At 38.4% G+C, this 144,179-nt stretch overlaps 1 protein-coding gene and 1 pseudogene across 4 annotated transcripts; one reads left to right on the top strand and one right to left on the bottom strand.

The window, feature by feature from the left end:
* Positions 1–44,453: 44,453 nt before the first annotated feature.
* On the top strand, positions 44,454–128,257 carry NLRP3 (NLR family pyrin domain containing 3). 4 transcript variants are annotated; one of them, XM_047776380.1, is made up of 11 exons: positions 44,457–44,668; positions 46,834–46,894; positions 47,503–47,823; positions 52,351–52,455; positions 53,017–54,787; positions 64,102–64,269; positions 70,086–70,256; positions 71,837–72,007; positions 122,885–123,055; positions 123,554–123,724; positions 127,941–128,257. In XM_047776380.1, the coding sequence occupies exons 3-11, from the start codon at positions 47,541–47,543 to the stop codon at positions 128,038–128,040; spliced, it is 3,111 nt and encodes a 1,036-aa protein (XP_047632336.1). In that variant the 5' UTR covers positions 44,457–44,668; positions 46,834–46,894; positions 47,503–47,540; the 3' UTR covers positions 128,041–128,257. The 4 variants fall into 4 exon arrangements, with proteins under 4 accessions (XP_047632339.1, XP_047632340.1, XP_047632336.1 ...); XM_047776382.1 differs by lacking the exon at positions 47,503–47,823 and having other exon boundaries at positions 44,458–44,668; XM_047776383.1 differs by lacking the exons at positions 70,086–70,256; positions 71,837–72,007 and having other exon boundaries at positions 44,454–44,668.
* Positions 74,883–109,180, bottom strand: LOC125123881 (heterogeneous nuclear ribonucleoprotein A3-like; annotated as a pseudogene).
* Positions 128,258–144,179: the final 15,922 nt, after the last annotated feature.

Here is a 144,179-nt window from a genome sequence, read left to right as displayed (position 1 = left end):
AAAAGTGGAATTACTGGATCGAATGGTGGTTCTATTTTTAATTTTTTGAGGACCCTCCACACTATTTTCCATAGTGGCTGCACCAATTTATATTCCCACAAACAGTGCATGAAAGTTCTCTTTTTTCCACATCCTCACCAACAATTGTTTTTGTCTTTTTGATAATAGCTATTCTGACAGGTGCAAAGTGTATGTCATTGTGGTTTTGATTTGCATTTCCCTGATGATTAGTAATGTTGAGCATTTTTTTATGTGCCTGCTGGCCATTGTATGTCTTTGGAAAAATGTTTTATCATTAAGTCCCTCTTTGCCTCTAGCAATTTTCTTTTCTGGCATCACTTTTTTTTTTTTTCCCTATGCTGTTGGTTGTTCTGGGCTGGAGATGTAGGGGAGGAAAAATACTTTTTCCTCTACCTTTTAAAATTCTCCATTGAGGCCCCTGTAACTAAAGACAGGTTAACACAAGAAAAGTATGCATATTAATTTAAGGTAAGTTTTACATGACATGAGAACTGTCATAAGGAAATGAAGGTCTGAAGAAGCAGTTAAACCTAAAAACATTATGAGAGACTTGCTGAAAAGTGGAAAGTCATGAAAAGATGTGATTGGACAAAAAGAGGGTATGAACTAAGTGCAGGAAACTGGGGGAATTTAGCAATTCCTGCTCTTTGATTCATGTGTGTCCCTTTATCTTCAGGCATAAGGATGTGCCTTTCTTCCAGGTATAGGGAAGGAAACTCTCACCTGGGAGTTTTAGGATCTGCTTTGGGGGAAGGTCAGAATGCTTTTCCTGTGCATGCCATTTTTCAGTTCCTTCAGCCCAAAATATTCAATATACCAAGGTGCTATATTTTGGGATAAAGTAGCCTAAATTTAATCACAGGATTCTTAAGGGCCCTGTTCCCAATATGTGGGCGGCAAGAAGGATACCTACTCTTCTGTAGTTCTCAAGTCACAATTGTCCTAGTTCACCTTCTTTATACCTTTCAGGGATTTCCTATGTTTGTTTGTTGTGTTATTTCCAGGGGTGTTTAGTTGTGCAAGGGAGCATCCGGGGGGGACCTGCAATGGCGCTGCTCCATCTTGGTGGAAACACAGGTCTCCAACTCAGTTTTTATTTTTTAATCTTCTTTCTTTTTACTGCTGCACCTGTGGCACATGAAAGTTCTCTGGCCAGGGGTTGAATTGGAGCTGCAGCTGCAGCCACACAATATCTGAGCTACATCTGTGACCTATGCTGCCGCTTGTGGCAATGCTGGATCATTAACCCACTGAGTGAGGCCAGGGATTGAACCCACATCCTCACAGAGGCAATTTGGCTCCTTAACCTGCTGAGCCATAGCAGTAACTCCCCAACTTAGTTTTTAAATAACCTGCTTATTAGAGTATAAATGTCTTCATTCTTTTCAACAGCTGTGTAACATTCCATGGTGTGGATGTATCACGTTTTATTTAAACAGTATGGAATTTTAAACTATAGAATAGTATTTATTGAAAGTAAATACCTTGAGAACTCCCATTGTGGCTCAGTGGTTAATGAATCCGACTACTATCCATGAGGACGTGGTTTGATCTGTGACCTTGCTCAGTGGGTTAAGGATCTGGCATTGCTGTGAGCTGTGGTGTAGGCTGCAGACTTGGCTCAGAGTTGGTGTTGTTGTGGCTGTGGTATAAGCCAGTGGCTACAGCTCTGATTTGACCCCTAGCCTGGGAACCTCCATATGCTGTGGGTACAGCCCTAAAAAGACAAAAAAAAAAAAGAAAAGAAAATAAATACCCTGTACTCCTCATTGGGATTTCCATTACTCTCTTTCCTTTAGGCACACAAGCAAGTTTGCTTCTAGGAATTTCCAAGTCCCTCACTATCCATTTTGGGGGATAACATTTGTAAATTAATTAATTATACAACACCAGATCCTTAACTTGCTGTGCTGCGAAAGAACTCTGGGAAAACATTTTTAAAGATTCTGATTCATATAAAATATTTTATTTGCCTTACTCATATATTTTAATGCTGGCATTTAAAACAGGTAAATATTTTAGCCAATTCCTTGTTTTCTAGGTGTCTTTGCATATTACTTCTGAATTTATACAATTCATTTTCCTCTAGAGATGAGGTGACTAATTTCTTTTTTCTTTTCATTTTCCTCTAGACATGAGGTGACTAAACTCTTTCTTTCTTTCTTTCTTTCTCTCCCTCCTTTCCTCCCTTCTAATCTATTTATTTGTTTATGATTGAAGCATAATTAACATACAATGCTACATTAGTTTCATGTGTATAACAATGATTTGATATTTATGTACATTATGAGGTGATTAACACTGTAAGTTGAGTTACTGTCTGTCACAATTTAAATTTATTGAAATAGTATTTCTACATTCCCTATTCTGAATATTATAGCTCTATGACTTATTTTATATCTAGAAGTTTGTACCTCTTAGTCCCCTTAGCCTGTTTCACTCTCCCTCCACATCATAACCACAAATTTGTTCTCTATATCTATAAATACATTCTTTTTTTTTTTTGTGCTTTTTTAGGGCTGAACCCAAGACACATGGAAGTTCCTAAACTAGGGGTCAAGTCGGAACTACAGCTGCTGGCCTATGCCACAGCCACAGCAACATGGGATCTGAATCATGTCTGTAACCTACACCACAGCTCATAGCAATGCTGGATCCCTGGCCCACTGAGTGAGACCAGTGATCTAACCCACATCCTCATGGATACCAGTTGGATTCGTTTCTGCTGCACCACAAAGGAAACTACATATTCTTGTTCTGTTTTAGGATTCCATGTATAAGTGAAATCATACAGTCTTTGTCATTTTATGTCTGATTTATTTCACTTAGCATGATACCTTCTAGGTCCATCCGTGTTGTCACAAATGGCAAGATTTCATTCCTTTTTATGATAAATATTCCATTGTATATACATACCACATCTTCTTTATTCATTTGTCTATCAATGAACAATTTGGTTGCCTCCGTACCTTGACTATTGTAAATAAAGTTGCAATGAACATAAAGGTGCATAAAATTCTCTTTAAAGTTTTTGCTATTTATTACGTTTATTAAACATTCTCCTTGGAATTCCCTGGTGTCTAGTGGTTAAGGATCCAGCATTGTCAACTCCAGTGGCTTGGGCCACTGTTATGGTGCAGTTTTTGATCCCTGGCCTGGGAACTTCCACGTACCACAGGTGTGGACTAAAAAAAAATCTACTTTTACTTATACATGAACATGATTTAAAGATTAAAATGATATGAATAGAATACAGTGGATGGCATGTCTCCCCTTCATTCAGATCTCTAGTTTCTCAATTTCTCAAGGTTTTCTTCCCAGCAGCAAACACTCGCCTCTTTCTATGTCTTTCCAGAAAAATAGATGTATGGTCGAACATCTCTTCCCTTGTTTTTACACAAATCAAAAGCATTTAAAAACATTAATATGAATATATAGACACATGCTCAAGATTTTTTCTTATAAATGTAAAATAACTCAGTAGTTTGTTCTCATTTTTTTAAGACTATTTTTTTAGTTGCATCAAAATTGACTTAATACAGTCCCCTAAACCAGTGTGACTGAAAGTGCCAGTCTATGAAATAAGGAGACTAATAAAAATATAAATCAACATATTACCTTCTTGTTTGAGGCAGTCTTGCATTGTGCTTAGTTATGTAATTAATATAGATACTGGCACAGATTTCTCGTCTTACCACACAGTGGCTGTAAAACAGTTCCCAGGCTGAACCTAACCTGTTCTAGTACCATCCAGGTGTCAGGTTGCTCCCAGTCTTAAAATATTATAAGAAATATTTCAACAAACATCTTTGTATATATTACATATTTTATATACATTACAAATATATTTGTAGGATTAATTCTTAGAAATAAAAATACTGGTTCAATGGGTATGTTTATTAAAAATGTCAAAACTCTTAGTCAAAATGTGAAAGCAGCTATAGCAGTTTATACCCTGAAATATGTGATGGTGGCTATTTCTCCATATTCTTGCCAACACTGTGCTTTACCACACGTATTTCTTTTTTCAGCCATGCTCATAGCATGCAAAATTCCAGGGCCAGGTATCAAATCCATGTCATAGCAGCTAAAATGCCTTCTCATTCTTAAATTTGAAGTATCTCCAATACAATTCATAATTCCACACTCGGATCCATAAGAGAAGCTTGCCACTCCCAGTTTATGAGCCTCATCCACGTCCTTTGAACCTTAATCTATTATTTTAATACCTCACTTTAAATGTGACATATAATGAAGACCCTAGAGACACTTAAGAAAAAGTTGCAAGATGAGAGAGAGAAAAAAAATGTGAGGAAGAAATGCTGAGGAAAAATCAAACTAAAAGAAAAAAGTTAACAATATACTATACTTTCAGGGGTAGATAAACAAAAATGAGATCTTGTAAAGTAAAAATAATCTGATATATAGAACTCTTGGAAATTAAAATTTTAAAGTCAATGGAGTTCCTGCTGTGGTGCAGTAGGTTAATGATCTGGCTTGTCTCTATGGAGGTGCCAATTTGATTCCCCAGGCTGGGATCTTCCAGGAGCAGTGAGAGCCACTGAAAAAAGGTTTTTAAGAGTCAAAATTGGAGTTCCTGTCTTGGGTAGCCGTAACAAAGCTGCCTAGAATCCATGAGGGTGCAGGTTTGATCCCTGGCCTTGCTCTGGGGGTTGAGGATTCAGCATTGCCATGAACTGTGTTGTAGGTTTGTAGATGTAGCTGTGGCTGTGGCTGACAGCTACATCTCTGATTCAAACCCTAGCCTTGGAAGTTCCATATGCCACAGGAGTAGTCCTAAAAAGACAAAAAAAAATAGGAGTCAAAATTAATAAGAAAATAGTTGGTACAACCACTATGGAAAACAGTATGGAGGTACTTTAGAAAACTATACATAGAACTACCATATGACCCAGAAATCCCACTCTGGGGCATGTATTTGGACACAGCTTTCATTGAAAAAGACACATGCACCTGTATATTCATTGCAGCACTACTCACAATAGCCAAGACATGGAAACAATCTAAATGTCCATCAACAGATGATTGGATGAAGATGTGGTATATATACACAAAGGAATAAAACTCAACCATAAAAAAGAACAAAATAATGCCCTTTGCAGCAACATGGATGGAACTAGAGACTCTCATCCTGAGTGAAATAAGTCAGAAAGAGAAAGAAAAATACCATATGATATCACTTATATCTGGAATCTAATATATGGCACAAATGAACCTTTCCACAGAAAAGAAACTCATGGACATGGAGAACAGACTTGTGTTTGCCAAGGAGGAGGAGGAAGGAATGGGATGGATTGGGAATTGGGGGTTAATAGATACAAACTATTGCATTTGGAATGGATAAGCAATAACATCCTGCTGTGTAGCATTGGGAACTATATATAGTCACTTATGATGGAACATGATAATGTGAGAAAAAAGAATGTATTGGAGTTCCCATCATGGCTCAGTGGTTAACGAATCCAACTAGGAACCATGAGGTTGTGGGTTCGATCCCTGCCCTTGCTCAGTGGGTTAATGATCCGGCATTGCTGTGAGCTGTGGTGTAGGTTGCAGATGTGGCTCAGATCCCACCTTGCTGTGGTTGTCTTAGGCTGGCAGCTACAGCACCGATTTGACCCCTAGCCTGGGAACCTCCATGTGCCATGGGAGCAGCCCTAGAAAAGGCAAAAAGACAAAAAAAAAAAAAAAAAAGAGTGTATACATGTATGTGTAACTGGGTCACCTTGCTGTACAGTAGAAAACTGACAGAACACTGTAAACCAGGTATAATAGAAAAAATAAAAATTATTATAAAATAAAAAAGAAAAAATATAAGAAAATAGATGTACTGGAAGTTAAAATGAATAGAAACTATTAGAAAATTGATTCAAATAATGAACAGATGAAAGAGCCTGGGTCATCAATCAGGAAGTTAGACAAATTCAATTATTAGGATTTATAGAAAAAGAAACCAGAGAAAATATAAGGGAAGGAATAATCAAGGAAATACAGGAGATTTTTCTAGAACTGACTGGCATTCAAATTGAAATTGTTCCTTGGCTATCCATGCAGAAAAGAGTCACATTGTTTTGAAATTTTGGAACTAGGAAAGAAATGATCTTATAAGCATCCAGAGAAAAGAAGAAAATGAACAAAGAGAAAGAAATCACATATAAAGCAACAGGAATAAGAACATCATTATGTTTCACAAAAGCAATATTCTAGGAAGTGGATCAAACAAGAAGTTGCAGCAATTTATGTCCAAGAGCCTTCTGCCTATGTTTCCCTCTAGGAGTTTTATAGTATCTGGCCTTACATTTAGGTCTTTTTGACTTTATTTTTGTATATGGTGTTAGAGAATGTCCTAATTTCATTCTTTTACAGGTAGCTGTCCAGTTTTCCCAGCACTATTTACTGAAGAGACTATCTTTCCTCCAGTGTATGTTCTTGCCTCCTTTGTCATAGATTAGTTAACCATAGATACATGGGTTTATTTCTGGGCTTCTTAGCCTGTTCCATTGATCTATATTTCTGTTTTTGTGCCAGTACCAAACTGTTTTGTAGTAAGGTCTGAAGTCAGGGAGCCTGATTTCTCAAATTCCATTTCTTTCTTTTCAGTATTATTTTGGTTATTTTGTGTCTTTTGTAATTCCACACACATTTTAAAATATTTTGTTCTAGTTCTGTGAAAAATGTCCTTGGTACTTTGATAAGGATTGCATTGAATCTCTAGATTGCCTTGGATAGTATAATCCTTTTAGTAATATTGATTCTTCCAATTCTTTCCATCTGTTTGTGTCATCATTGTATCTTAGAGTTTTCAGAGTGCAGATCTTTTTTCTCCCTACTAGGTTTCTTCCTACATATTTTATTCTTTTTGATGTGATGGTAAATGGTATATTTTCCCTAATTTCTATTTCTGTTTTTCATAGTTAGTATATAGAAATGCAATAGACTTCTGTGTATTAGTTTTGTATCTTGTGACTTTACCAAAGTAATTGATGAGCTCTAACAGTTTTCTGTCTTTAGAATTTTCTAGGTATATTATCATGTCATCTGCAAACAGTGATAATTTTAATTTTCCTTTCCAATTTGGATTCCTTTTATTCCTTTTTCTTCTCTGATTGCTATGGCTAAGAATTTCAAAACTATGTTGAATAGTAGTGGTGAGAACAGACATCCTTGTCTTGTTCTGATATTAGCAGGAATTCTTTCAGCTTTTTGCCATTGAGAATGATGTTAGCTCTTAGTTTGTCATATATGGCCTATATTGTGTTGATGTAGGCTCCCTCTATGCCCACATTCCAGGAAGTTTTTTTTTTTAATCAGAAATTGGTGTATTTTGTCAAAGGCTTTTTTCTGCATCTATTGAGAGGATCATATGGTTTTTATTCTTCAGCTTGTTAATGTGATGTATCACACTGATTGATTTGGGAGTGATCCTTCCTCTACAATTTTTTTGGAATAGTTTCAGAAGGATAGGCGTTAGCTCTTCTCTAAATGTTTGATAGAAATCACCTGTGAAGACATCTGGCCCTGGACTTTTGTTTGTTGGAAGTTTTTAAATCAGTTTCAATTTTGGTATCTGAGCTTGCTCTGTTCATTTTTTCTATTTTGTCGTGGTTTAGTCTTGAAGGTTGTACTTTTCTAAGAATTTGTCCATTTCTTCTAGTTTGTCTGTTTATTGGCATATAGTTGCTTGAAGTATCTCATGATCCTTTGTATTTCTGTGGTGTCCATTGTAACTTCTCCTTTTTCATTTCTCATTTTATTGATTTGAGTCCTCTCTTTTTTTCTTGATGAGTCTGGCTAAAGGTTTATCAATTTTGTTGATCTTTTCAAAGAACAAGTTTTTAGTTTCATTTGTTTTCTTTGTTTCTGTTTCATTTGTTTCTGCTCTGATCTTTGTGATTTCTTTCCTTCTGTCTTGTTTCTTCTTCTCTCTCTAGTTGCTCTAAGTGTAGAGTTAGGCTGTTAATTTGAGAATTTTTTGTTTCTTGAGGTAGGCTAGTACTGTAATAAACTTCCCTCTTAGAACTGTTTTGCTGAATCCCATAGGTTTTGGATTATTGTGATTTGTTGTTATTTGCTTCTGGGTATTTTTATTTATTTAATAACAATGAATTTTATTACATTTATAGTTGTACAATGATCATCACAACCCAGTTTTATAGCATTTTTGCCACAACATGCAGTGCATCCCACCACACCCCAAAATGTCTCCTTTGGAAACCATAAGTTTTTCAAAGTCTGTGAGTCAGTATCTGTCTGCAAAGTGTAGATACACAAAGGACACAAAGAAGTTCATTGTGTCCTTTTTTAGATTCCACATGTAAGTGATAGCATATGATGTTGGTGTCTAATTGTCTGACTGACTTCACTTAGCATGATAATTTCTAGGTCAAACCAATTTGCTGCAAATGCCATTATTCCTTTCTTTTTAATGGCTGAGTAAAATTCTACTGTGTATATGTACCACATCCTTACCCACTCCTCTGTTGATTGACATTTAAATTGTTTCCATGTCTTGGCTATTGCATACAGTGGTGCAATGAACATTCGAGTACATATATCTTTCCAAGTCATGGTTTTCTCTGGATAGATACCCAGTTAGTGGGATTACTGGATGAAATGGTAGTTCTATGTTCAGTTTTCTGAGGCATCTCCATACTGTTTTCCACAGTGGTTGCACCAATTTACATTCCCACCAACAGAGTAATAGGATTCCCTTTTCTCCACACCCTCTCCAGCCTTTATTGTTTGTAGACTTTTTGATGCTGGACATTCTGGCTGGTGTAAGGTGGTACCTCATCATGGTTTTGATTTGCCTTTTTCTAATAATGAGTGATGTTGAACATCTTTTCATGTGTTTCTTTGGCTATCTGTATGTCTTCTTTGGAGAATTGTCTGTTTAGACATGTCCATTTTTTGATGGGGTCATTTTTTTTTTTTTTGGTAGGAGGTTTTTTTAAATTTTGGAGATGAATCCCTTGTCAGTTGTTTCATTTGCAAATATTTTCTCCCATTCTGTGGGTTGTCTTTTCATTTTGTTTAGGGTTTTCTTTGCTTTGCAGAAAACTTTAAGTTTAGTTAAGCCCTATTTGTTTATTTTTGTTTTTATCATCATGACTCTAGGAGGTAGATCTGAGAAGATATTGCTGTGGTTTATGTAAGAGAGTTTTCAGTCTATGTTTTCCTCTAAGAGTTTTATAGTGTCTGGTCTTATATCTAGGTCTTTAATCCATTTTGAGTTTATTTTTGTGTATGGTGTTAGGGAGTGTTCTAGTTTCATTGTTTTCCATGTGGCTGTCCAATTTTCCCAGCACCACTTATTGAAGGGAGTGTCTTTTCTCTGTTATATATTCTTGCCTCCTTTGTCATCAAGTGGTTGGCTGTAGGTGCATGGGTTTAATTCTGTGCTTTTATCCTGTTCCACTAATCTATATTTGTGTCTTTGTATTGGTACCATACTGTATTTTTTTGGCCTTTGTTTTTAATTACTTAATGAATTTTATTACATTTATAGGTGTACGACAATCACCACAACCAAATTTTACATCATTTCCATCCCAAACCCTCAGTGCATCCCCCCACTCCCCAACCTGTCTCATTTGGAAAGCAGAAGTTTTTCAAAATCTGTGAGTCAGTATCTGTTCTGCAAAGAAGATCAATGTGTCCTTTTTAATTTTATTTATTTATTTTTTTAATTTCAATTTTTATTGAAGTATAGTTGATGTACAATATTATATAAATTACAGGTACACAATATAGTGATCCACAATTTTTAAAGGTTATACTCCATTTATACTTATAAAATCTTCCCTGTGCTGTGCACTATGTCCTTGTAGCTTTTTTAATATGTAACAGTTTCTATCTCTTTATCTGCAACCCCTATGTTGCTCCTCCCTTTTTTTCCCTCTCACTGTGGTAACCACTAATTTATTTTCTATATCTGTGAGTCTGCTTTTTGTTGTTGTTGTTATATTCACTAGTTTTTTGTAATTTGTTAGATTCCACATATAAGTGATTTCATACAGTATTTTTCTTTATCTGTCTGACTTATTTCCCTTAGCGTATTACCCTCCAAGTCCATCCATGTCATTGCAAATGGCAACATTTCATTCTTTTTTATGGTTGAGTAATATTCTATTATATATATATATATATATCACATCTACTTTATCCATTCATCTATTGATGGACACTTAGGTTGCTTCCATATCTATCTTGGCATTTGTAAGTAATACTGCTATAAGCATGGTGCATGTATTTTTTTGAATTTGTGTTTTTTGTTTTATTTTGTCTTTCTTTTGTTTCTCGGATGTATACATTTCCAATTCCATTTCTGGGAATGTGTCCTTTTTTTAGATTCCACATGTAAGTGATAGCATTTGAGGTTGGTGTCTCATTGTATGGCTGACTTCACTTAGCATAATTTCTAGGTCCATTCATGATGCTGCAAATGCCATTATTTTGTTCATTTTAATGGCTGAGTAATATTCATTGTGCATATGTACCACATCTTCTGGATCCACTCCTCTGTCGATGGACATTTAGGTTGTTTCCATGTCTTAGCTATTGCACATAGTGCTGCAATGAACACTGGAGTACCTGTGTCTTTGCAAGTCGTGGTTTTCTCTGGATAGATGCCCTGGAGTGGAATTGCTGGATCAAATGGTAGTTCTATGTTTAGTTTTCTGAGGCATCTCCATACTGTTTTCCACAGTGGTTGCACCAACTTACAATCCCACCAGCAGTGTAATAGGGTTCCTTTTTCTCCACACCCTCTCCAGCACTTATTGTTTGTAGATTTTTGCATGATGGCCATTCTGGCTGGTGTAAGATGGGGTACCTCATAGTGGTTTTGATTTGCCTTTTTCTAATAATGAATGATGTTGAACATCTTTTCATGTGTTTTTTTGGTTATCTGTATATCTTCTTTGGAGAATTGCCTGTTTAGGTCTTCTGCCCCCCCCCCCCCCCCCCGCCCCATTTTTGGCTTTTGGCCTTTTTTAGGGCTGCTCCCACAGCATATGGAGGTTCTCAGACTAGGGGGTCTAATCAGAGTGTAGCTGCCGGCCTACACCAGAGCCACAGCAGCAATGGGATCAGAGCTGCATCTGCAGCCTGCACCACAGCTCACAGCAATGCCAGATGCTTAACCCACTGAGCAAGGCTGGGGATTGAATCCGCAACCTCATGGTTCCTAGTCAGATACATTCACCACTGAGCCACGACAGGAACTCCTTCTGCCCATTTTCGATGTTCATTTTTATTTATTTATTTTTTGTCATTGAGTGGTAGAAGGTGTTCATAAATTTAATTAAATTTTAAGTCCCATTTGTTTATTTTTGCTTTTATTGTCATTACTCTAAGAGGTGGATCTGAGAAGATGTTGCTGTTATTTATGTCGGAGTGTGTTTGGCCTATGCTTTCCTCTAAGAGTTTTAGAGTATCTGGTCTTATATTTGGGTCTTTAATCCATTTTGAGTTTATTTTTGTGTATGTTGTTAGGAAGTGATATAATTTCATTGTTTTACATGTGGCCATCCAGTTTTACCAGCACCACTTACTGAACAGGCTGTCCTTTCTCCACTATATATTCTTGCCTCCTTTGTCATAGATTAGTTGACTGTAGGTGTGTGGGTTGAATTCTGGGCTTTCTTTCCTGTTGCACTGATCTATATTTCTGTCTTTGTGCCAGTACCATACAGTGTTGATGACTGTTGCTTTGTAGTATATTCTGAAGTCAGGGAGCCCGATTTTTCCAGCTCCATTTTTCTTTGGCTATTATGGGCCTTTTTGTGCTTCCAAACAAACTTTAAAATATTTTGTTTGAATTCTGTGAAAAATGTCCTTGGTAATTTGATAGGGATTGCACTGAATCTTTAGATTGCCTTGGGTAGTATATTCATTTTGATAATATTGACTCTTCCAAACCAGGAGCATGGTGTGTCTTTCTATCTATTTGTGTCATCTTTGATTTCTTTCATCAGTGTCTTGTAGTTTTCAGAGTACAGGTCTTTTGTCTCTTTAGGTAGGTTTACTCCTAGGTATTTTATTCTTTTGGATGTGATGGTAAATAGGATTGCTTCCCTAGTTTCTCTTTCTGCTTTTTCATTGTTAGTGTATAGAAATGCCATCGATTTATGTGTATTAATTTTGTATCCTGCGACTTTGCCAAATTCCTGGATGAGCTCTAAGAGTTTTCTGGTAGAGCCTTTAAGATTCTCTAGGTATAGTATCATGTCATCTGCAAATAGTGATAGTTTCACTTCTTCTTTTTCCATCTGGATGCCTCTTATTTCTTTTACTTCTCTGATTGCTGTGGCTAGGACTTCCAGTACTATGTTGAAGAGTAGTGGTGAGAGCAGACATCCTTGTCTTGTTCCTGATCTCAGCATAAAGTCTTTCAGCTTTTCACTGTTGAGAATGATGTTAGCTCTGGATTTGCCATACATGGCCTTTATTAAGTTGAGGTAGGTTACCTCTATGCCCACTTTCTGAAGGTTTTTTTTTTTTAATCAGAAATGGGTGTTGGGGAGTTCCCGTCGTGGTGCAGTGGTTAACGAATCCGACTAGGAACCATGAGGTTGCGGGTTCGGTCCCTGCCCTTGCTCAGTGGGTTGACGATTCGGCGTTGCCATGAGCTGTGGTGTAGGTTGCAGACGCGGCTCGGATCCCGTGTTGCTGTGGCTCTGACGTAGGCCGGTGGCTATGGCTCCGATTCAACCCCTAGCCTGGGAACCTCCATATGCCGCGAGAGCGGCCCAAGAAATAGCAACAACAACAACACAAAAGACAAAAAAAAAAAAAAAAAGAAATGGGTGTTGGATTTCATCAAAGGCTTTTCCTGCATCTATTGAGAGGATCATATGGCATATGGTTTTGATTCTTCAGTTTGTTAATGTGGTATATCACACTGATGGATTTGTGGATATTGAAGAACCCTTGCATCCCTGGGCTAAATCCCACTTGATAATGATATACAATCGTTTTAATGGATTGTTGCTAGTATTTTGTTGAGGATTTTTGCATCGATCTTCATCAGTGATATTGGCCTGTAGTTTTGTATTTTTGTGGTATCTTTGTCTGGTTTTGGTATCCAGGTGATGGTGGCCTCATAGAATGAGTTTGGGAGTATTCCTTCCTCTGCAATTTTTTGGAATAGTTTCAGAAGGAGAGGTGTTCGCTCTTGTCTAAATTTTTGGTAGTATTCTCCTGTGAAGCCATCTGTTCCTGGACTTTTGTTTGTTGGAAGTTTTTTGATCACAGTTTCAATTTCAGCACTTGTGATGGGTGCATTCATCTTTTCTATTTCATCTTGGTTTAGTCTTGGAAGATTGTGCTTTTCTAAGAATTTGTCCATTTCTTCTAGGTTTTCCATTATATTGGCATAGAGTTGCATGTAGTAGTCTCTTATGACCCTTTGTATTTCTGTGATATCCATTGTTACTTCTCCATTTTCATTTCTAATTTTATTGATTTGGGTCCTCTCTCTTTTTTTCCTGGTAAATCTGGCTAAGGATTTATCAATTTTGTTGATCTTCTCAAAGAACCATCTTTTGGTTTCATCGATCTTTTCTATGGTTTTCTTCATTTCTATTTCATTGATTTCTGCTCTGTTATATATGATTTCTTTCCTTCTACTAACTTTAGGTCTTGTCTGTTCTTCTCTGTGCTTTAGATGTAAAGTTAGCTTGTTTATTTGAGCTTTTTCTTGTTTCCTGAGGTGGGCTTGTATTGCTATAAACTTTCCTCTTAGAATGGCTTTTGCTGCATCCCATAGGTTTTGGAGTGTTGTATCTTTGTTGTTATTTGCTTCTAGGTATTTCTTAATTTCCTCTTTGATTTCTTCAGTGATCCACTGGTTGTTTAGTAGCATGTTGTTGAGTCTCCCCGTGTTTGTGTTTTTTGCAGTTTTTTCTTGTTGTTGATTTCTAGTCATATAGTGTTGTGGTCAGAAAAGATGCTTGATAAGATTTTAATTTTCTTTAAGTTTCCAAGGCTTGATTTGTAGCCCAGGATGTGAAAAATCTGAGAGAATATTCCATGTGCAGTTGAGAAAAATGTGTATTTTGTTGATTTTCGATGGAATGTCCTATAAATATCTATTAAGTCCATCTGGTCTAATGCTTCATTCAGGGCCTGTATTTCCTTATTGATTTTCTGTCTGGTTGATCTGTCCATTGCTGTAAGTGTGGTGTTAAAGTCCCCCACTATGATTGTGTTATTGTCGATTTCTCCTTTTAAGGTTGTTAGCAGTTGCCTTATATATTGTGGTGATCCTATGTTTGCTGAGTAGATATTTAAAATTTTTATATTTTCTTCTTGGATTGATCCCTTGATCATTAGGTAGTGTGCTTCCTTTTCTCTTAAAGTATTCTTCATTTTAAAGTCTATTTTGTCTGATATGAGTATTTCTACTCCAGCTTTCTTTTGATTACCTTTTGCATGGAATATTTTCTTCCATCCTCTTACTTTCAATTTGTATGTGTCCCCAGAAGTGAAGTGGGTCTCTTGAAGACAGCATATATGTGGGTGTTGTTTTTTATATCCATTCAGCCAGTCAGTGTCTTTTGGTTGGGGCGTTTAGTCCATTAATATTTAAGGTAATTATTGATATGTATGTTCATATTGCCATTTTATTAATTGCTTTGGATTTGTTTTTGTTGCTCTTTTTTCTTCCCTTCTCTTGTTCTTTTCTCTTGTGGTTTGATGACTATCTTTAGTGGTGTATTTGAGTTGACTTTTCTCATTTGTTTGCATATCAATTGTAGATTATTGGTTTGCAGTTATTCTGAAATTTTGATATGCATATATATATATATATATATATATATGTGATTGTTTTAAGTTGTTGTTCTCTTAATTGCAATTTCATCTCCAGTGTCCTGCATTTGTACCCACCTTTTTTCATGATTTCTGATTTTGGTGGTATAATTGTGCATGGATAATTTCATATCTTTACTGTATAGATACATTTACTGGTGAGCCTTTTCATTTGTGGTATTTTTGTTTCCTGTTTCTGTCTTTTCTTTTCTGCATAGAGAAATTCCTTTAGTATTTGTTGTAAAGCTGATTTAGTGTTGCTGAATTCTTTCAGCTTTTTCTTATCTGTGAAGGTTTTGATGTCTCCTTCAAATAGGAATGAGAGCTTTGCTGGGTAAAGTAATCTTGGTTGGAGGTTTTTTTCCTTTCATCATGTTAAATATATCATGCCATTCCCTTCTGGCCTGCAGTGTTTCTGCTAAAAAATCTGCTGATAACCTTATTGAGGTTCCCTTGTATGTTATTTGTTTCTTTTCCCTAGCTGCTTTCAATATTTTCTCTTTGTCTTTAATTTTGGTCATTTTGATTAATATGTGTCTTAGTGTGTTCTTCCTTGGGTTTATTTTATATGGTACTTGTGTTTCCTGGATTTGAGTGGAAGCTTCCTTCCCCATTTTAGAGAAGTTTTCAGCTATTATCTCTTAGAATATTTTTTCTGTTCCTTTCTCTCTCTCTTCTTCTGGCACCCCTATAATACGGATATTGGTGCATTTAACATTGTTCCAGAGTTCTCTGAGACTTTCTTCATTTGTTTTCAATCTTTTTTCTTTTTTCTCTTCTGCATCCATGATTTCCAATAATCTGTCTTCCACCTCGCTTATTTGTTCTTCTGCCTCCTGTATTTGGCTGTTGGCTGCTTCTAACGATTTTTTTTAATTTCAGTTACTATATTTTGCATCTCTTCTTGCTTAAGTTTTATATCCTGTATTTCTTTGCTCAGTGTTTCCTATAAGTTATCCATCTTTGCCTCTGGTTTATTTCTGATGTCTTGCATCATCTTCAGCATCCATAGTCTAAAGTTTTTTTCCTGGAGGCTGAGAATCTCCTGATCAGTTAACTCTTTTTCTGTTTTTTTTTTTTTCCTTTCTCCCTCATCTGAGTTATAGTTCTCTGTCTTTTCATTTTTATAGGTTTTGATGTGGTGGCCTTTTTATACACAATAGAGTTGTAACCTTTCTTACTTCTGGTGTCTGCCCCCCTTGTGGCTGAAGTTGGTCTGGGGGTTTGCTCTTGGCTTCCTGATGGGAGCAGCTGATGCCTGCCCACTGGTAGGTGGAGCTGATTCCTATCCCTCTGGTGTGTGGGGCTTTGTCTCTGTGTGAGGTTAGAGGTAGCTGTGTGCCTGGGGGTCTTTAGGCAGCCTGTTTACTGGTGGGTGGGGCTGTGAAACCCCCTGGATTTTTATTTGGCCTGGGGCTTCTCAGTGCTGATGGGTTGGACAAGATTTTCCCAAAATGGCCACCTTCAGAGAAACACATTCTGATGAATATTCCCAAGAGTTTTGCTTCCAATGCCCTTCCCCCACAACATGCCACATTCACCCCCTGTTTTCCCAGAAGATCCTCCAAGAACTGCAGTCAGGTCTGACTCAGATTCCTATGGAGACTGTGATCCAGTGCAGGTGAAAGTCTGTGTGCACCTTTCAAGAATGGGGTCTCGATTTCCCCCAGTCACATGGAGTTATTGCACACAACCCCACTCGCCTTCAATGCCAAATGCTCTGGGGGCTCTTTCTCTCAATGCCAGATCCCCAGGCATGGGGACTTGACGTGGGGCTCAGAACTCTCACTCCTGTAGGTGAGTCTCTGTGATACAGTTACTTTCCAGTCTGCGGGGCTTCCCATTTGTGAGATATGGGGTTTCTTATATCATGTAATCACCCCTCCAACCTCTTGTTGTGGCCTCCTCTTTGTCTTCTGTAGTAGGATATCTTTTTGAAAGTTTCCAGTCCAATCAGTTGAATATTGATCAGCATTTGGTTGTAATTTTTTTTAGGAGAAGAGTTGAGCTCCAATCCTTCTATTCCACCATCTTAATCCCATCTCCTCTGGCAACACTGGATCTTTAACCTACTGAACAAGGCCAGGGATCTAACTGCATCCTCGTGGATTCTGTAACTGAGATAGTTTCCTGTGGGGCTCCTAGGCACACAAGAACTTCTGTGTCCTCAATTTCTTATTTTTTAGGAAATAGCCTCTGCCTCCATTACATTCCCTGAGTTCCAAAGGGCAATTCTAAAGGACTATTCTGGGAAGAGATGGGATGCAGAAACCAGGGAGAAACAGTCAAGGACAATTGTTCAGACTTTGGGCAGGGTCTAGCTTCCTCCTCAAGGAACATCCATAACAGTATATGATTCTTTCTGCAGAACTAATGCATTCTTCATTCAGGGGGAAGAATATGGACCACCAGAACCAGCCCTGGGGCCACTAAACACCAGCTTTGTAAGACAATGCCAGCTTGTCTCTACTCTAATCCTTATCTATGGCCCTATTTTTCCCTCCCCAAACTTTAAAACAAGCTCCTAATCCCTTCCAAGGGGGAACAGTCTTTAAGGCATTAGCCTACTGTGGCCCCTTTTGCCTGGCAAAGCAATAAGGCTATCTTTTTCTCCTTCACCCAGAACTCTGTCTCTGCATTTCTATTTGGTAATGGTGGACAGAGGCTGAGTTTTGGGAACAATACTAGTTGATTTCTTAACCCCATGAGCTGCAATAGGAACACCTAAGCATTTCTTTATTTTATAACCTTTATCTCTAAGTATTTAGTTTTTTTTTAAAAGACTATTTCATTTGCTCTTGTCTTCAGGGACAAAATCTATGTATAGGTTAATCTCCTTTGTCTTATATTACCTTCTGTTGGCTTTAAAATTCTCTTAAACATTTTGTCCTTTCCTCTTTCTTTTTCTCAATTTCTCAAGTGTGCTCTCCATGCTTGAATGACTTAGCAGATTATCTTTTCCTTTTTTTTTTTTTTACTGCTCTTGTGATAAGCTTCATTTCTGAAAGGCTTTCTACTGTCCATTTGACCTGAGTTTATCAGCTCATCATTTCATCTCCTTTTGTTCATGTTGCCCTCATTTTCTAACTCTTATGTACTCTTATGTGTCTTCTTCAGACTCTTTTTCATGCTAGACACTGCTTTTGGTAAATTATTTGATTTCATGTAGAACTAAGGGTTCATTCTAAAAAATATTTATTGAAGTATAGTTGATTTACAATATTTTGTTAGTTTCAGGTGTACAGCAAAGGGATTCAAATATATGTGTTTATATATATTCTTTATCAGATTGTTTTTCACTATAGGTTATTATAAAATATTGAATAAATCTTCTTATTTTATATATAGTAGTGTGTATCTGTTAAACATGTAGTCCTAATTTATCCCTCTCTCCCCCTTCCCCCTTTGGTAACCATAATTTTGTTTTCTATGTTGTGAGTCTGTTTCCATTTTGTAAGTAATTTTATTTGTATTTTTTTAGATTGCACATATAATATTGCACATATGATATCATATCATGTTAATCTTCCTCTGTTTGACTTACTTCATTAAGTATGATAATCCTTGGACCAATCCATATTATTGTAATATTTCATTCTTTTTTTTTCTTTTGTCTTTTTAGGGTGTCACCTGTGACATATGGAGTTTCCCAGGCTACACGTCTAATCGGAGACTACCCTATAGCTCATGGCAATGCTGGATCCTCAACCCACTGAGTGAGGCCAGGGGTCAAACCTGCAACCTCATGGTTCCCAGTCAGTTTCTTTTCTGCTGTGCCACAACAGGAACTCCCAATGTTTCATTCTTTTTAATGGCTGAATAATATTCCACCGTGTGTGTGTTTGTGTGTGTATACATATACCACATCTTCTTCATCTATGCATCTGTTAATAGACACTTAAGTCACTTCCATGTCTTGGCTATAAATAGTGCTGGGGTGCATGTATATCTTCAATTTAGAGTTTTCATCTTTTCTGAATATTTGTCCAGAAATGGGATTTCTGGATCATATGGTAACTCTATTTGTAGTTTATTTTTTTTTCTTTTTGCCATTTCTTGGGTTGCCCCCATGGCATATGGAGGTTCCCAGGCTAGGGGTCCAATTGGAGCTGTAGACACCAGCCTATGCCAGAGCCATAGCAATGCAGGATCCAAGCTGCGTCTGCAACCTACAGCTCATGTCAATGCTGGATCCTTAATCCACTGAGCAAAGACAGGGATTGAACCTGAAACCTCATGGTTCCTAGTTGGAGTCATTAACCACTGAGCCACAATGGGAACTCCTCTATTTATAGTTTTTAAAAGAACTTCCATACCATTTTCTATAGTCGCTGCACCAATTTCCATTCCCACCAACAGGGTAATAGGGTTTCCTTTTCTACACATGGTCTCCAGCATTGATTATTTCTAGGTTTTTTGATGATGCCATACTGACTGATTGTGGGGTAATATATCACTGTAGTTTTGATTTGCATTTTTTTTAAATAATGAGCCATGTTGATAATCTTTTCATGTGCCTGTTAGCCATCTGTTTGTCTTATTTGAAGAGAAATCTATTTTGGTCTTCTGTCCATTTTTTGATTTTTTTTCTTTTTTTTTTAATTTTCCCACTGTACAGCAAGGGGATCAAGTTATCCTTACATGTATACATTACAATTACATTTTTTCCCTACCCTTTGTTCTGTTGCAACATGACTATCTAGACAAAGTTTTCAATGCTACTCAGCAGGATCTGCTTGTAAATCTATTCTAAGTTGTGTCTGATAAAGGGAACCCTCCTGCACTGTTGGTGGGAATGTCAACTGGTACAGCTACTATGGAGAACGGTTTGGAGATACCTTAGAAATCTATACATAGAACTTCAACATGACCCCGCAATCCCACTCTTGGGCATCTATCCGGAGACACATGCACCCGCATGTTCATTGCAGCACTATTCACAATAGCCAGGACATGGAAACAACCCAAATGTCCATCAACAGATTTTTTTTTTGATATTGAGTTGTATAGCTATTTGAATATTTTGGAAACTAAGCTCTTGTTGATTGCATTGTTTGCAATATTTTCTCCCGGTTGGTAGGCTGTCTTTTCTTTTCTTTCTTTTTTTTTTTTTTTTTTGGTCTTTTTGCCTTTTCTAGGGCTGCTTTCATGGCACATGGAGGTTCCCAGGCTGGGGGTCAAATCAGAGCCTTAGCCACCAGCCTACTCCAGAGCCACAGCAACATGGGATCTGAGCTGCGTCTGCAACCTACACCACAGCTCACGGCAATGCTGGATTCTTAACCCATTGAGCAAGGCCAGGGATCGAACCCACAACCTCATGGTTCCTAGTCGGATTTGTTAACCACTGAGCCACGATGAGAACTCCTAGGCTGTCTTTTCATATTGTTTGTGGTTTCTTTTGCTATGCAAAAGCTTTTAAGTTTGATTAGGTCCTGTTTGTTTACCTTTTCTTTTATTTCTTTTTTCCTTGAAAGACTGACCTAAGAAAAAATTGCTACAATGTATGTTAGAGCATATTTTGCCCATGTTCTCTACTAAGGGTTTTTATCACGTAATGTTTTATATTTTCTTTAAGCCACTTTGTGTTTTTTTTTTTTTGTATGGTGTGAGGGAATGTTCTAACTTCATTGGTTTACATGCAGCTGTCCTGCTTTCCCAACACCACTTGCTGAAGAAATTCTTCCTTTACAGTACATTTTGCCTTCCTTTTCCAAAATTAATTGACCATAGGCATGTGAGTTTATTTCTAGGATCTCTATTCTGGGAGAACTAGGGGTTCTTGTTGTATTAGCTTCCTGTGACTGTCATAACAAATTGCCACAAATTTATTGGCTTAAAACAATTTAAAAATCATAATTTTATGGTTCTGAAGGTCTGAAGTCAAATATGAGTCTCATTGGGCTAAAGTCATGGTGTGGGAAAGGGTGCCATTCCTATATGGAGGCTTTAGGGGAGCATCTTCTATTTGGCCTTTGCCAGTTTTTCAAGGTCTCTTCTTCCATGAATCCTCACATCAATCACTTTGAAATTTTTTACCTCCTTCCACTTTTAAGGAACCTCGCAATTACATCAGTCCAGGCTGATGATCCAGGCTACCCCTCCAATTTATTTATTTATTTACTATTTTATTTATTTATTTATTTATTTTTATTTATTTAAAAATTTTTTTCCACTGTACAGCATGGGGACCAAGTTCCACATACATATATACATAATTTTTCCTCCCATTGTAATGTTGCGATGTAAGTATCTAGACATAGTTCTAAGTGCTACACAGCAGGTTCTCATTGTAAATCCATTCCAAGAGCAATAGTTTGCATCCGTTAACACTAAGCTCCTGATCCCTCCCACTCCCTCCCTCTCCGCCCTGGAGAAGCCACAAGTCTATTCTCCAAGTCCATGATTTTCTTTTCTGTGGAAAGGTTCATTTGTGCTGTATATTAGATACCAGATATGAGTGAAATCATATGGTATTTGTCTTTCTCTTTCTGACTTATTTCACTCAGGATGAGGGTCTCTAGTTCCATCCATGTTGCTGCAAAGGACATTATGTTGTTCTTTTTTATGGCTGAGTAGTACTCCATTGTGTATATATACCACATCTTCCTAATCCAATCATCTGTCGATGGACATTTGGGTTGTTTCCATGTCTTGACTATTGTGAAGAGAGCTGCAATGAACATGCGGGTGCATGTGTGTTTTTTAAGGAAAGTTTTGTCTGGATATATTCCCAAGAGGGGACTGCTGGGTCGTTTGGTAGTTCTATGTATAGTTTTCTAAAGTACCTCCATACTGTTCTCCATAGTGGCTGTACCAGCTTACATTCCTACCAACAGTGCAGGAGGGTTCCCTTTTCTCCATACCCTCTCCAGCATTTGTTATCTCTGGACTTATTAATGATGGCCATTCTGACTGGTTTGAGGTGGTATCTCATGGTAGTTTTGATTTGCATTTCTCTAATAATCAGGGAGGTTGAGCCTGTTTTCATGTGTTTGCTGGCCATCTGTATATCTTCCTTGGAGAACATCTATTCAGGTCTTTTGCCCATTTTTCCATTGGGTTGTTGGCTTTTTTGCTATTGAGTTGTGTAAGTTGCTTGTATATTCTAGGGATTAAGCCCTTGTCAGTTGCATCATTTGAAACTATTTCCTCCTGTTCTGTAAGTTGTCTTTTTGTTCTTCTTTTTCTAATTCGTTTGGGTGGAGAGTTAAGTTGTCAATTTGAGATCTTTCTTCTTTTTCGAGGAAGGCCTGTATTACTATGAATTTCCCTCTAAGCCCTGCTTTTGCAGCATCCCATAGATTTTGAGCATTTTGCCTTCATTATTGTTTGTCTTGAGGTATTTCTTAATTTTCTTCTTGATTTCCTCATTAACCCATGCGTTTTTAGTAGCATGTTGTTTAGTCGCCATGTAGTTTTTTTTTTTCTCATTTCTATTCCTGTGGTTGATTTCTAGTTTCATACCATTTTGGTCAGAGAAGATACTGGAAATAATTTCTTTTTTTTGTCTTTTTGTCTTTTTTAGGGCTGCACCCACAGCATATGGAGGTTCCCATGCTAGGGGTCTAATCAGAGCCATAGCCACTGGCCTATGCCAGAGCCACAGCAATGCCAGATTTGAGCTGCATCTGCAACCTACACCTCAGCTCATGGCAGTGCTGGATCCTTAACCCACTGAGCAAGGCCAGAGATTGAACCCGCAACCTCATGGTTCCTAGTTGGATTCGTTAACCACAGCACTATGACGGCAACTCCCCTGGAAATAATTTCTATGTTCCTAAATTTGTTGAGGTTATCTTTATGCCCTAATATGTGATCAATTCTCGAGAATGTTCCATGCACACTTGAGAAGACTGTGTATTCTGTTTCTTTTGGATGTAGTGTCCTGAAGATTTCAATTAAGTCTAACTTTTCTATTGTTTCCTTTAGGATCTCTGTTGCCTTATTGGTTTTCTGTCTGAGGATCTGTCCATTGATGTGAGGGGGGAGTTAAATTCTTCTACTATGATTGTATTCCTATCAATTTCTCCTTTTATGTCTGTTAATATTTGTTGTATGTATCTGGGTGTTCCTGTATTTGGGGCATATATGTTGACAATAGTGACTTCCTCTCCTTGGATGGATCCCTTAATCATTAAATAGTGTCCTTCTTTGTCTTTCTTTATGGCCTTCATTTTAATGTCTATTTTGTCTGATATGAGTATTGCAACTCCTGCTTTCCTGTCATGTCTATTGACATGAAATATTTTTTCCCACTCCTTCACTTTCAATCTATATGTGTCCTTTGTCCTAAGGTGAGTTTCTTCTAGGCAGCAGATTGATGGTTTTTGCTTTGTATCCACTCAGCCACTCTATGTCTTTTGACTGGAGCATTCAATCCATTGACATTTAAGGTGATAATGGATAGATGATTATTTATTGCCATTTTGAACCTTGTGTTCCAGTTGATTCTATGATTCTCCATTTTTGCTTTCTTTTTTTGGTTTGATCGTCTCCAATTATTTTCTGCTTGAATGTTTTTTTTTTTCATTTTTTGGGAATGCAATGTTTGGTTTTGATTTGTGCTTGCCCTGTTTTTTAAGTATGTTAACCCCTTCCTATAATTGTGTGTTTTAGCCTGATAATCCTGTAGGTTCAAACATTTCATTATCATAATAAAATTTAATGAAAGAAAAAAATTAAGAAAAGAATCTATTTATTTCCCTACTTCCCTTGCCCACCTTTTATGATTTTGATGTCTCTTTTGTTCTTTTTAATTTAATTTTATTTTGTTTTAAGCATCTTCATGATTAGATCTGTATGCTGGCTTATTTGAGTGACTGCTCTCTGATTGTGGTTTCTTCCATCCTAGCTCTTCCTCCTCTCTCTTTTTTTTTTTTGATTTAGAGAAGCCCTTTCAATATTTCTTGCAGAATGTTTTTTGTAATGCTGTATTCTTTTAGCTTTTGTTTGTTGGAAAAAAATTTTATTTCCCCTTTTATTTTAAATGATATTCTTGCTGGATAGAGTATTCTAGGTTGCATATTTTTTCCTTTCAGTGCTTGAAATATCTCTTGCCTTTCCCTCCTGGCCTGTAGAGTTTATGTAGAGAAATCAGCTGATAGCCTTATGGGGGTTTCCCTTATAATTGACACTTTGCTTTTCTCTTGCTGCCTTCCCTTCCCAATGTAAATTTGCCTTATTAGAAAAGCTGATTGATTCATCTGCTGCCTTATGCCCTTCTGTCATGTAAGGAAACATAATTACAACTTACAGGGATTAGTATGTAGACATGCTGGTAGGGGGTGCCTGCCATTACTGTATCTGCCACCCTGATTTCTGCTTTCTTTGTGTCATGCTACTGTATTCAAGTGTTTGTTATTATCTTCTGTTTTCCAGATGCTTTTTCTTTTATTTTTTTCCCTCCTGCATTATCTTTACATAGTTTCCATGATAGTTCTATTAAAAAATGATCAATTTTCTTTGAAATAATGTTGCTTTTCCTGGACAGCTCTTTTTGAAAAAGTAGTTGGAGGAAGAGCTAGCATAAGCCACCAAGGCTTCTGTGGCTATAGTGTATGGGTGTCTGTGAACTCGGATGTGAAAAACACAAATCTCAATTTTCTCTAATTAATATAGGAAACAACAGCCCAGTAGTAGTCATAGACCATATACATTTGTCACCAGTAGAAATTAGAGATATTTTCACTCACTTTATAGTTGTTACAGTTATGCTGAAATATCAGTTACCCTCATTATTACTTCCAAATTATACTAGTTATTGGATCTACTTTCATTAATTGATGCATAAATATCACAAATTAAGAAGTATTTTGGTACCTTCATGTTGATATGTCTTCTTTTGTAATATTATGTGCTTTATGTATTTTAAAATAGTATTCTGAGAAGGGATCCATTCACATCAGCATGCTGCAGTGTGGGTGCAGCCTTCCTGCCTTTTGTCCTGTTCTCCTCTCTGCTGGGTGTGGTCCTCTTCTGAAAAACAGGAAGTCTCCTTGAGTCAGGTCAAAACTCGCATGTCATAGATTTTGGGTGATTTAGCTTGGGCTTCTCCTCAGCTAACCAGCAAGAATCTGTTTCTTATTGATTCACTGTTTCTCCCAACACTGGTAGCAGATAAAACCTTCTCTTGGAAATGCATGTACCCATTTCATCCCAATATACTATCACTGCTGTGAGTCACATTTCACTGCACAAAAGTCCTTGTGCCCAGTGCACAGTGAGGCCAAACATACTGAAATACCAGAATTTGGAGCAGAAAAAATTATTGCAGGGCCATGCAAGGAGATGGATGGCTCAGGCCCCTAAGACCCTGAACTCTCTGAAAGGTTCTGGGAGAGCTTTTTTTTTTTTTTTTTTTTTTTTAAATTTTTGCTGTACCAGCACCATTTGGAAATTCCTGGGCCAGGGATAGAACCTGTGCTACAGCAGGGACCCAAGCTGCTGTGGTGACAATGCTGGATTCTTAATCTGCTGCACCAGAAGAGAACTCCAGCAAAGCTTTTTAAGGGCTAGGTGAAGAAAGCAGGGGGGAGCACAGGGTATGTATTCAGCTCCTGCACAATTCTCTGATTGGTTGATGTTGGGGTAACAGGGCAGTTAATATGATCAATCCCTAGGATCCATGAGGCTCAAGCATCATGATCCATGATGCTCCTGATCATCAAGTAATTAACATATTCCATTTGGTGGAGGGGTTTTTGCATCTGTAAAACATCTCAGGAAATGTGCATTGAGTACTGTTATCTAAATACTTCAAAGAGGAGCTAAATCAGAGGATATGGGGGAAGGGACTGCCCCAGGAAAGTCCTATAGGGTCCTGCTCCATTACATATAGGGTTCTAAGATGTTTGGTGATTTGCCTATATACTTGGACTTTCCAGTTCCAAGGAGGGTGGGACTGGGGTTGCTGTTTCCTACCAGTGTGTGTTCCATACTCTGTAAAACCCGGATTCTCTTTATTTTCCTGCAGATATTCTCCCTCCTTGTATCCCTCCTCATCCTAGTTCCAGACGCCAAGAGCCTAGGGGCCCTTGTATGATTGGTGACTTTATAGAAGTGGAAGCTCTTTTTTTTTTTTTTTTTTTGGTTTCTTCTTTTGGTTGTTTTGGGTTCATTTCAGAAAGGACACAGATTCACAAGAATTAGAAGTTTCTCTTCTGCTCTCTTTAAAGGAAGTCTTTTTCACATTTAAATTATTTATGTATTTATTTATTTATTATTTTACCTAATTGACTAATTTTGTCCACACCTGTGGTATATGGAAGTTCCTGGGCCAAGTTCCTGGGCCAAGCCAGAGCAGTGACCCAAGCCACTGCAGTGACAATGCCAGATCCTACATTGCTGTGCCACAAGGGAATTCCTAATTTTTATTTAGTATTGGAGTATATTTGACTTATAATGCTGTATTAGTTTTAGGTGTACAGCAAAGTGATCCAGTTATAATATACATATATCCATTATTCTTCAGATTCTTTTCCCATATAGGTTATTACAGAATATTGAGTAGAATTTTCTGTGCCATAAAGTAGGTCCTTGTTGATTATCTTTTTATATATAATAGTATGTGTATGTTAATCCCAAACTTCTAATTTATCCCTCCCCAACCACATTTCCCCTTTGGTAACCAAAAATTTGTTTTCTAAGTCTTAGTCTGTTTCTCTTTTTTTAAAGAAATTCATTTATATTATTTTTTAAGAGTCCATGTATAAGTGGTATATGATATTTGTCTTTCTCTTTCTGACCTACTTCACTTAGTATGATAATCCCTAAGTCCAGCCATGTTACTGTAAATGACATTATTTCATCCTTTTTTAAAATTTATTTTTATTTTTTTCATTATACCTGGTTTACAGTGTTCTGTCAATTTTCTGCTGTACAGCAAGGTGACTCACTCACACATACATATATACATTCCTTTTTCTCAATAAACTTGCTCCACCATAAGTGACTAGATATAGTTCCCAGTGCTATCAGCAGAATCTCATTGCTTATCCATTCCAAAGGCAATAGTTTGCATCTATTAACCCCCAACCCCCAGTCCATCCCAATCCCTCCTCCTCCCCCTTGTCAATCACAAGTCTGTTCTCCATGTCCATGGGTTTCTTTTATGTGAAAAGGTTCATTTGTGCCACATCTTTGATTCTAGATATAAGTGATATCATATGGTATTTGTCTTTCGCTTTCTGACTTATTTCACTCAGGATGAGAATCTCTAGTTCCATCCATGTTTCTGCAAAGGGCATTATCTTGTTATTTTTTTTGTGGCTGAATAGTTTTCTATTGTGTACTTGTACCACATCTTCTTAATACATTCATCTTTTGATGGACATTTAGGTTGTTTCCATGTCTTGGCTTCTGTGAATAGTGCTCCAATGAACATATGGGTGCATGTGTCTTTTTCAAGGAAAGTTTTGTCTGGATATATACCCCAGAGTGGGATTGCTGCATCATATGGTAGTTCTATGTATAGTTTTCTAAAGTACCTCCATCCTGTTCTCCATAGTGGTTGTACCAGCTTACATTCCCACCAACAGTGCAGGAGGGTTCCATTTTCTCTACACACTCTCCAGTATTTGCTATTTGTGGACTTATTAATCATGGCCATTCTGACTGGTTTGAGGTGATATTTCATGGTAGTTTTGATTTGCATTTCTCTAATAATCATTGATATTTAGCATTTTTTCATGTGCTTTTTGGCCATCTGTATATCTTCTTTCTAGAAATGTCTATTCAGGTCTTTTGTTCACTTCTCAATTGGGTTGTTGGTTTTTTTTTGCTGTTGAGTTGTATAAGTTGTTTGTATATTTTAGAGATTAAGACCTTGTCAGTTGCACCATTTGAAACTATTTTTTCCCATTCTTTAAGCTGTCTTTTTTTTAAAATGGTTTCTTTTGCTGTGCAAAATCTTTTGAGTTTGATTAGGGCCCATTGGTTTATTTTTACTTTTATTTCTGTTGCTTTAGGAGACTGACCTGAGAAAACATTTGTAAAGTTGATGTCAGAGAATGTTTTGCCTATGTTCTCTTCCAGGAATTTGATGGTGTCTTATCTTATATTTAAGTCTTTCGGCCATTTTGAGTTTATTTTTGTGCATGGTGTGAGGGTGTGTTCTAGTTTCCTTGATTTACATGTAGCTGTCCAGTTTTCCCAGCACCACTTACTGAAAAGAATATCTTTTTACCTATTTCATCCTTTTTTTAAAATGGCTGTTAAAAAGTTGCTAAATGAGTTCCCATGTGGCATAGTGGGTTAAATACCTGGCATTGTCACTGCTGCAGCTCAGGTCACCTCTGTGGCAAGTTCTTAATCCCTGGCTTGGGAACTTTCACATGATATGGACACAGGCAAAAAAAAAGTTGCTAAGTTTCATTATAATAGAGACAATGTAGAATTGTATGAAGCAGAAATATCTCCTTTTTCACACAGTAACCTCTTCCAGGGATGCTCTGAGAGGCAATAATGTAGTTTGTATCTATTTTCCAGTCTTTTCTTTACATTTATATAAACACTTTAAATATTCAGTCAAATTTATAGTGGTGTAGTTGGTAAAGTGAAATATAACTGCTTATTTTTAACTATATGAGTGCTAGGAGTAGCATTTTTTTATTTATTTATTGTTTAATTACTTAATTAAAGAACTACAGTTCTTTACCCTCTTCTGGGTTAAACAAGAGAGAGAAAATTAGGGATGGAAATGTATAAAATAACTGAGTTTCACTTTTTTTTGGGTAAAAGATATATATAATCTACAATTTACAATTTTATTTTATTCATTTATTAATTTATTTTTTATGATTTACAATTTTAATAAATTTTTTTGGGTAGTACACATGACATGCAGAATTTCCCGGGCCAGGGATCGAATGCTGAGCCATAGCAGTGACAATGCTAGATCCTTAATCAGATAGGTCTCCAAGGAGCTCTGATTTTAATATTTTTTAAGAGTGTAGTACAAGTATGTACATTCATGTTGTTGTTCAGCCTTTACCACCATCCATCTCCAGAACTCTTCATCTTGCAAAAGAAACCCATTAAACAATGACTCCCCATTTCCCTCACCCTTGGCTCCCTGCCAACCACCATTCTTTCTGTTTCTGTGAAAGAGACTTTTCTAGGAATCTTCTATATATATAAATGGAGCAGTATTTGTTCTTTTGTTACTAGCTTATTTCACTTAGCATGATGTCATCATGGTTCATATTGCAGCATACGTCAAAACTTCCTTCCTTTTTAAGGCTGAATACTATTCCATATTATGTAAATAACAAATTTTGTTTATCCATTCATTGGTCAATGAAACTTGGGTTGCTTCTACCTTTTGACTAATGCAAATAACACTGCTACAGACATAGGCCTGCTAAAATAACTTTTTTAAAAAATATGTGTGACTGAATTACTTTACTGAATACCCCTTTTTTCTGATGAGGAAACTTGAAATGTTTATTTTCTCTGTTTAAAGACTTTCAGGTGGAGTTCCCCTCCTGGCACAGCGGAAATGAATCGACTAGGAACCAAGAGGTTGCATGTTTGTTACCTGGCCTCACTCAGTGGGTTTAGGATCCAGTGTTGCTGTGAGTTGTGGTGTAGGTCACAGATGTGGCTTGGATCCTGAGTTGCTGTGGCTGTGGCACAGGCCGGCCATTGTAGCTCCGATTAGACCCCAGGCCTGGGAACCTCCACATGCCATGGGTGAGGCCCTAAAAGAAAAAAAAAGAAAGAAGTATTTCTTGGAGTTCCCATTGTGGCACAGTGGTTAATGAATCCTACTAGGAACCATGAGGTTGCGGGTTCGATCCCTGGCCTTGCTCATTGGGTTAAGGATCTGGCATTGCTGTGAGCTGTGGTGTAGGCAGGTGGCTATAGCTCTGATTAGACCCTTAGCCTGGGACCCTCCATATGCCTCGGGAAGCGGCCCTAGCAAAGGCAAAAAGACCAAAAAAAAAAAAACAGAGACTTTCAGGTAAAAGATAAATAAGTTGTGGGGACCTAACTTACAGCGTGATGACTAGAGTTAATAATATGTATTATATACTCAAAATTTGTTAAGAGCTCTTTAAATGTTCCTAACACACAACACACACACACACACACACACACACACACACACACACACAGAGTCAAAGGTAAATATGTTAAGTGATAGATGCATTAACTAATCTCATTGTGGTAATCATTTCACAATACACACGTGTACCAAATCATGCTGTACACTTTGAACTTACACAATAGTGTTGTATTGTATGTGTGTGTGTCTTTTTAGGGCCATATCCTTGGCATATGGAAGTTCCCTGGCTAGGGGTCAAATTGGAACCATTGCCTCAGGCCTACGATACAGCCACAGCAATGCCAGATCTGAGCCACACTGTGACCTACATCTCAGCTTGCGGCTGTGCTGGATCCTTAACCCAATGAGTGAGGCCAGGGATTGAACCTGCATCATCGTGAATACTAGTCAAGTTCTTAATCTGCTGTGCTACAACAGGAAATCCTATATAGATTTTTTTCAACAGTAAATGGGATAGTATTACACAAACCACAGTTGGTTGACTCTGTATGCAGAAGTTTTTTTTTTTTTTTTTTGTCTTTTTGCCTTTTCTAGGGTGGTTCCCGTGGCATATGGAGGTTCCCAGGCTAGGGTCTAATAGAAGCTGTAGCCACCAGCCTATGCCAGAGCCACAGCAACACGGGATCTGAGCTGCATCTGCAACCTACACCACAGCTCACAGCAACGCCGGATCCTTAACCCACTGAGCAAGGCCAGGGACCGATCCTGCAACCTCATGGTTCCTAGTTGGATTCGTTAACCATTGTGCCACAAAGGGAACTCCCAGAATTGTTGATACTAAGGAACCACTTAAAGGGAGGGCTGGTTATAAATTATATGCAGATTTTTGACTGTGTGGAGGGTCAATACCTCTATCCCAGCCAGTTTTTCAAGGGTCAACTGTGCTTATGAGTAGTGGTTTATTTGTTTTTGTCTTAGAATGTTTATCTGTTTTCTTTCTGATTTGCAATCAAAGCTCCTGGATTTGCTTAAACTTGGAATTGGTCTCCCAAAAATGTCAGGAAACACTGAGTGGCACGTCATTTAAAGGCAGATGAGACAATAAGCAATAGTGGAGACTGCATGACAAGGATATCTGACCCTGATATTCTTTTTTTTTTTTAATATATTTTTTTTGTCCTTTTTTTTTTTGATAGCCGCACCCAGGCTGGGGGTCCAGTGGGAGCTGTAGCCGCTGGCCTATATCCAAGCTGCATTTGCGACCTACACCAGCGCTCACAGCAATGTTGGAACCTTAACCCACTGAGCAAGGCCAAGGTTTGAACCCACAATCTCATGGTTCCTAGTCAGATTCGTTAACCACTGAGCCAAGATGGGAACTCCATGACCCTGATATTCTTTTTAAAAACTGTGATTGTAGAGAACACCTTATGAACACAGGGAAAGAGAAAGCTAAATGGGAGCAAAGAAATTGATTCCAAATACTGTGCATGGGATGTCTTTGTGGAGGATTTGTCTTTTAAAAAGATTGAATTTGACGATTTTTTAAAACAATTGCCAGCAAATCTTCAATCCATGTCTCAGAAGGTGTGGTGGTCCAGGAGTTGGGGGCTCATAAAAACACTTGGGCTCTGAAACCCATGGAAACCCATTTCAACCAGGAATGCTAGACAGTCAAGAGGAGGGGGATAGGCCAGCATTCTAGGCCCCAGGAAAACATACTGCATGGGAAAGAGGGAAGAGGATAGTAGCGAGATAAATAGTCTCTGCCAGGCTTCTCCCTACAAGAGCTCACGAAGACTCAGAATGCTAAATTATAACTCTCTTTTCTAGGAGTTCCCGTCGTGGCGCAGTGGTTAACGAATCCGACTGAGAACCATGAGGTTGCGAGTTCGGTCCTTGGCCTTGCTCAGTGGGTTAAGGGTCCAGCGTTGCCGTGAGCTGTGGTGTAGGTTGCAGACGCAGCTCGGATCCTGCGTTGCTGTGGCTCTGGTGTAGGCCAGTGGCTACAGCTCTGATTAGACCCCTAGCCTGGGAACCTCCATATGCTGTGGGAGTGGCCCAAGAAATGGCAAAAAGACAAAAAAAATTATAACTCTATTTTCTAAAACTGAATTTGACTTGTGCATTACTGCCCCTTCCTGCCACATCACATGTCTGCCATGTGATATTTCCAACAGCACTTTCAGTCTAAATGCAGTCTCTTTCTAAGAAAGCTCAACCACCTCAGCACCTTCCACCTTCTGTCTCCTCTGTTCTCCCTGCAGTGGTGGGGTATGTGGCTTCAAGGCTGACCTCTGTTCTTTTGGGCCCCTCTTACATCTCCCTTGGGTACCAGCCTACTTCCCAGCTGTTCTGGCATGACGTCATTATCCTAGCCTTAGGCCCCTTGAAATTTCTAGTTGTCCCAGAATGCACAGTTCCTCCTTGTATCTGGGCCATGCAGGGTTTTGTGAATATGTCATGGTCTGCCCACCTTTGCATCTCAGGCAACACTTCTTTGTTTTAGAAGAGGGATTTCTCTGAGAGGTATGTACTCTCTCTGGGCTACATCTGGGATAATGAGGCATGTTTTCCTCTATTCTCAGATTTCCTACATCCACACATAGTTTCTGTGACTCCTCATCCTGGGGCTTGGGCTGCAGCTATGGGCTTGGGCGTTGGTCCTTACCTAGGGACCGTATTAGTTAGCGTTCTCCAGAGAAACAGATGTGTGTGTATGTGTATGCACGTGTGGACATACACACATATACATACACACACATATAAAAAATACACTGAATGTTTGTGTTCCTTCAAAATTCATATTTTGAGAACTAATCCCCAGTGTGATTAGTATTTAGAGCTAGCCTGGGAACTTCCTTATGTTGCAGGTAGGGCCCTAAAAAGACTAATAATAATACTAAAATGTACAGGGTAAAAGTCCTTTGTGTTAATGTAGAAAATTAAAATCCTCTGTATATTGTAATTGTGTTTGTAGTTTTAAATACAGTTCTTTCAAATTTATCTACACATGTATTACTTAGTGCTTATATATATGTATGTATACATATATATAAATAAATAAAGTAATCCTAGCTATCTATTATCTATCTATCTATCTATCTATCTATCTATCTATCTATCATCATCTATCTATCTATCTATCTATCATCTATCTATCTATCAACAGCTTGCCTAATATCTGTTAGAATAATATTCTGCAGGACATATTTTAAGATTTCCAAGCTTGAGGAATGAAGCTCCAGGAAGCCCTCCCAGGTGAAGAAAGGAGTCAGACCAGGGCCCCAATAAAACTCTGATGTGATATACTACTTGTCCTTTTCTGCACTGTCCCCACATATGATTACTGAGCCCTAAAAATGCCACTAGTGCAGCCAGAACTGAATTGTTGATTTTATTTTATTTAAAAATTTTTTGGGGGCCACACTTTCAGTGTATGGAAGTTCCCAAGCTAGGGGTTGAATCAGAGCTACAGCCTCCCGCCCACACCACAGCCACAGCAATGCCAGATCTGAGCCACCTCTGTGATCTTCCCCACAGCTCATGGCAATGCCGGATCCTTAACCCACTGAGCAGGGCCAGGGATCTAACCTACGTCCTCATGGATACTAGTCAGGTTCATTATTGCTAAGCCACAACAGGAACACTGAAGGCTGATTTTTTTTTTTTTTGTCTTTTTGCCATTTCTTGGGCCATTCTCGTGGCATATGGGAGGTTCCCAGGCTAGGGGTCTAATTGGAGCTGTAGCTGCCAGCCTACGCCAGAGCCATAGCAACGCGGGATCCGAGCTGCGTCTGCGACCTACACCACAGCTCATGGCAATGCTGGATCATTATCCCACTGAGCAAGGTCAGGGATCGAACCCGCAACCTCATGGTTCCTAGTCAGATTTGTTAACCACTGCTCCACGACGGGAACTCCTGAAGGCTGATTTTAATTAATTAAATTTAAATATAAATTTCGGTAGCCATGTGTGGCTTGTGGCTACTGTATTGGTCAGTGCAGGGCTGACAAATGGAAAGTAGCAGCAATGCCTGCAGCCTAAGAGAACATCTCTTCCAGGAAAGCAATATGCCTTCTCGCTTTCTAGCTGCCTATATAGAAGTGAAACCACCTCCCCCACAGGCCCAGGAGAGTCATTAGCATAACATGTTATAACCAGTGTGGAGGTTGAGGGAAGGGGGAAATGGGAGACAATTTGGAAATTTTCAGGCCCAGAGATAAAAGTAGGATTTAGGATATTTTGTATTATTTTTGCTGTTTTTCTTTGAACTTTTCCATAGAATCTTGTCTTTAAATGTTTTGGGTCTTTCTCGCCACACCTATACTTTTGTGTCTGGATTTTTGGTTCAGAAAACTCCCATGGCATTTCCTCACTCTGCTCCCACGAGTAGAACAAGGGCTTGTTCACATGTACTTGGAGGTGGGGAGGGGAAGTAAGCCTGTCTCAGCTTTATTTCTTTCCCCTTCAGCCTTTGGCAGGTTGTTTCTTGGTAGCTTCCACCAATCTTTGATTTCCCAGTAGATTTACTTTTATTTTGTTTTTTTTTTTCTGTAGTTTATTCAATTATAAAGAATTTTTGGCAAATTTGGGTTTTGAACCCAGTACCCTGAGCTTCAGTCTATTCTGCTTTACAGAATTGAGTGCAGGTATTTCATGGGTGTAATTGTTTTTCCTTGGTTCAAAGTATTAAGTTGTTTTTCTCCATGTTTTGGGGAAGGGGGTCATGAATAAATAGGAAGAAGGATTGTTATATCCTACTTTTGTGACCTTCCTTGTTTATTATTTGTTTAGTTTTTTTAAAAAAAATTTTTTTTATTTTTATGGCTGCACCTGTGGCACATGGAAGTTCCCAGGCCAGCGGCTGAATCAGAGCTGCAGCTGCAGCCTGTGCCACAGCTTGCAGCAATGCCAGATCTTTAACCCACTGAGTGAGGTCAGGATCGAACCCCCATCCTCACAGAGACAGCATTGGATCCTTAACCCAGTGAGCCAGTAACTTCTATTTGCATTGATTTTGAGATTTCCATATCTGAAACAGAATTTTTTGGAATGCAGAATAACAGGCAAAGCATGGAATTTTTCCTTTTTCTTTAAAAAAAATTTTTAACATTATAGTTGATTTACAGTATTCTGTCAATTTCTGCTGTACAGCAAAGTGACCCAGACATTCTTTTTCTCATAATATCTTCCATCATGTTCCGTCACAGGTGATTGGGTATAGTTTTTTTTCTGTGTGCTATACAGCAGAACCTCATTGCTTATCCACTCCAAATGCAATAGATGGCATCTACAAACCCCAAACTCCCAGTATATCCCACTCCCCCTTCCCTTTGGCAAACCCTCTGTCCATGAGTTTGTTTCTGTTCTGTAGTTATGTTCATTTTTGCCATATTTTAGATTCCACATATAAGTGATATCATATGGTACTTGTCTTTCTCTTTCTGACTTACTTCACTTAGTATGAGAATCTCCAGTTCCATCCATGTTGCTATAAATGGCATTATTTTATTCTTTTTAATGGCTGAGTAGTATTCCACCGTGTTTATGTACCACATCTTAATCCATTCATCTGTCATTGGACATTTTTTTTCTTTTTTTTATTACTCAGTGAATTTATTACATTTAGAGTTGTACAATGATCATTACAATCCAATTTTATAAGATTTCCATCCCACAACCCCAGGGCATCCTCCCACCCCCCCAAACTGTCTCCTTTGGAAACCATAAGTTTTTCAAAGTCTGTGAGTCATCATATGTTCTGCAAAGAAGTTCAGTCTGTCCTTTTTTTTTTTTTCAGATTCCACATGTCAGTGAAAGCATTTGATGTTGGTGTCTCATTGTATGACTGACTTCACTTAGTATGACAATTTCTAGGTTTATTCATGTTGCTAAATTTGCTGGTATTTCGTTCCTTTTAATGGCTGAGTAATATTCCATTGTGTATATGTACCTCATCTTCTGGATCCACTCCTCTGTCGATGGACATTTAGGTTGTTTCCATGTCTTGGCTATTGCAAACAGTGCTGCAATGAACATCGGAGTACATGTGTCTTTGCGAGTCATGGTTTTCTCTGGATAGATGCCCAGGGGTGGGAATGTTGGATCAAATGGGAGTTCTATGTTTAGTTTTCTGAGGTATCTCCACACTGTCTTCCACAGTGGCTGTACCAATTTACATTCCCACCAACAGTGTAATAGGGCTCCCTTTTCTCCACCCCCTCTCCAGCCTTTATTGTTTGTAGACTTTTGGATGCTGGCCATTCTGGCTGGTGTGAGGTGGTACCTCATCATGGTTTTGATTGGCCTTTCTGTAATAATGAGGGATGTTGAACAACTTTTCATGTGTTTTTTGGCCATCTGTATGTCTTCTTTGGAGAACTGTCTGTTTAGATCTTCTGCTCATGTTTTGATGGGGTTGTTTGTTTTTTTGGTATGGAGCTGCAGAAGGTGTTTATAAATTTTGGAGATGAATCCCTTGTCAGTTGATTGACTTGCAAAGATTTTTTCCCATTCTGTGGGTTGTCTTTTTGTCTTGTTTAGGGCTTCCTTTGCTGTGCAGAAACGTTTAAGTTTGATTAGGTCCCATTTGTTTATTTTTGTTTTTATTGTCAATACTTCTAAGAGGTGGATCTGAGAAGATGTTGCTGTCATTTATGTCAGAGAGTGTTTGGCCTGTGTTTTTCTCTGAGAGTTTTATAGTGTCTGGTCTTCTATCTAGGTCTTTACTCCACTTGGAGTTTATTTTTGTGTATGGTGTTTGGGAGTGTTCTAATTTCATTGTTTTCCATGTGGCTGTCCATTTTTCCCAGCACCACTTATTGAGCAGGCTGTGTTTTCTCCATTGTATATTCCTGCCTCCTTTGTCAGAGAGGAGTTGGCTGTAGGTGCATCGGCTTAATTTTGGGTGTTCTATCCTGTTTGTCATTGGACATTTTATTTTTTTGTCTTTTTGCCATTTCTTGGGCCGCTCCCGTGGCATATGGGAGGTTCCCAGGCTAGGGGTCTAATTGGAGCTGTAGCTGCCAGCCTACGTCAGAGCCACAGCAACGCGGGATCTGAGCTGCGTCTGTGACCTACACCACAGCTCATGGCAATGCTGGATCATTATCCCACTGAGCAAGGGCAGGGATCGAACCCGCAACCTCATGGTTCCTAGTCAGATTCATTAACCTCTGCGCCACGATGGGAACTCCCGGACATTTTTTTTTTTTTAGGGCCATACCCATAACATATGGAGGTTCCCAGGCTAGGGGTCAAATTGGAGCTACAGCTGCTGGCCTATGCCACAGCCACAGCAACACCAGATCCGGGCCACATCTGCAAACTACACCATAGCTCATGCCAATGCCCGATCATTAACCTACTGAGCAAGGTCAGGTATTGAACCTGCAACCTCATGGTTCCTAGTTGGATTCATTTCTTTTGCCCCAGAATGGGAACTCCTTTTGTTGGACATTTATGTTGTTTCTGTGTCTTGGCTGTTGTGAATAGTGCCACCATAAACACAGTGGTGCTTGTATCTTGTTCAGTGAAAGTTTTGTCTCTGTATATGCCCAGGAATGGGATTGCTGGATCATATGGTAGTTCTATATTTAGTTTTCTGAGGTCCCTCCATAGTGGTTATACCCATTTACATCCCCAGCGACAGTGTAGGAGGGTTCCTTTTTCTCTACACTCTCTCCAGCATTTGTTGTTTGTAGACTTCTTGATATCAATTCTGACAAGTGTGAGGTGGTACCACATTATAGTTTTGATTTGAATTCTCTAATATTTAGTGATGTTGAAGCATTTGTTCATGTGCCTGTTGGCTGTCTGTATGTCTTCTTTGGAGAAATGTCTATTCTTTTCTCCTGCCCATTTTGCCATTGGGTTGTTTGTTTTTTTTGCTCTTGAGTTGTATGAGTTGTTTGTATATTTTGGAGGTTAAGCTCTTGTCAGTCGTATCATTTGCTGCTATTTTCTCCCATTCCATAGGTTGTCTTTTTTTTTAATGGTTTCCTTTGCTGTGCAAATCTTATCAGTTTGATTAGGTCTCATTGGTTTATATTTGTTTTTATTTCTGTTGCCTTGGGAGACTGACCTAAGAAAACATTTTCATGATTGCTGTCAGAGAGTGTTTTGCTTATGTTCTCTTCTATGAGTTTGATGGTATCTTGTCTTATATTTAAGTCTTTAAGCCATTTTGAGTTTATTTTGGTGCATGGTATGAGAGTGTATTCTAGTTTCCTTGATTTACATTTCCCAGCACCATTTGCTGCAGAAACTTTTTCTCATTTTATTTTATTTATTATAATTTTTATTATTTTTGTCTTTTTGCCTTTTCTAGGGCTGCTCCTGTGGCATATGGATGTTCCCAGGCTATGCCACAGCCACAGCAACTTGGGATCCAAGCCGCATCTGCGACCTACACCACAGTTCACGGCAACACTGGATCCTTAACCCACTGAGCAAGGCCAGGGATCAAACCTGCAACCTCATGGTTCCTAGTCGGATTCGTTAACCAGTGAGCCATGATGGGAACTCATTTTATATTCTTTCCTCCTTTGTCAAAGTTGAAATGACCATATGCATCTGAGTTTATTTCTGGGTTCTCTATTTTGTTCCTTTGATCTGTACATCTATTTTTGCACCAGTCCCACACTGTCTTGAATATTATACCTTTGTAATATTGTCTGAAGTCTTGAAGAGTTAGGCCTCCTGCTTGGGGTTTTTTCCCCCCTTCGGGATTGCTTTGGTAATTCTGGTTCTTTAATGGTTCTATATAAATTTTGTGGATTTTTTCTTCAAGTTTTGTGAAAAATGTCTTGGGTAATTTGATAGTTATTGCCTTAAATCTGTAGATTGCTTTGGGTAGTGCAGCCATTTTAATGATATTAATTCTTCCAATCCAGGAGCATGGCATATTTTCCCAATTCTTTGAATCCTTTTAAATTTCCCTGATGAATGTTTTATAGTTCTCAGCATATAAGTCTTTCACCTCTTTGGTCAGGTTTATCCCTAGGTGTTTAATTTTTTTGGGGTGATATTTTAAAAGGTATTGTATTTTTATATTTCTTTTCTAATATTTCATTGTTAGTGTACAGAAAAGCAACTGATTTCTGAATATTAATCTTATATCCTGCTACTGTGCTGAATTTGTTGATCAGTTCGAGTAGCTTTTGTGTGGAGTCCTTACAGTTTTCTATGTATAGTATCATGCCATCTGCATAGAGTGGCAATTTTACCTCTTTTCGTCCAATTTGGATATTTTATTTCTTTTGTTTGTCTGATTGTTGTGGCTAGGATTTCCAATACTACATTAAATAAAAGTGAGAGTGGGCATCCTTGTCTTGTTCCAGATTTTAGTGGGAAGGTTTTCAGCTTTTCTCCATTGAGAGTGATATTGGCTGTGGGTTTGTCATACATGGCATTTATTATGTTATGTTTTCTCTATACTGACCTGGGTAAGAGTTTTTATCATGAACAGATGTTAGATTTTGTCAAATGCCTTTTCTGCATCTATTGGGATGATTGTGTTGTTTTGACTTTTTTTAATGTGGTGTATGATGAGTGATTTGCATATGTTGAACCATCCTTGTGAACTTGGGATGAATCCCACTTGGTCGTGGTGTTCTATCTTTTTTATGTGTTGCTCAATTAGGTTGGCTAAAGGTTTTTTTAGGGCTGCACCCAGGGCATATGGAAGTTCCCAGGCAAAGTGTCTAATCGGAGCTGTGGCTATGAGCCTACGCCACAGCCACAGCAACGCCCGATCTGAACTGTGTCTGTGACCTATACCATAGCTCATGGCAATGCCAGATCTTTAACTCACTGAGCTAGGCCAGGGATTAAACCCACTCCCTCATGGATATTAGTCAGATTCATTTCCACTGCACCACAACAGAAACTCCTGGTTGGCTAAAATTTTGCTCAGTATTTTTGTATCTTGTATTCTTCAAAGATTTTGGCCTAGGGTGTTTTTTTCCCTTGATTATACTTTAAACATGACAAGAGTCTCTTTTCAAATTCTAGAATGACTTTTTTTTTTTTTTTTTTGCTGTGGCCGTGGCATGTGGAAATTTCCAGGCCTGGGATTGAACCTGCACCACAGCAGTGACCCATGCTGCTGCAGTGACAATCCTGGATCCTTAACCCACTAGGCCATGAGAAAACTTCATGGAATGACATTGGAACATGGCTTTGTACTTTGCACTTCCCTCTTAGATATTGTTTGATTTTTGCCTCAGGGAAAAGGTGATTAGCCAGTTCAGAGGTGCAGCATGAACTGGCTGTGGGGTAGTGAAGTCTGAAAATCATGTCTGCTTTTCCTGAGCTTCCCAGTGGCTAATGTACTTAAATAACTGCAACCAGTTCAACTGCATGAATTTTTTGAAACATTTCTTTCTTTTTTTTTTTTTTGTCTTTTCTAGGGCCACATGGAAGTTCCCAGGATATGGGTCTAATTGGAGCTGTAGCTGTTGGCCTACACCACAGCAACTCGGGATCCGAGCCTCATCTGCAACCTACACCACAGCTCATGGCAATGCCGAATCCTTAACCTATTGAGCAAGGCCAGGGATCGAACCCACAACCTCATGGTTCCTAGTCAGATTCATTAACCACTGAGCCACGACAGGAACTCCTGAAACATTTCTTAATTAAATTCCCTAGTTCACTACAAAACTGTTAGAATGGTGTAAACAAATAGAACACAATCAATTCTATGAAGTGCTGGCAAGAGGCAATGGAACTGAAACCCTCATGCACTGCTGGTGGGAATATAAAGTGGTACCATCACTTTGAAGACTGGCAGTTTCTTATGAAGGTAAGCAAACTCTTTCCAAAAGATCTATCCATCCCACTCCTAGTTTTTTTTTTTTTTTTTTTTTTTTTTTTTTTTTTTTTTTTTTTTTTACCTATGAAAAGTGAAAACTTATATTCACATAAACATCTGTTTGTGAAAGTTTATTGACAGTTGCCTAGAGCTGGAAACAACCCAAATGTGCCTTGTGTGGGGAATGGATAAACACATTGTAGTATATCCATACCATGGCATACATCCTGGCAATAAAATGGAATGAAGTACTGATAGATGCAATAATAGGGACAAATCTCACATGGATTATAATTATTTTTTGTTTTCGTTTTTTTCACCTGTACCTGTGGCATATGGAATTCCCAGGCTAGGGATCAAATTTGAGCTTTAGCTCCTGGCCACAGCCAGCCACAGATACTCAGGATCCGAGCTGCCTCTGCTACCTATACTGCAGGTTGTGGTAATGCTGGATCCTTAACCCACTGAGTGATGCGAGGCATGGAACCTGAATCTTCACAGACCTATGTTGGGTTTTCACCCACTGAGCCACAGCAGGAACTCTTGGATTATAGTGAATTTAAAGGCCTGGATACAAAATGCTGCACACTGTAGGATTCCATTTATATGGCATTATGGCAAAGGAACAGATTTAGCCACAGAACACAGGCCAGTGGATGCCAAGGTCTGAGGTTTATGAAGTGGCCGCAGGAAAAATTTGGGGATGATGGAAGTGTTCTTTGTCTCGACTCTGGTGGTGATCACATGACCATGTGTGCTTGTGAGAACTCAATATACTTGTACATGAAAAGGGCATGAGTTTTTACTGCATATAAATTAACCAGATTCACTCAATTCACCCAAATAAAAACATGCAAAAAAATCCCTTGTTAACAGATCTCAAGGATGAGCTATAACTGAATATAGCCTATTTTCTATATTATTATCATTATTATTATTATTATTATTATTGTTATTGTTATTGGCTGTACCCACCGCATGCAAAATTTTCCTGGCCAGGAATCTAACCTGTGCCACAGCAACCAACTGAGCCACTGTAGTGACAACACCAGGTCCTTAACCCGCTGTGCTTCAAGGGAACTCCCCATCTGCTATATTTCCTATTACACACACACACACACACACACACACACACACACACACACACACATATATATATATATATATAAAATAGGAAAGCATGAAATGTACATAATTGTTCTAGGAGAGGAAAAAAAGCCCATTCACAATTAGTTGTTTTTATCATTCAAAAGGTCAGAAGTCAGAAATCTTAAGTTCAAGTATCAATTCCACCACCAAGTACTTATCTGTGTCCTTAAAAAGGCCTAAATCCACCCAATAACTATTTCTCCCTCTTTAACACTACATTTAACACTGTCTACCTCTTTCATAGGTAGGTTCTGATAGTTATTTAAATGTGACAATTTCTTCTAAGATCTTTTCCAAAAAAGCAGTGTTAATTTAATATATTGATTATTTTGTTTCTTTACATATGAGTAATGCATGTTCATGGCAGCAAAACAAAAATTCAAATAGTGCAGAAAAACATAAAAGGAAAAAGGACACATTCCCTCATCCTCAAAAAAAAAAGCAAACCAACCAAAAACCAAACCAAATAAAAATAAAGTCAACCAACTAACCCCCCAAAACTCCCCAAACCCCCGGTTCCCTGTCCAGCAAATGAGTGTCTTCCCTTTTCAGCATGAATGATTTGCTGTCTTTCTTTCTAGCTTCAGCATCTGGAGTCCTCACTGCTCCTACATGTGCCCTGGCCCTTAAAAACATGCGGAGCTTGACATTCAGGTCTGCTATGCTGCCCTTGCTTCAGTGCAAGTAGTTGTCTTTTATCTCTCAGAACATGCTGCATGTAATTCTGTAACAACAGTAGCAGCAGGAGCTAACCACTGATACCAGCTTCTCTGATTCAGGCTCTGTTCTAGAGGTCTAATTTGCTTAGGATGCTGAGTGCCCCTCACTCACCACACTCTATGAAACTCATGCCATTGGACTACCGTCTGGCAGCCATGGTGTGAGCTATGAAAGCAGCTCTGGGTATTTGTGTTTCTCTCTCCTCCAGCTCCTCTTGGGTAAGGCAAGGTGCATTTCAGCTTTGTGTTCATGTTTGTCACACACCAGGTACTCAGTAAGTGTTAGTTGAATAAGTAAGTCAATTAATCAGAGAGTATAGTTTGTGCCTACACAAAGGAATCAAAATCAGGATCTTGAAGAGATAGCCTGCTCCCATGTTCATTGTGGCATTATTCACAGTAGTCAAGATATGGAAACATATTTATGTCTTCTATAAATAGCTCCAGTGGCACAACCTGTTAGGCATATTACTTATACATAAATAGAAAATGGATAAAGACAACCAAAATGTCCATCAATAGATGAATGAATAAAGAAGATGTGGTGTGTGTGTATATATAATAATATTATTATTAATATTAATGTGATATTATTAATGAAATATTAATTAATGGAATATTATTTAGCCATAACAAAGAAGGAACTCCTACCATTTGCAACAATATGGATGGACCTTGATGAAACTGCGCAAAGTGAGATAAATCAGGAAAGACAAATACTGAGTGAAATCAGTCATATGTGGAATATAAAATAGTCAAACTCATAGAAACAGAGATTAGAATGGCAGTTGCCAAGGTCTAGGGAGAAATAGAAAGGGAGAGGTATTAGTCAGAGGGTGCACAGTTTCTCTTATGCAAGATGACTAAGCTCTAGAGATCTTCTGTAAATCAGAGCCTGTAGCTAATAATATTGTATTACGTACTTAATATTTGCTAAAATGGTAAATCTTTTAAAAATAATTTTAACAATATTTTTATTCATTTATTATAATTTTAATATTATTTTTCATATTATTTTCCATTATGGTTTATCACAATATATGAATATAGTTCACTGTGCTATACAATAGGATTTTGTTGTTTATCCATTCTATATATACTGGTTTGCATCTACTAACCCCAAACTCCATACCATCCCACTCCCTCCCCCCTCCCTCTTGGCAACCACAAGTTGTTTAGTAGATAAGTTCATTTGTCTCATAGTTTAGATCCCGCATACAAATGATATCCTATGGTATTTGTCTTTTTCTTTCTGATTTACTTCACTTAGTATGAGAATCTTTAGGTCCATCCATGTTGGTGCAAATGGCATTCTTTTGTTCTTTTTTATGTCTGAGTAATATTCTCTTGTATATATGTACCACATCTTCTTAATCCAGTCATCTGTCAATGGACATTTAGGTTTTTTCTATACCTTGGCTGTTGTAAAGAGTGCTGCCATGAACATAATAGGGTACATGTATCTTTTTGAATTATAGTTTTATTTGGATATACGCTAAAAGATAGATTTTATATTAAGTGTTCTCGCTACATACACAAACTCATAACCATAATCAGGTTTGGAGGTACTTTGGGAGGTGATACATGTGTTTAAGGCCTTCATGATGTTGATGGTTTCACAGGTATATATTTGCCTTAATAAAATAGTTAAAAAAATAACAGGCAATTATTATTGTACTGTCTGCTGAACACCTCCATGTGATGGCTTGATAGTGCATGGGATCTACAGTTTGACGGCTGGGTCATACTCTTGTTTCTCTCTTTACCAGCTCTGGCTATATTCTCCACCCCATTCTCCTCTCTGTCATCACGACACTCATGAGACTGCTGTCAGAGTCAGAGAGAACATACATTAAGAAGCAATTGAATTTTCTCTCACTCTCCACACTGTTGGCCACTGAGGAGAGGCCAGATATCTGGCTACAACCTGACTCAGCTTTGAGAACTTCAGTTTGGAAAATCCAGTGATATGAGTAACTGTTAGTCTCTGCCTTTGCCTGTGATGCAAGCCTGTTCAGTCCATCTGAGACCACATCCTTCCTGTCCCTGCTGAGCTGTGACTTCTATAAATTCATCTAGTTTCCTCTTTGGCTGTTCCTGAGGCAGGCTTCTGGGTAAGTCCAGCTCTGTGGATCGGGGTGGCTGAAATGGTCTGGGGGAAGAATGGGGAGACTGTGTCAAGGGCCAGACTTGACTAGAGATTTCTTCTACCAGCGTTGACATCTGTCCTTGAACAATGTTTCTGAAATGTTCTTTTCTATTTGTCCCTACTAGTGCTGTGTGTGTAATTGCATGTGTGTGGGTTGGGGAGGCAAGAACAGGAGTGGTGACCATAGCTTACACCCATGACTCCAGCAGATTTGCCAAGCACTCCTCTAGGGAGTGGATAAATGGGGTACATAAAAGGAAATGAGCAGCTTTACAAAGCAAGGAACACAGGAGGTAAAGATCAGGACAGAGTGCACTAGGGTTAGGGATAGGAGAGCACAGAGGAGAGGCAGAGTTCTGATGTGGATGGAAAGATTGTTGGAGTAGGACCTTGGAGGGTCTGCAGAGCTTGTGGGTCTGTCTGGCTTACCCTCTCCCCTTCTGCCGCCTGCCCAATGCATAGGGGCTCTTTTTGAGGGGGGGCGGTTCATGAGGCCAGGAGTGAAGAAGCAGGAATGGAGATGGAAGAAGAGATGAATATGTTTGAGATATCTTGAACATTAAATTCTTCTCTTTAAAAATTACAATTTGGGGCTTCCCTGGTGGCCTAGTGGCTTAAAGCATTGTCGCTAATGTAGCTCGAATTGCTGCTGTAGCACGGGATCCATCCCTGGCCTGGGAAGTTCTGCATGCCGTGAGCATGGCCCCCCAAAAGATTCCAATCTGTAGAGTGCCAAAGTTGCGTGTTTTTTTTTTTTTTTTTTTTTTTTAGGGGTCACACTTGTGGCAAATGGAAGTTTCCAAGCTAAGGGTCCAATAGGAGCTACAGTTTCCGGCCTACACAACAGCCACAGCAATGCAGGATCCCAGCCTTATTGGTGACCTTACACCACAGCTCACGGCAATGTGGGATCCTTAACCTACTGAATGAGGCCAGGGATCGAACTTACATCCTTGTGGATTCTAGTTGGGTTCGTTAACTGCTAAGCCACAAAGGGAACTCAGAGAGTGCCAAAGTTTTAAAGGGGGTCTCTTTTCCTTTAGCGTCATTTATGGCTTTGGGCCGATGCTGTTTTCCAAATTCAGTGATATGAAGGGATCCAAATCCTGATCCCTTTGGTCAATTCCAAAGCCAATGCATTCAACAATCAAAAATCTAGGATATGTGTGTGATTGAAAGGTAACAGCAGCTGATTTCTAGTTTTTGTGGAACTTAAGGTCTAGTTAGAAAACAGAGTTGGTGAACATTATAATTTTATCACATTCTTCTCTGTGATAAAACCTGAGAAACTGTCTTTGTCTTTTAACCATTTATTTTTTCATCTTCGATCATTTTTTCTCCTACCTGACTGAGATACCTACTTAAACAGTGGAAGAAATGGTCTCATACTTTTGTAGGTTTAGAAAAGCACAATGATGGGGGCATGACTCAGAATCTGTGGCTGTGGTTTAAATCCTGGCTTTGTCCCTTCCTGGCTGTGAAACCCTGGGCAAGTCACTTAGCCTGAGAGTCAGTCTCTACTTCTATGTGATGGTGCTAGGAACAAAATCATTGGGCTTTGTGCATCAGTGCAGCACCTAGCCCATGAGAAGCTCTCAATAAATGAGTTCTAATAATTATCATAACTGTGAATTTTTCAAGGAGACATTTAAGAAATGTATATGCTTTTTATTGTCCCTTATGTACCCCAAGTTCGATCTCGTTTTAGTTTTTATCAACCATTGGAATGATAAAATGGCTGTCACAGTCCATCCCTTCCTCTGCCTCCTTCTATTTCCTCTCCTTTTCTCTCTCTAGCCATGTGCTGTTATGTTGTCACCATAGTTACTCATTCCTGGCCTCCTCCTTCTTTTGCCTCTCACTCATCTTTCCTCTGGTCAAAACAGAAAGAAGAGACCAGAGTCTTTCAGTTGGAAGAAATGTAAAACACATCTTTTCTACTCTGTCATTTTATAGATGAGGAAACTGAAGCTGAGGAATAGTTTGTTCAAGGTCATATGAGCCAGTAATCAGTGGGAACAAAATTCTCTTCGCGATATATCACAGTGGCATCAGGAAGTGGTTTAAGACACATATTTCACTGTTAACATGATTGTGTTTGTGGGCTTAATTATTGTTTCTTTCCATAAGGACACCTTTCTTCCATGGCTCAGGACACACTCCTGGGGACAGCCAATAGGAAGACTTTTTGGTAAGTATTTGACTCACTTTTCAAAACTAAAGATGGCAACTGGTTACAGTACAGGGATTTAAAAAATTTTTTTCAGTGATTTTTATTTCCTTTGAATCTTCTGAGTATTTTTTTTTTCAACCACACCCACAGCGTGTGGAAATTCTTGGGACAGAGATCGAATCTGTGCCACAGCAGTGATCCGAGCCACCACAGTGATGATGCCAGACCCTTAACCCACTGTGCCACAAGGGAACTATTGACTCTTCTGAGTTTTTTTTTTTTTTTGTCTTTTTGCCTTTTCTAGGGCTGCTCCTGTGGCATATGGAGGTTCCCAGGCTGGGGGTCTAATTGGAGCTGTACCATTGGCCTACACTAGAGCCACAGCAACGCCAGATTGGAGCCGCGTCTGCAACCTACCCCACAGCTCACAGCAACGCTGGATCTTTAACCCACTGAGCAAGGCCAGGGATGGAACCTGCAACCTCATGGTTCCTAGTCGGTTTCGTTAACCACTGAGCCATGACGGGAACTCCCTGAGTTTTTTATAGTTTACTTCTCTCTGAGGGTAGACTTCTAAAAAAGACTTCTTATGTAAGATGTGCTGTTTTCACTCTCCGACTTTCCAGTGTGGACCTATGCCCTGGGACTCTGACTAGGGCTGCACATGAGCATGGCAAGCGTCCGCTGCAAGCTGGCTCGTTACCTGGAGGACCTAGAAGATGTAGATTTTAAGAAATTCAAGATGCACTTAGAAGACTATCCTTCTCAGAAGGGCTGCATCTCTCTCCCTCGGGGCCAGACAGAAAAAGCAGATCATGTGGATCTAGCCACTCTGATGATAGATTTCAATGGAGAGGAGAAGGCATGGGCCATGGCCACATGGATTTTTGCTGCGATCAACAGGAGAGACCTTTATGAGAAAGCTAAGAGGGATGAGCCAGAATGGGGTGAGTGGAAGGAAGATAGTATTTTAAAAAAATTGTGATAAAATACACATAATATAAAATGTGTTATCAGTCCTTTTTAAGTGTATGATTCAGTAGTGTCAACGACATTCACGTTGTTGTGCAATCAATCTAAAGAACTCTTTTTCATCTTGCAAAACTCTGTACCCATTAAACAACAAATTCCTCATTCTATCCTCCCCTCAGCCCCTGGCAACCACCACTTTCTGTCTCTGTACATTTGACTATTCCAGTACATGTTTACAAGTGGAATCATGAAGTATTTGTCTTTTTGTATCTGGCTTATTTCACTTTGCATAAACATCCTCAAACTTCATCCATGTTGTCACATATGACAGAATTTCATTTCTTTTAAGGTGGAGTAATATTTCATGGAATGTATGTACCACATTTTGTTCATTCATTCATCCATCAATGGACATTTCAATTGCTTCTATCTTTTGATTGTTGTGAATGATGCTGCTATCAACATGGTTGTACAAATCTCTTTGAGACTTTGCTTTCAATTCTTTTGGGTGTATGCCCAGAAGTGGAATTATTTCATTGTATGGCAATTCTATTTTAAGTTTTTGAGGAATTGCCATAATGTTTTCCATAGTGGCTGCGTCATTTTACACTTCCACCAACAGTGTACAAGAGTTCTAATTTCTCCACATCTTTACCAAAGCTTATTTTATGTTTACTTGCAGCATATGGAAATTCCCTATGGGGTTTAATCAGATTAGGGGTCTAATCAGAGCTGCAGATGCTGGCCTATGCCACAGCCACAGCAGTGTAAGATCTGAGGTGAGTCTGTGACCACAGCTCATGGCAATGCCAGGTCCTTAACTCACTGAGTGAGGCCAGGGATCAAAAAGCATCCTGATGGATACTAGTCAGGTTTGTAACCTACTGAGCCACAATGGAAACTCCTTTTTTTTGTGTTTTTTAATAGTAGCAGTCCTAAATGGGTATGACATGGTCTCTCATTGTGTTGGTTTTGATTTGCATGTCCTTATTGACTATGGTAGTGACCATCTTTTCATGTGCTTGTTCATCATTTGTTTATCTTTGGAGAAATGTCTATTCAAGTCCCTTTCCCATGTTTTAATTGAGTTGTTTGTCTTTTTTGTTGTTGACTTATGGGAGTTCCTTATAGTAACCTCTTATCAAATATATAATTTGCAAATATTTTCTCCCAATCTGTGGGTTGCCTTTTCATTCTATGTATGGTATCCTTAGATCAATCAAAATATGTTTTTTTTAAATAATTTACTTTATTATCTTGTCTTTATCTTCCATCTTCTTCTCATGATAGTGCTATGAGAAGATGGAGGAAAGCAGCTTGCTTTTTACTAACTCCCATAAAAACCTGAGTCAGGGCCCATATACCTCTAGGCATCTTCTCTGATTAGTTACACTTTATCCAAATCTCTCCTGCGGCTGAAACTTCCCTGAGGTTTCCATCTAGCTCCTCCTAAGTCTGCCTGCATGATCAACAAACTTGAATCTCTGCTCCCGAGGCATATGGAGGTTCCCAGGCTAGGGGTCTAATCAGAGCTGTAGCCACCGGCCTACACCAGAACCACAGCAATGCAGTATCTGAGCAGTGTCTGCAACCTACACCACAGTTCACGGCAACATCAGATCCTTAACCCACTGAGCAAGGCCAGGGATCGAACTGGAACCTCATGGTTCCTAGTTGGATTCACTAGCCACTGAGCCATGATGGGAACTCCTGGAATCAGTATTTTTAAAGCTTTGTAGGTGAATCTAAAGTCAGCCAAGATTCTGAACACTGAGGTATACATAAGCCAGATTGGTTATTCTTACTCTTTTAAAATTTTAAATTAATTAATTAACTATATTGAAGTATGTGATTACAATATGTTGGTTTCAAGTATACAGCACAGTGCTTCAGTTATACATGTACATATATACTTTTGGGGTTATATTTTATTTTACTGCTTTTATTTCTTTATTGATTAACAATATTTGTTTGAGGTATAGTTGTTTTACTGTATTATATTAGTTTCAGGTGTACAACACAGTGATGATACACACACATGCACACACATATATACTCTTTTTTCAGAATTTTTTCTTTTTTCTCTTAAACATTATTTATTTATTTTACTTTTTGGCTGTGGCATATGGAAGTTCCCTGGCCAGGGACTGAACCCATGCCATAGCAGTGACTCAAGCCATGGTGATGACAATACCAGATCCTTAACCTCAGGTTAACAGATTAGGTAATCCTATACCACATCTTCTTTATTCATTCATCTGTTGATAGACATTTAAGTTGCTTCCATATCTTGGCTATATTGTACACAGTGCTGCAATGAACACTGAGGTGCATTTATCTTTTTTCTTAAATTTTTCATTACTCAATGAATTTATCACATCTGTAGTTGTACAATGATCATCACAATCCAATTTCATAGGATTTCCATCCCACAACCCAAGCACATCCCCCCACCCCTCAGACTGTCTCCTCTGGAGACCATAAGTTTTTCAATGTCTATGAGTCAGCATCTGTTCTGCAAAGAAGTTCAGTCTGTCCTTTTTTCAGATTCCACATGTCAGTGAAAGCACTTGATGTTGGTGACTCATTGTATGGCTGACTTCACTTAGTATGACAATTTCCAAGTCCATCCATGTTGCTAAATTTGCTGGTATTTCGTTCCTTTTAATGGCTGAGTAATATTCCATTGTGTATATGTACCTCATCTTCTGGATCCACTCCTCTGTCGATGGACATTTAGGTTGTTTCCATGTCTTGGCTATTGCAAACAGTGCTGCAATGAACATCGGAGTACATGTGTCTTTGCAAGTCATGGTTTTCTCTGGATAGATGCCCAGGGGTGGGAATGTTGGATCAAATGGGAGTTCTATGTTTAGTTTTCTGAGGTATCTCCACACTGTCTTCCACAGTGGCTGTACCAATTTACATTCCCACCAACAGTGTAATAGGGCTCCCTTTTCTCCACCCCCTCTCCAGCCTTTATTGTTTGTAGACTTTTGGATGCTGGCCATTCTGGCTGGTGTGAGGTGGTACCTCATCATGGTTTTGATTGGCCTTTCTGTAATAATGAGGGATGTTGAACAACTTTTCATGTGTTTTTTGGCCATCTGTATGTCTTCTTTGGAGAACTGTCTGTTTAGATCTTCTGCTCATGTTTTGATGGGGTTGTTTGTTTTTTTTGGTATGGAGCTGCAGAAGGTGTTTATAAATTTTGGAGATGAATCCCTTGTCAGTTGATTGACTTGCAAAGATTTTTTCCCATTCTGTGGGTTGTCTTTTCGTCTTGTTTAGGGCTTCCTTTGCTGTGCAGAAACGTTTAAGTTTGATTAGGTCCCATTTGTTTATTTTTGTTTTTATTGTCAATACTTCTAAGAGGTGGATCTGAGAAGATGTTGCTGTCATTTATGTCAGAGAGTGTTTGGCCTGTGTTTTTCTCTGAGAGTTTTATAGTGTCTGGTCTTCTATCTAGGTCTTTACTCCACTTGGAGTTTATTTTTGTGTATGGTGTTTGGGAGTGTTCTAATTTCATTGTTTTCCATGTGGCTGTCCATTTTTCCCAGCACCACTTATTGAGCAGGCTGGGTTTTCTCCATTGTATATTCCTGCCTCCTCTGTCATAGATGAGTTGGCTGTGTGTGTGTGGGTTTAATTCTGGGCTTTCTATCCTGTTCCACGAATCTGTATTTCTGTCTTTGTGCCAGTACCGTACGGTTTTGACAATTGTTGCTTTGTAGTATATTCTGAAGTCAGGGAGCCTGATTCTCCCAGCTCCCTTTTTCTTTCTCAGGATGTCTTTGGCTATTCTGGGTCTTTCAGGCTTCCAAAAAGTTTTTTAAATGCATTTATCTTTTTTTTAAGGATAGTTTCCTCCAGATATATGCCCAGGAATGGGATTGAAGGATCATGTGATGGTTCTATTTTTAGTTTTTTAAGGAACTGCCATACTGTTCTCCATAGTGGTTGTGCCAATTTACATGCCCAGCAACATCGTAAAGGGTTCCTTTTTCTCCATAGCCTCTCCAGCATTAACTGTTTGTAGGCTTTTTATGATGGGGTTATTTTTACTTTTGAAGACTCAGAATGTGGGTAAGATGAATTCCGGGCATTTGTGTCAGAGGAGGATGATTGTGCGTGCTTTGGCCATTGTGGAGATATTGGAGTGTGAGGATGGCCTCAAAACCAGAGCACCAGGGAGGGAATTGTTCAGAGACATGAGAATAAGGGAAACCTTCCTTGCCTCATATGTTTGCTATTTGATTTCCAGCCTGGGAGATCTGAGACTGGATACTGTGTGGACACAATGCTAGGTGGCAACCATTGCTTGGAAATGAGGAGTACAGGATTGTCCCCAACTGAACATTTAACTGAGCTTATTTTGGTTTGGGAGATCTTCAGGGCAGGTGCCTTTGACCTGTGTCAGGTGTTGGATATTGAATCTCCATTACATCATCTTAGGGTTTCTGGGTTTTGACATTTTGCATTTTTCTTCCTTTTATTCCCAGACAATGCAAATCTTTCTGTGATAAGCCAGGAAGAAAGCCTTGAAGAGGAATGGATGGGTTTACTGGGGTACCTTTCCAGAATCTCTATTTGTAAAAAAAAGAAAGGTAAGAAAAGGAGGTGGCATTTCCAATTGGGTTTGGAGACTTGGTTTGGTAGGTACTTGAAGCTGGGAAGCTGGATATCTTGGTGATCCTAATATGTTCCTGTTCCTTGGGGTGAAAAAGTCAATCTCAGCTGAAGAAATAGAGTCATGCTGGCATGGCTCCTTGCAGTCTAAGAACCAAGGGTACATAATTAAGTGCTTAAGTCTTTAAAAAGCATGAGCTGCAGAGTATCTAAAGAAGTAAATTGAATAAAAAGTGTTTTCTGGCCAGGAACAGTGCCTATGACACTTGGCTGTTCTGTTCAACAATATATTTCAAAGTTCAATAAAACTTTGAAAATTTAAAAAAAAAACAGTGTAATAAGATTTTGACACCCTAGATTTTCCATTAGGGTGTCAGAATCTTCCATTTGTCCATACCTAAGCAGTGCAGAGAAACTGCAACTTCCATTTCTCAATTTCAGTTACCACTCCTTACAGACCACAGGCCCCTGATGAAAGCTTATCTCTGGTGGATGAGCTCAGGCTTTGCCCAAAGTCTAACTTTCTTTTTCTGCCACAGATTATTGTAAGAAATACAGAAAGCACGTGAGAAGCAGATTCCAGTGCATCAAAGACAGGAATGCACGTCTGGGTGAGAGTGTGAACCTCAACAAACGCTTCACCAGGCTGCGTCTCATCAAGGAACACCGGAGTCAGCAGGAGAGGGAGCATGAGCTCCTTGCCATTGGCAGGACCTCAGCCAAGATGCAAGATAGCCCCGTGAGTTCCCTGAACTTGGAATTGCTGTTTGATCCTGAGGACCAACACTCTGAGCCTGTGCACACGGTAGTATTCCAGGGAGCAGCAGGCATTGGGAAAACAATACTGGCCAGGAAGATCATGTTGGACTGGGCATCAGAGAAACTTTACCAGGAAAAATTTGACTATTTGTTTTACATTCACTGTCGGGAGGTGAGCCTAGGAACTCGGAGGAGCCTGGGAGACCTGATCGCCAGCTGCTGCCCTGGCCCAAATCCACCCATAGGCAAGATTGTGAGCAAGCCTTCCAGGATCCTCTTCCTCATGGATGGCTTTGATGAGCTGCAAGGTGCCTTTGATGAGCGCACAGAGACACTCTGCACAAACTGGCAAAAGGTGGAGCGGGGAGACATTCTCCTGAGCAGCCTCATCAGAAAAAGACTGCTTCCTGAGGCCTCCCTGCTCATCACCACAAGACCTGTGGCCCTGGAGAAACTTCAGCACTTGCTGGGCCGGGCTCGTCATGTGGAGATTCTGGGTTTCTCAGAGGCCAAGAGGAAGGAATATTTCTTTAAGTATTTTTCAGATGAGCAGCAAGCAAGGGAAGCCTTCAGGCTGATTCAGGAGAATGAGGTCCTGTTCACCATGTGCTTTATTCCCCTGGTCTGCTGGATTGTGTGCACTGGGCTGAAACAGCAGATGGATAGCGGCAAGAGTCTTGCCAGGACATCCAAGACCACCACTGCCGTGTATATCTTCTTCCTCTCCACTTTGTTGCAATCTCAAGAAGGGAGCCAGGACCACCACGTCTCTGCCACCCTCTGGGGTCTCTGCTCACTGGCTGCAGATGGAATCTGGAATCAGAAAATCCTGTTTGAGGAGTGTGATCTCAGGAACCATGGCCTGCAGAAGGCAGATGTGTCTGCTTTCCTGAGGATGAACCTATTCCAAAAGGAAGTAGACTGTGAGAAATTCTACAGCTTCATTCACATGACTTTCCAGGAGTTCTTTGCTGCCATGTACTATCTACTGGAAAAGGAGGATCAGGGGGAGATGAGGAATGTGCCACGGAGCTGTTTGAAGCTTCCCAGTCGAGACGTGACAGTTCTTCTTGAAAACTATGGCAAATTTGAAAAGGGGTATCTGATTTTTGTTGTCCGTTTCCTCTTTGGCCTTGTAAACCAGGAGAGAACGTCCTACTTGGAGAAAAAACTGAGTTGTAAGATCTCTCAGAAAATCAGGCTAGAACTGCTGAAATGGATTGAAGCGAAAGCCAAGGCCAAGAAGCTACAGATTGAGCCCAGCCAGCTGGAATTATTTTACTGTTTGTATGAAATGCAGGAGGAGGACTTTGTGCAAAAGGCCATGGGCCATTTCCCTAAAATTGAGATCAATCTCTCCACCAGAATGGACCATGTAGTTTCTTCTTTTTGTATTGAGAACTGTCGCCATGTGGAATCACTTTCTCTGAGGTTGCTCCATAATTCACCCAAAGAGGAGGAGGAGGAAGAGGAGGTAGAGGAGGAGGATGTTCAACACTCTGATGTGGACAATTGTATCCTCTCTGAGTCTCATGTTGCATATTCTCAGCGGTAAGGAGATTCTTGCTAGATGACAGTTACCTTCCTCTGAGGACAGGAGATTGCTTTATATGTTCTAGAACCTTCTAAGGACCAGCAGCCTTGGCATCTACCTGGTGCCTGTTAGAAGTGTCTGATCCTGGACCCATGGAGTCGGAATCTGCACTTGTTAACAATAGCTGCATTTTGGAATGACCTGGAAGTGTTAAAAATTTCAACATGCTTGGTCTCACCTCAGAGATTTTATTCCTGTGTTGTGTCTTGGCTTAGAAATTAAAAAATTTTTTTTTTATGGACACACCTTCAGCATATGGATGTTCTCAGGCTAGGGGTTGAATCAGAGCTGCAGCTGCTGGCCTGCACAACAGCCACAGAAATACTGGATCTGAGCTGAATCTGCAAACTACACTGCAGCTTGTGTCCATGCCAGATCCTTAACCTACTGAGTGAGGCCAGGTATTGAACCTCCATCCTTATGGATACAATGTCGGTTTCTTAACCTGATGAGCCACAGTGGGAACTCCTGGCCTAGGGATTTTTGAGAGCGCCGCTGATGCTATTATGCAGCCAGTGTGAGAATTGGTCTCTCGGTCACTTAGAAGAGTGTCAAGGGCCATGGGCAGGGCAACTGACTGATGAGGGAGGAAGGAGGAGAATGCCTGAGGGAGGGGCAGGAGAGTATTCATAGTAAGCCAAAATTAGGGGCTCTTGCTCTTTTTTTAGGCCACATCTGTGACATATGGAAGCTCCCAGGCTAGGGGTCTAATTGGAGCTGCAACTGCCAGCCACATCTATGGCTATAGCCACAGCCACAGCAATGCCAGATCTGAGCCATGTCTCCAGCCTACACCACAGCTCTTGGCAGTGCTGGATCCTTTAACACACTGAGTGAGGCCAGGGATCAAACCCACATCCTCATGGATACTAGTCAGGTTCTCTTTTTTTTTCCTAGTGAGGCTGAGAATCTTGACCATTTAATAGAATTTTAATACATGCATATTATTGTTATAATTTACATATTTGGTCTTATGATATCTTGTTTTCTTCTTTTATTTTCTATGCTTCCTTGCTATTCTTTTTTAAAGCTTTTTAAATTACTCAAATGAATTTATCACATCTGTAGTTGTACAATGATCATCACAATCCAATTTCATAGGATTTCCATCCCACAACCCAAGCACATCCCCCCACCCCTCAGACTGTCTCCTCTGGAGACCATAAGTTTTTCAATGTCTATGAGTCAGCATCTGTTCTGCAAAGAAGTTCAGTCTGTCCTTTTTTCAGATTCCACATGTCAGTGAAAGCACTTGATGTTGGTGACTCATTGTATGGCTGACTTCACTTAGTATGACAATTTCCAAGTCCATCCATGTTGCTAAATTTGCTGGTATTTCGTTCCTTTTAATGGCTGAGTAATATTCCATTGTGTATATGTACCTCATCTTCTGGATCCACTCCTCTGTCGATGGACATTTAGGTTGTTTCCATGTCTTGGCTATTGCAAACAGTGCTGCAATGAACATCGGAGTACATGTGTCTTTGCAAGTCATGGTTTTCTCTGGATAGATGCCCAGGGGTGGGAATGTTGGATCAAATGGGAGTTCTATGTTTAGTTTTCTGAGGTATCTCCACACTGTCTTCCACAGTGGCTGTACCAATTTACATTCCCACCAACAGTGTAATAGGGCTCCCTTTTCTCCACCCCCTCTCCAGCCTTTATTGTTTGTAGACTTTTGGATGCTGGCCATTCTGGCTGGTGTGAGGTGGTACCTCATCATGGTTTTGATTGGCCTTTCTGTAATAATGAGGGATGTTGAACAACTTTTCATGTGTTTTTTGGCCATCTGTATGTCTTCTTTGGAGAACTGTCTGTTTAGATCTTCTGCTCATGTTTTGATGGGGTTGTTTGTTTTTTTGGTATGGAGCTGCAGAAGGTGTTTATAAATTTTGGAGATGAATCCCTTGTCAGTTGATTGACTTGCAAAGATTTTTTCCCATTCTGTGGGTTGTCTTTTTGTCTTGTTTAGGGCTTCCTTTGCTGTGCAGAAACGTTTAAGTTTGATTAGGTCCCATTTGTTTATTTTTGTTTTTATTGTCAATACTTCTAAGAGGTGGATCTGAGAAGATGTTGCTGTCATTTATGTCAGAGAGTGTTTGGCCTGTGTTTTTCTCTGAGAGTTTTATAGTGTCTGGTCTTCTATCTAGGTCTTTACTCCACTTGGAGTTTATTTTTGTGTATGGTGTTTGGGAGTGTTCTAATTTCATTGTTTTCCATGTGGCTGTCCATTTTTCCCAGCACCACTTATTGAGCAGGCTGGGTTTTCTCCATTGTATATTCCTGCCTCCTCTGTCATAGATGAGTTGGCTGTGTGTGTGTGGGTTTAATTCTGGGCTTTCTATCCTGTTCCACGAATCTGTATTTCTGTCTTTGTGCCAGTACCGTACGGTTTTGACAATTGTTGCTTTGTAGTATATTCTGAAGTCAGGGAGCCTGATTCTCCCAGCTCCCTTTTTCTTTCTCAGGATGTCTTTGGCTATTCTGGGTCTTTCAGGCTTCCAAACAAACTTTAAAATATTTTGTTCGAGTTCTGTGAAAAATGTCCTTGGTAATTTGATAGGGATTGCTTTGAATCTGTAGAGTGCCTTAGGTAGTATGGTCATTTTGATAATATTGACTCTTCCAGTTCAAGAGTGTGGTATATCTTTCCATCTCTTTGTGTCATCTTTGATTTCTTTCATCAGTGTCTTATAGTTTTCAGAGTACAGGTCTTTTGTCTCTTTAGGTAGGTTTACTTTCAGGTATTTTATTCTATTGAATGTGATGGTAAATGGCATTGCTTCCCTAGTTTCTCTTTCTGATCTTTCATTGTTAGTATATAGAAATGCCATTGATTTATGTGTATTAATTTTGTATCCTGTGACTTTGCCAAATTCCTGGTTGAGCTCTAAGAGTTTTCTGGTACAATCTTTATGATTCTCTAGGTATAGTATCATGTCATCTGCAAATAGTGGTAGTTTTCCTTCTTCTTTTACAATTGGATTCATTTTATTTCTTTTACTTCTCTGATTGCTGTGGCCAGGACTTCCACAACTATGTAGAACAGTAGTGGTGAGAGTGGAGATCCTTGTCTTGTTCCTGATCTCGGTGGGAATTCTTTCAGCTTTTCACCATTGAGAATGATGTTTGCTGTGGGTCTGTCATATATGGCCTTTATCATGTTGAGGTAGGTGCCCTCTATTCCTCCTTTCTGAAGGGTTTTTATTAGAAATGGCTGTTGGATATTGTCAAAGGCTTTTTCCGCATCTGTTGAGAGGATCATATGGTTTCATTCTTCGGTTTGTTAATGTGGTGTATCACACTGATGGATTTCAGATATTGAAGAACACTTGCATCCCTGGGCTAAATCCCACTTGATCATGATGTACCACCTTTTTAATGGATTGTTGGATGCAGTTTGCTAGTATTTTGTCAAGGATATTTGCATTGATGTTCATCAGTGATATTGGCCTGTAGTTTTCTTTTTTTGTGGAGTCTTTGTCAGGTTTTGGTATCTGGGTGCTGTTGGCCTCATAGAATGAGTTTGTGAGTGTCCCTTCCTCTGCAATTTTTTGAAATAGTTTCAGAAGGAGAGGTGTTAGCTCTTGTCTAAATGTTTGATGGAATTCACCTGTGAAGCTATCTGGTCCTGGACTTTTGTTTGTTGGAAGTTTTTTAATCAGAGTTCCAATTTCAGTTCTTGTGATGGGTCCATTCATCTTTTCTATTTCATCTTGGTTTAGTCTTGGAAGATTGTACTTTTCTAAGAATTTGTCCATTTCTTCTAGGTTTTCCATTATATTGGCATATAGTTGCATATAGTAGTCTCTTATGTCCATTGTTACTCCTCTTTTTCATTTCTAATTTTATGGATTTTTGTCTTCTCTCTTTCTTTCTTGATAAGTCTGGCTAAGGGTTTCTCAATTTTGTTGATCTTTTCAAAGAACCATCTTTTGGTTTCAATGATCTTTTCTATGGTTTTCTTTCTTTCTGTTTCATTGATTTCTGCTCTGATCTTTATGATTTCTTTCCTTTTACTAACTTTAGGTCTTGTCTGTTCTTTCTTGAACTGCTTTAGATGTAAAGTTAGCTTATTTTTTTGAGCTTTTTTCTTGTTTCCTGAGGTGGGCTTGTATTGCTGTAAACTTTCCTCTTAGAACAGGTTTTGCTGCATCCCATAGGTTTTTGAGTGTCATATCTTTGTTGTCATTTGTTTCTAGGTACTTCTAAATTTCCTCTTTGATTTCTTCAGTGATCCACTGGTTGTTTAGTAGCATATTTAGTCTCAATGTGTTTGTGTTTTTTGCAGTTTTTTTCTTATTGTTTATGTCCAGTCGTATATCTTTGTGGTCGGAAAAGATGCTTGATATGATTTCAATTTTCTTAAAGTTATTGAGGTTTGGTTTGTAGCCCAGGATGTGATCCATCCTAGAGAATGTTCCATGTGCACTTGAGAAGAATGTGTATTCTGCTGCTTTTGGATGGAATGTCCTATAAATATTATTAAGTCCATCTGGTCTAATGCTTCATTCAGGGCCTGTGTTTCCTTATTGATTTTCTGTCTGGTTGATCTGTCCATTGCTGTAGGTGTGGTCTTAAAGTCCCCCACTATGATTGTGTTATTGTCAATATTTCCTTTTTAGATAGTTAGCAGTTTCCTTATACATTGTAGTGAACCTATGTTGGGAAAAGAAGATATAACAATTTTAAATATCCATGCACCCAACATATGTTCACTGCAATATATAAGGCAACTGATAACAACCTAAAAGGACAAATTGACAATAACACAATATATTTTCTTCTTGGATTGATCTTTTGATCATTATGTAATGACATTCTTTGTCCCTTAAAATATTCATCATTTTACAGTCTATTTTGTCTGTTAAGAGTATTGCTACTCCAGCTTTCTTTTGATTCCCATTTACATGGAATATTTTCTTCCATCCTCTCACTTTCAATTTGTATGTGTCCTTAGAAGTGAAGTGGGTCTCTTGAAGACAGCATATATATGGGTGTTGTTTTTGTATCCATTCAGCCAGTCTGTGTCTTTTGGTTGGGGCGTTGAGTCCATTACCATTTAAGGTAATTATTGATATGTATGTTCTTATTGCCATTTTATTAACTGTTTTGTATTTGTTTTTGTTGCTCTTTTTTCTTCCCTTCTTCTCTTTTTCTCTTCTCTTGTGGTTTGAGGACTATCTTTAGTGTTGTATTTGAATTGATTTTTCTTTGTTTGTGTATCAATTGTAGATTTTTGGTTTGCAGTTATTCTGAAGTTTTGTTATAAGAGTCTATATGCATATGAGATTGTTTTAAGTTGTTCTCTTAATTGCAAGATCATCTCCAGTGTCCTGCATTTTTACCCTCCTCTTCTCATGATTTCTGATTTTAGTGGCATGATTGTGCGTGGATGATTTCATGTCTTTACTGTATATATATCTTTATTGGAGCCTTGTCATTTGTGGTATTTTTGTTTCTGCTTGCTGTCTTTTCTCTTCTGCCTAGAGAAGTTCATTTAGTATTTGTTGTAAAGCCGATTTAGTGTTGCTGAATTCTCTCAGCTTTTGCTTATTTGTGAAGGTTTTGGTTTCTTCTTCAAATCTGAAAGAGAGCCTTGCTGGGTAAAGTAATCTTGGCTGGAAGTTTTTTCCTTTCATTATGTTAAGTGTATCATGCCACTCCCTTCTGGCCTGCAGAGTTTCTGCTGAAAAAATCTGCTGATAACCTTATCGGTGTTCCCTCATTCCTTTGTTTCTTTTCCCTAGCTGCTTTCAATATTTTCTCTTTGTCTTTAATTTTGGTCATTTTGATTAATATGTGCCTTGGTGTAATCCTCCTTGGGTTTATTTTATATGGTCCTTGTTGTGCTTCCTGGAATCGAGGAGGGAAGTTTTTGGCTATTATCTCTTGGAATATGTTTTCTGTCCCCTTCTCTCACTCTTCTCCTTCTGGCACCCCTGTAATACGGATGTTGGTGCATTTAATGTTGTCCCAGAGTTCTCTGAGACTCTCTTCATTTGTTTTCAATCTTTTTTCTCTTTTCTGTTCTGCATCTGTGATTTCCACTAATCTGTCCTCCACCTTGCTTATTCATTCTTCTACCTCCTTTATTCTCCTGTTGGCTGCTTCTAGTGAATTTTTTATTTCAGTTATTGTATTTTTCATCTCTTGTTTAAGTTTTATGTCTCATATCACTTTTCTCAGTGTTTCCTATAAGTTATCCATTTTTTCCTCCAGTTTATTTCCAATGTCTTGCATCATCTTCAGCATCCACAGTCTAAAGTCTTTTTCCTGGAGGCTAAGAATCTCCTCATCACTTAGCTGATTTTCTGGGTTTTTCCTTTCTCCCTCATCTGAGTTATAGTTCTCTGTCTTTTCATTTTTTTTTTGTCTTTTTGCTATTTCTTGGGCCGCCCCTGCGGCATATGGAGGTTCCCAGGCTAGGGGTTGAATCGGAGCCATAGCCACCGGCCTACGTCAGAGCCACAGCAACACGGGATCCGAGCCGTGTCTGCAACCTACACCACAGCTCACAGCAACGCCGGATCGTTAACCCACTGAGCAAGGGCAGGGACCGAACCCACAACCTCATGGTTCCTAGTCGGATTCGTTAACCACTGCACCACAACGGGAACTCCCGTCTTTTCATTTTTATAGGTTTTTGGCATAGTGACCTTTTTTTTTTTTTTTTTCCTTTTCTAGGTCTGCTCCTGTGGCATATGGAGGTTCCCAGGCTAGGGGTCTAATCAGAGCTGTAGCCACCGGCCTACACCAGAGCCACAGCAACACAGGGTCTGAGCCTTGTCTGCAACCTACACCACAGCTCATGGCAATGCTGGATCCTCAACCCACTGAGCAAGGCCAGGGATCGAACCTGTAAGCTCATTGATCCTAGTCGGATTCATTAACCACTGTGCCATGATGGAACTGCAGGTTTTTGGCGTGGTAACATTTTACAGATAATGGAGTTGTAGCCCTTCTTACTTCTGGTGTCTGCCCTCCTTGTGGCCAAAGTTGGCATGGGGGCTTGCTGTAGGCTTCCTGATGGGAGGGACGGATGCCTGCCCGCTGGTAGGTGGAGCTTATTCTAATCCCTCTGGTGGGTGGGGCTTTGTCTCTGGATGGTATTAGAGGCAGCTGTGTGCCTGGGGGGTCTTTAGGGAGGCTGTTTACTGAGGGGTGGGGCTATGATCCCACTGGATTGTTGTTTGCCCTGGGGCTTCTCAGTGTGGACTGATGGGTGAGGCCGTATTTTCCCAAAATGGCCACCTCCAGAGAAGGGCATGCTGCTGAATATTCCCGAGATCTTTGCTTCCAATGTCCTTCCCTCACAACAAGCCACATTCACCCCTGTTTTCTCAGGATGTCCTCTAAGAACTGCAGTCAGGTTTGACCCCGATTCCTATGGAGACTTTGCTTTGCCCTGGGATCCAGTGCACGTGAAAGTCTGTGTGTGCCTTTTAAGAATGAGGTCTCCATTTCCCCTAGTCCCGTGGAGCTCCTGAGTACAAGCCCCAGTGGTCTTCAATGCCAGATGCTCCAGTGGCTCTTTCTCCCAGTGCCAGATCCCCACACATGGGAGTTTGATGTGAGGCTCAGAATTCTCACTCCTGTAGGTGAGTCTCTGTGAACCAGTTAGTTTCCAGTCTGTGGAGCTTCCCACCCAGGAGGTATGGGGTTGTTTATTTCATGTAATCACCCCTCCTACCTCTTGATGAACCCTCTTTTTGTCTTCTGGAGTAGGATCACTAGTCAGGTTCTTATTTTATTTTCATTTTATTGAGGCATAGTTGATATATTATATAGAAATTTCAGGTGTTGGATAAGCAATGAGATATTGCTGCATAGCACTGGGAACTGTATCTTGTCGCTTATGATGGAGCATGATGGAGGATAGTGTGCGAAAATGAAGGTATATATGTATGTGTGACTGGGTCCCTTTGCTGTACAATAGAAAATTGACAGAACTTTGTAAATCAAGTATAATGGAAAAAATGAAAATCATTTAAAAAATAAAATAAAAATAAATATTAGCTAATAAGAAAAAAATAAATTTCAGGTGTATAGCATAGTGATTCAGTTTTTCAAGTTTATATTCCATTATAGTTATTACAAAGTATTGGCTATATTCCATGTTGTGTACAATACATACTTGTAGCTTATTTTATTTATTTATTTATTTATTTATTGGCCACGCTGTGTCCTATGGAGTTTCAGCTAGGGAATCAAACCTTCATCCTGGTGCTGCAGAGATGCCACTAATTCCATTGCGCCACAGTGGGAATCTCCTTATTTATGTTACACATACACATTTTGTACCTCTTAAGTCACCATCCCTATCTTGCCCCTTTCCAATTCCCTCTCCTAAAAATTCATTAATTTTTAGCCATGCCTAAGGCAGGCAGATGTTCCTGGGCCAGGGATAAAACCTTGCCACAGCACTAATCAGAGGCCCAGCAATGACAATGCAAGATCCTTAACCTGCTGAGCCACTAGGGAACTCCAATTTTTATTTTTTAATTGAAGTAGAGTTGACTTACATTGTTGTGTTAGTTTTAGGTATACAGCACAGTGACTCAGTTATAAACACACATACATATAATTTTTCAATTATTTTCCATAGGTTATTACACAATATTGAGTAGAGCTCCCTGTGCTATACAGTATGTGTATCTGTTAATTTCAACCTCTTAATTTGTCCCTCCCCCCATGTCCTTTCCCCTTTGGTAACCACAAGTTATGAGTCTCTTTTTGTTTTGTAAATAAATTCATTTGTATCTTTTTTTTGGATTCCATATATAAGTGATATACGGTATTTGTCTTTCACTTATTTCACTTAGTGTAATACCTTCCTAGTCCATCCCTGTTGTTGCAAAAGACAAAATATCATTATTTTCTACGGCTGAATAATATTCTGTATGTGAGTCTATAAATTTACATATATATATCACATCATATATCATATGTATAATATTTATTATATATATATATACTTATATAGTTTATATCACATCATGTATCTGAGATATTATATATATATATAATCTCACATCTTCTTTATCCATTCATTCTGGGCTCTTCTATCATAAGGTTTGCAAAATATTCTTATCAAGTCTTCTCTGGTCATTTTCATTCCTCAGTGCACAGTCTTTGGTTCTGTGACTCATTTCTTAATTTCTGGAAGGCCTTTGAACTGATGTCAGCCACCCCTGGTCCCTAGTTTCAGCTTGCTATTTTTAGAGATTGACTTTGTTTTCTCTCATTTTTTCTTCCTTCCAATCTCTAGATTGGTGAACTATCTCACTTCCAGCTTTTGTAGTGGCATCTTCTCAGTCCTGAGCAATAACTGGAATCTCACTGAATTGAACCTCAGTGGTAACAGCCTGGGAGACCCAGGGATGAAGGTGTTATGTGAAACGCTCCAGCAACCTGGCTGTAACATTCGAAGATTATGGTAAGAACCCACATGTTTGTGTGTGTGTGTGTGTGTGCATGTGTGTGCGTGTGCGTGTGTGTGTGTGTGTGTGTGTGTGTGTGTGTGTATGTGAGAAAGAGAGAGAGAACCAGATTAGTGGTTTATTAGTTTTCCAAGGCTGCCATAACAAAGTATCACATACTGGGAGCCTTAAACAAACAAACAAATTTTCTCACAGTCCTGGAACCTAGAAGTCCAAGATGAAGTTGTCAACAGGGTTGGTTTCTCCTGGGACCTCTCTCCTTGGCTTGTAGATGGCTATACTCTCCCTGTGTCTTCACACAGTCTCTCTCTCTTTCTCTCTCTGTGTCTGATCTCCTCTTCTTCAAGGGCACCAGTCAGATTGGATTAAGACCTGCCCTAATGACCTCATTTTAACATAATTACCTTTTTAAAGCCCTCTCTCCAAACACAGTCACATTCTGAGGTTCTAGCTTTTGAGACTTCAACATAAAATTTTGGGCAGGCGGACACAATTCAGTCTATAACAAGTGGAAAGCAAAATGGATTGGAGGCCAGTTGTTTAGGAAATTTCATATGGGGAAGAATAAAGGGCAACCAAAAATCAGTCATTTGTTGATGGTATGAAAGAGTGTGACTTTGAGTATCTTCCATTTCTTCATCAACCATGCTTGTAGATGAGAACTGAAGCATTTCATCATTTACAGCACAACTACCTGGGTTGAAAGCCGTCAAAATTTATAGATTAAAATTTCACAGGGAATCTCCTGTAGATTTATTAATAAAGTGCTTGCTTTGAGCCTGAACTGTGATTTAGACTCACATACCCTGAGTTAAGCACACAATTGCATGGGTCATCCTTCTAGCCCTCCTCCATCACATATCTGCACTTTTTTTTTTTGGCCACATTGGTGACAAGCTCCTAAGCCACTGCCGTGAAATGCCAGATTCTTAGCCCACTGCACCATAGGAGAACTCCACATATCTGTACTTTTGATAAGCTACACAGCCAATGTTAAAGCCCACCACTCCAGGATGTTTTCATACCTTCCTCTCTTACTTATCACAACCACCCCATCACCAGCCTTATTAATTTTACCTAATATGCAGGCTGTTGTCCATTTTTCCTTATCCTTACTCCATTGCTGTCCATGATCCTTAGACTCCTTAATCAATATAAATTCATAAGAGGAATTCAGGCAAGTCCTTATTGGCATTTGTGTTACAGCATGAGGAAGTGAAAACAGGTAACAGGTGCCCTTACTTGCTCCCCAAGGTTGAGTGAGTTGGTGGCTTAAATGGAGTGAGAATAGGGGCTAGAGGTGTGGATTTGGTGGTCTGCTCATGCTTTTGGTGGTGTTATGTGCAAGGATCATGCACAGTACTCTGGAACTTCAGGAATGGCAGTTGGAGTTTTAACATTTTATATCTTATTGTTTATAATTTGATTAACTATGCATGCATGCAATTATTTTTATTCCCTTGTAGTTTCTTTGTATTCTGTTGCTCAAGGAGATGTTTGTTCAGGTATAAGCATTGCAGTAAAGCATCCCAGGTCCTGGGTTCCAGCCTATCTCAACTTCACCAGCCCAGGTCCAACAACCACCATTGTTTGTCTGGATATTGCATTTGCCTCCAAGACCATCAGCTTCTTATGACAGGATTCATGTTTGTCTACAATTGTCTCTGTAATGTCTGGGCAAGCTTCCTACCACATGTTAATGCTCAGAAATACATACTGAATTAATGTTAACCCTTTGGTCTACTTTTGCCACCCACCCAAATATTTTCTGTACAGAAGAAAGAGGGTTATTTATTTATTTATTTATTTAAGTTTTATTGAAGTATGATTAATTTACAAAGTAGACAGATGGTTATTTAGAAAATTATACTTTGACCATACCATTTCCTTGCTTAAGTGCTTTTTCTTTGCTCCTTTGATAAATTATAAAATCTTGCCTTCAAGGCTCTGGCAGGTTTTGACACTTAACCTGCCCTCTCCACTTTTATCCATGTCATTCTCCCCATCTCCTCTGTTGTATTCTGTATGCTTTTTCTTATTTGTATGTGTATCTATTATAGATTTTTGGTTTGCAGTTACCATGAAGTTTTGATATAGGGGTCTGTATATATACAAAATTGTTTTAAGTTGGTGACTCTTAATTGCAGGTGCATCTCCAGTGTCCTATATTTGTACTCTATTTTTCTCATGATTTCTGGATTTGGTAGCATGTTTGTGGGTGGATGATTTCCTACCTTTACTATATGTATGTCTTTCCTGATGAGCCTTGTCATTGGCAATATTTTTGTTTCTAGTTATGAACTTTCCTTTTCCATCTAGACAAGTTCCTTTAGTATTTGTTGTAAAGCTGGTTTAGTGGTGCTGAATTATCTTAGCTTTTGCTTGTCTGTAAAGCTTTTGATTTCTCCTTCAAATCTGAATGAAAGCCTTGCTGGGTAGAGTAATCTTGGTTGGAGGTTTTTTTTCCTTTCATCACTTTAATTATATCATATCACTCTCTTTTGGTCTGCAGAATTTCTGCTGAAAAAACAGTTAATGACCTTATCAGGGTTCCCTTGTATATTATTTGTTTCTTTTCCCTAGCTGCTTTCAATAGTTTGTCTTTGTTTTTAACTTTGGTCAGTTTGATTAATATGCATCTCGGGGTGTTCCTCCTTGGGTTTATTTTATATGGTACTCATTGTGCTTTCTGGATTTGAGTGAGTGGTTCCTTTCTCATGTTAGGGAAGTTTTCAGCTATTAACTCTTCAGTTATTTTCTCTGGCCCTTTCTCTCTCTTCTCCTCCTGGCACCCCTATATTGTGGATGTTGGTGCATTTAACATTGTCCCAGAGTCCTCTTAGACTGTTTTCATTTCTTTTCAATCTTTTTTCTCTTTTCTGTTCTTCATCTGTGATTTCTACTAGTCTATTTTCCACCTTGCTTATTTGTTCTTCTGCCTCCTGTATTCTGCTGTTTGTTGCTTCTAATGAATTTTATTTTATTTTATTTTATTTTATTTTTTTTCCCACTGTACAGCAAGAGGGTCAGGTTATCCTTACATGTATACATTACAATTACATTTTCCCCCCACCCTTTCTTCTGTTGCAACATGAGTATCTAGACAAAGTTCTCAATGCTATTCAGCAGGATCTCCTTGTAAATCTAGTCTAAGTTGTGTCTGATAAGCCCAAGCTCCCGATCCCTCCTACTCCCTCCCCCTCCCCCTCCCATCAGGCAGCCACAAGTCTCTTCTCCAAGTCCATGATTTTCTTTTCTAAGGAGATGTTCATTTGTGCTGGATATTAGATTCCAGTTATAAGTGATATCATATGGTATTTGTCTTTGTCTTTCTGGCTCATTTCACTCAGTATGAGATTCTCTAGCTCCATCCATGTTGCTGCAAATGGCATTATGTCATTCTTTTTTATGGCTGAGTAGTATTCCAGCTTCTAATGAATTTTTTATTTCAGTTATTGTATTTTGAATCTCTTCTTGCTTAAGTTTTAAGTCTTGTATTTCTTTGCTCAATGTTTGCTGTAAAATTATAAATCTTTGCCTCTAGTTTATTTCAAATGTCTTGCATCATTTTCACTATCATCAGTCTAAAGTCTTTTTCCTGGAGGCTGGTTATCTCCAGAGCACTTAGTTATTTTTCTGTTTTTTTTTTCCTGTTCCCTTATCTGATCATAAATCTCTGACTTTTCATTTTGTATAGATTTTTGGTGTGGTTTCCTTTTGGTAGACAATAGGGTTGTAGCCTCTCTTGGTTCTGATGTCTGACCCCCTTGTGGCTGAAGTTGGTATAGGGGCTTGCTGCAGGATTCCTGATGGGAAGGACTGTTTCTTGCCCTCTGGCAGGTGGTGCTGATTCTTATCCTTCTAGTGGGTGGGACTTTGTGTGAAATTATGTGGCTATGTTCCTAGGGGTGTCTTTAGGCAGGCTATTTGCTGATGGGTGGGACTGTGTTCCTACCCAGATTATTATTTGGCATGGAGCTTCTCAGCCTGATGGGTGGGGCCAGATTTTTCAAAAATGACTAGGTCTAGAGGAGCACATGCTGATGATTATTCCTGAGGCCTTTACCTCCAATGGATTTCCCTCACAACGAGCCACAGTCACTGCCTGTTTTCCCAGGAGATCCTCTAAGAACCACAGTCATATTTGACCCAGATTCCTATGGAGTCTCTTCTTTGCCCTGGGACCCAGTGCACATGAAAACCTGTGTGCACCTTTCAAGAATGGAATCTCTGTTTCCCCCAGTCCTGTGGAGCTCCTGCACACAAGCCCTGCTGGCCCTCAATACCAAATGCTGCAGGGGCTCCTCCTCCCAGTACCAGATCCCTGGGCATGGGAATCTGATATGGGGCTCAGAACTCTCACTCAAGTGGGTGAGTCTCTGTGATATAGCAACTTTCCAGTCTGTAGGCCTCCCATCTGGTGGGCATGGGGCTGCTTATATTGTGAAATTGCCCCTCCTACCATCTTGATGTGGCCTCCTCTTTGTCTTCTGGAGTAGGATATCTTTTTTTGATAGTTTGCAGTTTGGTTGATGGTTGTTCAGCAGTTGCTTGTAATTTTGTTGCTTTTATGAGAGAAGGTGAGCTCCAGTACTTCTACTCTGCCATCTTCCCCTTGTCTCCTCTGTGGGTGCCCCTATGTGATTCTAGAAAGTGAGATACAAACAGGGAGACATATGTAGGAATGAGATGCTTTTCAGATATATAAAGACATTGTCATCCATTTGCTTTTATTTGGTGTGGAAATCGAGGCAGAAAGGTAATTCAACAAAGTTCTGGGATATTTGAATTATTACCCTGGAAATGGGCTAGTGTATTGTTGTTGCTTCTCTCTCTCTCTCTTTTGTGCTTTTAGGGACGCATCCACAGAATATGGAGGTTCCCAGGCTAGGGGTCAAATTGGAGCTGCAGCTGCAGGCCTACACCATAGCCACAGCAATGCAGGATCCAAGCTGCATCTTTGACCTACACTATAGCTCACAGCAATGCTGGATCCTTAACCCACTGAGCGAGGCCAGGGATCAAATCTGTGGCCTCATGGATGCTAGTCAGATTTGTTTCTTCTGAGCCACGAAGGGAACTCCTGTTGCTTCTCTTATAGAGACTAATTCCTTTTGTTGGTGGTGATGGTGATGGCAATGATATGTGTGCACGTATAAAGCAAATCAAGACTCAGAGCTGCTTGCTCCTTCAGTATGGATGGAGGGCTGGGGTTAAATCAAGCAGAATAACAAAGAGAAGAGGTAGATGGGTATAACCCTGGAGAAAACAGCATTCTTCTGAGGGAGTTTCACCTGTTAGGAATATGTGGTAAAGAAATAGAATCCATAGGTTTACCATTCTTTTCATTTATGAAACAGGAACATGCTATTTATACATTTGAGAGTTGACCATTATTTATAGAGGGAGTTCACTGACTGGTTCTTTCTAGCTGTTGGTCTCAGACTGAGCTAGTGAGCTGAGAGCTAACTTTCTGACATGCCTTGAGCTGTAGTCAGTAGTTCTGATAAGATGATACTTTTTTTCTTCACCACACCTGCATCATATGGAAGTTCCTGGGCCATGGATCTAATTTGAGTCACAGCTGTGACCTACACTATAGCTGGGCAACATGGGATCCTTAACCCACTTCACCACAGCAGGAACTCCAAGATGATATTTTCTTTCAAGAAAATTTAGTTATAGCTTTCTCTTTGTAACATGAGAACACAAGTGCCTCTGCCTGGTGCTTGAAAACTAGCATTGACCAGAAGTCAGTGACAGCAAAACAGCCCATGTTCAGAGGTTTTCTGTTTCTGTGCTTGTTATAAAGGTTGGGACAGTGTTGCCTGTCCCATCAGTGCTGCTTCAACATCTCCTCTGTCCTGAGCAACAACCAGAAGTTAGTGGAACTGGATCTGAGCCACAATGCCCTGGGAGACTTTGGGATCAGACTTTTGTGTGTGGGACTGAGGCATCTATTCTGCAAGCTAAAGAAGCTCTGGTGAGTCTGAACTAACTTCCTTCATGATGTGTGAACCATGAGTCTGAACTAACTTCCTTCATGATGCGTGAACCATGGCTTCAACTATTCATGATGGATTGTAGAGGGTTAGCATTTTAGTGTGAGAATGGCCTTAGCTGCTTAGAGGATTCTGTGTTTATCTCTGGGTGTTTGTCAATAATTAATTCAGTGAGTGCTTCTTGTTGGAAAAGCCCCTTACTGAGCCCTAGAGAGAAACTAAAACCATCAAAGGTATCATGCTTGCCTGTAAGCTATTTACAATATAGATTGGAAAATAAAACCAATATATTGCATTGCTTTAGAAGAGTTTTGGAGCTTCATGCCAAGGCCTTGGTCCACACTGAATAGGAAAAACAGTGCTAGACCAATGCAGACATTTGGCATTCCATGCAGCTCTTTGATGTATGCTTCTGGAGGTACTTGAATTTTGAAGAAGAAAAGAAAGCCTTTGAAAATGGTAGAGCTGAGTCACACCCTTTAAGAATGGGTATTATAAAAAAAACAAAGCAAAAACCAGGATTTTATATTAAGTAAAATAAACCAGATGAAAAGGGCAAGCACTATATGATTACCCTTTTATAAACTACCTAAAATAGACAAATTCTAGAGACAGGAAATAGAATGGTGGTTTTTAGGGGCCCCGGGGAGGAGAATTGGGAGTTATTGTTTAATAGGTACAAATTTTCAGTGTGGGTTCCCTTCATGACTCAGAAGTTAACAAACCCAACTAGGATCCATGATGAGGGTTCAATCCCTGGCCTTGCTTAGTGGGTTAAGGATCCAGTGTTGCTGTGAGCTGTGGTGTAGGTCACAGATGTGGCTTGGATCCCACATTGCTGTGGCTGTGGTGTAGGCTGGCAGCTGTAGCTCTGATTGGACCCCTAGCCTGGGAACTTACATATGCCACTGGTGCAGCCCTAAAAAGCAAAAAAAAAAAAAAAAGTTTCAGTTTGGGAAGATGAAAAGATTTCTGGAGATTGACAGTGGTGATAGTTGAACAATGACATAAATATACTTAATTGTACATTTATAAATTAAAAAAATTTTTTTTGGGTCTTTTTTTTCATTTAGGGCTGCACTGGTGGCATGTGGAGGTTCCCAGACGAGGGGTCTAATCGGAGCTGTAGCCACTGGCCTGTGCCGCAGCCACATAACATGGGATCTGAGCCATATCTGCGACCTATACCATAGTTCACGGCAACATCAGATCCCTAACCCACTGAGAGAGGCCAGGGATCAAACCGGCGTCCTCATGGATGCTAGTCGGGTTTGTTAACCACTGAGACACGACAGGAACTCCTATAAATGTTTTTAATGGTAAATTTTATGTTACATCGCAATTAAAAATAAGTGTAGAGATCTGAGAAGATGTTGCAATGTTGCATGGGCTTAGAAGGTGTTTACTTGCTATTAGACCAACAGAAATGGAAACAAAAAATTAATAGAGAGCTTGAATACTCTTACCATGCTGGCCAGGAGTCAGGGGCAGGGGCAACACTCACAGCAGAGTGGGAATAGGGAAAGAGAGGTGTTGTGACATTCTACCATCTCTATGGAAGGTTGGTCAGTTGCCGTCTCACATCAGCGTGTTGTGAGGATCTTGCGTCGGTCCTGAGCAGCAATCATTCCCTGACCAGACTCTACTTGGGTGAAAATGCCCTGGGAGACTCAGGAGTTGGAATTTTATGTGAAAAAGCAAAGCATCCACAATGTAACCTGCAAAAACTGGGGTAAGTCTTCATTAGTTTCTCAGCAGTAAAGCAAGTTATCTTCAGGGATGCGTTACTTGGAAAATGTGAATGAGGGTTACTCTAAAAAAAGGTTACTCAGATAAAGTTGAGGGTAGAGAATGGAAGAGACAATGTCCAAAGTAGTTTGGAGTGCTAGATATTACCTACTGCTAGTAAGATATTTATGTTTGTAGAACAGGAGATTCTCAGAGCTGAAAGTAACCTTAGGAATTGTGCAGCCCAGTTCACTATTAAGTGAAACACTTGCTTCTAAGACATTCACATGGATAGTCAGTCGCTTGTTTTATGTGTGAAAACTTCTAAGCAGTGCGGTCATTACCACACCTCCTGCAGTTCTTATTTCTATGCAGCATCTTCTTTAATTTTTGTGCATTTGTCTGTGTTCTGCTCCCCAGATTCTGCTGAAGGATGCTAATCTCAATTCCTCAAAGACAACATTTATACTCTAGGTCTTCTCATCTTTTGCCTGGATGTCTCTAAATCCTTAACTAGGACATGGCTTAGTACCTTCACCTCTTTGGATATGCTGCCCTAGGTAAAGGTTGGTCTGTTAATGTTCCTATTGGAAGGGCAGTGCCCAGACCTGAACCTGATACCGCTCACAACATGGGATGGAATTTTACCTCCTGTATGAGGGCACTATGCTGTCACTGGTTAGGTCTGGGATTTTCCTTATACTTTTGGCAATCACATCAGATCATGAGTTCAATTGGAAGTCTGCAGTTAATAATAGTATACAATTCTGGGGGTGTTTTCTAACACCAATAATCAATTCTCTGCAGACGCCAACCGGGTGTCTTACAAGTCAATTCAGTTTCGACACTAACCACCCAGAGTTATTATAGACCTCAAGTTAAGGGCTCAGTCCTACAAGACTGCCTTCTCCCAGCCCCACACCAATGTCAGATATCAATTGCAAGTAGTGGGTCCCTAGATTACGCATACTGCTTTCTGACTTGGCTACAAATTGGGGATTCCCATGATGCCCTACTCAGGTTTGAAAATTTGCTAGAATGACTCAGAAATCAAGGAAATAATTTACTTACATCTACATTTATTATAAAGGATATTATAAGGAGCACAAATAAACAACCTGATGAAGAGACAAATAGGGTAATGTTCAGAAGTGTTTGGAGTCCAGGAGCTTCTAGCCCCATGGAATTGGGGTGTTCCACCCTCCTGGCATGTGGATGCATTTACCAACACAGGTCTCCAAATCTCATTGTTCAAGAGATTTTTTTTCTTTTACATTTTAAAAATTGTGCTTGATTCACAATGTTGTGCCAATTTCTTCTATAGAGCAAAGTGAACTGGCCATATGTGTGTGTGTATATATACATATACATACACATATACATACATATGTACATATATTTTTTTCTCATAGTATCTTAAATCATGTTATATCTCAAGAGATTGAGTATAATGCCTTGTTCTATACAGTGGGATCTTATTGCTTATCCATTCTTTTTTTTTTTTTTTTTAGGGCCATACCTGTGGCATATGCAAGTTCCCAGGCTAGGGGTTAAATCAGAGCTGCAGCTGCTGGCCTACACCACAGCCACAGCAATGCGGGATCTGAGCTTCATCTGTGACCTATACCACAGCTCACCATAACACCGGATCCTTAACCCACTGAGCAAGGCCAGGGATCAAACCTGAGTCCTCATGGATACTAGTTGGGTTTGTTACTGCTGAGCCACGACAGAACTCCTGCCTATTCATTCTAAATGTAATAGTTTTCATCTACTGACCCCAAATTCCCAGTCCATCCTACTCCCTTCCCCTTCCCCCTTTGCAACCGCAAGTCTGTTCTCTACATCTGTGAATCTGTTTCTGTTTTGTCAATAGGTTCATTTGTACCAATCACATATAAGTGTGATTGTGGCTATGACAGCCTATGGTATTTGTCTTTCTTTTTATAACTTCCTTCACTTACTACGAGAATCTCTAGTTGCATCCACATTGCTGCAAATGGCATTATTTCATTCTCAAGAGATTTTTTATAGAGCTTTATCTCCAGACTTCCACCCCTCTCTTTTTTGGAGGTTAGTGGGTGGGCTGAAATTTCCAGCTTTCTAATCACTGGGTCTTTCTGATGATCAACTCCATCCTGAGCCTACCTAGGGGCCCTGCCTTAAGTCATCTCATTAGCATAAGATCAGATGTGATCAAAAGGGGCTCCTTTTCAATGTGGACCTGCTGTATAGCACAGGGAACTCTACCCAAAATTCTGTGATAACCTATATGGCAAATGCATCTAAAAAAGAATGGATATGTGAATGTGTATAACTGAATCACTTTGTTATATAGTAGGACTTATCACAACTTTGTAAATCAACTGTACTTCAGTAAAGCTTTCAAGGGAAAAAAATGGGGCTCCTTTGAATAGCAAAAGACACTCCTATCACTCAGGAAACTCCAAGGGTTTTAAGACCTTGAGCCAGGAATGGGGGACAAAGACCAAATATATTTATTATACCACAAAAATACCTACTGATACTTGCACTTAACTATGTGTCATTGCTCTTGCATGTACTTTGCATGGGTTTTCTCAGTTGGCCTCATAAAAACTATGCCAAGTAGGTATTAGTGCCTCCAATTTATTTTTTATTATTTTTTTTAAAAAAAACTCAGGAATGTACATCTAATTGATACTACATTGCATTAATCAATAGCTACACTTTTTGCAAACTGTGGCTATGACAGTCCTGAACAAGAAGGGTTTCCTGTTTAAGCTGCAGTAACTTTTCTGTCTATGTTGTGAGCCACATGGGAAGTCCAGCAGTAAATTTTCTGACTATGGATCATTGTTCCTCTTTTTACAGTTCCTCTAATGCATTTGGGATGACTGTCTCAAAGTAACCTGCAACTTTCCTGACAACTCCTTGCTCTCTCTCCTGCTAAGAACTGTAGCCCTTTTCTGCTGAGTTTTTAGAACCTTCTGCTACCATATCCACCACTTCCACCACCAGATCCATAACCACCACCATAGGGACTGCCTGAGCTTCTTCCACCAAAACTTCCCCCCTTCACGGGTCCATAATTTGTTGTTGTCCACTATAATTTCCAAAATCATTATAGTTCCCACCACCATCATAGTTACCACCTCCAAAATTTCCTCCTTCATTGTAACAATCATATCCCCCCCACCATATCCACCATCTTGGTTTCCATATCCTGGTCCACCACCACCATAGCCTCCTCTACTACTGTAACCAGGACAACCACCATAGTTGCCACCATCACCTCTAAATCCATTATATCCACCATCACCTCCTCCATAACTACCCCTGCTGCCACCACCTCCACCACGATAACTTCCTCTTCCACCAAAGTTTCCACCACAGCCAAAGTTGCCTCTGCCATCTCCATGACCCATAAAGTTGCCAGATCCCTCTCCATGAGCTCTCTGTGATCTGGTAAATTGCATTTCTTGTTTAGAAAGGGGATTTTTCACTTCACAATTATGCCCATTTATAGTGTGGTATTTCTGAACAACAGTTTTAACAACTGTATCATGATCATCACAAGTTACAAAAGCAAATCCTCTCTTTTTCCTACTCTGCCTGTCTTCCATAACTTCTATGGTTTCAATTTTGCCCTACTTTTCAAAGTAGTCTTTCAAATTGTATTCTTCTGTATCTTCTTTAATACCACCAACAAAAATTTTCTTCACTGTTAGATGGGCACCAGGCTTTACAGAATCCTCTCTAGAAACAGCTCTCTTTGGTTCCACTACATGCACATCAACCTTATGTGGTCCAGCACACATTGCTGCATCCACCTCTTCAACACAAGAGTAAGTCACAAAACAAAATCCCCTGGAACATTTTGTTTGGGGGTCTCTCATCACCACACAATCTGTAAGTGTTCCCCATTTCTCAAAATGTTCTCTTAAACTATCATCTGTAGTTTCAAAGTTCAGACCACCAATAAAGAGTTTTCTCAATTGCTTTGGTTCCTTTGGATCATGGCCCTCCTACACCCGACCCACCCCACAGCAGTGGCTTGCAATGGCTGGAGTCCAGCTGGGGGTGACCAGGCGGTGGTTTTACCTCCACTTTGAGACTGGACTCACCTCTTCCAGCTCAAGTTCAATATCAATGTCTTCAGTTTAAAGAGGAAAAAATGAGGCTCAAAGAGCTTAGAACCTTTGCTCAAAGATACCCAGGTAGAAGGCAGTGGAACCAATGTAGATACAGCCCAGTGTGACCCACCACCCACTCCCTTAACCCCAGTGCAACACTGCCTCCTGACCAGTTTCTAGTAGGCTCTCTAGAGGGCTTCGGTGTTCTGCTATCTCCAACCTGCATGGGACTTCACATTTAGCTGTTAAATTTCATCCTTTTCTTTTGACTAGGCATTTTTGAATCATGATTCTGTCAATATTACCTAGATATACAGCAAGCAAACTGTAAATATGTTCATTCACATTACTGATATACATTAAATATGAACCATATCCTCACCAAATAGAGCAGGAAGGGTCTTTACGAAGGGAGAATCTGTTAATCCATAATTAAATCTGTAGATGTTCACAAAGTTCTGTTACCTCCTTGGGCCTGTCCCAGCGGTCTATCCACAGATATTGCCACATCTCTTTACTAAAAAAAAGTCTGTATTCAATGCTTTCATTTCCTTCCCTTGTATTATCACTCTACCTCAGCAAGTTGGCTTCTGCTAGTCTTGGTTTATTCAACAGACACAATAGGCCCCTTCGTTTTCCAGGTCCTCTGGGGGCTCAGTCATGGGTGCTAACATTGGTAGTGAGTACAATGAAGACCCTATTTTCACATTCTCATAGGGGGTAATAATAACTAGGCAATAGATAAGCAAAATAATATACATCTATGTAAGTGGTATTATAAAAACTAGAGTGACAGTGAGGGCTGCTTCCTTGCCCAGATGTTCAGAAAATGCTCTAGTGGAAGTGACATGGGGATTAGGTACTAAATGAACTGAGGATGAGAGACGTGAAGGAGATGGGGAAAACACTCCACACAGAAAGCAAACAGAAGTGAAGAGACTCAGAACAGGAACTCTCAGTTGATCCTCAGTGATCCTGGTTCTAACTCTTGAAGATCCTTCCCAGTCCTAATTCTAGTTGACATCTGTTGCCTTTAATTCTATTCATCATCTCTTCCTTGAAACTCTTTTGTTTTTAAGACCTTGCTCAGACTTTCCTGCTAATTTTATAGCTTTTGCTTCTTTGGGTTCTGCATTGACTTATTTTCCTGTGGTCTGCAGATTTCACCACTGATTTTCTCTTTCACTAAATGTTTCTATACTCCCTGGGAACTCTCATGTACAGCTGAGTTTTTAAAACAGCTTGTATACAGATGGCTCTCCAAACAGATCTTAAACCTAGATATTGCTCTTAAGCTCTTTTCTTTCTCAGTGGAGTTATATTTTAGAGCAGGATTAGATTCACAGCAAAATTGAGAGGAAGATACAGAGATTTCCAAAATACCTCCCGCCCCTACATATGCATAACCTCTCCTATTATCAATGTCCCCCACCAGAGGGGTACAGTTGATACAATTGATGACCCTATGTTGACTCATCACTATAACCCAAAGTTCATAGTTTACATTAGGGTTAATTCTTGGTTTTGTACTTTCTATGGGTTTGGATAATTGTGTAATAATATGTATCTACTATTGAAACATAGAGAGTCATTTTACTGCCCTCCAAATCCTCCATGCTTAGTTTATTCATCTGTCCTTCACCCTTAATACCTGGTAACCACTGATCCTTTTTCTGTCTCCATAGTTTTTTTCTTATTCAGAATGTGATACTGCTGTAATCATAAAATATGTATTCTTTATATTTGGTGCACTCCTGTGGCATGTGGAAGTTTCCAGGTCAGGGATGGACATGCACAACAGTAATAACCCATGCCACAGCAATGACGATGCCAGTTTCTTAACCGCTAGGCCATTAGGGAATTGGCTTCTTTTATTTAGAAATATGTATTTAAGTTTTCTCCATTTCTTTTCTTTTTTTTTGTCTTTTTGCCATTTCTTGGGTCGCTTCAGCGGCATATGGATGTTCCCAGGCTAGGGGTCGAATCGGAGCTGTAGCTGCCAGCCTACGCCAGAGCCACAGCAATGCAGGATCCGAGCTGCGTCTGCGACCTACACCACAGCTCACGGCAACGCTGAATCGTTAACCCACTGAGCAAGGGCAGGGATCGAACCCACAACCTCATGGTTCCTAGTCAGATTCGTTAACCACTGCTCCACGATGGGAACTTCTTCTCCATTTCTTTATAGCACTGGCTAGTATTCTACTGTCTGGATGCCAAACAGTTTATTTATCCACTCAGTTTATTTATCTTGGTTGCTTCCATTTTTTAAAATGATATTAAATTTATTTCACTTTTTTTTTGCCTTTTCTAGGGCCACACCCGTGGCATATGGAGGTTCCCAGGCTAGGGGTCCAATTGGAGCTGTAGCCGCTGGCACACACCACAGCCACAGCAACGCGGGATCCGAGCCGCATCTGTGACCCACACCACAGCTCATGTCAACGCTGGATTCTTAACCCACTGAGCAAGGCCAGGGGTTGAACTTGCAACCCCATGGATCCTAGTCGGATTCATTAACCACTGAGCCATGATGGGAACTCCAAGTTTATTTCACTTTAAAAAGTTTTATTGAAGTATAGCTGAGTTACAATGTGGATAATTTCTGTTGTACAACAAAGTGACTCCTTTATACATGTACACATATCCATTCTCTTTCACAATTTTTTCCCACATAGATTATCACAGAATATTGGGTAGAGTTCTCTATACTATACAGCAGGTCCCCATTGGCCAATCATTCCATAATACCTCAGTGTGCATATGTCAATCTCAAAAACCCAGTCCATCCTTCCCTCTCCACCTGTCCACGTTAGTTACCATGTTTGTTTTCAAAGTCTGTAGGTCTGTTTCTGTTCTGCAAATAAGTTCATTTGTATAATTAATTTTTTGTTTTATTTTATCTTTTAAAAATATTATTAGAATTTTTATTAAAGTTAATTTGCAGTATTCTGTCAATTTCTGCTCTACAGCAAAGTGACCCTGTTACACATATACCTACTTTCTTTTTCTCACCTTATTCTCCATTATGTTCCATCAAGTGACTGGATAGGATTCTCTGTGCTTCACAGCAGGATCTCATTGTCTTTCCACTGCAAATGCAATCTATGCTAAATTTCCAGTCTATCCCACTCTCTCCCCCTCATCCATGGCAATCACATCTGTTCTCCATGTCCATGAATTGCTTCTTTTCTGTAGATAAGTTCATTTGTGCTACATATTAGATTCCAGATATGTGATAACATATGGAATTTGTCCTTCTCTTGCTGACTGACTTCACTTAACATGAGAATCTTAAGTTCCCCTACATGTTGCTGCAAAAGGCATTATTTTGTTCTTTTTTATGGCTGAATAGTATTTCATTGTGTACATGTACCACATAGTCTTAATCCATTCATCCGTTGTTGGACATTTAGGTTTTTTCCATGTCTTGGCTATTGTGAATAGTGCTACAATGAACATAGGGGTGTGTGAATCTTTATCAATAAAAGTTTTGTATGGATATATGTCCAAGGGTGGGATTGTTGGATCAGGTGGTAGTTTCTATATTTAATTTTCTGAGGTCCCTTCATATTGTTTTCCATAGTAATTGTACCAATTTACATTTCCAGCAACAGTGTAGGAGGGTTCTCTTTTCTTCACACCCTCTCCAGCATTTGTTATTTGTAGACTTATTAATAATAGACATTCTGACAAGTGTGAGGTGGTACCACATTGTTATTTTGATTTGCATTTATCTAATACTTAGCAATTTTGGAGCATTTTTTTTTCATGTGCCTGTTGGCCATCTGTATGTCTTCTTTGGAGAAATGTCTATTCAGATCTTCTGCCAATTTTGCCATTGGGTTGTTTGTTTTTTGCTCTTGAGTTGTATGAGTTGTTTGTATATTTTGGAGGTTAAGCTCTTATCAGTTGCATTGTTTGCAACTATTTTCTCCCATTCTGTAGGTTTTTTTTTATGGTTTCCTTTGCTGTGCAAATCTTTTGAGTTCAATTAGGTCCCATTGGCTTATTTTTTTTTACTTCTGTTGCCTTGGGAGACTGACCTAAGAAAACATTTGTATAGTTGCTGTCAAAGAGTGTTTTGCCTATGTTCTTTTCAATGAGTTCGATGGTGTCTTGTCTTATGTTTAAGTCTTTAAACCGTTTTGAGTTTATTTTTGTGTATAGTGTGAGGGTGTGTTCTAGTTTCATAGATTTACATGCAGCTGTCCAGTTTTCCCAGCACCACTTCCTGAAAAGACTGTCTTTTCCCCATTTTATGTTCTTGCCTCCTTTGTTGAAGATTAATTGACCATAGGTGTCTGGGTTTATTTTTGTGTTCTCTATTTTGTTCCATTGGCCTGTTTGTCTGTTTTTGTACCCGTCCCACACTGTCTTGATTATTGCAGCTTTATAATATTGCCTGAAGTCAGGGAGAGTTAGGCCTCCTGCTTGGGTTTTTTTCCCCCTCAGGATTGCTTTGGCAATTCTGGGTCTTTTATGGTTCCATATAAATTTTTGGATTGCTTTCTCTAGTTTTGTGAAAAATGTCCAGGGTAATTTCACTGGGAATTGCATTAAATCTGTAGATTGCTTTGGATGGTATGGCCATTTTAATGATATTAATTCTTTCAATCCAGGAGCATGGCATATTTTTCCAATTCTTTTAATCCTCTTTAATTTCTTTGATTAATATTTTACAGTTCTTAGCATATGTCTTTCACCTCCTTGGTCAGGTTTATTCCTAGATATTTAATTTTAAAAGTCATTGTATTTTTATATTCCTTTTCTAATATTTCATTTTTAGTATACAGAATAGCAGCTGATTTCTGAATATTAATCTTGTATCCTGCTACTGTGCTGGATGTGTTGATCACTTCAAGTAGTTTTTGTATGGAGTCCTTAGGGTTTTCTATATATGGTATCATGTCATTTGCATAGAGTGACAATTTTACCTCTTGTCTTTTAATTTGGATACCCTTTGTTTATTTTGTTTGTCTGATTGTTGTGGCTATGACTTCCAATACTACATTAAATAAAAGTGGTGAGAGTGGGCATCCTTGTTTTGTTCCAGATTTTAGTGAGAAGCTTTTCAGTTTTCCTCCATTGAGTGTGATATTGGGTGTGTGTTTGTCCTAAACGGCCTTTATTTTTTAAGGTATGGTCCCTCTATACTGACTTTGGTAAGAGTTTTTGTCATGAGTCGATTTCGAATTTTGTCGAATGCTTTTTCTGTGTCTATTGAGATGATCATGTGTTTTTTGACTTTTGTTAATGTGGAGTATGACATTGATTGATTTTCATATGTTGAACTCTCCTTGTGAACTTGGTTTGAATCCCAATTGGTGTATGATCATTTTTATATGTTGGTGTATTTGGCTGGTGAAGATTTTTGTTGTTGTTGTTGCTTTTTAGGGCCTCTCATGCAGTATATGGAAGTTCCCAGGCCAGGATTGGAATGGAGCTACAGAAGCTGGCCTATACCACAGCCACAGCAATGCAGCATCCGTGCCACAACTGCAACCTACACCACAACTTACGGCAACACCAGATCCCTGACCCACAGAGCGAGGCCAGGGATCAAACCTGCATCCTCATGTCTATTAGTCAGATTTGTCTCTGTTGTTCCACAATGGGAACTCTGGTTGGCTAAAATTTTGTTGAAAATTTTTGTGTCTATATTCACCAAAGATATTGGCCTATAATTTTCCTTTATGGTGGTATCTTTGTCTGGTTTTAGTACTTGGGTGATGGTGGCTTCATAGAATGTTTTTTGGATCATTCCTTCTTCTTCAACCTTTTGAAACAGTTTGAAAGTGTGGGTATAATTCTTCTTTGTATGTTTGGTAGAATTTTCCAGAGCAGCCATCTGGTCCTGGACTTTTGTTTGTAGGGAGTGTTTTTATTACATATTCAATTTCATTTCTAGTGATCAGTCTGTTCAATTGATCGATTTCTTCTTGATTCAGTTTTGGCAGGCTGTATGTCTCTAGAAAGTTTCCCATTTCTTCTAGTTTGTCAAATTTCTTGGCATATAATTGTTCATAGTATTCTTTTATGGTTTTTTTATTTCTGCAGTATCCATTGAGATTTGTCCTTTTTCATTGCTTATTTTGTTTATTTGACTTCTTTCTCTCCTCTTCTTGGTGAGTCTGGCGGGAGGTTTGTCAATTTTGTTCAATCTTTCAGAGAACCAGCTCTTAATTTTGTTGGTTTTTTCTATTGTTTTCTGAATATCTATTTCATTGATTTTCCCTTTGATCTTTATGTTTACCTTCCTTATGCTGACTTTCTTTTTCTAATTCTTTTAGGTGGTATGTTCAGTTGTTGATTTGAGATTTTTTTTCTTTTCTGAGGAAGGCCTGTATCACTATAAACTTCCAAGAACTGCTTTTTGGCATCCTGTAACTTTTGACTGGTTGTGTTTTCATTATCATTTGTTTTGATGTATTTTTTAATTTCCCTTTTGATTTCCTCATTGATCCATTTTTTAAAATAGCATGTTGTTTTATATCCAGGCAGTAAGTTTTTTCTCATTTCTTTTCCTGTGGTTGATTTCTAGTTTCATGCCATTGTGATCACAGAAGATGCTTGAAATAATTTCTATACCGTTAAATTTGTCAAAGTTAGTTTTGTGCTCCAGTATGTGGTCAGTCCTTCAGAATGTTCCATGTGCAGTTGAAAAGAATGATACTCTGATTTTTTTGGATGTACTATCCTGAAAATATCAAGTCTAGGTTTTTATTATGTCATTTAGGATTTCTGCCTATTGATTTTCCTGTCTAGAGGATCTGGCCATTGATTTGAGTTTGGTGTTAAATTCTCCTATTATAATTTTATTAACCTCAATTTCTTTTTTATATATGTTGGTATTTGTTGTATGTATTTGGGTGCACCTCTGTTAGGGGCATATGTATTGACAAATGTAATATCAACTTCTTGAATTGATCCATTTATCTTTAAATAGTGTTCTTCCTTGTCTTTCTTTATGGCCTTAATTTTAAAGTCTATTTTGTCTGATATGAGTATTCCAACTCCTGATTTCCTGTCTTTTCAATTTTCATAAAATATCTTTTTCCATCCCCTCAGTTTCAATCTGTGTGTGCTGTTTGCCCTAAGGTGGGTCTCCTGTAAACAGCATATTGTAGGGTCTTGTATTTTTTTATCCTGTCTGCTGTCCTATGTCTTTTGATTGGAGCATTTAGTGCATTGATATTTAATGTAATTATGGATAAATATGTATTTATTGACATTTTAAACCTTGTTTTCCAGTTGATTCTGTTTCTTCTTTGTTACTTTCATTGTTTACTTGGATGAATTCCTTTATTTTATGCTTGTGTCCTTTTCTTTTAGTTTTTGTGAATGTATTGTTTGGTTTTGATTAGTGGTTGCCCTATTTTCAATTATGTTAGCCCCTTCCTAAATCAGCTTGATGGTCATACAGACTTAAACACATTCTAAAAAAAATGTCAAAATTTTCTTACTCTCATTCCCCATATTTTATGATTTTGATGTCCTGTTTTCCCTTTTGTTGTTCCTTGTCTTTATTGTTGCTTTTACAGTAGGTTTTTTTTTTACCCTTTAGATCAATATACTTGCTTATTTAAGTGATTACTTTCCAATTGTGATTTCCTCCATCCCATTTTTCTTACTTTTTTCCTATTTAGAGACCTTTCAGTATTTCTTTAGAATGGATTTAGTATTGCTGTATTATTTTTGTTTTTGTTTGTTGGAGAAATACCTTATTTCTTTTTCTATTTTAATTGATATTTTTGCTGGGTACAGTATTATAGGCTGTGATTTTTTCCCTTTTAGGACTTGGAATATATTTTGCCACTCTCTTCTGACATTAGTGTTTCTGTAGAGAAATCAGCTGATAGCCTCATGGGTGTCCCCTTGTAATTAACTCTTTGGTTTTTTCTTGCTGCCTTTAGAATCCTGTCTTTAACTTTTGCCATTTTTATTACATTATGTCTTGGTGTGTGCCTGCTTGACTTCAAGTTGTTTGGGGGCCCTCTGTACTTGAAAACTGTTTCCTCTGGATTTGGACATTTTTCAACCATAATTTCTTCATAAACACAGACACACACACATATATGTTTTAGGGCTGCATCCATGCCACATGGAAGTTCCCAGGCCAGGGGTCAAATCAGAGCTGTAGCCACTGGCCCAAGCCACAGCCACAGGAATGCAAGACCCGAGCCACTTCTCTAACCTACACCACACCTCATGGCAACTCCAGATCCTTCACCCACTGAGCGAGGCCTGGGATTGAAAAAACATCCTCATGGATATTCATCAGGTTCTTTACCACTGAACCATGTTGGGAACTCTCTTAAATATATTTTCAATCCCCTTTTCTTTTTCTTCTTCCCCTTATGGAATCTCTATTATGCATATAATGGCTTGTTTTATGTTATTCCGTAGATCACTTATATTGCTTTCATGTTTTTTCATTTGGTTTTCTGTTATTGTCCTGATTTGGTGATTTCCATCATTCTATCTCCCAAGTCACTTATTTGTTCCTCTGAATTATTCATTCTGCTCTATGTGCCTTCAACTGAGCTTGCATTTCTGAAAATAAATTTTCTAATTTTTCTTGGCTCTCACTTATATTTTGTATTTCCTTTCTAAAGTAATCTACATTACTGTTCATATCTTAATTCCTTCATATTTGCTCTTAATTCCTTCAGTATTTTCACTCTCTCCTTTTTCAACTGGGTGTCTATTAGACTGCAGATGTCTGTTTCATTATTTGCTCCTTCAGGGGAAATCTGTTCTTTTAAATGGGAATCGTTCTTGAGCTTCTTCATTTTGCACATATTTTTCTTATTTTGTGAGTTCAAGGAAACAAAGTACTGTTGTCTTGGAGGGCAATTTATATGCAAGAGCACCCCTGGGTATTTTGTGAGGGCTTACTCTTTATTTTTGGTGTGAGGGATGCTTTTGGTTTGGATGCTTGCTGTCTCTTCCTTCAGCATGTGCATGTTTTTACCCTCATGCTGGTGTGTGGCCTGTGCATCCTTCCAGGGAGATGGAGGCAATGGGCAGGGCTAGTAGAGCCTGTTGCTGGGCCCTTGGCAGTAGGAAGGAAATGCAGGAATGTGGCACAGGCTGCTCCTTGGAAGTGGCAGTGACTCTAAGGTAGATGTAGGTGGCACCGAGAGTGTTTGGCAGTGGCACCAGCAGTGTGTGTGTGTTCCCCGGGGAGTAAGAACAATAATAGGTTGTGCTCAGTTGCAGTGCCCTTCTCTGTGCCAATCCCTGAGTTGACAAGGGCCATTGAAGGTGTCTTTTCTAGGACCCCTAGTAGTCATGGGCCATTCCCACCTCTGGATTCTAAGATGGCTGTGGTTGTTAGCCCCACCACCTGTATCCTATGCAAGAGTCTTCCCTGCCGCCCTTAGCCCTCCTAAGAGGTGCCCTACTGCCTTTAGCCTGCATAAGAAGTGCCCTGCCACTAAGAGTCTGTGTGTGCACAGAGGAAGATATTCCTATGGTGGTCTACACCTCCTCATCTTGCCTTCCCCAACAATGACTCCTTCTTTTCCGGTGGGCACAGGCCTTCACCTGCATTCCCTCAGCTCCGGTGCTCCATCTCCCAGCCTGTGGCACACTGATCAAAAGCCTATCAGGCTGTATCCACACAGGCTACCCTGGTCCTCTCCCTGGAACTGACCTCCAGAGCCTGAGTCTCAGGGCCCAGCCCCCATTTGAATTTCTCAGGTGTGTTATCTGGGGCAGAGGTACTGATGGTTTGTGCAGCTCTCTCTCTGCTTTTCCCACCAAGTCCAGCTTCTGCAGTTTTCTCTTAGGTTTTGTCAGCTGATTTCTGCATCAGTTAGGTGGCTTTCTAGGGTGTGCATTCCTTTCCTCTTTCACAGCTCCCTCTTAGGAATGCTGTTGCTTTCCTGATTCCCTTTTTCTCTCTTCTCTCTCTCTCTCTTTTTTAACCACTTTTGTTCTACCTAGTTATGTGCAGGGATTCTTGCCATTTTTTGAGGTTTAAGGTCATCTGCCAGAGTTCAGTAGGTGTTCTGTATGAATCATTGTACATTTTTTTAAATGTGTTTGTGGGAGAAGGTGAGTGTCATGTCTTTCTCCTTTGCCATCCTCTATCCTTTTTTTAGATTCCACATATAAGTGATATCATATGATGTTTGTTTTTCACTGTTTGACCAACATCAGATAATATGATAATCTCTAGGTCCATCCATGTTGCTGCAAATAATATTACTTTATCTTCTATGACTGAATAATATTTCTTCCAAGTTTTGATAATTATGAATAAATCATCCATAAACATCTGTGTGTAGGCTTTTGTGTGGACACAAATTTTCAGCTCTTTTGGGTAAATACCAAGATGTGATATTGTTGGAGTATATGTTAGCAGAATGTTTAGTTTTATAAGAAACTGCAAAGCTGTCTTCCAAAGTGGCTATGCCAGTATGCATTCTCATCACTAATGACTAAGAGTTCCTGTTGTTCCATACCCTTGCCAGAACTTGGTGTTTTCACTGTACCAGAGTTTGATCACTCTGATACATGTGTGGTGGAGCTCATTGTTGTTTTTTTTCCCCAAGTCTCCAGTATGTGGAAATTCGTGGGGGGCAGGGATGGAACTTGTGCCATAGTAGTGACTCCAGCCACTGCAGTGGCAATGCAGTATCCTTAAACCACTGTGCTGCAAGGGAACTCCTCATTATTGTTTTAATTTGCATTTCACTGATAGCATATGAGCAGAGCATCTTTTCTTAAGTTTATTTACCGTCTGTATATCTTTGGTAAATTGTTAATGTATTTTGCCCATTTTTTAACTGGATGGTTTGCTTTCTTTTTCTGGTGGTGCCATTCAGTGGCTTGATGTAGGATCTCAGTTCCCAGACCAAGGATTGAACTCAGGTTGCAGTGGTGAAGGTGCTGAGTCCTAACCACTAGGCTACCAAGGAACTCCCAGGGTTACTTGTTTTCATACTGTTGGCTTTTAAGGGTTTTGGATGACAGTCCTTTATCAGATATGTCTTTTGCAATATTTTCTACCAGTAGGACTTGTCTTTATTCTCTTGACAGTGTCTTTCCCAGAGAAGAATATTTTAATTTTATTGTTTTTTTGTTTTGTTTTGTGTTGTCGTCATCTGCAGCATGTGGAAATTCCTGGGCCAGGGATCGAACCCATGCCACAGCAATGATCTAAGCCACTTCAGTGACAATGCCAGATATTAAGCCCATTGAGCCATACAGGAACTCCAGAAAATTTTAATTTTAATAAAGTCCAACTTATCAATTTTTTCTTTCCTAGATCATGAATTTAGTGCTATATCTAAAAAGTCATTGCCAAATCCAAAGTCCTCTATTTTTTCTTCTATGTTATCTTTTTAGGAGTTTTATATTTTTGCATTTTACATTGATGTCTGTTTGGGGTTCATTTTTTGAATTATTTTTTGTGAAGGGAATAAGATAACTGGATTCATTTTTTTTTTGTATGTGGGTGTCTAGTCATTATGTCAATATCCACACAAAAAACTTGCTGGGAGCTGGGGATTTTATTGGGACTGCATTGAATCTGACATCTTGACAGCATCAGTTCTTTCTATCCACAAACAGGAAATACCTGTCCATGTATGTAGTTTTCTGATTTCTTTGATCAAACTTCTATAATTTTCATTATGTAGATCTTATGCATATTTTGTTAGGTTTATATATATATATTTCATTTTTCAGGTACAATATAAATAATGTATTATTTCAAATTTTACTTGTTCATTGCTAGTACATAGGAAAGTGATGGATTTTTTTTTGCATATTCACATTGTATCCTGCACTCTGCTGTAATTGCTTTTTCACTCTAGGAGTTTTTAGTCAGTTCTTTCAGATTTTCTAATAGAAAATCATGTCATCTGTCAACACAACTTAATTTTTTTTCTTTCCAATCTTTATACCTTTTATTATTTTTTCTTTTGTCATCTTACTTCATTGGCTAGGACTTCCACTATGAAGAAATGGATTGGTGATGTTACCAGAATTCTTGGCATCCTTAATCAATAGAAATCGATAAGAAGCTAGATGAGAAATTCAGACAAAGCTTTACTGCGGCTCCTGCTGCAGCAGGAGTGAGCAAAAACAAGGAATAGTTTCCCTTGCTTGCTCCCTGATGGGGGATGAGCTGGTTTCTTATATGAGATGAGGAAATGGGTGTATTATGTGGTCTCCCCACCCACTTGGTGGTTCCGTGTTCAGGGTTCATGCGCAGTGCCCTGATTTTGGTCCAGATACCTAAGAAGTGGCAGTTGGGTTTTGATCTTTTTGTATTTTTTATTTTATTTTATTTTATTTTCCCACTGTACAGCAAGGGGATCAAGTTATCCTACATGTATACATTACATTTTTTTCCCCCACCCTTTGTTCTGTTGCAACATGAGTATCTAGACAAAGTTCTCGATGCTACTCAGCAGGATCTCCTTGCAAATCTATTCTAAGTTGTGTCTGATAACCCCAAGCTCCTGATCCCTCCCACTCCCTCCCTCTCCCATCAGGCAGCCACAGGTCTTTTCTCCAAGTCCATGATTTTCTTTTCTGAGGAGATGTTCATTTGTGCTGGATATTAGATTCCAGTTATAAGTGATATCATATGGTATTTGTCTTTGTCTTTCTGGCTCATTTCACTCAGTATGAGATTCTCTAGTTCCATCCATGTTGCTGCAAATGGCAGTATGTCATTCTTTTTGATGGCTGAGTAGTATCCCATTGTGTATATATACCACTTCTTCCGAATCCAATCATCTGTCCATTTGGGTTGTTTCCATGTCCTGGCTATTGTGAATAGTGCTGCAATGAACATGAGGGTGCATGTGTCTCTTTTAAGGAGCCTTTTGTCCAGATAGATGCCCAAGAGTGGGATTGTGGGGTCATATGGAAGTTCTATGTATAGATGAACAATTTTCTAGAATCTTACAGCCTGCCAAAACTGAATCAAGAAGAAACAGACCAACTGAACAGACCGATCACTAGAAATGAAATTGAAGATGTCATAAAAACACTCCCTACAAATAAAAGTCCAGGACCAGATGGCTTCACAGGAGAATTCTATCAAACATATAAAGAGGAATTTGTGCCCACCCTCCTGAAACTCTTTCAAAAGGTTGAAGAAGAAGGAATACTCCCAAAGACATTCTATGATGCCACCATCACCCTCATTCCAAAACCAGACAGAGATACCACCAAAAAAGAAAACTATCGCCCAATATCACTGATGAATACAGGTGAAAAAATTCTCAACAAAATCTTAGCCAACCGAATCCAACAACATATCAAAAAAATTATATACCATGACCAGGTAGGGTTCATCCCAGGTTCACAAGGATGGTTCGACATACGCAAATCAATCAACATCATACACCACATTAACAAAAAAAAGTCAAAAATCATATGATCATCTCAATAGACACAGAAAAAGCATTTGACAAAGTCCAACATCCATTCATGATCAAGACCCTAGCCAAAGTGGGTATAGAGGGAACGTTCCCGAATATAATCAAAGCCATTTATGGTAAACCCACAGCAAATATAATACTCAGTGGGGAAAAACTGAAAGCCTTCTCACTCAAACTGTATATTGTTTTTTATAATTTGCTCCAACTGCATATGCATGCAGTTATTTTCAGTCCCTTATGGTTTCTTTGTATTTTGCTGTGGAGGGAACTTTGTCCAGGTGCAAGCACTGTAGTAAAGAATTTCAGGTCCCAGAACCCAACTGGTCTCTGTGAGAGGAGATATTCTTGTCTCTAGCCTAATATTAGTAAGGAAACAACGTTCCTTACCTTTAAGTATGTTGTTAGCAGTAGGTTTTTTGTAGATTTCTTTTGCCTTTTTAAGGGCTGCATCCATGGCATATAGAGGTTCCCAGGCCAGGGGTTGAATTGGATTCAGCTGCTGGCCAACACCATAGCCACCACAACACCAGATCAGAGCCGTGTCTATGACCTACACTGTAGCTCATGGCAATAATGAATCTTTAATCCACTAAATGAGGGCAGGGATTGAACTTGCATCCTCATGAATACTGGTCAGGTACATTACCACTGAACCATAATGGGAACTCTTGGATTTTTTTTAACAAGTAAGGGGAGGTCCCCTCAACAATGTGTTGAGTACTTTTATCATTAATGGGTGTTAGATTTTGTCAAATGCTTTTTCTGTATCTATTGATATTATCCTGCAGTTTTTTCCTATATTTTGTTGCTGTGATGGGTTACATTAATTGATTTTCAAATGTTGATTCAGTCTTACATACCTGGGTAAATTCTATCTGATCATGGTGTATAACTTTACATTGTTGGATTGAATTTGGTAATATTTGGTTGAGAATTTTTGCTCCTCCCTTTATAAGAGATATTTGTAATTTTCTTATCATATTTTTAGTTTTGATATTAGGGTAATGAATTTGGAAAAGAATGAGTTTGGAAGTAAGTGTTTCCTCTGCTTCTCTTTTCTGGAAGAAACTATAGAGAGTTGGTAAAATTTCTTCCTTAAATATTTGTTAGAATTCTCCAGTGAAACCATCTGTGTCTAGTGCTTTTTTAAATATATTGATTCAATTTCTTTAATAGATAAAATTCTCTTCAGATTGTCTATTTCTTCTTGTTTGAGTTTTGGCAGATTTTGTCCTTCAAGGATTGGTTCATTTCTTCTAGGTTATAAAATTTGTGAGCATAGAATTGTTTATAAGATTCCTTTATTATTCTTTTAATATTCTCTGAAACTGTAAAGATCTCCCTTCTTTCTTTTCAGATATTAGTAATTTGTATCCTTTTGCTCTCTCTTGTTCGCCTCCCTAGAGGTTTATCAATTTTATTAATCTTTTCAGTAAATTAGCTTTGGATTCATTGATTTTCTGATAAGAATTTACTGTTTTCAATCTCATTGATGTTTGCTCTAATTTTTATTACTTCTTTTCTTCTGTTTATTTTAAATTTAACTTGGTCTTCATTTTCTAGTTTGCTAAGGTGGAAGCTTAGATGATTAATGTTAGACCTTTATTCTTTCCTAATATATGCTTTCCCTCTAAGAACTGCTTTTGCTGCATCCCCCGAAATTTTTAAATAGCTATTTCCCCAATACAATTTTTTTTTCTACTGTACATCATGGTGACTTAGTTACACATACATGTACACATACTATTTTTGCACATTATCATGCTCCATAATAAGTGACTAGACATAATTTCCAGTGCTATATAGCAGGATCTCATTGCTAATCCATTCCAAAGGCAATAGTTTGTATCTATTAACCCCAAGCTCCCCTCCCCAACCACCTGACTCCTTTCCCCTCCCTCTTGGCAACCACAAGTCTCTTCTGCAAGTCCATGATTTTCTTGTCTGTGGAAAGGTTCATTTGTGCCTTATATCAGATTCCAGATGTAAGTGATATCATATGGTATTTGTCTTTCTCTTTCTGACTTACTTTACTCAGGATGAGAATCTCTAGTTCCATCCATGTTGCTGCAAATGGCCTTATTTCATTATTTTTTATGGCTGAGTAGTATTCCATTGTGTATATATACATCTTCCTAATCCAATCATCTGTTAATGGACATTTGGGTTGTTTCCATGTCCTGGCTATTGAGAATAGAGCTGCAATGAACATGGGGGTGCATGTGTCTTTTTAAGGAGAGTTTTGTCCAGATATATGCCCCAGAATGGGATTGCTGGGTCATATGGTAGTTCTATGTATAGTTTTCTAAGGTACCTCCATCCTGTTCTCCATAGTGGTTGTACCAGCTTACATTCCCACCAGCAGTGCAGGGGGGTTCCCTTTTCTCTACACCCACTCCAGCATTCGTTATTTGTGGACTCATTAATGATGGCCGTTCTGACTGGTGTAAGGTGTTATCTCATGGTAGTTTTGATTTGCATTTCTTTAATAATCAGGGATGTTGAACATTTTTTCATTTGCTTGTTGGCCATCTGTATATTTTCCCTGGAGAAATATCTACTCAGTTCTTTTGCCCATTTTTCCATTGGGCTTTGGATTTTTTGCTGTTGAGTTGTATAAATTGCTCATGTATTCCAGAGATTAAGCCCTTGTCTATTGCATAATTTGAAACAATTTTCTCCCATTCTGTAAATTGTATTTTTTTTTTTTTGGTTTTCTATGCTGTGCAAAAGCTTGTCAGTTTGATTAGGTCCCACTGGTTTATTTTTGCTCTTATTTCTGTTGCTTTGGTAGACTGACCTGAGAAAATATTCATAAAGTTGATGCCATAGAATATTTTGCCTATGTTCTCTTACAGGAGTTTGATGGTGTCTTTTCTTATATTTATGTCTTTCAGCCATTTTGAGTTCATTTTTGTGCATGGTGTGAGGGTGTGTTCTAGTTTCATTGCTTTGCATGCAGGTGTCCAGGTTTCCCAGCAATGCTTGAATAGGCATCCTTTTTCCCATATTATGCTCTTGCCTCCATTGTCAAAGACTAATTGACCATAGGTGTCTGTGTTTATTTCTGGGTTCTCTATTCTGTTCCAGTGGTCTACATGTCTTTTTCAGTACCAGTACCACACTGTCTTTATGACTATGGCTTTGTAATATTGCCTGAAGTCTGGGAGAGTTATGCCTCCTGCTTCTGTTCCTCAGAAATGCTTTGGCAATTCCGGGTCTTTTGTGGTTCCATATAAATTTTTGGATTGTTTGTTCTAGTTCTGTGAAAAATGTCATGGGTAATTTGATGGGGATTGCATTGAATCTGTAGATTTCTTTGGGTAGTATACCCATTTTTACAACATTAATTTTTCCAACCCAGGATCATGGAATATCTTTCCATTTCTTTACATCTTCTTTAATTTCCTTGATTAAAGTTTTATAGTTTTTGGCATATAAGTCCTTTACCTCCTTGGTCAGATGTATTCCCAGGTATTTGATTTTTTGGACATCCTACAAATTTTATGTTGTGTTTTGTTTTCATTTAGTTTTAAAATATTTTAATTTTTTGATATTTACTCTTTGACCTATATTTTATTTAGAAGTGTGTTGTTTAGTCTCCACATATTTTGGAATTTTCAATCTATCTCCTTATTAGTTATGTCTAGTTTCATTCAGTTGCAGTGTGATTTTTTTTAACTTATTAAGGTATATTTTATGACCCAGAATGTGGTCTATCTTGGTGAAAGTTACATGCGAGCCTGAGAGAAATGTGTATTCCTCTGTTTTTGAATGAAGTAGTCCATATATGTCAGTTGTATTCAGCTCATTGATTATGTTGTTGAATACAAATATGTCCTTATTTTTTGCCTGCTGGGTCTGTTTATTTCTGATAGAGGGATGTTGAAGTATCCAACCATGTAGATTTATATAATTTTTTCTCCTTGCAGTTCTGTAAGATTTTGCCTCACATATTTTGATTTTTTAAAAAATTAATAGACGTCTACTACTTATTTATTTATTATTTATTTATTTTTTTTGTCCATGCCTGTGTTATGTGGAAGTTCCCAAGTCAGGGACTGGACCTGCGCCCAAGCCATAGCAGGTACAATGCCAAATCCTTATCTGCTAGGCCATATTATATTTAAAGTGGGTTTCTTATAGACAACATACAGTTGGGTCTCATTTTTTGTTCACTCTCCAATATCTGCCTTTTAATTGGTTCATTTAGACCATTGATAATCAAATTAATTATTGACTTATGGACTGGTATTTCTTTTTTTTCACTTAAAATATATGCATTTTATTGTATGTAATTCTATCATAAATTAAAAAAAACAAAACAAACAGACAGAAAAAGAAAAACCTCTTTAATGCCCTACATCTCAGTGTGGTTGACAGAATAAAAAGAGATTCTGCTTTGGTCAGGGTGTCTGGTTTGCACATACCTAATGAACTAGGTCTTTTATATACTAGTAGAAGGCTGATTAAATAAATACAAACAAAGTACTGTAGGCTATTTATGAAAATCATAATTTTAAGCAAGGTTTATTCCACCTGGACAGCGTGATAAAGCCCAAACACGATGGACTGGTATTTCATATTCATTCTTGTTTTCCCTTTGTTGCTTTAGTTCTTTGATCTTATTATTTGTTTTTCCTTTAGCTGTAGCCATGACATATGGAAATTCCTAGGCCAGGGATTGAATCTGAGCAGTGCAGTTGCAACCTACACTACAATTGCAACACCACCAGATCCTTAACCTACTGCAGCACAGAAAACTCTTGATTTTGTTTTCAGCTTCATCTTTTTTTCTGCTTTTTGTGACTTTAATTGGGCCCTTTGTATAATTCCATTTTGTCTCTTCTTTTAGCATATCCATTATACTTTTAAAAAAACCTTTCTTAGAGGTTGCTCCAGGGTTTGCAATATGTATTTACAACTAATCTAAGTTTATTTTCAAATAACCTTAAACTGCAATAATACCTATCATTAACAAAGTAATCCTAATTCCACTTTCTGTCCCTTGTATATTTGCTGTTATTCATCTCACTTATACACAAGCATATAGAAACACATAAATATAAATAATTGAATACATTGTTTCTGTTATTTTGAACATCACATTATTTATTTGATCACAAGAAAAATAAAAATAAGATTTTATTTTACATTTACTTGTTCCTTCCTTGATTTTCTTCTTTTCTTTATGCACATCTAATATATATTATTTTCCTTCTCTCTAAAGAACTTTAAAAAATTTATTTTCTTGCAAAGTCGTCTATTGGCAACAAATTCCCTTTCTCAAACAGCAATTGTTTGTCTGAGAAAGTCTTTATTTTTCTTTCATTTTTGATGGCTAATTTCACAAGGTACAGAATTTTAGTTTTTTGTTTTTTTCTCTAAACACTAAATATTTCATTCTATTGTCTTTTTGTTTACATGGTTTCTGAGGATAAATCAGTTGTAATTCTCATCTTTGCTCCTATACAGATAAATCTGCCTGGCTTCTTTCAGGATTTTTCCTTTACCTTTAATTTTCTGTGTTCTGAAAATGATATGCCTACCTGTAGGTTTTTTTTCCCTTTTTTTTTGGTATTTATCTTGCTTGATGTTCTCTGAGCTTCCTGTATCTGTGGTTTGGTGTCAGATATTAACTTGTGGGGAATGCTTGGTCCTACTTGTTTCTTGTAATTCTTCTGTTTTCTTCTCCTTCTGCTATTCCCATTATATGTGTGTTACACTTATACAAATTTTTATAGTTATTCCACAGTTCTTGGATAGTCTGGTTTTTTCTATTTGCTTTTCAATTTTTGAGGTTTCTATTGAGATATCTTCAAGCTCAGAGATTCTTCTCTCAGCTATGTTCATCTATTAACAATCCCATCAAAGGCATTCTTTTCTCTTAAAGTTTTTTAAAAATCTCTAGTGTTTCTTTATGGTTTCTTCTTGAAATTTTCATCTGTCTTCTTCTATTGCCCATCTGTTCTCCCATGCTATCTACTTAGACCATTAGATCTCTTAGTGTTTTAATCATAATTGTTTTAAATTTCTAGTCTGATAATTTCACATTCCTGCCATATCTGACTCTGGTTCTGATGTTTCCTCTGTCTCTTCAAATTCTATTTTTTGCCTTTTAAAATGTCTTGTAGCATTTTCTTGGTGGCTGGACATGATGTACTGGGTAAAGGGAACTACTGTAAATAGAACTTTAGTAATGTGGTAATGAATTATGAAGAGAGGGGAAGCACTCTATAATCCTATGATTAGGTTTTACTCTTTTATCGAGTTCATACCCCTGGGCTCTGATTTCCCAGTGCTCTTCAGCTGTTTCTGAGTCTTTTTTTCCCCCTTATTAGCAGAACGGGATGGCTAGAGTGGGCTGGAGTTATTTATCTTCCTTTAGATCAGTTATATGCCCAGCATGTTAGGCTTTGGGTAACTATTTTCTCTTGAGTACAAGTGTTATTGAAAAGGACAGAGTGCTATGGTATATAGGCATACATCAACTTATTGATATTTGCTATATTGTGATTCACGGATACTGCATTGTTTTTTTACAAATTGAAAGTTTGTGGCAACCCTATATTTAGCAAGTCTATTCACATAATTTTCCAACAGCATTTGCTTACTTTTTGTCTATCTCATTTTGATATTTCAGATTTTTAAATTATTATTGATATTTGTTATGGTGATCCATAGTCAGCATATTTTGATGTTTCTGTTGTAATTGTTTTGGGGCACCACAGGAAATGCCCATGTAAAACAGCGAGTTAATTGAAAAATGTTGTGCGTGTTATTACTGCTCCACAGACCAGCTGTTCCAGTGTCTCTCCCTCTCAATGGGCTTTCCTGCTTCCTGAGATACAACACTATTGATTAATTATCCAGCAGTTCCTCTCAGTTCAAGTGAAAGGAAGAGTCAATTGATGTGGCAAACTTCATTGCTATCTTATTTCAAGAAATTGCCACAGCCACTCTAATCCTTAGCAACCACCATCTTGATTAGTTAGCAGCCATCAACTCTGAGTCAAGACCCTCCACTTGAAAAGATTATGACTCATTGAAGGCTTAGATAATAGTTAGAATTTTTTTTTGTCTTTTGTCTTTTTTTTTGTTGTTGTTGTTGCTATTTCTTGGGCTGCTCCCACGGCATATGGAGGTTCCCAGGCTAGGGGTCTAATCGGAGTTGTAGCCACCGGCCTATGCCAGAGCCACAGCAACGCGGGATCCGAGCCGCATCTGCAACCTATACCACAGCTCACGGCAATGCCGGATCGTTAACCCACTGAGCAAGGGCAGGGACCGAACCCGCCACCTCATGGTTCCTAGTCGGATTCGTTAACCACTGCGCCACGACGGGAACTCCAATAGTTAGAATTTTTAACAATAAAGTATTTTTAATTAAAGTATGCACTTAATTTTTTTAATAGACATAATGCTATTGCACACTTAATAGGCTACAGTTCAGTGTAAACACAACTTTTACATGGACTGGAAAACCAAAAATATTGTGTGACTTTATTGCAATATTTGCTTTATGGTGTGGAAATGAACTCACAGTATCTCTGAGGTATGAATAGTTCCTTTACTCCTCCCCCAGCTGGAACCAGAGAGGTATTTTTCTGATATTTAGTGTGAGGACGTAGTTGAGCTCCTGAAGATAAAATTCACGAATGTATGGGATCCCCCTGTGACAGTCCACTGGTGTTTTTATCTCTCAGACTTATCCACAACTATCCTTTAGCTATTATTCAATTATAGTTCAGATTTTCCTACCTGGGCACTGATTCTCATGGAGGTTTAAGTTCATGGGTTTCTGACCCAGGCAGTTGTGATTCTTTGTATTTGCCTCTGTGTCTTCCCAGCTTGGGGGGCAACAGATTGTGCTTTGACCACACTTCTCGTGTGGGTTTAAGAAGAATTGTTGATATGTCTTTATTGTACAGCTTTTTTTTTTTTTTGGCTGCCCCACAGCATAAACCAGGGATCAAATCCAAGCTGGGGTTGCAACCTATGCCACAGCTGTGACAACACCGAATTCTTAACCCACTGTGCTGGGCCAGGGATCCAACCTGCATCCCTGCCACTGCAGAGACATTGTAGATCCAATTGCACCACAGTGGGAACTCCAGTTTGTACAGCTTTTAACTTGTTCTGATAGGATGGCGACTTTTAAGCTTTCTACCTGCCTGCATGGAAACTAGAAGTCCTACTTGTGAGTTTTTATTATAAAAGTAATACATTTAGTGTGTAAATATTAAATAATACAGATACATGAAGTGATAAGTGAAAGCTCCTTTTCAGTTCGCTTCTGAGAGAACCATTTTCAACAGGCTGATGAGCGAACTTCCAGACATTTTGTTACCCATGAGCATTCATCCATTTATCTATCTGTCCATCTACCTACTCATCTTAATACACTCTGCGTGTTAGTTTTCAGGGCTAGCAAAGTACCATAAAAGGAGCAGCTTAAACAACAGACATTGATCTCTATTTTTTTATTTTTTATTTTTTTTGTCTTTTTGCTATTTCTTTGGGCCGCACCCGCGGCATATGGAGGTTCCCAGGCTAGGGGTCCAATCGGAGCTGTAGCCACTGGCCTACGCCAGAGCCACAGCAACGCGGGATGCGAGCCGCGTCTGCAACCTACACCACAGCTCATGGCAACGCCGGATCATTAACCCACTGAGCAAGGGCAGGGACCGAACCCGCCACCTCATGGTTCCTAGTCAGATTCGTTAACCACTGCGCCACGACGGGAACTCCGATCTTTATTTTTTCTTTCAACTTTTTGTATATATAATTGGCATATAGCACTGTATAAGCTTAAGTTTTACAGCATAGTGACTTGACACATGTCTATTGCAAAATTATTACAGTTAATATCTATCACCTAATCTAGTTACAAAAAATGTTTTGGAATTTACTCTCTTAGCAACTTTCAAATATATCATGTAGCAGTGTTAACTATAGTCATCGTGGTGTGTATTATATCCCCAGAATTTATGTATGTTAAGTACCAGGAAGTTTGTGCCTTTGACCACCTTTATCCAATTCCATCCTCCCCACCCCCTTACCCTTTGCCTCTGGTAATCACAAATCTGATCCCTTTTCCTATGAATTTGTTTTGTTTTAGTTTGTGTTTTAGATTCCACATGTAAATGAGATCATATATTATTTGTCTTTCTCAGTCTGACTCACTTCACTTAGCATAATGGCCACCAGGTCCATTTATGTTGTTGCAAATTGCAGGATTTTATGACTGAATAGTATTCTGTTGTAGATATCTATACCTATATTATATGTCAATCTCACATCTTCATCTTCTTAATCCATTCATTTATTGATGGACACTTAGGTTGTTTCTCTGTTTATAAATAATGCTGCAATGAATGTAGAAGTGCACATATCTCTTTGAGATATTGATTTAATTTCCTTAGAGTTAGTGATTTCATTTCCTTTAGATATATACCCAGAGGTAAGATTGCTGGATCATATGGTAGTTCTATTTTCAAGTTGCTGAGAATACTCCATACTGCTTTATGTAGTGGCTGTACCAATTTACAATCCCATAAACAGTGCACAGGGTTTCCTTTCTCCATGTTCCCCCCAACATTTGTTATCCCTTATCTTTTTGATGATGGCCATTTTAACAGGCATGAGGTAATATCTCATTGTAGTTTTAATTTGCATTTCCCTGATGAATAATCACATTGAACATTTTTTTCATGTACCTGTTGGCTATTTGAATATCTTTGGAAATATATCTATTTAGGTTCTTTGCCTTTTTTTTTTGCTGTGCCATGGCATGTAGAAGTTGTTTGGGACAAGGATCAAACTCAAGCCACAGCAGTGAAAATACCAAATCCTTAAGCACTAGGCCACCAGGAAACTCCTCTTTGCCCATTTTAAAATTGAATTATTATCATTATTGCTATTATTGAGTTGTCTGAGTTCTTTATGCATGTTGGATATTAACCTCTTATCAGGTAGATTATTTGCAAATATTTTCTCTCATTCTGGTGATTATTTCTTTGGTTATGCAGAAACTTTTTAGTTTTATGTAGTCCCATTTGTTTATTTTTAATTTTGTTGCTAATGCTTTAGGTGTCATGTTAAAAAAAATCATTACTAAGACCCATGGTAAGGAGGTTTGTTTCCTATATTTTTGTTCAAGGGTTTTATAGTTTCAGGTCTTACTTTTAAGTCTTTGATACATTTCAAGTTGACTTTTGTGAGAGGTGTATGATAGGGATCTAGTTTCATTCCTTTTCACATGAATATCTAATTTACCCAGCACCACTTATTGAAGAGATTGTTTTATCCATTGAGTATTCTTGGCTTCTTTGTCAAATATCTATTGACTGCATATTATGGGTTAATTTCTAGGCCCTTGAACCTGTTCCACTAGACTTTTGCATATTTTTATGCCACTGCCATACTTTTTTTTATGTCTTTTCCAGGGCTGCACACACAACATATGGATGTTCCAAGCCTAGGGGTCTAATCAGAGCTGAAGCTGCCAGCCTATGCCACAGACACAGCAATGCCAGATCCAAGCCACGTCTGCGACCTATACCACAGCTCACGGCAATGAGAGTTCCTTAACCCACTGAATGAGGCCAGGGATCAAACCTACAAACTTATGGTTCCTAGTTGGATTCATTAACCACTGAGCCATGACGGGAACTCTTTTTCTTCCCATACTGTTTTGATTGTATACTTTACAATATACTTTTAAATTGGGAGATGCGATGCCTCTGGATTTGTTCTTCTATCTCAGGATTACTTTGGCTATTATGGATATTTTGTGGTTTCACATAAATTTTATCAGTGTTTTTTCTACTCATGTAAAAAATTCCATTGAAGTCTTGATAAGGATTTCATTGAATCTATAGACATCTGTGGGTAGTATGAACCTTTTGAAGACATTAATTTTTCTAATACGTGAACAAGGGATATCTTTCCATTTGTTTCTGTCTTTTTAAAAGTTATATTTTAGTTATAATGTTGTGTTAATTTCAGCTGTGCAGAAAAGTGATTCAGTTATATGCACACTCTTTAAAAAATATTCTTTTCCATTACAGTTTATCATAGGACATTGAATGTAGTTCTTTGGGCTATGCAGTAGGATCTTGTTTATCCCTTCATGTATATATCTGCTAACCCTAACCTCCCACTTCATCTCTCCCCCAATGTCCTCCCCCTTGGGAATCTTGAATTTGTTCTCTATGTGTGTGAGTATGTTTCTGATTTGTAGATAGGTTCATTTGTGTCATGTTTTAGATACAACATGGCGTTTGTCTTTCTCTTTCTGATTTGCTTCACTTAGTATGATGATCTCTGGTTGCATCTACATTGCCATGAGTGGCATTACTCCCTTATTTTTTTAAGGGCTGAGTAATATTCTGTTGATATATGCACCACATCTTCTTCTTCTTCTTGTTTTCCTGCAACTTCCACAGCATGTGGAAATTCCCAGCATAGGGATTGAATTGGAGTTGTAGCTGATGGCCTACACCACAGCCATGGTAATGCAAGATCTGAGCTGCATATGTGACCTACACCATAGTTCATGGCAATGCCATATCCTTAACCCTGAGTGGGCCAGGGATTGAACCCGAATCCTCAACATCTTCTTTATCCATTCTTCTGTTGTTGAAGCATTCAAGTTGCTTCCATGTCTTGAATATTGTAAATAGTGCTGCAATGATCATATGACTGTATATATCTTTCTGAATTATGGTTTTGACTGGATATATGCCCAGGAGTGAGATTGCTGGCTCATATGGTAACTCTATCCTTAGTTTTATGAGGAATATCTATACTGTTTTCCATAGTGGTTGTATCAATTTATGTCCCCACCAACGGTGTAGGGGGGGTTCCCTTTTCTCCATACCCTCTCCAGTATTTGTTTTTTGTAGACTTATTAATGACAGTCATTCGGACTGGTGTGAGGTTGTACCTTCTTGTAGTTTTGATGTACAGTTCTTTAATAATTAATTAGTGATTAGTATTTTTTCATGTGCCCATTGGCCATCTGTATGCATCTTTGGAGAAATGTATATTTAGGTCTCTGCTCATTTTTCAATTGGGTTTTTTGGTTTTTTATTGTTTAGTTGTATGAGTTGTTTGTATATTTTGGAGATTAAGCCCTTGTCAGTTGCATTGTTTGCAACAATTTTCTCCCATTCTGTAGATTGTCTTTTCATTTTTTTATGGTTTCTTTTGCTGTGCCAAAACTTGTAAGTTTGATTTGATCCCATTGATTTATTTATTTATTTTATTTCTATGGCCTTGGGAGACTGACCTAAGAAACATTTTTATGGTTTATATAAGAGAATGTTTTGCCTTGTTCTGAGTTTTATGATTCCTTATCTTATTTTAATTTTTTTTGTTTTTTTGCCATTTCTTGGGCCAGTTGTGCAGCATATGGAGGTTCCCAGGCTAGGGGTCTAATTGGAGCTGTAGCCGCCGGATCACGCCAGAGCCACAGCAACGTGGGATCTGAGCCACATCTGTGACCTACACCACAGCTCATGGCAATTCTGGATCCTTAACCCACTGAGCAAGGCCAGGGATCGAACCCACAACCTCATGGTTGTTAGTCGGATTCGCTAACCACTGAGTCATGATGGGAACTCCTGATTCCTTATCTTATGTTTAAGTCTTTATGCCTTTTTGAGTTTATTTTTGTTCATTGTGGGAGGGTGGGTTCTAATTTCATTGATTTACATGCAGCTGTCCAACTTTCCTAGTTCCACTTGTTGAAGAGACTATCTTTTTCCCATTTTATGTTCTTGCCTCCTTTGTTGAAGATTAATTGATTTAGGCATCTGGGTTTATTTTTGGCTCTCTATTCTGTTCCATTGATCTATATGTCTATTTTTGTGCCAATACCATGCTGTTTTGCTTACTGCAACTTTGTAGTATTGTCTGAAATCTGGGTGAGTTATCCTCTTGTTTTTTTTTTACCCCCCTCAGGATTTCTTTGGCAATTCTGGGTCTTTTATGGTCCAATATAAATTTTTGGATTTTTTTTCTAGTTCTGTGAAAAATGTCATGGGTAATTGGATAGGGATCACATTAAATCTGTAGATTGCTTTGGGTAGTATGGACATTTAATTTTTTTTTTATTTTTTAAGCTGTTTGGAGTAATTTATTTATTTTCTTTTTTCTTTTTTAAATACTTAATGAATTTTATTACATTTATAGGCATACAACAATCATCACAACAAAATTTTACAGCATTTTCATCCCAAACCCTCAGTTCATCGCCCTACCCCCTCAAGCTGTCTCAATTAGAAACCATGAGTTGTTCAAAGTCTGTGAGTCAGTATCTGTTCTGAAAAGAAATTCATCATATGGCCATTTTAATAGCATTAATTATTCCAATTCACTCTCTGACATAAATGACAGCAACATCTTCTCAGATCCACCTCTTAAAAGTATTGACAATAAAAACAAAAATAAACAAATGGGACCTAATCAAATTTAAACACTTCTGCACAGCAAAGGAAGCCCTAAACAAAACAAGAAGACAACCCACAGAATGGGAGAAAAATCTTTGCAAATGAATCAACTGACAAGGGATTCATCTCCAAAATTTATAAACACCTCCTACCGCTCAATACCAAAAAAACAAACAACCCCATCAAAAAATGGGCAGAAGTTCTAAACAGACAGTTCTCCAAAGAAGACATACAGATGGCCAAAAAACACATGAAAAGATGTTCAATATTACTCATTATTAGAGAAATGCAAATCAAAACCACTATGAGGTACCACCTTACACCAGCCAGAATGGCCAGCATCCAAAAGTCTACAAACAATAAGTGCTGGAGAGGGTGTGGAGAGAAAGGAACCCTAGTACACTGTTGGTGGGATTGTAAATTGGTGCAACCACTGTGGAAAACAGTATGGAGATGCCTCAGAAAAGTAAACATAGAACTCCCATTTGATCCAGCAGTCCCACTCCTGGGCACCTACCCAGAGAAAACCACGACTCGCAAAGACACACGTACTCCCATGTTCATTGCAGCACTGTTTGCAATAGCCAAGACATGGAAACAACCTAAATGTCCATCGACAGAGGAGTGAATCCAGAAGATGTGGTACATATGCACAATGGAATATTACTCAGCCATTAAAAGGAACGAAATACCAGCATTTTTTGCAACATGGATGCACCTAGAAACTATAATGCAAAGTGAAGTCAGCCATACAATGAACACCAACATCAAATGCTTTCACTGACATGTGGAATCTGAAAAAAGGACAGACTGAACTTCTTTGCATGAACAGATGCTGACTCATAGACATTGAAAAACTTATGGTCTCTGGAGTAGACAGTTTGGGGGTTGGGGGGATGTGCTCGGGCTGTGGGATGAAAATCCTGTGAAATTGGATTGTGATGATCATTATACAACTACAGATGTGATAAATTCATTGAATAATAAAAAAAGCATGGAATATCTTTCCATTTCTTTAAATTATCTTCAGTTACCTTTATTAACGTTTATAGTTCTCAGTGTATTAGTCTTTCTTTCACCTTCTTGGTCCGGTTTATTCCTAAGTATTTTATTTTTGAAGCTGTGACTTTACAAGGAATTATCTTTTTACATTTCCTTTCTGATATTTTCTTGTTATTGTAAAGAAATGTGACTGATTTCTGTATGTTAATCTTGTGTCCTGCCACTTTGTTGAACTCATTTATCTGTTCTGGTAATTTTTGTTTGAAGTCTTTAGGGTTTTCTACATATAGCATCTTTTTGTCTGCATATGCAGATAATTTTACCTCTTCCCTTTGAATACTTTTATTTCTTTTTTGTCTGATTGCTGTGGCTAGGAATTCCAATTCTATACTGAATAGAAGAAGTCAGAGTGGGTGTCCTTGTCTTGTTCTGGATTTAGTGGGGAGGCTTTCATCTTTTCACTATTTAGTATTATATTGGCTGTGGGTTTGTCTGGTAGCTTTCATTATGTTGAGATATATTTTTTCTATACCCGTTTGGTAAGCATTTTTGTCATGAATATGTGTTGAATTTTGTCAAATGCTTTTCCTGAATCTATTGAGATGATCATGTGGCTTTTGCTTTTTCTTTTGTTAATGTGATGTATTACATTGATTAATTTGCCTATGTTGAACTGTCCTTGCGAATGTGGGGTGAATCCCACTTGGTTGTGTTGTATGATATTTTTTATGTGTTGTGGGATTCAGTTCACTAAAATTTTGTTGAGAACATTTGCATTTTTTAATCAAAGATATTGGCCTGTAGTTTTCTTTTTTAGTGGAGTCTTTTGTTTTCTATCAGGGTGATAGTGGCTTCATAGAATGTTATTGGGACTGTTCCCTCCTCTTCAATTTTTTGGAAGAGTTTGAGAAGGATTGGTATAACTTCTTTACATGTTGTGTAGAATTCACCTGTGAAACCATCTGGCCTCAGACTTTTGTTTGTATGGAGTTTTAAAATTAGAGATTTTATTTCACTTTGTGTGATTGGTATAAGTTAGCTATTTCTTCTTTCAATTTTGGTGGGCTATATGTTTCTAGAAACTTGTCCATTTCTTCTATGTTGTCAAGTTTGTTGATATATAGTTGTTCATAGTTTTCCATTACAGTTTTTTTTTGTATTTCTGCAACGCTTTTTGCTATGTCTCTTTTTTCATTACTTATTTTATTTGAGTTCCCTATCTTTTCTTCTTGCTATGTCTGGCTAAAGGTTTATCAATCTTATTTACCCTTTCAAAGAACCAGCTCTTGGTTTTATTAATTTTTTTCTTTTTTTTTTTTTTTTTGTTGAGCTCAAGGCATGTGGAACTTCCTGGGCCTGGGATTGAATGTGAGCCATGGCTGTAACAACACCAAATCCTTAATTACTAGGCCATTTCTATTGTTTAATCTATTTTATTTATTTCCACTCTGATCTTTATGTTTTCCTTCCTTTTGCTGACTTTAGGTTTTGTTTGTTCTTCTCTTACTAATTCTTTTATGTGGTAGGTCAGATTGTTCATTTGGGATTTTTCTTGTTTTTTTTGAGGAAGGCCTGTATTGCTATGAACTTACCTCTGTGAACTGCTTTTGTGGCATCCTGTAGATTTTGTATGGTTGTGTTTTCATTGTCAACTGTCTCAAGGTATTTTTAAATTTCCTCTTTGATTTCGTTTTTGACCCATTGATTTTTTTAGTAGCATGTTGTTTAATCTCCATGTAATCAATTTTTTCTCCTTTCATTTTTTTTGTGGTTGCCATTTTAGACAGAAAAGATGCTTGAGATAATGATAATTTATATCCTCTTAAATTTGTTGAGTCTTCTTTTTGCCCTAATTGATTTTTTCTTTTGTTTTTTTGTCTTTTCTAGGGCCACATCTGCAGCATATGGAAGTTCCCAGGCTAGGGGTCTAATTGGAGCTGAAGCCACTGGCCTATGTCACATCCACAGCAACACGGGATCCGAGCCATGTCTGTGACCTACACCACAGCTCATGGCAATGCTGGATCCTTAACCCATTGAGCAAGGCCAGGGATTGAACCCACAACCTCATGGTTCTTAGTCGGATTTGTTAACCACTGAGCCACAATGGGAACTCCCCTATTTGATTTTTGATCAATCCTAGAGAATGTTCAATGTGCACTTGAAAAGAATGTATATGTTGATTATTTTGGATGTAATATCCTGAAAATATCAATTAAGGTGAACTGTTCTATTGTATCATTTAACATCTGTTACCTTCTTGATTTTCTGTCTAGAAGATCTGTACATTGATGGGATGCTGAAGTCTCCTACTATTGTTTTCCTGTCTATTTCTCCTTTATGTCTGTTATATCTGTTATATATGGATTTGGGTACTCCTATATTTGGTGCATACATGTTGACAAGTACAAAATTCTCTTTTTGTATTGATCCTTTTATCGTTGTATAGTGTCCTTTATCTTTTTTTATGGCCTTTTTTTCAGTCTGTTTTGTCTGACATGAGTATTGCAATCACTGCTTTGTTGTCATTTCCATTGCATGAAAAATCTTTTTCTATTCTCTAATTTTCAATCTGTGTTTGTCCCTTACCTTAAAGTAGGTCTCTTGTAGGCAGTGTATTGCAGGCTATTATATTCAAAATCCATTCTGCCAGTCTGTGTCTTTTTTTTAAGGGCTGCACCCGTGGCATGTAGAAATTCCTGGGGCAGGAATTGAATCTGAACTGTAGATGTGACCTACATTGAAGCTGTGGCAATGCCAGATCTTTTAACACACTATGCTAGGCTGGGGATTGAACCTGTGTTTCCACAGCTAAATGAGCCACTACAGTTGGATTCTTAACCCACTGCATAACAGTGGAACTCCCAGTTTGTGTTTTTTGATTGGAACTTTTAGTTCATTTACTTTTAAGATAATCATTTATAGATATGTATTATTATCTTTTTACATCTTGTTTTCCTGTTGATTTTACTATTTTGTCTTTGTCCCTTTCTTTTTCTTTTTGTTTTTTCTTTTGTGGTTTCATGATTTTCTTTCTTATTATACTTATGTTCTCTTCATTGTGCTTTCTGTGAATCTTCTATATGTTTTTGGTCTGTGGTTACCCTGTTTTTCAAGTACATTAATCCCTTCTTACATCTGCTTGCCTTAGTTTTATAGGCTCAAACACATTCTAGGAAAAAAAAATCTACATTTTTTTTTTACTCTCCTCACCCACATTTTTTATATTGATGTCCTCTTTTACATCTTAATGTTCCTCTTTTTGCTGTTCATTGTGGTAATCATGGTTTTCACAGAGGCTTTTTAATTTTTTTCTTTAAAAAATATGTTTATTGGTTTATTTAAGTGATTTACATTCCAACTCTGCTTTTCTCTTTCCTATAGATTCTTACTTCTTTTATTTAGAGAAAAGCTTTTAATATATCCTTTATGGTCGGTTTCATATTGCTGTATTCTTGATTATCTGGTAAATTCTTTATCTCTCCTTCTATTTTACTTGATAATCTTCGCTGGATAGAATATTCTAGGTTGCACATTTTTCACTTTCAGAATTTTAAATATATCTTGCCACTCCCTTCTAACATGTCATGTTTCTGTAGAGAAATCACCTGATAGTTTTATGGGGTTTCTGTTTGGGGTTAACTTTTTCAGGCCCTCTGTGTTTCCTGTACCTGACTATCACTTTCCGTCTTTAGGTTTGGCAATTTTTCAGCCATAATTTCTTCAAATACTCTTTCAATCCCTCTTCTCTTTCTCCCCACTCTGGAACCCCTATTATGCATAGATTTGCACACTTTGTATTTTATTTTAGGACTATTATCTTGCTTTCATTTTTTTTTTTCCATTTGACTTTCTGTCTGCTGTCCTGATTGGGTGATTTCTATTAGTCTATCTCCCAACTCAGTTATATGTTCCTCTGAATTATTCATTCTTCTGTTTGTTGCCTTAGCTCAGCTTTTGTCTCAGCAAATGAGTTTTCTGATTTTCTTTTTTTTTTTTTTTGTCTTTTGTCTTTGTTGTTGTTGTTGGTATTTCTTGGGCCGCTCCAGCGGCATATGGAGGTTCCCAGGCTAGGGGTTGAATCGGAGCTGTAGCCACCGGCCTACGCCAGAGCCATAGCAACGCGGGATCCGAGCCGCGTCTGCAACCTACACCACAGTTCACAGCAACACCGGATCGTTAACCCACTGAGCAAGGGCAGGGACTGAACCCGCCACCTCATGGTTCCTAGTCGGATTCATTAACCACTGCGCCACGACGGGAACTCCTTTTTTTTTTTTTTTTTTTTGTCTTTTGGAGTTTCTGATTTTCTTGATTCCTCTTTATAGTTTCTAGTTCTCTTTTACAGTACTCTGCATTTCAATCAATGGCCTTTCTAAATTCCTTACATATTTTCATTATCTCCTTTTTGAAGTCAGTGTCTATTAAACTGGTCTGTTTCTTTTTTTGTCATTTCAGGACAGTTCTCTTATTCTTATAACTGGGAGTGGTTCCTCTGCTTCTTCATTTTACTTACATTTCTCTTATTTTGTAAGTTTAGGAGAAACAGTTTTCTACTGTCTTCTTGGGTACCTGTTTATATGTGGGAGCATCACTGTGTAGCTTCTTTTTGTTTAATATTTTTGGTGCAAGGGCTATTTTTATATAGATGCCTGTTGCCTCTTTCCTCAGCATGTGCTAGCCATTGTCCCTTTGATAGAGGGTAGGAAGAGGCAGTGGCTGGTGCACAGTCCTGCCATTCTTGGTGGTGGTGGTCAACCAACTGTGTCCTTGGAGCACAGGTTGGGAGTGGAGGCAGGTCATGATTGCTCCTAAAGCCTGGGAGGGTGGAGGTAGGGGTGGCAGCTCATGATTGCTCCTGAACCATGTTGGTAGCTAGGCTGGTGGCAACTCATAGCCACTCCTGCAGCTCAGGAGGGGACAGCATCAGCTCATGTCTGCTCCTAGAGCTGTGTAGGCAGTGTCCTCTCCCTGAATAAAGCTCAGGCTTTAGCTCTCAGATACTGCCCACATGGTGTGGGGGCGTGTAGGACAGTGGTACTGACCATCTGTGCAGGTCTAAAACTGCTTTGGCTGCTGAAAACTGGTTTCTTTGTTCTTCTCCAAGGCTCTGAAGCTCCTCAAATCTCCTGGCTGACCTCCCTGTGAATGAGGGTATTTCTAAGCTCCATTCCAGGGGTGCAGGTCCCATTTTGTTTCCTTTCTCACTTTCTTTTTACTTTTTCTTTTGTCCTATCCAGTTGTGTGGAAATTTTCTTGCTCTTTCAGAAGGCTGAGGTCTTCTGCCAGTGTTCAGTAGATTTTTCTGTGGGATTCTTTCCACACGTAGGTGTATTTTTGATGTATTCCATCCTCTTTGATTTTTGGAAGAGTTTGAGAGGAATTGGTGTTAATTTTTCTTTAAATATTTAATAGAATTCACCAGTGAAGTCAAGTGGTTCTGGGCCTTTCTTTGTTGGCAGTTTTTGGGTTACTGACTCAATCTCCTTACTAATAATTGGTCTGTTCAGATTTTCTATGTATTCCTGATTCAGTATTGGTAGTTTGTTCCTAAGAATATTTCCATTTCTCCTAGGTTGTCCAGTCTGTTATAGTTGTTTATAGCAGTTCTTGTGATCTTTTTTTATTTCTGTGGTATCAGTTTTAATGCCCCCTCTTTTGTATAATTTCATTGATTTAAGCCTCTCTCTTTTTTTCCATTGGCTTGTCTAAGTAAAGGTTTATAAATTTTGTTTATCTTTTCAAAAGGCTGACTCTTATTTTGCTATTTTTTCTGTTCTTTTTTATTGATTTCTGTTGTAATCTTTTAAATTTTCTTCTTTTGTTAATTTTGGGCTTGGTTTATTACTCTTTCTCTAGTTCCTTGAGGTGTAAAGTCAGTTGTTTAATTAAGATCTTTCAGAGGAGTTCCAGTCATGACACAGTGGAAACAAATCTGACTAGGAACCATGAGGTTGTGGGTTCAATCCCTGGTCTTTCTCAGTGGGTTAAGGATCCAGTGTTGCCATGAGCTGTGGTGTAGGTCACAAATGTGACTTGGATATGGCATTGCTGTAGCTGTGGCATAGGCTGTCAGCTATAGCTCCGATTAGACCCCTAGCCTGGGAACCTCCATATGCTGTGAGTGTGGCCCTAAAAAGCAAAAAACAAACAAACAAAAAAAACCCTTTCAATTTTCTTTTTTTAAAAAAATTATAGTTGATTTACAATGTGCCAATTTCTGCTGTACAACAAAGTGTCTCAGTCATATATTCTTTTTCTCATACTATCTTCCATCATATTGTATCCCAAGAGATTCATTCCCTGACCTGTACAGTCAGATCTCATTCAATTTTCTTGACATATGCATTTATAGTATACATTAAAGCTAGAAACTTGCCCATTAGAACTGATTTTTGCTGCATCCTATAAATTTTGGTATATGTGTTTTAATTTTTTTTCTGTGTTTGTGTTAATTTTTTTTGATTCAAGATTTAAAAAAAAATTTTCCCTAGTTTCTTCTCTGATCCATTGGTTGTTCAGAAGAGTGTTGTTTAATTTTCATGTATTCTTGAGTTTTTAAGCTGTGGTAAGAGAAGATATTTGGGGTAATTTCAATCTTCTTAGAGTTGCTAAGAACTTTTTTTATGTGGCCTAACATATGATTTATCCTAGAAAATGTTTCATATTTCATGTGTGCTTGAGAATAATGTGTATTATGCTATTGTTAAAATATTCCAACCAAAATTTATTTTGTCTTAGCATTGGAGGCTGAAAGTCCAAGATCAAGGTGTCTGTAGGGTTGGTTCCTTATGAAACTTGTGAGGGAGAATCTGTTCCATACTTCTTTCCAGCTTCTTATGGTTTTCTGGCAATCTTTGACATCCCTTGACTTACAGATGCATTACCTCAATCTTAGCATTATCTGTGCATGGTGTTCTCACTGGGTTGTGTGTATCTGTCTTTGTGTTTAAATATAGCACTTTTATAAAGATATCAGTCATGTTGGATTAGGGCTTTACAACTTCATCTTAACTAAATACATCCTCAGTGATCTTATTTCTAAATAAGGTCACATTCTGAAGTACTGAGAGATAAGACCTCAACATACGACATTTTTGGGGACACAATTCAAACCATAAGATCTGTCCAAACTGGAATCTTTATATGAATACTTTTCCATGATTTTCTTTTTCATTTCTTGTTTACACATTGCCATGCTGATATATACAAATCTACACATTTTGGCATAATGCTCCATAATTTGCATTATGGTGATATATTTAGCTGCTCATTGAGGATGAACCTTTGAATGAGTTTCTACTGTTTTACTATTACAAACAACTCTGAATAAAAGCATATTTATACATACAATTTTATGTATTTTTGAGTCTTTCTTTCTTTCTTTGTTTCTTTCTTTCTTTTTTGTTTCTTTCTGCCTTTCTCTCTGACTGCATATTGACTCCACAGTATTACACAAGCATCACACACCAAATACTTGCAAAATTCTTTATTTCTTATAAATTTCCCCCCACTCATCTCCTTCATCCTAGTTTTTTTTACCTTCTCTTTTCTGCCTTGTTGAATAGTGGAACTTTTCAGGAGGCTGACAAGTAAGCAGAGGAAAAATATAATTTTTTAAACTTTCAGTTCCTTCTACCTCTCATTTTCCTTTTACATAACATCAAAGGGAATTTTCTAAAGTACAATTTTTTTACTGGTTTTTTTTTTTGCTTTTTAGGGACACACCCATGGCACATGGAAGTTCCAGGCCTAGTGTTGAATCAGAGCTGCAGCTGCTGGCTCACACCACAGCAGCATGAAATCTGAGCCACATCTGTGACCTATACTGTGGCTTGTGGCAAAGCCAGATCCTTAACCCTCTGAGTGTGGCCAGGGATTGAACTCATCCTCATGGGTACTAGTCAGATTCATAACCCACTGAGCCACAATGGGAACTCCCTACTGCATATTTTGAAACAAAGTGCCGTTTTTATTTTATTGCTTATGTTTTATTGTTTTGTGATTATATTTACTTTGGATATGAGATCAATATTATTAAATATGCATAATTCTGCAATTCAAATTCTGCAATACACAGACACAGGCAGACACACACTGATATAATCTGGTTAAAAAATTCTTTCTTGCCCATTTACAAGAGAGTCAATATAGCTGTTTCATCATAGCTTCAGAATTTTCTGAAATGAAAATTTGATAATACTGAGCTTTAGTTCAAAAAACATTCAAAAGTTCTTCTTTGAAATCAAGGTGAATTTGGTCTATCTTAGCTTGGCACACAAGGCTATGCCATATGTGGCTGTTCCTTTCATCTTGCCTACCACACCCTTCACTCTATTTTGAGTCATACTGAATTAGTTTTTAGTTCTAAGAACCTGGTCTACTTTCTCACCCTTCCTCATCCTTGCATACTTCTTTTCTTTCCCCCTTACTCTCGCACTGCAACTTCCACCATCCATCTAGAAAACCTCTTCTTGTTCTTCAATTCATTTCTCTGATCCTCAGTTTTACTATTTAAAAATAGGGACAAAAACAGCACTGCATCTTGGTTTTGTAATAATTCAATGAGAGAGCCAAGATCTTAGTAAATACTCAGTGAATGTTAAATCTTCGGTTTTCTTTGTGAGACATTTTTTGTGACATAAGTCATATCATTAGTAATTTTTTAATGAAAAAATCAGTAATTTAACTTAATATAGTACATGGCAAGATATCTTTGCTCAGTAAGTGTAGATCTGAATTGAATGGAGTGGTTGAAACCAAGATGTATGATGTTGGTTACATGCTCTTAATCTAGTGATAGGGCTTGTTGTTTGATTGTCTAAATATTTCTATATATCCATCACTCAGTCTCAGTGTTTACCAATATTTTGATAATTCTGATGTGACTTATTCTTAACAAAACCACTCTATCAGCTTGTAATTGCTGCCTCATTCGCTGTGTACTTCTCCTCAAAAGCCTGTTGCATAATACCTTCTAGCCATTTTCTGGAAATTATGGTAAAGATTACTATTCTGTAACGTTCAAAATAGTCTTTCATTTCCTTTTTTATGACCACATCTAGTCTTCTGGAATGTTTTCATTTTTACTACAGTCTTAGTCCATAGACTGGGTGGCTCAAACAGCAAACATTTATTTCTCATGGTTCTGGTGGCTGGAAATTGAAGATCAAGGTACCTACAGATAATTTGGTTCCTGTTGAAGCCTTGATTTCTAGCTTTAATACAACCACTATTGCTTTGTTCTCACATGGTGATGGGGAGAGGCAGGTTTCTTGGGTCTCTATCATAAGGGCACTAACCCCATCATGAGAACTCCACCCTCAATTTCATTTCAAAGGCCCTACATTATAATACCATCACATTGGGAGTTATGATGCCAACATATAAAATTTGGGGGGAACTGAAAACATTCAGTCTATGACAGCCAGGAATCCTGAAAATCCTTTCTGCATGTTCACTAGAGACCCTCTGATAGAATTCTTCTTAGCTGGAGATAAGAACTTACTATAAATAATTCGATTGTTTTTGATCATCCCTTTTGGGCCTCATTTCCCTTTTCATGTTGCTTACTCAATCTTTTTCTTTTTTTTAAAATTACTCAATGAATTTATTACATTTATAGTGTACAATGATCATCCTAATGCAATTTTATAAGGTTTCCATCCCACAAACTGAACACATCCCCCACCCTCCAAAATGTCTCCTTGGGAAACCATAGGTTTTTCAAAGTCTGTGAGTCAGTATCTGTTCTGCAAAGAAGTTCATTCTGTAATTTTTTCAGACTCCACATGTCAGTGATAGCATTTGATGGTCTCTCATTGTCTGACTGATTTCACTTAGCATGATAATTTCTAGGTCAATGCATGTTGCTAAAAATGCTGGTATTTCTTCACTTTTAATGGCTGAGTAATATTCCATTGGGTATATGTACCACATCTTCTTTTTTATTTTTGTCTTTTTGCCATTTCTTGGACCAATCCCATGGCATATGGAGGTTCCCAGGCTAGGGGTCTAATTGGAGCTGTAGCTGCCATCCTACACCAGAGCCACATCAATGTGGGATCTGAGCCATGTCTGCAACCTACACCACAGCTCACAGCAATGCCGGATCGTTAACCCACTGAGCAAGGGCAGGGATTGAACCCGCAACCTCATGGTTCCTTGTCAGATTTGTTAACCACTGCGGCAAGACGGGAACTCCCCATGTACCACATCTTCTGAATCCACTCCTCTGTCGATGGACAATTAGGTTGTTGCCATGTCCTGTCTATTGCAAACAGTGCTGCAATGAATATTGGAGTACATCTGTCTTTGAAAGTCATGGTTTTCTCTGCATAGATGAATAGCAGTGGGATTGCTGGATCAAATGGGAATTTTGTTTTTAGTTTTCTAAGGAATCTCCATACAGTTTTCCACAGTGGTGGCACCAATTTACATTCCCACCAGCAGTGTAATAGGGTTCCTTTTTCTCCACACCCTCTCCAGCACTTATTGTTTGTAGACTTTTGGATAATAGCCATTCTGGCCAGTGTAATGTGGTACCTCATCGTGGTTTTGATTTGCCTTTCTCTAATAAATAGTGATGTTGAACATCTTTCCATGTGATTTTTGGCCATCTGTATGTCTTCTTTGGAGAATTGTCTGTTTAGATCTTCTGCCCATTTTTTGATGGGGTTGTTTGTTTTTGTGGTATTGAGCAGTAGGAGGTGTTTATAAATTTTGGAGATGAATCCCTTGTGAGTTGATTCATTTGCAAAGATTTTTCTCTCATTCTGTGGGTTGTCTCTTCATTTTGTTTAGGGTTTCCTTTGCTGTGCAGAAACGTTTAAGTTTGATTAAGTCCCATTTGTTTCTTATTGTTTTTACCATCATCACTCTAAGAGGTGGATCTGAGGAGATGTTGCTGTGGTTTATGTTGGAGGGTGTTTGGCCTCTGTTTTCCTCTAAGAGTTTTATAGTGTCTGGTCTTATATCTAGGTCTTTAATCCATTTGGAGTTTATTTTTGTGTATGGTGTTTGGGAGTGTTCTAATTTCATTCTTTTCCATGTGGCTGTCCAGTTTTCCCAGCACCACTTATTGAACAGACTGTCTTTTCTCCATTGTATATTCTTGCCTCCTTTGAAAGAGAGGAGTTGGCTGTAGGTGTGTGGGTTTAATTCTGGTCTTTCTATCCTGTTTCACTGATCTATATATCTGTCTTTGTGCCAGTACCATGCAGTTTTGATGACTGTTGCTTTGTAGTATAGTTTGAAACCAGGGAGCCTGATTCTTCCAGCTCCCTTTTTCTTTTTCAGGATGTCTTTGGCTATTCTGGATCTTTTGTGCTTCCAAACAAACTTTAACATATTTTGTTTGAATTCTGTGAAAAATGTCCTTGGTAATTTGATAGGGATTGCATTGAATCTGTAGATTGCCTTGGGTAGTATAGTCATTTTGATAATATTGACTCTTCCAATGCAAGAGCATGGTATGTCTTTCCATCTATTTGTGTCATCTTTGATTTCTTTCATCAGCGACTTATAGTTCTCAGAGTACAGGTCTTTTATCTCTTTAGGTATGTTTACTCATAGGTATTTTATTCTTTTGGATGTGATGGTAAACAGGATTGCTTCCCTAATTTCTCTTTCTGATCTTTCATTGTTAGTGTATAGAAATGCCATCAATTTCTGTGTATTTATTTTGATCCTGAGACTTTGCCAAATTCTTGGATGAGCTCTAAGAGTTTTCTGGTAGAGTCTTTAAGATTCTTTAGGTATAGTATCATGTCATCTGCAAATAGTGATAGTTTTCCTTTTTCCTTTCCAATTTGGATTCCTTTTATTTCTTTTACTTCTCTGATTGCTGTGGCTAGGCCTTCCAAAACTATTTTGAATAGTAGTGGCAAGAGAGAACATCCTTGTCTTCTTCCTGATCTCAGCGGGAATTTTTTCAGGTTTACACCATTGAGAATGATGTTACCTCTGGGTTTGTCATGCATGGCCTTTATTATGTTGAGGTAGGTTGGTTCCCTCTATGCCCCCTTTCTGAAGGTTTTTTGTTTTATCAGAAATTGGTGTTGGATTTTGTCAAAGGCTTTTTCTGCATCTATTGAGAGGATCATATGGTTTTGATTCTTCAGTTTGTTAATGTGGTGTATCACACTGATGGATTTCAGATATTGAAGAACCCTCGCATCCCTGGGATATATCCCACTTGATCATGATGTACAATCCTTTTAATGGATTGTTGGATGCAATTTGGTAGTATTTTGTTGAGGATTTTTGCATCGATCTTCATCAGTGATATTGGCCTGTAGTTTTGTATTTTTGTGGTATCTTTGTCTGGTTTAGGTATTAGGATGATGGTGGCCTCATAGAATGAGTTTGGGTGTGTTCCTTCCTCTGCAATTTTTTGGAATAGTTTCAGAAGGAGAGGTGTTCGCTCTTGTCTAAATGTTTGATAGAATTCACCTGTGAAGCCATCTGGTCCTGGACTTTTGTTTGTTGGAAGTTTTTAAATCAGAGTTTCAATTTCAGTTCTTGTGATGGGTGCATTCATCTTTTCTATTTCATCTTGGTTTAGTCTTGGAAGATTGTACTTTTCTAAGAATTTTTCCATTTTTTCTAGGTTTTCCATTATATTGGCATAGAGTTGCATATAGTAGTCCCTTATGATCCTCTGTATTTCTGTGATGTCTGTTGTTAGTTCTCCATTTTCATTTCTTTTTTTTTGTCTTTTTGCCATTTCTTGGACCGCTCCCATGGCATATGGAGGTTCCCAGGCTAGGGGTCAAATCGGAGCTGTAGCCACCAGCCTACACCAGAGCCACAGCAACGTAGGATCCGAGCCGGGTCTGCGACCTACACCACAGCTCACGGCAACGCCAGATCATTAACCCACTGATCAAGGGCAGGGATTGAACCCGCAACCTCATGGTTCCTAGTCGGATTCGTTAACCACTGCGCCATGATGGGAACTCCCCTCTATTTTCATTTCTAATTTTATTGATTTGAATCCTCTCTCTTTTTTTCTTGATAAGTCTGGCTAAGGGTTTCTCAATTTTGTTGATCTTTTCAAAGAACCAGCTTTTCATTTCATTGATCTTTTCTATGGTTTTTTTTTTGTTTCTATTTCATTGATTTCTGCTCTGATCTTTATGATTTCTTTCCTTCTACTAACTTTAGGTCTTGTCTGTTCTTCTCTCTCAATCTGCTTTAGATGTAAAGTTAGATTGTTTTTTTGAGCTTTTTCTTGTTTCCTGAGGTGGGCTTGTGTTGCTATAAACTTTCCTCTTAGAATGGCTTTTTCTGCATCCCATAGGTTTTGGAGTGTCGTATTTTCATTGTCATTTGGTGCTAGGTGTTTTTTAATTTCCTTTTTTTTTTTTGTGTGTGTGTTTTTGCTATTTCTTTGGGCTGCTCCCACAGCATATGGAGGTTCCCAGGCTAGGGGTCCAATCGGAGCTGTAGCCACTGGCCTACACCAGAGCCACAGCAATGCGGGATCCAAGCCGCATTTGCAACCTACACCACAGCTCACGGCAACGCCGGATCGTTAACCCACTGAGCAAGGGCAGGGACCGAACCCGCAACCTCATGGTTCCTAGTCGGATTCGTTAACAACTGCGCCACAACGGGAACTCCTAATTTCCTTTTTGATTTCTTCAGTGATCCACTGGTTGTTTAGTAGCATGTTGTTGAGTCTCCACGTGTTTGTGTTTTTTGCAGTTTTTTTCTTGTTGTTGATTTCTAGTCATATAGCATTGTGGTTGGAAAAGTTGCTTGATATGATTTCAATTTTCTTAAAGTTACTGAGGTTTGGTTTGTAGCCCAGGATATGATCAATCTTAGAGAATGTTCCATGTGCACTTGAGAAGAATGTTTATTCTGTTGCTTTTGGCTGTTATGTCCTATGAATATCTATTAAGTCCATCTGGTTTAATTTCATTCAGGACCTATGTTTCCTTATTGATTTTCTCTCTGGATAATTTGTCCATTGCTGTAAGTGTGGTGTTAAAGTCCACCACTATGATTGTGTTATTGTCGATTAGTCCTTTTAAGGTTGTTAGCATTTTCCTTATATATTGTGGTGAACCTGTGTTGGTTGCGTAGCTATTTAAAATTGTTATATCTTCTTCTTGGATTGATCCTTTGATCATTATGTAATGTCCTTCTTTGTCCCTTAAAATATTCATCATTTTAAAGTCTATTGTGTCTGATATGAGTACTGCACTCCAGCTTTCTTTTGATCCCCGTTTGCATGAAATATTTTCTTCCATCCTCTCACTTTCAATTTGTATGTGTCCCTAGAAGTGAAGTGGGTCTCTTGAAGACAGCATATATATGGGTTTTGTTTTTGTATCCATTCAGCCAGTCTATGTCTTTTGGTTGGGGTGTTTAGTCCATTCACCTTTAAGGTAGTATTGATATGTATGTTATTGCCATTTTATTAACTGTTTTGGATTTGTTTTTGTTGCTCTTTTTCCTTTCCTTCTTCTCTTGTTCTTTTCTGCCTATAGAAGTTCCTTTAGTATTTGTTGTAAGGCTGGTTTAGCGTTGCTGAATTCTCTCAGCTTTTGCTTATCTGTGAAGATTTTGATTTCTCCTTCAAATCTGAACGAGAGCCTTGCTGGGTAGAGTAATCTTGGTTGGAGTTTTTTTCCTTTCATTGTTGAGTATATCATGCCACTCCCTTCTGGCCTTCAGAGTTTCTGTTGAAAAATCTGCTGATAACCTTATCGGGGTTCCCTTGCATGTTATTTGTTTCTTTTCTCTACTGCTTTCAAGATTTTTTCTTTGTTTAATTTTGGTCAGTTTGATTATTATGTGTCTCAGGGTGATCCTCCTTGGGTTTTTTTTTTATATGGTCCTCGTTATGCTTCCTGGATTCGAGTGAATGATTCCTTCCCCATGTTAGGGAGGTTTTTGGCTATTATCTCTTGCAATATTTTTTCTGTCTCCTTCACTCTCTCTTCTCCTTCTGGCACCTGTGTAATATGGATGTTGGTGCATTTCACGTTGTCCCAGGCTTCTCTGAGACTCTCTTCATGTGTTTTCAATCTTTTTTCTCTTCTCTGTTCTGCATCAGTAATTTCCACTAATCTGTCCTCCACCTCACTTATTTGTTCTTCTGCCTCCTGTATTCTGCTGTTAGCTGCTTCTAGTGAATTTTTTATTTCAGTTATTGTATTTGGCATCTCTTCTTATTTAAGTTTTATATCTCCTATCTCTTTGCTCAGTGTTTCCTGTACATTATCCATCTTTGCCTCCAGTTTATTTCCAATGTCTTGCATCATCTTCAGCATCCACAGTCTAAAGTCTTTTTCCTGGAGGCTGAGAAACTCCTCATGGCTTAGCTGTTTTTCTGGGTTTTTCCTTTCTCCCTCATCTGAGTTATAGTCCTCTCTCTTTTCATTTTTATAGGTTTTTGGTGTGGTGACCTTCTTACAGATAATAGAGTTGTAGCCTCTCTTACTTCTGATGTCTGCCCCCCTGTGGCTGAAGTCAGTATGAGGGCTTGGTGTAGGCTTCCTGATGCGAGGGGCTTAGGCCTGCCCTCTGGTAGGTAGAGCCGATTCTAATCCCTCTGGTGGATGGGGCTTAGTCTCTGGATGGAATTAGAGGCAGCTGTGTGCCTGAGGGGTCTTTAGGTAGTCTGTTTACTGAGGGGCGGGGCTGTGATGCCACCTGTGTTGTTGTTTGCCCTGGGGCTTCTCAGGAGCTGACTGATGGGTGGGGTCAGATTTTCCCAAAATGGCCACCTCCAGAGAAAGGCACTGCTGCTGAGTATTCCGGAGAGCTTCACTTTCAATGTCCTTCCCTCACAACAAGCCACATTCACCCCTGTTTTCCCAGGATGTCCTCCAAGAACTGCAGTCAGGTTTGACTCAGATTCCTATGGAGATTTTGCTTTGCCCTGGGACTCAGTGCACGTGAAAGTCTGTGTGATCCTTTTAAGAATGGGGTCTCCATTTCCCCCAGTCCTGTGGAGCTCCTGCGTATAAGCCCCACTGGCCTTCAATGCCAGATGCTCCAGGGGCTCTTTCTCCCTATGCCAGATCCCCACACGTGAGAGTTTGATGTGGGTCTCAGAACTCTCACTCCTGCACGTGAGTCTCTGTGAACCAGTTAGTTTCCAGTCTGTGGAGCTTCCCACCCAGGAGGTATGGGGTTGTTTATGTCATGAAATTGCCCCTCCTACCTCTTGATGTGGCCTCCTCTTTTTCTTCTGGAGTAGGGTATCTTTTTTAAGGTTTCCAGTCCATTTTGGTGAAGAGTGCTCAGTCTTTAGTTGTGAATTTTGTTGTTTTTAGGAGAGAAGTTGAGCTCCAGTCCTTCTATTCTGCCATCTTAATCCTGTCTCTACTCAATCTTTTTCATTGTGATTCATCTCTGATATGGTAGATAAATACCAGTTTATGGATAAGTACTTCTATTTCCTTTGGTCATTTGTTCATGCTATACTGTCTGAATGAATTCTTTCTCTGTTTCTATTTTTCCTGATTTCAAGACAACTTTGAACTCAAGGATTCTGGTAGAAAGGAGTGTGATTGCATGAGATATTCTTTTTTAAAAAAGTTTTATCGAAATATAGTTGATGTGTGAAACAGTCTTAAATCAAAGCTGAAGGGCTGGCATGTCACTTTATACTGTATAATACCCTCTGTGTTTCTGTGCAGGAGTGACACAGCTCTCTATTTCAGAGTCTTATGCTCTTGATAGTATATGCTCATCTTGGCTAAGATTATTTGGTCAAAATTCTTAATTCCATTGAGTATAATGGTGCCCTAGACTTTATGCTTAAAGAGGCCCTTGACAATGCAGAAGGTAGCATGAAATGGACAGAAGAGGAAACAGAATGGGAGATAACACTAGAAAGCCTAAATTTGGGTCCCCTCTCCACTACATACTTTCTCTTTGACCCTAAAAAAAAAATCACATGATTTGATGAACTTTAGATTTTTTTTTTTAAATTGGGAACTCCCATTGTGGCACAATGGAGACAAATCTGACTAGTATCCATTGAAGATGAGGGTTCAATCCCTGGCCTTTCTCAATGAGTTGGGAGCTGTGGTATAGGTCACAGACACAGCTCAGATCCTCTGTTGCTGTGGCTGTGGCATAGGTTTGCAGCTGTAGCTCCAATTTGACCCCTAGCCTAATAACTTCCATATTCTATGAATACAGCTCTAAAAAGCACACAAAAACTTTTTTAAAATAGAAGTGTAGTTGATTCACCATGTCACATTAATTTCTGCTGTACACCAAATTGTTTCAATTATACATATATACAATTCTTTTTTAAATACTATTTATTGCACAACACTGTTAGTGAAAGGGTCAAAAGCAAATATTTGATATATATATATACAAGAACACTTCCTAAAGTCTACAGAACTAAGTGTTTTTTTTAACCTTTGGCTAATTCCATTGTGAATGGATAGAAGAGTTGAATTCTATTTTTGGCTTTCTCACTAACAAACCCTGCTGATGTTGCTTGACCTCTCTTGGCTGTATTCATATACTAGATAATTATAGCAGTAATGGCCACCTTAGATTGCTGGTTACCACACATAAACATATTATTTTTCATATTCTTTTATATTATGGTTTATCATGGGATATTGAATATAGTCCCCTGTGTTATATAGTAGGGCCTTGTTTATACATCCCACATATCATAGTTTGCATATTCTAATCCCAACCCTCCCAATTACCTCCCCCTTGGCAACCACAAGTCTGTTCTCTATCTGTGATCCTATTTCTGTTTCATAGATAAATGCATTTGTGTCATATTTTAGATTCCATATATAAGTGATATCATATAGTATTTGTCTTTCTCTTTCTGACTTATTTCACTTAGCATGATAATCTCTAAGTCCATCCATTTTGCTTCAAATGGCATTATTTCATTCTTTTTTATGGTTGAGTAGTATTCCATTGTATATATATGCCACATCTTCTTTATCCATTTATCTGTTGATGGACATTTAGTTTGTTTCCATGTCTTGGATATTGTGAGTAGTGTTTCTATGAACTAAGGGTGCGTGCATCTTTTTGAGTGATAATTTTGTCTATATATACCCAGGAATGAGATTGCTGCCACCTCTATTTTTTTAGTTTTTTGAGGAAACTCCACATTGTTTTCCACAAATTTACATTCCTGCTAAGAGTGGAGGAGGGGAGGGTTCCCCAGATTTCTAATGTGTAAGAAAAAATATTCAGTAGTTACATTTGCACTGACACTTTGTCTGGTTGATATAAGAATGAAATAAGATGAGTTTGTGCAGTGCTGTGGGAATTATTATTAAGAGACAATACAGGATGTCTGTCTGGAATAAATGGCAGTGAGGAACATGTAGGGCCAGAGGAAATATGTATAAAAAGAAAGAGGAGGGAGTTCCCATCGTAGCTCAGTGGTTAACAAATCTAAGAACCATGAGGTTGTGGGTTCGATCCCTGGCCTTGCTCAGTGGGTTAAGGATCTGGCGTTGCCATGAGCTGTGGTGTAGTTTGCAGACGCGGCTCAGATCCCGCGTTGCTGTGGCTCTGGTGTAGGCCGGCGGCTACAGCTCCGATTGGACCCCTAGCCTGGGAACCTCCATATGCCGTGGAAGCGGCCCAAGAAATGGCAAAAAGAAAGAGGAATGTGGAGGGAATGTTGATCAGCTTGCTTTTGCTCTATCTCTTCTACTGATCTAAGAAAGCATCTACTGAGACCATCATTTGTTTCTTTTATGGGGACAGATATAGGGAGTCATACATTCCTCAGATTATATCTAAGATGCTAGTTTTGACCTTTAAGTTGGAGGATGAGGCTTTTCAGACAGGTTGAAATTCCTGTATTGAGACAGCTGTGCAATGTCCAAGGAAGGCTGGACGTTGAGGATTCTTTTCCCTGTTCCTTCTACAGGTTGGTGAATTCTGGCCTTACATCAGGTTGTTGTCTAGCTCTATCCTCAGTGCTCAGCACGAACCAGAATCTCACTCACCTTTATCTACGGGGAAATGCTCTTGGAGACATCGGGGTCAAGCAACTCTGTGAGGGACTGTTGCACCCTAACTGCAAGCTTCAAGTGTTGGAGTAAGTCTCTTAGCTTATTATGGTGATGGGGATGCATAGTGACTACAGGGAAGGGAATAGTTTGGGAGAATTATGAGATAATCTGTATCTGAGAAGTGATGGTGTCTTCTTAGGGTTTGACTCATTATAGCATCATGGGACTGGAAGGAGTTGTACTTTTAGATTGTGGAGAGGTAAATACTGGTGTTGCTTTCACCATAAATATTGGAGTTGGAGTGGTGTGGCACTTGTGTTTTAGGAAAATTTGTTTGGGAGACACAGAATTGGGGAAAAATTATTTCACAAACTACTGTTACCAATTTGATCTGCACAAGCCAATAGGCTGGAAAATATACTCTCATTTAAGAGAGAGAAAAGAATAACCCTTGGCACATAAGGCAGTTCCAAGCTTGTTAATCTTGTGCCTTTTCTTCACTTGAAACATTACAGGCTAAGATCTGGAAGACTTGGAGGCGTAATTAAGAAAACATTTTCTTTAAATCGTCTTATTTCTTGCAGATTAGAGAACTGCAGCCTCACATCACACTGCTGCTGGGATCTTTCCACACTTCTAACTTCTAACCGGAGCCTGCGAAAGCTGAGCCTAGGCAACAATGACCTGGGTGATCTGGGGGTCATGCTACTCTGTGAAGTGTTGAAACAGCAGGGCTGCCTCCTGAAAAGCCTGAAGTAAGCATGCACTGCAGAGATTTGTATGACAGGACTCATAGTTGTAAGGAAAATTTGGCCAGTTTCCCAAATCCAGGATGGCTTCATTTGCACTTTGGGTGAGGTTGGGCCTGGAACAGCTGCAATTTTTTTCTTCTTTTTTTTTGGCTGCATCCACGGCATATGGAAGTTTCCAGTCCAGGGGTTGAATCTGAGTTGAAGCTGCAACCTATGACATAACTATAGCTCCTTAACCCATTGTGCCACCATGGAAACTCCTAATTTTTTTAAATACATGGGATATGTGAGTCATGAAATACATATTCAGCTTCATTCAGACATTTATAATAATCATGGTTTAGTGGGTGTGAAAAGTGTTTCCATTCCATTCCTGAAAGAAACACAAGTCCCAGTGAAAACAAGACAAATAGAGTTATATTCCTATGCAAGGTATTGTACTTTATAGAATTAAACAAGTCTATGGGTCATCCTAATTGCAAAGATCTTTGCATAGTTGGGGTCTGTTGGTCTTGGTTCTGAGAACTACTAAATGGAAAATTCTCCAGAAACATCAAAATTAGAAATTCTATAAAATTTGGCCTATCTACAATGTGTTGGGACCATTCTCTCCCTCCCATCATCACTGGTACCACTGGGGTACTCATTACCTCTCTAGTAAGATCTAGTCTGTCATCCCTGATGATCCCATTCTCCACTTTAGATATTTCCTTCACTTGGCTTTAGGGACAACACACTCTCCTTTGGATTTTCTCCTAGTACATTAACTATTTCTGCATAGTATCCTCTGGCTTCTCTTCATCTTTTTGACTTTTACATGCTGAATCTCCAGGACTCAATCAGTGGGTTAATTTTTCTTCTCCACACTTTCTTTTGTTTATATCATCTAGTCTTCTTGTTTTATCACATATGTGCTATGCTACCTCCAATTAATATCTTCACAAATTCCATGTCCAAATGCTTGTCTCAGAGTTCCCATTGTGGCTCAGTGGGTTAAGAACCAGACATAGTGTCCATGAGCATGTGTGTTAAATCCCTGGCCTTGCTCAGTGGTGTTGTCACAAACTTCAACCTAGGTTTCAGGTGTGACTTGGATCCAGTGTTGTCACAGCTGTGGTGTAGGCCTGAAGCTGCAGCTCTGATTCTACCCCCAGCCCAGGAACTTCCATATGCCACAGGTGTGGCCATTAAAAAAAATGCTCGTCTCATCTTTCTACTTGGATGTCTAAGAAGCCTCCCAAATTTCAGATATTCATTTCCAAACATATGCTATTCCCCTCTGCCTAAAACCTGATTCTTCTCCATCTCAGTCAATGGTAACTCAGTCTGAATTATTCAGTTCAAAAAAAAAAAAAAACCTGCTATCAGAGTTCCCTGTGTCTCAGCAGATTAAGGATATGGTGTCACTCCTGCAGCTTGGGCCATTGCTGTAGTGCTGGATACCTGGTCAAAAAGAAAAAAGATCCTGGAGTTTCTTTTGACATCTTTTTCCTTAGGTACATATTCAATCCACTGGCATGTCCTATTAACTCTGCTTTCACAGTATACCCACTCATTGACGATTTTTTTTTGCCAGCTTCATGGTTCTTACCCTGGTTCGAGCCATTGTCATCTCTTGTTTGGATTATCCTGGTGGCATTTTTTAAGGCTACTCTGCATTTCTTGTTCTTACTATAGCAGATGGAGGATGGAGCTAAAACATAAGTCAGATCATATCACTCCTACTAACATGTTCTTGTCACATTCAAAGTAAGAGCCACAAACTCATGACAATGTCCAAGGCCCCACATGATCTGGACCCTGCTGTTTCCACAAATTAATCTTCTCCTAGCCCTAGTTCCTTCTGCCTCACGCACACTGGTCTCCTTGCTGTTTTGAAAAAACATGGTCACCTCCAAAACTTTACACTTGCTATTCCCTCTGCCTGGAAATCCTCCTTGCTTTGATATCCACATGGTTTATTCCTGTGAATCTTTAAATTCTCTGCCTAGAAGTATTCTCTGTGAGTCTGATTCTAACCATTCTACTGAAAATAGTGGGCCCAGCATGCTTTTCCTCTTCTGTACTAATTTTCCTCCTGAGTGTTCACAACCATCATATATGCTATATCATTTTCTCATTTATTTTTTATCTATGTACCACCTCAAGATTACAAATTATTTTTTCCCTTTTTTATGGCCGCACTTATGGCATATGGAAGTTCCCAGGCCAGGAATGAATCTGAGCTGCAGCTGCAACCTACGCTGCTGCTGTGGCAATGCTGGATCCCTTAATTCATTGTACCCAGTGAGGGATCAAAACCAGATACCCTCTACAGATACCCAAGTGTCTACATTCAGATTCTTTTTTTTTTGTCTTTTTAGGGCTTTACCTATGGCATATGAAATTTCAGCTAGGGGTTGAATCGGAGCTGTAGCTGCTGGCCTACACCACAGCCACAGTAATGTGGGATCTGAGCCACATCTGTGACCTACACCACAGCTCACGGCAACACCAGATCTTTAACCCTATGAGTGAGGCCAGGGATTGAATCTGTGTACTCATAGATGCTAGTCAGGTTCATTACCATTGAGCCACAATGGGAACTCCCTGCAGTACAGTGGGAACTCCAATATTATAAATTCTATTTAGCCCAGAAATTTCTGTTCTTGCCCATGACCTCAAGGCTGAGAACCCATTGGCATTCAGGTTTGAATAAGTAGTTCAAATTAGCATTGTATCCTTATACTAACAGAGTGGAGCATGTTTATTGCAGGAAAAGCCATTCTCAGAGCTAAGAGAAATAAGGAGCAAAGGGAATTATTAGTCAGGATGAAGCTGGGGATATTGCTGTATGTGGGCTCACTGACCCAGCCCTGAGAGATAGTCTGGAAATGAGGGACAAGCTTAAAATAGACTGGGGAATTCTTGGATGCAATCAACCTGGCTTGTGAACTCAGGCTGCCATAACAAAATAACATAGATGAGGTGCCTTAAACAAACAATGGACATTTACTTCTGACAGTTCTAGATGATGGAACATCCAAGATCATGGTGCTGGCTGATTTGGTTTCTGGTGGGAGCTCTTTTCTGGGCTTGTTTTGTCCTCAAGTACAAGGAGAGAGACAGAGAATATGTGCTCTGGTATCTTCTAATCCACTCCCATGACCTCATCCAACCCTAATTACATCCTAAGGCCCTATATCCAAATACCATCACACTGAAGGTTAGGGCTTTAACATGAATTTTGAAGGAACACACATAGTCCATAACATAACCAAATAGAGATTATTAGAAATGATGCAGGACAATGGTATGATTTCATAGTCAAGTTGCAAAGGGAACATATAAAAAAGAAAAGGAGGAAGAACTGATATCAAAGAAGACTTGAGAGGGAATTCCCTTGTGGAGCAGTGGGTTAAGGATCAGGCCTTGTCACTGCAGCGGCTCGGTTGCTGCAGTGGCACAGGTTTGATCCCTGGTCTGGGAACTTCCACATGCAGCAGGTATGGCCAAAAGAAAAAAAACAAAAACAAAAACTGAGAAACTTAGTGAGAAATTGCAATGTGTGGACTTTAGTTCCTGACTGAATGAAGATGATATAAAAATCTTTTCAGACAGTTGAGGAAATTTAAACATATTGACAGCTATCAGTTTTAGAAAATTTAAATATATTGATATTTAGAAATTATTATTAAATTTTTTAGGTGTGATGATGACATTATGGTTATGTTTTAAAAATCTTCATTTAGAAGTTCCCTGGTGGTCTAGAGTTTAAGGATTTGGCATTGTCACTTCTGTGGCTTGGGTTCAATCCCAGGCCCAGGAAATTTTCATTCATGGGGTTGGCCAAAAAAAGTCTTCATTTAATGTTATACATTGAACTATTTATAGATACAAGAATGCTGTTTTTAAAATAATTTATTGATGTAAGTAGTGAGTGGGTGATAGATGAAGCAAGATTGAACATGTGCTGTTAATTGTCAAACCTGTGTGAAAAGCATGAAGGGATTCATTATACTACTCGCATTATGTTTTCATTATACATTTACAAGTTTCAACATTTCTAAACCTGAAGGTTAAAAATACAACAGAAACCGCATTAGGCATATAGCGCTGCCCTGGAAAGCTTAGAAATATAGGGTGAAGTGAAGTGAGGAGAGGAGATTTTTTAAAGCCCCAAACTCTGAACCTGTTCATTTGAAGAGAATAATCTATGGCTCTCTATTTGCTTTTACAGGTTGTGTGAAATGTATTTCAATTATGATACAAAACATGCATTACAAACACTGCAAGAAGAAAAGCCTGAGTTGACCATTGTCTTTGAGCCTTCCCAGTAGTGGTGGAAGCAGGGCTGCCAGATGCCAAGGCTGTCAGACGCCAATGTTATTTGCCCTCCCTGACATCTGGGTGTGGATAAGTGATAGTGAGCCTTCTCCATCTCTCTGGTCCAGCATGGAAGAGTCAAAGCTCGCTGATGGTGTCTGCCTAGAGAACATGAATATCTCCTCTACTCTAGGTTGAAGACATCAGGGCAATAAAATCATCCAAATGACAGTTTTCACCACAGTGCCTCATTCAGAGAATGTGTTCTTCTTGGTGACCTCATATGACTAACTCATTCAAAACAGCACTTTTTCTTTCCTTTCCTTTTTTTTTTTTAACTCCGACTCTCCTTTCTCTCATATCTTTTTCCTCTTTTTACTCTTTACCATATCATCTCTCCTGCCATCTTTCTCTTAACTGACCATAGCAGAATAAGTTATATATATTATGTTGCAATTTTGTGGCAGCGATTTATTTATTTTTAATTTTTGAACGGTGATATTTTCTAATAAAATAATTCATGTTTATTGTGTTGTGGCTAGTTGAAGATTTGGAAAATATAAAAACTTTATTGTATTTATTGAGTTAATTTTTTTCCTTTTCTTAATTTTAAAAGAGCATGGCTAGAAATCTTTTTAATTGTTTATCTAAACTACTAAAGGTAAATCAAATTGCTTTAAAAAATGTCTTTGCCAAATGATTCAGTTGTGAAAAAATGCCTCAGCCTAACTCTGAGGTTGGAAATCTCAGCTCTAGTATGGCAGGAGGTTGAAAATCATGCAAAGGAAGCATTGTTCACAATAGCCAAGACATGGAAATAAGCTAAATGTCTATCAACAGATGAATGGATTAAGATGTGGTACATATATACAATGGGGTACTACTCAGCCATAAAAAGAACAAAATAATACCAATTTGCAGCAACATGAATATAACTAGAGACTCATACAAAGTGAAGTAAAAAGACATATACCATATGATATCACTTGGTGTGAAATCTAAAATGTGCCGCAGATGAACCTATCCACAAAGCAAAAACAGACTCATGAACATAGAGAACAGACTTGTGATTGCTGGGGAGGTAGGGAGTGGGATGGATGGAAAGTTTGGGGTTAGTAGGTGCAAACTATTACATTTAGAATGGATAAACTATGTGGCCCTACTATATAGCACAGGGAACTATATCCAATCTCTTGGTATACAACTTGATGGAAGATAATATGAGAAAAAGAACGTATGTATGAAAAAGAACGTATGTATGCAGAAACTGACAGAATATTGTAAATCAAGTATAATAAAAATAAAATAAGGTCTTTAGGAGTTCCCATTGTGGCTTAAATGGGTAAGAACCCCAAATAGTTTCTGTGAGGATGTGGGTTTGATACCTTAACCCACCTCTCTCAGTGGGTTAAGTCAAGCTGTGGTGTATAGGTTGAGGATATGGCTTTGGTGCAGTATTGCTATGGTTGTGGCATAGGCTGTATGGCTGGGTCACTTTGCTGTACAGCAGAAATTGACAAAACATTGTAAATTAACTATTCTTTAATTCTTTTAAAAGAAAATTATGCAAAGGAATGTTTTATTTTATGTATTTATTTATTTATTTATTTTTTTGCTATTTCTTTTGGCCGCTTCTGCGGCATATGGAGGTTCCCAGGCTAGGGGTCCAATCGGAGCTGTAGCCGCTGGCCTACGCCAGAGCCACAGCAATGCGGGATCCGAGCCGCGTCTGCAGCCTACACCACAGCTCATGGCGACGCCGGTTCGTTAACCCACTGAGCAAGGGCAGGGACCGAACCCGCAACCTCATGGTTCCTAGTCGGATTCGTTAACCACTGTGCCACAACGGGAACTCCTTGCAAAGGAATGTTTTAGAGTTGATGGCACCTATATTCATAAATAGAAGTATTATATAGAAAATGCATTTTGCCTTCAGTTGTGGGAACTTGGATTTATTCATTCCAGATTCAATTAATCTACCATACTTCACATAGCATTGTATCATTAATAAGTATTAATTAATTACTTCTTTACATGTAGAACAACTCTTGAGCCACATTGTTCAGAATCATTTAGGGTAGAAATACTACTTTCTTTGACAAATGAGACACCCAGACCTCAGCTTGTCAAAGTGTGCCCTGCGGACTTTTGATATAAGGAACTTATATAAATCAATGACTTTACTAAGGATGATTTTTAGATAAACTGACTTTTTTTTATGGTAAGACTTTTTCAATAAAGGAAGCGGTGTGTTATTTATATTGTGATGCACACACACACATTTATTTTCTCACATTATCCTCCATCATGTTCCATCACAAGTGGCTGTGGTATACATCACATAGCTCCCTGTGCTATACAGCAGGATCTCATGCTTATCAAACCAAATGAAACAATTTGCATCTACTAATACCAAACGCCCAGTCCATCCCACTGCCCCCACCTTGGTAAACACAGTCTGCACTCCATGTCCAGGATTTTCTTTATTTTCTGTAGATAGGTTCATTTCTGCTATATTTTAGTTTCCACATTTAAGGGATAAATATTGTATTTGTATTTCTCTTTCTGACTTACTTCACTAAGTATGAGAATCTCTCATTCCATCCATGTTGCTGCAAATATCATTATCTTGTTCTTTTTTATGGCTGAGTAGTATTCCACTGTGTATATGTACCACATCTTAATCCATTCATCTGTCGATGGACATTTAGCTTGCTTCCATGTCTTGGCTACTGTGAATAGTGCTGCAATGAACATAGGGGTGCATGTATCTTTTTCTTTTTTTTTTAAATTGTTATTTTGTTTTTTTTATTGTTATTTCCACAATACAATTTTTTCCCCCAATATTTAGCATGGTGACTCAGTTACATATACATGTATATATTCTTTTTTCTCACATTGTCATACTCCATCATAAGTGACCAAACGTATTTCCCAGTGCCACACAGAAGGATCTCATTGTTAATCCATTCCAAAGGCAGTGGTCTGTATCTATTAACCCCAAGCTCCCCAAACACCCCACTCCCTCCCCCTCCCCCTTTGGCAATCAAAAGTCTATTCTCCAAGTCCATGATTTTCTTGTCTGTGGAAAGGTTCATTTGTGCCATATATTTGATTCCAGATATAAGTGATATCATACGGTATTTGTCTTTCTCTTTCTGACTTACTTCACTCAGGATGAGAGTCTCTAATTCAATCCATGTTGCTGCAAATGGCATTATTTTGTTCTTTTTTATGGCCGACTAGTACTCCACTGTGTGTATATGCCACATCTTCCTAATCCAATCACCTGTCAATGGATATTTGTGTTGTTTCCCTGTCTTGGCTATTGTGAATAGAGCTGCAATGGACATGAGGGTGCATGTGTCTTTTTTAAGGAAAGTTTTGTCCAGATATATTCCCAAGAGTGGGGTTGCTGGGTTATATGGTTGTTCCATGTATAGTTTTCTAAGGTACTTCCAATCTGTTCTCCATGGTGGTTGTATCAGCTTACATTCCCACCAATAGTGCAGGAGGGTTCCCTTTTCTCCACACCCTCTCCAGCATTTGTTATTTGTGGACTTACTAATGATGGCCATTCTGACTGGTGTGAGGTGGTATCTCATGGTAGTTTTGATTTGCATTTCTCTAATCAGAGATGTTGAGCATTTTTTCATGTGCTTTTTGGCCATTTGTATATCTTCCTTGGAGAAATGTCTACTCAGTTCTTTTGCCCATTTTTCAATTGGGCATGTATCTTTTTCAATGAAAGTATTTGTCCAGATATATGGCCAAAAATGGGATTTTTGGATCACATGGTATTTCTATATTTAGTTTTCTGAGGTCCCTTCATACTTTTTTCATTGTGGTTGTATAAGTTTACATTCCCACCAACGTTGTAGGAGGGTTCCTTTTTCTCCACATCCTCTCCAGCATTTATTATTTGTAGACTTAATAATGATGGCCATTCTGACTGGTGTGAGGTGGTACTTCATGGTAGTTTCGAATTTTATTTCTCTAATAGTTAGTGATGTTGAGCATTTTTCATGTGCCTGTTGACCATCTCTATGTCTTCTTTGGAGAATGTCTATTCAAGTCTTCTGCCAATTGTATTCAATTGTTTTATTTTTTTTTGTTGTTTAGTTGTATGAATTGTTTGTATATTTTTGAGATTAAGTTCTTTTCAGTTGGCTTGTTTGCAACTATATACTCCCATTCCTTAGGTTGTCTTTTTTATGTTTTATGTTTAAGTCTTTAAGTCATTTTTAGTTTATTTTTGTGCATGGTGTGAGGATGTGTTCAGGTTTCACTAATTTACCTGCAACTGTCCCGTATTCCCAGCACCAGTTGCTGAAGAGACTCTTTTTCCTTTTATATTCTGGCTTCTCTTGTCAAAGCTTAATTGACCATAGGTGTCTGGATTTATTTTGGAGTTCTCTATTCTGTTCCATTGGTCTGTATATCTGTTTTTGTACCAGTACCACACTGTCTTGTTTACTTTAGCTTTGTAGTGTTGTCTGAAGTCTGGGATATTTATGCCTCCTGTTTGGTTCTTTTTCCTCAGGATTCCTTTGGCAATTCTGGATCTTTCATGGTTCATATAAATTTTTGAATTCTTCATTCTAGTTCTGTGAAAAATGTCATGGGTCTTTTGATGGGGATTGGATTAAATCTGTAGATTGCTTTGGATAATATGGACATTTTTATAATATTAATTTTTGTAGCCCAGGAGCATGGAATATCTTTCCACTTCTTTGAATCCTCTTTAATAATATTTTATAGTATTCTGCATATAAGTCTTTCATCTTTTAGTTAGGTTTATTCCTAGGTATTTAGTTCTTTTGGGTGTGATTTTAAAATGTATTGTGTTTGTTCCTTTTCTAATATCTCATTGTAAGTATACAGAAATGCAATTACTTTTGGAATATTAACTTGTACCATGCTACTTTGTTTAATTTGTTGACTAGTTCCAGTATTTTTTGTGTGGAGTCCTTAGGGATTTCTATATATAGTATCATGTCATCTGCATAGAGGGACGATTTTACCTCTTTTCTTCTAATTTGGAATATATTTTATTTCTTTTGTTTGTCTGATTGCTGTGGCTAGAACTTCCAATAATATGGTGAATAAAAGTGGTGAGAATGGGCATACTTGTCTTGTTCAGATTTTAGTGGTTAGGTTTTCAGTTTTTTCCATTGAGTATGATATTGGCTGTGGGTTTGTCCTAAATGCCTTTAATTAAGTTATGTTCCCTGTACACCCACATTGGTAAGAGTTTTTATCATGAATGGGTGTTGGATTTTGTCAAATGGTTTTTGTGCATCTATTGAGATGATCATGTGGCTTTTGAATTTTCTTTTTTAATGTGGTATATGATGTTGGGTGATTGCCTGTGTTTAACCATCCTTGTGAACTTGGGTTGAATCTTACTTGTCATGGTGTATGACCTCTTTTATATGTTGTTGGATTCAGTTGCAGAAAATGTTGTTGAGAATTTTTTTGTTTATATTCATCAAATATATTGGCTTATAGTTATCTTTTTAATTTTATGCAATTAATTTTATTACATTTATAGTTGTACAATGATCATCACAACCCAATTTTATAGTATTCCCACCCCAGACCCCCAGCTCATCCACCCCCCCAACATGTCTCCTTTGGTAACCATAAGTTTTTGGAAGTCTGTAAGTCATTATCTGCTTTGCAAAGATGTTGTTATGTCCTTTTTTTAGATTCCACACGTAAGTGAAAGCATATGATTTTGGTATTTCACTGTCCGACTATCTTCACTTAGCATGATAATTCTAGGTAAATCCATGTTGCTGCAAATTCCATTATTCTTTCCTTTTAATGGCCGAGTAATATTCCATTATGTATACATACCACCTCTTCTTTATCCACTCCTCTGTAGATGGGCATTTATGTTGTTTCCATGTCTTGGCTATTGTATATATAATGCTGCAAAGAACATTGGAATACGTGTGTATTTTTGAGTCATGGCTTTCTCTGGATAGATGTCCAGGAGTGAGACTGTTGGATCAAGTGGTAATTCTGTTTTTAGTTTTCTGAAGAAATTTCATACGGTTTTCCACAGTGGTGGCACCAATTTACATTCCCACCAACAGTGTAAAAGGGTTCCTTTTTCTCCACCCCCTCTCTAGTATTTATTGTTTGTAGACTTTTGGATGCTGGCCATTCTGTCTGGTGTAAGGTGGTACCTCATAGTGGTTTTGATTTGCATTTCTCTAATAATGAGTGATGTTGAACATCTTTTCATGTGTTTCTTGGCCATCTGTATGTCTTCTTTGGAGAATTGTCTGTTTAGATCTGCCCATTTTTTGATGGGATTGTTTGTTTTTTTGGTATGGAGCTACAGAAGGTGTTTACAAATTTTGGAGATTAATCCCTTGTCAGTCGATTCACTTGAAAATATTTTCTCCCATTCTGTGGGTTGTCTTGTTTTGTTTAGGGTTTCCTTTTCTGTGCAGAAACGTTTAAGTTTGATTGGGTCCCATTTGTTTATTTTCGTTTTTATTGTCATTACTCTAGGAGGTGGGTATGAGAAGATCTTGCTTTGGTTTATAGGAGGGTGTTTGGCCTATGTTTTCCTCTAAGAGTTTTATAGTATCTGGCATTATATTTAGGTCTTTAACCCATTTTGAGTTTATTTTTGTGCATGGTATTAGGGAGTGATCTAATTTCATTCTTTTCCATGTGGCTGTCCAGTTTTCCCAGCACCACTTATTGAACAGGCTGTCGTTTCTCTATCATATATTCTTTGTCATAGATGAGTTGGCTGTAGGTGTGTGGGTTGAATTCTGGTCTTTCTATCCTGTTCCACTGATCTATATCTCTGTCTTTCTGCCAGTACCATGTGGTTTTGATGACTTTAGCTTTGTAGTATAATCTGAATTCAGCTTTGTAGTATAATCTGAATTTAGCTTTGTAGTATAATCAGAGTCTAAGGCCTCTAGCTTGATTTTTCTTTTTCAGGACATCTTTGGCTATTCTGGATATTTTTTATCTTTTTGCCATTTCTTGGGCTGCTCCTGTGCCATATGGAGGTTCCCAGGCTAGGGGTCGAATCAGAGCTGTAGCGGCCAGCCTACGCCAGAGCCACAGCAGCTCGGGATCCGAGCCGCATCTGTAAACTACACCACACCTCACAGCAATGCCGGATCCTTAACCCACTGAACAAGGCCAGGGATTGAACCCACAATCTCATAGTTCCTAGTCAGATTCATTAACCACTGAGCCATGACAGGAACTCCAGGCTTTTCTGGATATTTTGTGCATACAAACTTTAAGATATTTTGTTCTAGTTCCATGAAAATGTCCTTGGTAATTTGATAGGGATTGAATTGAATATGCAGATTGCCTTGGGTAGTATAGTCATTTTTATAATATTGATTTTTCTAATTCAAGAGCACAGTATTTCTTTTCATCTATTTGTGTCATCTTTGATTTATTTCATCAGTGACTTATAGTTCTCAGAGTACGGGCCTTTGTCTCTTTAGGTAGGTTTATCCCTAAGTATTTTATTCTCTTTGGTGTGATGGTAAATGGGATTGTTTTCCTAATTTCTTTATCTTTGTTGTTAGTATATAGAAATTCAGTTGATTTCTGTGTATGAATTTTGTATCCTGCGACTTTGCCAAATTCATGGATGAGCTCTAAGAGTTTTCTGGTAGAGTCTTTAGGATTCTTTAGGTATAGTATCATGTCATCTGCAAATAGTGATAGTTTTCCTTTTTCCTTTCCAATTTGGATTCCTTTTATTTCTTTTACTTCTCTGATTGCTGTGGCTAGGCCTTCCAAAACTATTTTGAATAGTAGTGGCAAGAGAGAACATCCTTGTCTTCTTCCTGATCTCAGTGGGAATTTTTTCAGGTTTACACCATTGAGAATGATGTTACCTCTGGGTTTGTCATGCATGGCCTTTATTATGTTGAGGTAGGTTCCCTCTATGCCCCCTTTCTGAAGGTTTTTTGTTTTATCAGAAATTGGTGTTGGATTTTGTCAAAGGCTTTTTCTGCATCTATTGAGAGGATCATATGGTTTTGATTCTTCAGTTTGTTAATGTGGTGTATCACACTGATGGATTTCAGATATTGAAGAACCCTCGCATCCCTGGGATAAATCCCACTTGATCATGATGTACAATCCTTTTAATGGATTGTTGGATGCAATTTGGTAGTATTTTGTTGAGGATTTTTTTCATCGATGTTCATCGGTGATATTGGCCTGTAGTTTTCTTTTTTTGTGGAGTCTTTGTCTGGTTTTTTTATCAGGGCCTCATAGAATGAGTTTGGGTGTGTTCCTTCCTTTGCAATTTTTTGGAATAGTTTCAGAAGGAGAGGTGTTCGCTCTTGTCTAAATGTTTGATAGAATTCACCTGTGAAGCCATCTGGTCCTGGACTTTTGTTTGTTGGAAGTTTTTAAATCAGAGTTCCAATTTCAGTTCTTGTGATGGGTGCATTCATCTTTTCTATTTCATCTTGGTTTAGTCTTGGAAGATTGTACTTTTCTAAGAATTTTTCCATTTTTTCTAGGTTTTCCATTATATTGGCATAGAGTTGCATATGGTAGTCCCTTATGATCCTCTGTATTTCTTTGATGTCTGTTGTTACTTCTCCTTTTTCATTTCTAATTTTATTGATTTGAGTCCTCTCTCTTTTTTTCTTGATAAGTCTGGCTCGGGGTTTCTCAATTTTGTTGATCTTCTCAAAGAACCATCTTTTGGTTTCATCGATCTTTTCTATGGTTTCCTTCATTTCTGTTTCATTGATTTCTGATCCGTTATTTATGATTTCTTTCCTTCTACTAACTTTAGGTCTTGTCTGTTCTTCTCTCTCGAGCTGCTTGAGATATAAAGTTAGCTTGTTTATTTGAGCTTTTTCTTGTTTCCTGAGGTGGGCTTGTATTGCTATAAACTTTCCTCTTAGAATGGCTTTTGCTGCATCCCATAGGTTTTGGAGTGTCATATTTTCATTGTCATTTTCTGCTAGGTATTTCTTAATTTCCTCTTTGATTTCTTCAGTGATTCACTGGTTGTTTAGTAGCTTGTTGTTTAGTCTCTACGTGTTTGTGTTTGTGGCATGTTTTTCTTGTTGTTGGTGTCCAGTCCTATAGCATTGTAGTAGGAAAAGATGCTTGATATGATTTCAATTTTCTTAAAGTTACTGAGGTTTGGTTTGTAGCCCAGGATGTGATCCATCCTAGAGAATGTTCCATGTGCACTTGAGAAGAATGTGTATTTTGTCACTTTTTGATGGAATGTCCTATAAATATCTCTTATGTCCATCTGGTGCAATGCTTCATTCAGGGCCTGTGTTTCCTTATTGATTTCCTGTCTTGTTGGTGTGTCCATTGCTGTACGTGGGGTGTTAACATCCCACAATATGATTGTGTTACTGTTGATTTGTCCTTTTAAGGTTGTTAGCAGTTTCCTTATACATTGTGGTGAACCTATGTTGGGTGCATAGATGTTTAAAATTGTTATATCTTCTTCCTGGATTGATCCTTTGATCATTAGGTAGTGACCTTCCTTGTCCCTTAAAATAATCATCATTTTAAAGTCTATTGTGTCTGATATGAGTACTGCTACTCCAGCTTTCTTTTGATCCCCGTTTGCATGAAATATTTTCTTCCATCCTCTCACTTTCAATTTGTATGTGTCCCTAGAAGTGAAGTGGGTCTCTTGAAGACAGCATATGTATGGGTGTTGTTTTTGTATCCATTCAGCCAGACTGTGTGTTTTGGTTGGGGCGTTTTAGTCCATTACCATTCAAGGTAATTATTGATATGTATGTTATTGCCATTTTATTAATTGCTTTGGATTTGTTTTTGTTGCTCTTTTTTCTTCCCTTCTTCTCTTGTCTCCTCTTGTGGTTTGATGACTATCTTTAGTGTTGTATTTGAGTTGCTGTTTCTTATTTGTTTATGTATTTTGGTTTGCAGTTATTCTGAACTTTTGATACGAATCTCTCTCTCTCTCTCTGTATATATATATATATATATATATATATATATATATATATATAATTGTTTTAAGTTGTTAGTCTCTCAATTGCAAGTGAAAGTCCATTTTCCTGCATTTGTTCCCACCTCTTCTCACGATTTCTGATTTTGGTGGCATAATTGTGCATGGATGATTTCATATCTTTACTGTATATATGCCTTTACTGGTGAGCCTTGTCATTGTTGGTATTTTTCTTTCTGGTTGTGGCCTTTTCTCTCTGCTTAGAGAAGTTCCTTTAGTGTTTGTTGTAAAGCTGGTTTAGTGGTGCTGAATTCTCTTAGCTTTTGTTTATCTGTGAAGCTTTTGATTTCTCCTTCAAATCTGAATGAGAAGCTTTGCTGGGTAAAGTAATCTTGGTTGGAGGTTTTTTCCTTTCATCATGTTAAATATATCATTCCACTCCCTTTTGGCCAGCAGAGTTTCTGCTGAAAAATTTGCCAATAACTTTGTTGGGGTTCCCTTGTATGTTATTTGTTTCTTTTCCCTAGCTGCTTTCAAGATTTTCTCTTTGTCTTCAATTTTGGTCAGTTTGATTAATATGTGTCTCAGGGTGTTCCTCCTTGGGTTTATTTTATACGGTCCTTGTTGTGCTTCCTGGATTTGAGTGAGTGGTTCCTTTCCCATGTTAGGGAGGTTTCCATCTATTATCTGTTTGAATATTTTTTTCTGTCCCCTTCTCTCTCTCTTCTCCTTCTGGCACCTGTGTAATATGGATGTTGGTGCATTTAAGGTTGTCCCAGAGTTCTCTGAGACTCTCTTCATTTCTTTTCAGTCTTTTTTCTCTTTTCTGTTCTGCATCTGTGGATTCCATCAATCTGTCCTTCACCTTGCTTTTTGTTCTTCTGCCTCCCGTATTCTGCTGTTGGCTGCTTCTAGCGAATTTTTTTATTTCAGTTACTGTATTGTGCATCTATTCTTGTTTAAGTTTTATATCTTCTATCTCTTTGCTCAGTGTTTCCTGTACATTATCCATCTTTGCCTCCAGTTTTTTCCCAATGTCTTGCATCGTCTTTGGTATCCACAGTCTAAAGTCTTTTTCCTGGAGGATGAGAATCTCCTGATCACTTAGCTGTTTTTCTGGGCTTTTTTCTTTCTCTCTTATCTGAGTTATAGTTCTCTGTCTTTTCATTTTTATAGGTTTTTGATGTGGTAACCTTTTTACAGATAATAGAGCTGTAGCCTCTCTTACTTTTGGTGTCTGCCCCCCCCTTGTGGCTGAAATTGGTATGGGGGCTTGCTGTAGGCTTCCTGATTGGAGGGCTGATGCCTTCCCATTGATAGATGGGGCTGATTCCTATCCCTCTGGTGGGTGGGGCTTAGTCCCTGGATGAGATGAGAGGTGGCTGTGTGCCTAGGGGTCTTTAGGCAGCCTGTTTACTGATGGGTGGGTCTCTGATCCCACCTGGATTGTTGATTGGCCTTGGCTTCTCAGCACTGATGGTTGGGGTCAGATTTTCCCCAAATGGCCACCTCTAGAGAAATGCACACCCATTGAAGATTCCCAAAAGCTTTGCTTCCAATGTCCTTCCCCCAGAACAAGCTATATTCACCTCTGTTTTCCCAAGATATTCTCCAAGAACTGCAGTCAGGTTTAACTCAGATTCCTATGGAGACTTTGCTTTTCCCTGGGAAGCAGTATGTGTGAAAGTCTGTGTGTGCCTTTTAAGAATGGTGTCTCCTTTTCCCCCAGTCCTATTGAGATCCTGTGCACAAGCCCCACTGGCCTTCAATGCCAGAGGGTCCGTGAGCTCTTTCTCTCAGTGCCAGCTCCCCACATGTGGGAGTTTGATGAGGCTCAGTACTCTCACTCCTGTAGGTGAGTCTCTGTGATACAGGTACTTTCCAGTCTGTGGGGCTTCCCACCCTGGTGGTATGTGCTTGCTTATATCACATAATTGTCCCTCCTACCTCTTGATGTGGCCTTCTCTTTGTCTTCTGGAATAGGATATCCTTTTGAAAGTTTCTGGTCCATCTTGTTGAAGACTGCTCAGCATTTGGTTGTAAATTTTGTTGTTTTTAGGAGAGAAATTGAGCTTCCAGTCCTATTCCACCTTCTTAATCCCATCTCTCCTTTTCCTATTTTATATTCTTGTCTCCTTTGTTGAAGTCAAATTGACTCTAGGTGATTGGGTTTTTTTTTTTTTTTTTGAGTTCTCCATTCTGTTCCATTTGTCCATTTGGCTGTTTTTGTAGCAGTCCCATACTGTCTTGATTATTGTACCTTTTTAATATTGTCTGAAATCTTGGAGAATTTTGCCTCCTTTTTTTCCCCCTCAGAAATTGCTTTATAAATTCTGGGCCTTTTATGTGTCAACATAAATTTTTGGATTGTTTGGATTGTTGTTTCCACATTTCTGTGGAAAATGTCGTGGGTCATTTGATAGGGATTGCATTGAATCTGTAGATAATTTTGGGTAGTATGGGCATTTGAACAATATTAATTCTTCCAGTCGGGGATCATGGAATATTTTTCTATTTCTTTCAATCCTTTTTAATTTCCTTGATTAATGTTTTATAGTCCTTAGCATAAGTATTTCACTCCTTGGTCAGGTTTTCCAGTTTATTTAATTTTGGGGGTGCAATTTTAAAAAGTATTGCATTTTCATATTCCTTTTCTAATATTTCATTGTTAGTATATAGATATGCAAGCATTTTCTGAAAGTTAATTTTTTAACCTGCTACTTTGCTGAATTCTTTAATCAGTTCAAATGATTTTTGTTTGTAGTCCTTAGGGTTTTCTATATATAGTATAATGCCTTCTGCATAGAATGACAATTTTACCTCTTCTCTTCCTATTTGGATGCTTTTTATTTCTTTTGTTTGTCTGATTGCTGTGGCTAGGGCGTCCAATATTATGTTGAATAGAAGTGGTGAGAGTTGACATGCTTGTCTTGTTCCAGATTTTAGTGGGAAGGCTTTCAGCTTTTCTCCACTGAGTATGATATTGGCTGTGAATTTTTCTAAATGTCTTTAATTATGTTATGTTCCCTGTACATCCACTTTGGTAAGAGCTTTTATCTTGAATGGATGTTTGATTTTGTCAAATGCTTTTTCTGCATCTATTGAGATGATCATGTGTTTTTTTTCTTTTGTTAGTGCGGTGTATGATGTTGATTAATTTGCATATGTTGAACTATCCTTGTGAACTTGGAATGAATACCACCTGCTCATGGTGTATGATTTTTTTAGTATGTTGTTGGATTCAATTGGCTCAAATTTTGTTGAGAAGTTTTGCATCTATATTCATCAAATATATTGGCTTATACTCTTTTTTTTGGTTTAATCTTTATCTGGTTTTGTTGTTAGGGTGATGGTGGCTTCATAGACTCTCTTTGGCAGTGTTCCTTCTTCTTCAACCTTATGGAAATATTTAAGAAAGATGGGTATAAATTCTTTGTATGTTTGGTAGAATTCTCCTGTGAAGCCAACTGGTCCTGGACTTTTGTTTGTAGGGAGTGCTTTTATTACACATTCAATTTCATTTCTAATGATCAGTCTGTTCAATTGATCTATTTCTTTTGTTTTGTGTTGTTTTGTTTTCTCATATTTTTTAGGGCTATGCCCACAGCATATGGAGGTTCCCAGGCTAGGGTTCGACCAGAGCTGTAGCTGCCAGTGTATGTCACAGCCACAGCCAGATCCAAGATGTGTCTGCAACCTACACCACAGCTCATAGCAATCCCAGATCCTTACCCCACTGAGTGAGGCCAGGGCTCAAACCTGCGTCCTCATGAATACTAGTTGTGTTCTTTAACTGCTGAGCCATGATGGGAACTCCAGTCTATTTCTTCTTGATTCAATTTTGACAGGCTGTATGTCTGTAGAAATTGTCCATTTCTTCCAGGTTGTCAAATTTGTTGGCATATAATTGTTCACAGTATTCTATAACTTTTTTTTTGTATTTCTGCAGTATTGTTGGGATTTGTCCTTTTTAATTTCTTATTTTGTTAATTTGAGTTCTTTCTCTCCTCTTCTTGGTGAGTCTGGCCAGAGGTGTGTTAGTTTTGTTTACCCTTTCAAAGAATCAGCTCTTGGTTTTATTGATATTTTATATTGCTTTTAAATCTCTATTTTGTTGATTTTCTCTGTGATGTTTATGATTTCCTCCCTTTTGCTGATTTTAGGCTTTGTTTGTTCTTCTTTTTCTCATTCTTTCAGGTGGTAGGTTCAGTTGTTGATTTGAGATTTTTCTTCTTTTTTGAGGAAGGCCAGTATCATTATGAACTTCCCTCTCTGCCTTTGTGGCATCCTGTAGATTAGGAATGGTTGTTTTCATTACATTTGTTTTGAGGTATTTTTTAATTTTCCTTTTGATTTTCTCAATGACCCATTTTTTTTAAGAGCAGGTTGTTTAGTCTTCATGTAGTGAGTTTTTTTCTCATTTATTTTCCTGTGGTTGATTTGTAATTTCATTGCCTTGTTGTCAGAGAAGATACTTGAAATAATTTCTATACTATAAATTTGTTGAGGTTACTTTTGTGCACCAGTATGTGTTCAATTCTTGAGAATGTTCCAGATGTACTTGAAAAGAATTGTATTTTCTTTTTTTTGGGGGGAGGTTCTAATGTCCTAAAAAATATAAATTATGTCTAACGTTTGTATTATGTCATTTAGGATCTCTGTTGCCTCATTGATTTTCTGTCTAGAGGATCTGTCCATTTATGTTAATGGGGTGTTATAGATTCCTACTGTTATTCTATTCCCAATGATTTCCCTTTTTATGCCTATTATTATTTGTTGTATGCATCTGGGTGTTCCTATATTAGGGGCATATATTGAGATGTGCAGTGTCCTCTTCTTGAGTGGATCCTTTTATCATTAAATGATTTCCCTTTTTATGCCTATTATTATTTGTTGTATGCATCTGGGTGTTCCTATATTAGGGGCATATATTGAGATGTGCAGTGTCCTCTTCTTGAGTGGATCCTTTTATCATTAAATAGCGTCCTTTTTCTTTCTTTATGGACTTCATTTTTGACTCTATTTTGTCTGCTATGAGTATTCCAACTTCTGTTTTCCTGTCTTTTCCATTCACATGAAATATCTTTTTCCATCTGCTCACTTTCAAATTATGTGTGTCCTTTGCCCTAATGTGAGTCTCTTTTAGGCAACATATTGTAGGCTCTTGCTTTTTTTAATCCAGTCTGCCAATCTATGACTTGATTGATGTATTCAGTCCTTTGACATTTAAGGTAATTATGGATAAATATGTATTTATTTCCATTTTAAACCTTGTTTTCCAGTTTTCTATGTTTTACCTTTGTTCCTGTTCTTTTTTTTTGTTGGATTATTTCCTTTTTTATGATTGTATCCTTTTATTTTCAGTTTTTGTGAATGTATTGTTTGGTTTTGATTTGTGGTTGCTCTGTTTTTTAAGTATGTTAACTGCTTCCTATATTTGCTTGCTTTGGCCTGATAGTCATATAGGCTCAAACACAGTCTAGAAAAAAGGAGTCTAGATTTCTTACTTTCCTTCCCCACATTTAATGACTTTGATGTCTTTTAACATCTTGGTATTTGCTGTTTTCTTGTTCCTTGTGTTTATCGTCACTTTTATAGTAGGTTTTTTTTTTTCCTTTTAGATCTGAATACTGGATTATTTAAGTGATTGCTTTCCAATTGTGGTTTCCTCCATTCTATTTCTTCTAACTTCTTTTTAATTTAGAGAACCCCTTTCAATATTCCTTTTAGAATGGGGTTGGTTTTGCTGTATTCTTTTTTGTTGTTGGTTTGTTGGAGACATTCTTTATTTCTCCTTTTTAAATGATAGTCTTGCTGTGTAGAATGTTCTAGGCTTCAAATGTTTCCCTTTTAGAACTTTGAATATATTTTACCCCTCTCTTCTGACTTATAGTGTTTCTGTAGATAAATCAGCTGATAGCTTTATGGGGGTTCCCTTATAATTAACTCTTTGTTTTTATTTTGCTGCCTGTAGAATCACATCTTTACCTTTAAGTTTTGTCATTTTGATTATAATATGTCTTGTGGGCCTGTTTGGATTCAACTTGTTTGGGGCCCTCTGTGCTTCCTATATCTTGCAATGAGTTTCCCTTAGATTTGGAAAGATTTCAGCCATAATTTCTTCAAATATATTTTCAATCCCCATTTCTTTTTATTCTTCCCTTTCTGGAGTCTCTATCATGCATACATTGT

This window comes from Phacochoerus africanus, chromosome 4, assembly GCF_016906955.1.
Source record: "Phacochoerus africanus isolate WHEZ1 chromosome 4, ROS_Pafr_v1, whole genome shotgun sequence".
Taxonomy (NCBI): Eukaryota; Metazoa; Chordata; class Mammalia; order Artiodactyla; family Suidae; genus Phacochoerus; species Phacochoerus africanus.
Note: the sequence above shows the minus strand (reverse complement) of the source record. Positions and strands in the feature narration are given on the sequence as shown.

What these genes read in the sequence shown, in the direction of transcription:
- NLRP3 (XM_047776380.1), top strand. Translation starts at nt 47,541, where the DNA reads ATGAGCATGGCAAGCGTCCGCTGCAAGCTGGCTCGTTACCTGGAGGAC. An exon ending in TATTTGTAAAAAAAAGAAAG is followed by an intron (nt 52,456 to 53,016) that starts GTAAGAAAAGGA and finishes TTTCTGCCACAG; the next exon opens with ATTATTGTAAGAAATACAGA. An exon ending in TGCAAGCTTCAAGTGTTGGA is followed by an intron (nt 123,056 to 123,553) that starts GTAAGTCTCTTA and finishes TATTTCTTGCAG; the next exon opens with ATTAGAGAACTGCAGCCTCA.